Source organism: Cibotium barometz, chromosome 59 (assembly GCF_041138505.1).
Source record: "Cibotium barometz isolate CiBa-2024 chromosome 59, ASM4113850v1, whole genome shotgun sequence".
NCBI lineage: Eukaryota > Viridiplantae > Streptophyta > Polypodiopsida > Cyatheales > Cibotiaceae > Cibotium > Cibotium barometz.
Window position 1 is genome coordinate 1897501 of NC_141104.1, and position 112500 is coordinate 2010000.

A 112500-nucleotide genomic window follows, 5' to 3' on the forward strand; every position below is an offset into this window, starting at 1 on the left:
TGGCATGTCACGAAGGCAAGATTATGTAGTACGTGGGCATTTGCTCCACTGGCTATACTCGTGGAGTGTTACATAAAACCTCAGGTGTGCCACGTGGCAAATGTGGTCCACCTATTACTTAGTTTTTGTGGGGCTTCTACTCCACCTGTCATGTAGTTTGTAATAACAACACGTGGTGGGAGCTCGACTGGATGTGAACTCCGTATGCCGGAGCGCAGATGGGGGTACATCCGAGGTCTAGGGGTGAGGGGCACCCAAGTCGAAGCACTTGGGGGGCCGAGGCCGGGGCCAGGCAAGCTTATGGGCGGGCATGCCCCTATAAGTACCCGGGAGAGCGGTGTTATCCACATTCTCCTCTATGGCTAGGTGGTGACTAGAGCTCCTTGCCCTCTTATGCTATGGTGGTGATTACGGCGATGTAACATTGGTATCACAGCAGCAGCGTTTCGATCCGTCATTCCCTCTCTCGCTTCTTCAGGCGTGTGATTGGGCTCCAGAAAGAGGTAAGCCTTATCTTTATTTTGGGTCTTATATAGTGGAGGAGGCATCCCGTGAGGGGGAACCTCACGATTGAAGCAGGAGAATCTCTCTCTCTCTCTCTCTCTCTCTCTCTCTCTCTCTCTCTCTCTCTCTCTCTCTCTCTCTCTCTCTCTCTCTCTCTCTCTCTCTCTCTCTCTCTCTTGTGGGGCCGCATTCCCTGCCTCTCTCTCTTGTGGCGACTGCAACAGTAAAGAAGAGACGGCAGCTTCAAGGGAGAAGACGCCAACGGATAGTGTAGATAGCCAACGTGGAAGCACAACGGGCACCACAGTCACGCAAGCATGGACAACAAAGGGCTGGGTGACACCATTGCCTTGACGTCCGTCTGTCAAACGTCATTTGCCTTGGTTCTGCGCTAGCTACAGCAACAATAGGGGCGCACAATGAGCGATTAATTAAATTCATTAATTATTTGAATCGAGAAACCTAAGGTTCAAAAAACCTTTCGTTTTAAATAACATTTTTAGATAACATTTTTACCCTTAGTAAGGGTGGCGGTTGTGGGGAGGTTCGGCGGAAGCTTTTGTGATCTCTCGTCAAATGCATGGCCCAGCCTTCGATGAAGATGATTCCCCGGGCAGTGCAGAGGCGAATCACCTTGCAACAAATCAAGCCGCAAATCCTGTAGCCAACGAAGCACACAAAGCAGGAGCAGGCGTTGCTAAAGGCAAAGTAGGCACAGACGCTGATGAAATCGTTGAACCAAAAGGACAAGATGCAGATAGCGCTGCAGCTGGTGATGAAAACGTTCAAGCAGAAGTAGGCGCTGGTGATGAAGGCCACGCTGCAGAATCAGATTACGAAGACGATGGCACTGAATCAAAAGTTGAAGAACAAGATGTTGAAAATGATGATAATTCAGATGCTGATGGTGCTGACTCTGACGGAGATAGCGATGCAAATGATGATGATGATGATGATCACACATCCGGTGATGATAGCGGTTCCGATTCAGATGGTGATTATAACATGGATGATGACTCGGACCCGATGAAGATGTTGATGACTCAGATGGTGATGGAAGTCATGTTGATTCGGATGGAAGTGCTGATGACGACATAGGCACTAATTTCGACAATGACCATGACTCCGAATTGGACGAAGCCATGAAGCTCCCATTTCTCTCCTTGACGGGGAGGGGGTGACGATGCTTTCAACACCCTAATTGCAGTAAATTGAAGCAAAATTAGGGCTTGTCAGTATTGCTCACTGTGGTTTTTGCGTACATTGACGGTTCTGTTCTTTTTTTGCTTGGGGATCTTATTGACCCAGATTGAATTTGCATGTAATACTACGTAGGTTGCGGGATTCTAATATTTAATGTTTGCTCACGATGGGGCTGCTAGAGAGTTTGTGGGTGTGACACCAAGTATGAAAATTCTAACTCCATAGGAATTTTCTTTGGTATATTTAAAAAATATCTGTGGTGACAGTATTTTGATCGGCCTTGTCTCTGTGGAGCTGTGATAAAAAATAAGGATTTAAAGCCTTAATAAATTTTCATTCTTTAGCATAAAATTTCATGGTAAAAAAACGCTTTAAATGTGTGTGGGGTTGTAAGTGAGACACACACACACACAATGACATAAGCCTTAGCATACGTAGTCGTGTGTAGGCAACTTTGTGCCGTCATCGTAGCATAGATTTGCAAGTGTACTCACTTTCGTTGTCATGTATTGTTCGTCACACAAGAAAGCATCATGGAATCTGAGCGCTTTTACTTAATGTGCATGCCTATGATAATCCAAGAGGATATGAGTAAGCGAGGTCTTAATTTGGCACAGTTTGGAAATAGTTTACGGGCGTGGCAACTATTGAAAAACTAATGGCATGGTCCTATGTGTTGACCATGAGTATTTGGCATGATACGAGGGAGCCTAATTTGACATTTTTGGCTCAAAGTGTGCATAGTCACACATGGCATTATCTGTGAGAAGGGTTCTCACATTGCTGAAAAAGAAATTTAATCCATGGCCACAATTGCCATAAAATTGGTGCCATTGTCATATGAAGCTATGACCAAACAAATGTGTACATTTAGGAAATGACTGTGCGAGAACTCACATGTCATTTACTTGCTTGTACAATCCAATTGCCGAGTATATATGGATGCACATGCTTGTAGATATATGTTTGCACATCACTTTGTGGGTAGTCGAAGTACTACTAAACACATGTGCACACGCTCGGATTGGATTTATGGTCGTAGCTACCATAAACCTTGGTGCCTGTAAATGGTCTTGTGGTTGTTAGATATCTTATTTTGAATAGGCGTGAAGATTATGCATAGTCCACATAGATGTAAGCGCTCGTACATGATCCATAGAGATCAACTCTTCTAAGATTTGTAGTGATCTTATAGTGGGGTCCATAGTGATCTTTCAATTCAGAGTTTTTCGAAACCTGGATGTTCTTCTCATGTTAATGGTTTAATTGCTCGACGCGGCTTGTAATAGAGTACGGAGCTACTCTACCCACCTTTGGAGTATGTCATTGCTCTTTTTCATTTGATAAGATGGGAGTGTCCCTAAGAGGTCTTGCTCTAAAAGCTGCCTTGTGGCTAATCTTTAGACCTTCCCTTGTTACTTCATATATACTAGCTTGATCAGTAGTTTATGTAGTGGGCCATTGGGACGTTGTCGGATTGTTCTCATAAATACTCTAGATTGAGTATCTGAGGCTATGGAACTTGATATAGTTCTTAAAATTATAGCCATGTTGAACTTGGGAGTAGACTGTGCATGGTTTGTCTGGTGTAAACACTTATGGGTGCGTAGTCATCCATATGCTTGAGATTTTGTTTCTCAAGGAGAGGAAAAGAGTATGCTTATGTGTCTCAGTGAGCTTCATGCTCATTTGATGGTATGGGACATCAGATGTTCATGAAGGTCATTGTGGTCTTGGTGGTGTAGGATGCTAAGGCTCCTACACAAAGGTTGGCCCTTTGATTGGTTGTATACTTGTTCCGTCATGGTGAACATGTGTTTGGACAAGATTGAGTTTGAGACTCACTTATAGCCTTTTTTTGGGAAGAAATCCAACGACTGAGCTTGGAGAATCTCTATGTAGCATAGCCATTATTAAATACTAGTGCTGACAGAGTGGTTTCTAGTTTGAGAATGCTATAGAACCATGGGTGAGCACAGGAAGACTAGTATAGTTGGATGATTATGATATGTGGGGGACGCCCTAACCCATCATTGGCATTTATTTTTTAGCACATGTTTGGCTGCTACCATACAAATTATGGAAGTATGGAATGACTTTCATAAATTAAAAAAGTAAATTCTTAGTTTACTTGGCTATTTAGTGTTAGAAGTTCATGTCCTTGTAGAACTTACCAGTTACTAGGCACTAGAAAATGAGTGGATCATTACCAATATGTGATAAGGTCACTACCTGGTTAAAGTGAGAAGTACTTCACTCCAAACGAGCATGGTTATTTATTGTCATTGGATCCAACATAGTTTTATAAACCATGACTGTGTTTGTTAGAAAGAATTCTAAGCCGGAGAGCTTAGCGGAGTATTCTAACATGTCTGGCGAGTTTAGGACTACATGGTGGTTTCAGAAGTAAACTCAAGGTTTGAAGCTAATCAAGAGAGATTACAGACAAGCCACACTAGATTTGGCGTTAATTGGAGCTCATCCGGAGTGATTACACATATCTTGATCTTGAGGCTAGTACAGAATGCCTAGCAGTTATCTTGATTGTTTTTTATACTTTGGCATGGTATTGTTGTATGCACACGCACTTTCCAATAATCATCGCCTTCCTCATTAGAAAGGTGTGCTAATCCAGAGTGATTAGCCGAGGTTTCTATGAGAAGAAGAGAGAGCATTGATCCGGAGTGATCAGACGAATCTCTTGGGTTATGTACGAAGACGAAGTGAGCAAACAAATCTCTTGGAATGCCTAGCAGTTATCTTAATCGTTTTTTATACTGTCATGGTATTGTTGTATACGCACACACTTTCCAACAATCATCGTCTTCCTCGTTAGAAAGGTGTGCTAATCCGAAGCGATTAGTCAAGGTTTCTACAAGAAGAAGAGTGATCCAGAGTGATCAAACGAATCTCTTGGGTTATGTACTGAGACATAGCGCTCAGGGGTGGACCCTTCATGTGCCCGCTTGACCTTGTGTCAAATGGGGGTGATAAATTTATTGGAAGAAAGTAATAGATTGATTTAACCGATAAAGGTGTTGATTTCCACAACGAGCTCAAATTTTATGGTAAGTCACAAACCTTAGGTGCTTGTTATTCTAGATAAATCCCTAACCTTATCAATTTGGTGCTAAACCAAATTGTTAAGAGTGTTCAATGTGTAGTTGAGTATGCGTGAAATTGTTTTCACGCTATGCTTAGGCATGGTAGATGGCCATGAGGTGGTACCACAAAGTTTTGAGCAACGTCTTTAGGGACTTTGCTATTTATATTCACACTGGAAGTTGAAGTCTAAGGCTACTATCACGGCCTAATAGGACTCATAGATGCTAACCATAAAGTTTAGAGATTGACATAATTGTTAAGGGAATGTCTTTGAATCAACAACAATTGGGTGCTAGCATGCCCCATACTTTGTGTCGTAGTGCCAAAGGTTTTAAGTCAATCTAGATGAGCACTTCGCAGAAAGTGGCTCACGCGTCTTATTAAAATGGCTCTGTAAATATCCCAGGTTGAGAAGGGTATCTTCATGGGTACATAGTTACTGTTAGAGGAGTATGGAGTTACTCAACTAAATCGAGGGAAAGATTTGGTGTTTTGATAAACAGGGTAAAGTGGATGTTGTTCCTCTTTATTTTGCTAGGAAAAAGAATAATCATGCATGTCTGTGTTTTGTAACATGTTTATGAAGTGCGTACAACGACCCATTAATTTTTGTTGTCATCGATTACAGTTGGGTAGTATATTGCCACCTATATGGGTAGGTAATGCATTGCCACTGTCATGGGGAGGCAACAAAGATTTGTTATACGCGAGACTTCATATTGGTATTGAACACAAATTGGATGTTGTGTTATTCATGTCATAGCAGTCCAAAGTATAAAGATTGATTTTGTTTGTCTATCAGTGTAAGGTGCATTGAAGACAAACCTAATCCACATATCGTGCATATATATATACAAACTGGTTAAGCGATAAAGAGTTTCTCGTTTATTGCTTTGTAGTAAATCATTTCCCATAGTTGAAATACGATATTGTTTCACATTAGTAGAGGTGTCCAATGAGACCACACTTGTAGAGGTATGTCTGGATGGTGTTATTAACTTTTGGATGTGACCATAGATAGCCCATAAACATGTCCATAGAGACATGGTTGGTGTAGAAACATAGATATGTATTGCCAAGCAACCAAAGTGATTGCAAGTGGACATGTGGATAGGCATGTATCTACTCATGGGCTGGGAGTGATACTCTTCACATTACTCTTGATTTTCTAGTAGTGCATAGTCACTATACATCACATAGATGCTATCTATGTGTAAATCATCTTCGTTGCAAGATGTGTAAATGGTTCTTGGAAGAATGCAAGAACTTTTGGAGAGAGGAAAGTGTAGCTTTCCTTAAACTTTGTGGTCAATTGAACTTTACCACATTATAGAACAATTTGCTAAAGACTTGTAACAATTTCACAAATTTGTTGAATTAAAGTCCATGTGGTTTCTAACCACAAGAGGAAAACATCTTTGATGTCATAGAACATGTAAAGGAATTCCTTGAATGTCAGAGCACATTCATTATGAGGTTCTTGAGGATTTGAGAACTTATGGCGTATACTAAAGACATGATGTTATTTGATGCCTGAATAGCAATTTGTGTTTTATTGACGTCTTTCATAGTTGCAAGTGGCAACTATGGTTTGGTGTTCCAGATGAAACACGAGTGTTGCATGTTTCCTTGGTCGTAGTACTTAAGGAAAATATGTGTTGTGTGTCATGCTTTCCTTGTCGTAGTACTTGGGGAAGTTATTGACGTAGATGACCATATGGTCTACACATAGATACTTGTTTACAACTTTCTGAACCGTTTTCGCAGACGAAAACTCTTCTTGAAGGGAAAAATTAAAAGGTCAACGTTTGACCAACTAATAAGATGTGAAAGCATCTGAGTTTGAAAGGCTCTTTATCAAACATCTCTACAAACTATATGGCCTACCCACAGATATAGCATTGGGTAGAGATAGAAAGTTTGATAGTCGTCAAAGGTTAAATATCACTATGAGAGTTAGAGTGAGGTCAACCATCCGTAGATTGATGGTGGTTAAACTGAAAACCCAATAAGGTTCTAGAGCATATGCTTGTGCATAGATGAATAATCTAGTGGAGAGGAGGACCTCTTACCTTTGGAATCTTTTTTGTTTTTGTTTTTCATGATTAGATTTGCTCCATTTACGTTGTTTTATGGACTCTAGTCTAGACAAGTCCCTCTAGGACTCAACTTATTTTGATAGTGATCATTAAGGCCATCAATTAAGTCAATTTGTGGGCACTGGTCTGTTATGTGCAGAAAACCAAAGGAGCTTAATTTGCTTGTAATAGTACTTGGTGGTGTTTTTCGTTAATGCTAATCAATTTGGGGCATTTTTTAAAGTCTAGGCTACCCGTGTTTAGCTCATTTGGTGTCGGGATTGCTTCCTAATCTTGGTTTGGTGCAGAGAATATGATTTAAAATTCTAAGGTGATAGGAGATTGATAGGGCATGTGGTCCTCAAGTTTAATTTTAGCACTAGATCTTCATTAGAGTTTAACATCAATTTGTTAAAGGTATTGAATAAAGTAAATCAAATCTAGAAATTTATAGAGACATGCAAAGTTGTTAAATTAAATATACTAACTTGTAGAGACATGTAAAGTTATTAAATTTCACTAGACTTATAGTGTTTATCAAGGTGCATTTGAAGAAAAAATTTGAGTAAATTTAAGTGAAGGTTAAATTATGCCCCTCCCAAGTTTGAAATCCTCTATTCTTGTAAAAGAATGCCTTCGAATAAGAATGATACCAAGCCTAAATTGTTGAGATATCGAGCTCAACTAGTACTATGACGGACATTGATGACCCACCTAGGTGATAGCTTCCGCACTTATGTCACTGGCATGGTTGGTGAGATTATATGCTACTAGTGGATGACACGTTGTGTGATAGTCACTTTGGAGTACTAGAGTTATGGCATAGTTATAGCACCAACTCATGTAGTTAGGTTCACACTATAGATCGACCATTTTGTATGTTGTTGTTGGAGAGTACTTTCCCTTTATGTATGTACTCTTATCTTTTAGTTATATGGTTGTAGAGAAGAGAAGAATATAGAAGAAAATTCAGCCATCCATCTCTCTTGTGTCTTGCACTCTTTTATGTGTGTTTGTGTGTGTTTTGCTTGCAAGGAACTCAAGCTCTCTCTCTCTCCACCACATTCTCTTTATAAATAGGGTTGGTATTTGCTAGGATTGGTGGTGTTACATCGCCGTAATCGCTGCCATAGCACAAGAGGGCAAGGAGCTCTAGTCACCACCCAACCATAGAGGCGAATGTGGATAACACCACACTCCCAAGAACTTATAGAGGCATGCCTGCCCGGCCGCCCAAGTGCTCCGACTTGGGTGCCCCCATCCCTAGAGCTCGGATGCACGTGCCGTCTGTGCTCCGGCATATGGACTCCGCATCCGATCGAGCTCCCACCCATGTGCTATTACAAGCTACATGACATTACCCCCCCTTCTAAAGAGTTTGTGTCTGTGAAAACAAACTGGGAAAAGTTGTCGGTAAGCATATATAGTCGTTCTCACTTGAGACCTTTTCTGACCTATCCTTCCACTTAACAATGTCTCGTCTCGGTACATAGTACACCTCGTGTTATGGTCTTTGAACCTAAGAATTCTCCTTGGTTTATGTGGAAGTGTGGTAACTCCAAGGACTCAACAACTTTAAGATAAACTACGTTGTCTTGGTGAAACATTGTTTTCACATGCCACTGACATGAAAAACTAGGTGTACTCAAGAGATCTCCGGCAAATCAAGTTTGTAGACTATGCTGCCAACCATTTGTAGACTACGCTACTAAATATTTATAAACTACGCTACCATGCTATGCTACCAACTTGTTAACTGTTCTCCTTGCATAGCTCTACGACCATAGAACCTCTCTTGTCCTGGACACTAGTTATTGATGAACATTGTAATGAGGTGAAAAAACATAATGATTTAAAATTAACTTTCACACTTTCAAAAGTATTATAAATATAAATGACATCAATTTTTTCTTCAATAAATCAAGCTAAGTGTCTTGCATGCCTATAAAGTGGCAAGTACAACTAAGTTAAAATGAGAAAGTTATTACTAATTCAAGTTCATAATGCCTTCTTGATTAAATTCAAGATAGGCTCTGTACATTACATTTGCATAACGCAAAAAAGGAGGCCTCAATTATGTCTACTTTTTTATCAAAGTATTTCAGGTGCCCAGGAAGCAACGTCATGTTTCATCAGAAGAGACCATAGAATGAAATTCAATGAGTTTCCCCCCTCAAAAAGTTTAGGCAGTGGTCTTGTTGATAGGGCATCCTTATTTTGCAACCACCCTTATATCAAAGACTATTTCTATGGGCCTTTACCAAAGTGATAGGGGATTTGTAAAAGGTGAAGGGGCTAATTGAGATACCTTAGGAGAGAATCAAATAATTAAGAGGATTTAGGGTGAATCAAATGATTAAGGGGATTTGTAAAAGGTTATAGGGCTAATTGAGATATCTTAGGAGAGAATCGTGATTGAGGGGATCTAGGGAGATAAAGTATATCTAGAAGATACCCTTGTGAAAGCTATAGTTGTTGTAATTCCTTAGTTAGTTATAAGTGCGTTTTGCAATGAGTTAGAGCTAGTTTATGCTTGTAATTCTTTCTTCTTAATAAAGTTAGTATGCTGTTGTCTCTCTTGATGAATCATGGACTTTAAGTGTAGCTTTGATGATCCTAAGATTAAACACAAGATCCATGAAAGAGAACTCAATGGTGAGGTAAGACTCACAAACTCTAGTAGAACATACATCAATAACTAGAGGGAAACAAGGATATTAGCTCGTAATGAAAGGTTATGCATGTAAAAGTTAGTTATAATTAGTGTACAATGTTAGTGGATAAGTTAAAGGCGCTCAACGTGTGCATATATAACCCTTAGTCTACTTAACTCTAGGTTTCCCATACATTTACATGCATATTATTTTACCGTCTTAAAATTATAAGCTTCATCTATTCATCTATGTGAGATCTATATATAAAATGGGCAGGGGTGGCATTGTGGGAAGCTTTTTGTCACAAGTTTGTTAATGCTATCCCACATAATGGAAATATGTGTTGGTCGGTTACCAAGAAACTTCGTGACACACTTAGACATTATTTTACCGTCTTAAAATTATAAGCTTCATCTATGTGAGATCTATATATAAAATGGGCAGGGGTGGCATTGTGGGAAGCTTTTTGTCACAAGTTTGTTAATGCTATCCCACATAATGGAAATATGTATTGGTCGATTACCAAGAAACTTCGTGACACACTTAGACATAAAAGTAGGTTTAACAATTAATAAAGTTGCTTGCGTTAATAGTTTCAAAATGAAAATTTAAATAATCTTCATGTACTTACAACATATAAAAACCAATGGACTCTTGAAAACTCTAATCCAAGCAATGTCCTTAGAAATTTCAACTTTGACATATAGACAGATAAATGTAGCTACCAATAATTGCAAAGAGCTATATCACGACACTCAACACAACATGAAGGACCATATATTAGACTTATGTTCTTTTGATATAGTGACTTGATTTTGAAATAAGCTTCGCTTGCAAGTTTAATTTCACATCAAGTACACGACAAACAAGCATCAGTGTCCACTCAACACTTTGTATTCACCTTGCAAGAAAAAGAGGCTCGATAAAAAACTTGTGCTTTTTATTATTTTAAAAATCCCACAATTAGTCAATAAATAGAGCACTCAAATATTTATTTAAGAACATAGTGGATGCTCACCTTAGGAGTCACACTGTGACTCCTCGCCTTAGGAGTCACACTGTGACTCCTCGCCTAGGAGTTGTCACCCACTTTGTTTGTACTTGGAAATATTTAATTATACAGTATGGTTAGACTCTCTTGTTGATTCTTTATGTAGATTACTTTGTATGTGCCTTTCCTCTTCATTCTTGAAACTTTGAATAAGTAAATTGGAAAAAAAAACAAGAAACTTCGGCTAAGAATTGAGAAAGGTTTTGTATTTGTATTTTGGGCCATTATATTCGTGATTGTTTTGTCTCAGCATCAAGTTTCTCTCTCTTCTTGAAGTAAAAATCAAAGAATCTTACGTTCAAGTAGATGAGTGCAATACTATGGATTTTTCAAAAAATTCCTTCTACTTTTGGATGACGGTAAAGGTAAGATGCCAATACATGCTAGTGAAAGACTTTGAGAAAAAAGTAGAAGGGGTCTTCAATATCATTAGTGGGGTCTTCAATATCATTAGTAGAAGGGGACTCATAGATAAAATCCAATGAAATGGACCAATTGACAAGTCAAAAGAGTAATCCTATTTGGACGGTTTTTTATATTCAAGTTTATATATGGCTAAGGACACAAACTTTTTGTATAGAAATATCTTTTGCAAAGAGGCCTAAGAACCCATGCTTATATTTAAGTTTATGTATGGCTAAGGACACAACCTTTTTGTATAGAAATATATTTTGTAAAGAGGCCTAAGAACCCATGCTTTGGTGGCTTCTTATATATTGTGTCCTTGAAATCATAATTTAATGAAGCTATTAGTTGTTGTTGAGAAGCTCTCGTTCTAAAATTTACTAGGATTATAAGGATGCTATCCCATTTCATAGATTTTGAGGGGATTATAAATGAATTTCTTTCACTTTGCGAAATAGATTAGCTCCTTACATATGGCTACCATTTCATAAATTATAAGGATGCTATCCCATTTCATAGATTTTGAGGGGATTACAAATGAATTTCTTTCACTTTACTAAATAGATTGGCTCCTTACATATGGTTTGCCATGCTCCATTAGCAATGTTTAGGTATTCTTTTTGTCTTCATGTGTCACATTTACCTCATCATAAAATGTAATGTGTGAACACACATTTGCCTCATCATAAAATCTAATGTGTGAACACATTGCCATTTGTTATCATAGGTAAGTGATGTATTAGCCATTCACACTATCACGAACTCTTAGAAAACATAAATGAACAATGTGCTTGGAAAATACATGGATACAATGCCATAACATCTCCTTTGACCATTGTTAAACATATTAAACCACACTAAACATGTGATACTTAAGTGCTTAACTTTCATGATTTGGATTACCCACATTTTTCCTTGTCATATCACCCTCATAATATGCGACGGGCTTTTGTTTTATGTTTAGAGACCTCACACATTTGTTGTTTCTTATTTGGGCATCTTGTTTGTAGGTTATTGAGCAGTGAAAGCATTTAAGCTGCTATTTTGACTTGGAAAGTGGTGTGCTCCATGGACATAATAACCGACCACCATGTTGGCCACATGAAGATGCCCTCGTTAGAGAGTAGAAAAGGCTTTTTAAAGTTTAATGGAAAACCATTAGTTATGGGTTCCAACACATGGCAAAAACATAAATGCAATGGTTGTGCAAATTTGGATTTATTAAAATGACTTATGTATTTGTGGTGGCTCATGGAGTAAGTGTCCATCAAAATAAAGGTTACATAATCAATAATCATGGTCTGAGTGGTTGGAAAGGTTACATAATCAATAATCATGGTCTGAGTGGTGATAATAGCATGACAAACAAGGAATTTTCCCAACAACTATGTACATAAGTGAGCTTATAAATGTCTCTTAGGGAGATTTCATCATTCATTCACCAAATAGAAAAGGCCATGAAAGCAATTTAGGTTTTGCTAGCACAACAAACAAGGAATTTTCCCAAAAATGTGATTACATAAGTGAGCTTATAAATGTCTCTTAGGGAGAATTCATCATTAATTCACCAAATAGAAAAGGCCATGAAAGCAATTTAGGTTTTGCTAGCATGTGAAAGAAAGAATTTGTGAGTTGACGAAAGTGTAGGTAGCCAATAGGGGACAAACATTTGGAAAAAAATAAAAATTCAATCAATTAATTGAGGTTAGTAGAGGTTAAATAATCTTATAAATTAAGGTATATTGAGCCTTGGAAAAATAACATTCAAACTTATAGGGTTCATAGCCTCACCTTTCATTTCTAGAAAATGTCACTGAACAAGGGGAAGAGGTGGCTTTTCATTTTTTGGCGGCGCTTCACTGAATGAGAAAGATTTCTATGGGGTTCTCATCAGGCCTCCCTCTCTCAAGTAGGCCTCCCTCTCTCAAGTAGGCATATGTGGAAGCAGCTACACAATTACTTACATGCGATCCATCAATTTGCTGAAGGCCAACCCCTCCTCCAGATTTTCATAACAATGACTCTCTCTCTCTCTCTCTCTCTCTCTCTCTCATGTACTTGCATGAACATAAAAATGGTATTGGTAGTTTTGTCCTTACAGCAAATAGCTTAGTAGCATTCATTTGTTTCTCTCTCTCTCTCTCTCTCTCTCATAAATATTATCAATGCAATAGGTTTCAAATTGAGGAGAGGTAGGTAGATTTCGTAGCGTTGTAGTCACTTAGAAGGCTAATCTCCATTGCAGCCACTTAGAAGTAGCGTTGTAGTCACTTAGAAGCCTTTGGTTTCTCTCCCCCTCACCCACACACCAGCACAAGCACATGAAAATACGTGCACGAATAACCTCACACGTTTTCGTTGTGACAGGTAAGAGCCTACCCCTCTTTGAATATTCAGACTGCACACCCAAGCCTCCCAATTCATGCCAAGTAGGAGACCCATGAAACTTGTCCTTTATAACATACTAGGTGGGAACCCGTGCTTCGCATGTTTTTTGAGGTTTTCAAAATCAAATTCTACCCAAACCTCCTCAAACCCTTCCCGAACCTCCAAATTCTTGCCATGTGGGAGCTTTGTGAAACTCTTCCTTAAGATAATATAGAGAAGAGAAGATCTATATATATATATATAGAGAGAGAAATACATTTGGTATTTTTTTAAAAAATTGTACCCCACATACTGAGTTCACATTTGGTATTCCCTCAAAACAGAAGGCACGCTGCATTTGAAACATACGTATCCCATCACGGCACGTTGTCGTATGTCGAGCATTGTCAGTATCTTCAAAGTTATCGTCATCATCTCCACTTCCCATTGTGTGTTCTGCTGAGTTTGCACGGAAACCAGGGTCCGATCGATCGATTTCTGCACCAGAACGCATTCCCGCTGACAGATTTTCACGGAACAGCCCCTCGATGTAAATGCGACTGTAGCTCTCCAGAAAGAAGAAATGTGGGGACGGCTTTCTTGCTCATTTTTTCTTCGCATGAAGCTTAGAAGCTTTAGAATCCAAGAAGAGAAGCTTAGAATCCCTAGAATCAAAGCAGGGAAGCTCAGAAATCACAGCAGATAGGCTCAGAAACCCTAGAACCAAAGCAGGAGAGGTGACACCATTCTATTTCGTTCTGTAAGTGAGCTCTGATGAAGGAAAGGATGGAAGAAACGAGGCGGGTGAGGGGCTCGAAATTGCTTAGAAATCCTCGTGTTCTGTAGATGGGTGTCAGAGCTTTGTGCTCCCCCGCACTCTAACCAGTTTGCAGATGGAACATGGTGACAAGTGGGAACGCTTACTTCGAGGATTGACAGAGAGCCAAGTTCCAACAACCATCCACCTTGCTGTCCTTTTTTCTTTGCCCGACAATGCATCCCGAGGTGCTGCTGCTTTGTTGGTGGAGTAGTATCTCATCTACCGAAGCGATTCATCGTCCGATGCAGGCGAAATTAGGGTTTTGGTAAGCGAAAATCTGTGCTGTTAGGGTTGGTTTCCCTCCCTCTCCCACATTCGATCTCACCATGGCTAAAGATGATGAAGATGAACGGGCATGGCGCGCGACTCTGCAGAGCATGCTCCCTCCTGGTGTGGCCATTCCCGACGGGAAGAGTCTCGACTACTCGTTTGCAGCAGTGTACGAAGGCCCTCGCCCAGCCTATGACGTGCCCAAGGCAGAAAAACTAGACGGTCTCCCATCCGCTGCTACAAGCTCGAGATCAGAAATCCTAGCCGGAAGGTCGCGCTCCAAACACCTAGCCGGGAGCTCGAAGTCAGGAATCCTAGCTGGCAGCTCGTGGCCGGAAACCCTAGCTGCAAGCTCGCAGGCGAAAAACTTAACCAGAAGACCGCAGGTGGAAAACCTGGCTGGGGACTCACAGATAGAAACCCTATCTGGTGGCTTGCACACAGAAACCCTAACCCGTGGCTTGCATACAGAAACCCCAACGTCACAGACAGAAACTGTAGGGACCTTCAAAAATCCTCATGGTAGGGACACGGAAATCTTGCAGTCTGCAGAAAAGCTAAGGTCAGCTGCTGTCCTCCCTCCAGCAGATGTCTCTCAGCACAGTGATGGGGGAGATTCAGCAGAGAAAAGCTCCGCAGACACTTCTGGTACGATGATGAGAGGAGCTCTGAAGGCGGATTCACCAACATCCACTTACTCTTTGGTGTCAGAGAGATTGCCCACCACCAACATCCCACCATCTACCCCGCAAAATCATTCTTCCTCAGAAGCAGAAGCAGAAGCAGAAGCAGAGGAGAGAGATACTCACCCATCACCCCCTCTTTCTGCTTCTCCATCTTTCACGTCCTCGCCCCAAGCTGTTGCCAGGTTTGCTTCTTTCCATGTCGAGAAAGTGGACAGCCTATCTTATGCCCGGCAAGATGATCCACCTTCCACACATTCAGAGTTCAGGTTCTCAGGACCACACACAGCATCTTTTCATGACAACACTCATACTGATGGCTCTAATGGGTTACCCCACGAGAAAACTTCAACAGATCATAGTTTCTCAACCAACCTACAGAGAAGAAAAGGAGAATGCCATGTCTGTTTAAGAGGCAGCAGGTTTCAGGACAAGGAGGCGTGCCTAGTTTGCAATTTAAAGTACTGTCGCATCTGCATCCTCAGAGCGATGGGGTCAATGCCCGAAGGCCGGAAATGTATTGGATGCATAAGCCAGCCCATCAATGAATCAAAACGGCCAACTCTAGGAAAGCCATCTAGACTCTTACAGCATCTCCTAAACCCATTAGAAGTGCAGCAGATAATGAAGGCGGAGAGAGAATGCCCAGCCAATCAGCTCCGTCCAGAACAGCTCTTTGTGAACGAAAAGCAACTGCGAGCTCAAGAGCTAGCAGAGTTGCTTGGATGCAGCAATCCTCCCTCCAAGCTGAAGCCAGGGAGGTATTGGTATGACAAGCAATCTGGACTGTGGGGAAAGGTGGGTGATCATCTCCATTGCCTGGCCTTTTACTCATTTCCGTATGTTTGGATGTTGATATAGAAATGCTGACAAAGGAACTTATTTCATTTTTTAGGAAGGAGAGAAACCCGACAAGATTATCACTGCAGAGCTAAATGTTGGGGGTAGGCTACCAGAAAAGGCCAGCGCTGGCTTCACAGAAGTGTTCATGAATGGGAGAGAGATCACCAAGATAGAGTTGAAAATGCTTAAGGTAGATGTATATGCTGTCTTTACCACATGTTGCGTTTGGGTCTTTGTCTGTACATGCAAATGCAGGGCCAAGTCTCTTAATTTATTTTCTTTCTGCTTAAAAGTTTGCAGGGGTGCAGTGTCCGCCTGGTACACACCTGTGGGTTTATCCTGATGGGGCCTATCAGGAAGAGGGCCAGAACAACTCACCTGGCAATATATGGGGAAAGGTGAAGTTTTGCGTGCCTTAATTCTTTAAAATCTATTGATTTATGTTATCGAAATGTATAGTGCGGTTTATTCCCCTCTTTGGGAGGAAAAATATGGACGAATATTTATGGATCTAAGCAGTAAAGAAGTGTAGTTTATTCCCCTCTTTGGGAGTAAAAATATGGACAAATATTTATGGATCCAAGCAGTAAAGATGACATTTTGAGGACTTGTGCTTCCCGCTGGCATACTCCATGGTCGACCTATTAGAATAGATGGTCAGTTTTTGGAAGCAAACTGCCATAGGGCGACATCCTGAAACCAACCGGGTGCATGTTGTTTATGCGCAAAAATTATGTGTCTTGCTCAAACCTTGCAGATGTATGCATTCTTGAGTAAAATTATTTTAAAAGAAGGGGTGCCCTTAGTATTCAGTCTTGGTCGCCACTATTGGTTTATTGTCCGAGTGTGCAGAAAGCTTACTTGCTAGGAAGGCATTCTAAGAATGACTTGCAAAAATAGACCTCAAGAGTAGAGGATTCAAGATTATGTTCTATTTTTGCTTGGCCCATGAGGTCACATTTTATCTTACGATGACTGCAGTTACAATTGCATGCAATCAATGTGGATCACGTTTTTTTCTGTTGTGAGTCTTGTCTCGTGACATTAGAAGACATGGAACTATGGGTTTGTTTAAGGTGATCTACATATGGCTGCCTTACCATGCTTCCCATTCAGGGTTCCTAAAACTTTGCCTACAAATAGAAAGGGCTATTGCATGTAGCAGGTGCCCTGAGTGTAGAGTCAGGCAAGGATGCACTAGGGTCTCCACCCAACACGAATGGCCTCTTCCTCCTTTTTCAACAAAGTGGTCCTCAAAGGCTCTGATGATGGAGGAGTATATGTGGGTCCAAATCGAGCAGTTGCACGGACCATCTCTTGGAAATATGGTGATCTTGCCACATTCATTGCAATGTCATCATGAAAGAAAAACATGGCCACTATAGTATCCATAGCTTCTCGCTTTCGAGGATCCCATCATCCATGAACCAGGAATAGTTCTTTGGCCACCTCGTGATGGTGGTGCCATGGGAACAACAAAAGGCCCAAGAGGATTACCGGAGTTGTGCTGCATGAGTACCACTAGATGCACTAGAAGCAAAAAAAAGAGGGATTTACAGCCACAGTCCTTGCAGGTGGAGCTCGAAACACCTGTTGAAACCGAGGTGGGTGGTACAATCCAAATTCCTAGGTTTATTAAACTTCACAATAAAGATACTAAGTACAGGTAGCTTTACGAGCTACAACCACACTCACCCACACTTAGTTTAGTGAGTATAAAAGAATTGGAAAAACACGACAACACAATGGGTCCGCAACGGGCCACCCCCCCTCCCCCCCCCCCAAAAAAAAAACCTTTATTATAGGGAGAATTTATAGATACATGTAGATGGTGCTCTTGCACCAGATTTCCAAGTACCAAGAATGAAAACAAAAATAAAACAAGTTCGTCTCCCAAGCCCAAGGTAAGGGATGTTTCCAGCTTTACACCGGGCTAGTGTGGATCTCGCAGGAGAGGCCCAGTCCCACATAGTCAACTATGTGAATCTCACAAACCCTCCTTGTCTCACACTAGGCCAGATGCACCTAGAGAGCCTTGGTCTCCTAGCCTTCAATCCCAAATTGAAACATTTGTGGCAACATCACTTACAATACACATACCTTCCATTTGTTATTTCTTCTCAGGCTTTGACTTGGCGGCGGCGGTTGAAAGGCCGCCAACAACAACCACAACAAGGGCAAAGGGAAGTCTTCGTAGTCAAAGTCTTTTGAGAAGAAGCCCGACTCGGATCATGATGCTTTGAAGGCTGAGCGGACCTGTAGCCATTGTGGTCAGAAGGGTCACTATTGGAGGAAATGTTCTCAGCGGAGCACTGAGAAAGGTGCAAATTCATCAGTTGGTTGCAGCCGCGAAGACTCTAGCTTTTGTGCACTTGGAGATTATGGACACCGGACTTCGAGCAGGGAGGCGGTTGGTCTCATCGTTGGGGATACTCAAAAGTGGATTCTGGACAGTGGTGCTTCGAGGCACATGACTCCTTCTCGAGAGTTGTTACAAGACCTTCAGAGGTAAACATGTCACATCTTTATTGCTGACAAGTCCACTATCTCGATTCACATTGCAGGCAGGTTGGAGATTGTCCTCGATGGCAGAGGCGGGAAGGGTTCCTCTCGAGTTCTTTATGTTCCATCTCTTGGTTTTCATCTTTTGTCAGTGCATGAGGTTTGCAAGATGGGCATGCAGGTGGAGTTTGATGAGCATTCAGTTGCTATCCAGGACAAAGCAATAGGCCAGGTTATTTGGGAAGGCAGAGTGGAGAATGGGATTTACAAACTATCAGCACTCTTCTCTCTTACAGGTACTCAGCTCGGTGATTTGTGGCATTTTCGTTTTGGCCACTTGAATGTGTACGTGCTGCGGCGGGCTTTTCGAGACCAGATGGTGGATGGCTTGCCAGGTGTTGGTAGCAGGTAGGGACATTGTAGTTCTTGCATTCTTGGGAAGCAGCATAGGGAATCTTTTCGGAAGCAGGCTACTAGGCGGGCTTCGAAACCTTTGGAGCTGGTTCACACTTACTTATGTGGGCCCATGCAGACCCCATCTTTCGCTGGAGCCTTGTATTTCATGATGATTGTGGATGATTGTAACAAGTTCACATGGGTGTACTTTCTGTCACATAAGGACCAAGCGTTTGCTCGGTTCAAGGATTAGTATGCTTTGGTGGAAAAGGAGTCTAGATTGGAGGTGAAGACTGTTCGGGTTGACAAAGGAGGGGAGTTCTCTTTCACTGCTTTTTTGCAATTTTGTGCGGAGAATGGCATCAAGTGGGAACTGGCCAATACAGGGTCTCCTTCAAAGAATGGAGTGGTTGAGCGAAAGAACAGGATTGTGGTGGAGATGGCATTTTCGTTTTGGCCACTTGAATGTGTACGCGTTGCGTGGGGCTTTTCGGGACCAGATGGTGGATGGCTTGTCGGATGTTGGTAGCAGGTACGGACATTGTAGTTCTTGCATTCTTGGGAAGCAGCATAGGGAGTCTTTTTCGAAGCAAGCTGCCAGGTGGGCTTTGAAACCTCCGGAGCTGGTTCACACTTACTTATGTGGGCCCATGCAGATCCCATCTTTCGGAGGAGCCTTGTATTTCATGATGATTGTAGTAGGTTCACATGGGTATACTTTCTTTTACATAAGGACCAAGCCTTTGCTCGGTACAAGGATTAGTATGCTTTGGTGGAAAAGGAGTCTGGATTGCAGGTGAAGACTGTTTGGGCTGACAAAGGAGGGGAGTTCTCTTCCACTGCTTTTTTACGGTTTTGTGCGGAGAATGGCATCAAGCAGGAACTGGCCAATACAGGGTCTCCTTCAGAGAATGGAGTGGTTGAGCGAAAGAACAGGTTGTGGTGGAGATGGCGAGGATGATATTGGAGCATCACGACCTTCCTCGTCCACTTTGGGGAGAGGTTATGGCTACGGGTGTTTATATCCTCAATCGATTTCCGATGATTGTAGTGCCTAAGATGACTCCGTTTGAGGCTTATTTTGGCAAGAAACGAGATGTCTCCCATTTTTCGTGTTTTTGGGAGGGATGCCTATGTTCACAATTCCAAAGATGCAGAGGGGGAAGCTTGACTCTAAGTCACAAAGGCTTGTTTTTGTGGGATATAACTCTTTTTCCAAAGGCTACAGGTTACATGACTCGGAGCGGAATGAGGTTGTTGTCAGAGATGTTGTCTTTGATGAGCATGTTCCAGCTTTCACTGTTGAGGAGCCACTGCTTCTTGGAGAGCCAAACGTGTATGAGGATGAGTCTCGGGCTATTGTACCAGCTAGCCAGCCTCAGTCAGTTGGAGAGGTTGAGCCCAAGGTTGGAGTGTGCCACAGTAGCAGAAGCAGCAGGAGGCTTTGCGTTTTGTTCGGGTACCGAAGTGGTTGTTGGATACCATTCGAGAGTCTGGTGTGATGGAGTATCCCTCCAAGTGGACCATGGAGGATGGACCTCGAAGATCGCATAGGGTTCGTGACAAATGTTAGCCAAAGGAGCATTTACAGGTAAATTATGCCTTGATGCCTCGTATCATTCGAGACGAGGAGCCTACTTCAGTGAAATCCTAGGAGACTTGGAGGAAAGCTGTGCAAGTGGAACTAGAGGCCATAGAAAAGGATGGGGCTTGGGAGTTGGTTCCGAGGCTGTCGAAAGTTGAAACGGTCAGTCATTGCTGTCAAGTGGGTTCACAAAACCAAGTATAAGTCTGTCAAATCCCCACGGATCTCCTCGTGATCGTTCTTGGTACGAGACTCGAATCCTGCAAAACAAACGAACAAACAAACAAGGGGGTACAGGCCTAACTCACCTCCCAACCATGACACCGTGGGCAAGCCCACAGTCTTGGCTGTCCCCACCGAGCCACGAGCTGAGCTAACTAGGTTGACGTATCGACCAATCTCCTCCTCGCGACGTCCCATACCACCACGAAGCTGCCCTCGCGGGCCTCGAGATCGCTGCCGGCCTCGGCTGCATAAAGCAGGTGCACGTCTGCACTAGATCCAGGCTCCAAGACCATAGAGCTCTCACAAACTCGCGAGACTCTCTATATCCCAATAACTAACCTTGGCCACCCTTTTATAGGCTCTTGGCCGGTCATCGGGCGTCCACACTTGGGCGCTCGCCCGTCCATACTTGGGTGCCCGCTCGTTAGTATATCCCTAACTCGGCTCGTCAATCAGCCTGCCTAGCTCCAAGCTTCCCCAAGCCTCGAAACTAGTCTTGCGTGCGTGTAGCACACGGTAGATACACACTGTGCACATGACATACTCCCCTTCCTCTAAGAGCTCACTCCTGAGCTCACTAAAAAGCCAGGGTAATCTCTCTGAAGAGTAGTCAATGTTTTCCATGTAGCGTTCCTTCCACTTGATCTTGTATTCCGTGATAAGCGTATTACGCAATCTTCTTTCACGAAATCCAAGAATCTTTTCAGGTTCGTGCGGAACAAATGTCATGTCCTCGACATCTATAATTTCTTGAGGAGTAACTAACTGATCTGTTCTACCCAGTACTTCCTTAAGTCTACTGACATGAAATACAGGATGAACTTTCACATGAGAAGGCAAATCCAATTCATATGCAACTGAACCAATCCGTCGTGTAACACGAAATGGTCCACAGTATCTAGGGGATAATTTCGGAGATCGACCTGTCCGTAAAGTCTCGGAATCTTTCGGAACTCGCAAATACACCATCGTTCCTTCAGAGAACTCTCTGGGTGAACGATGGTTATTAGAATAAAACCTGTCGCGGTCTTGAGCACTTCTAATAGATTCCTTTGCAACTTGTAACATTTCGTGCATATCTTGTAAAAAATTACGTGCTGCATCATGCTGAAGTCCTGAGAATCCTACTGTAACAGGTGATCTTGGTTGAAAACCATACATTAGCATGAAAGGACTAAAACCTGTACTCGTATGCTTAGTACTGTTATATGCAAATTCTAACATAGGAAGATAATCCTCCCATGAACTCTGTCTTTTGGATACATATGCTCGAAGCATATCCTCCAAAATCTGATTCACTCTTTCAGTCTGGCCATCAGATTGAGGATGATCTGAGGAACTCAAATTCAAAGTTGTTTCCAACTTCTCAAAAACAAGTTTCCAAAAATCACTCGTAAACTTAGAGTCCCTATCACTGACTATGTCCTGCGGTAACCCGTACAGTCTAAACAATTGTTCGATAAACTGCCGAGCTAATTGCGTAGCTGTAATAGTCTTCCTGGTCGGTAAAAATCTAGCCATTTTTGTCAAGCGATCTACCACAACCCAAATAGAATCGTGGCCTTGATGTGTTCTTGGCAATCCGGTAATAAAATCCATGGAAATACTTTCCCATTTATTACTTGGGATTTGCAAAGGATGCAACAACCCAGCCTGTCTAAAGCGTTCAGCTTTATTTGCCTGACAAATTTGACACTTGAGAACATAATCTTCTACATACCCTTTCATCTTCGGCCAATAAAAAGTGTGTTTCACTAACGATAGTGTCCTGTGTACTCCAGGGTGTCCAACAAAAGGGGCGTCGTGACACTCCTTAAGAATCTTGGACCTAATGTTCGGGATCTGTGGTACACAAATTTTGTCATTACGGAACAGTAAACCATTTCGAATCATCGACTGGCCTCCTGCAGCTTGAATGGTAGACTGCTCAGTCATTGAGTCTGGGTCAAGCAATGAGCTCCCGTCATGGATCTTCTCCCAAAATGGACCAAAATAACTATCAGTCCTGCAAAGCCCTCTCAAAGACTGAAATAAGTCAGTAGAAATCTCGGTGAACGACAAAGTATTCACCTCTCGAATCCGACTAAGCGCATCTGCAATACTATTCATGGACCCTTTCCGATAACGGATCTCAAAATCAAAATCTTGCATTAACTCTGCCCAACAAGCTTTCCTGCCTCTCAAATCATCCGCATCACACACATACTTGATTGACTGATGATCAGTCAATACCACAAACTTGGAGCCATATAAATAATGTCTCCAAACCTTGAGAGCATGAATCACAGCATAAAGCTCCTTCTCAAGGGTTGGCCAACGAGATTGAGTGTCGTCTAGCTTTCTACTTTCAAAAGCAACCGGTCTACCATCTTGAAATAAAGCAGCCCCGATAGCATAGTCACTGGCATCAGTTTCAAGAACATAAGGCCGACTAGGATCAGGTAATGCTAAGATAGGTACTTCCTTGACTTTATCTTTCAAAAGTCTGAAGGCCATATCCAAATCGTTATTCCAAGTGATAGGCTGATTTGACTTACGTCCACGACCTTTCAATAAGTCGGTCATCGGTAGTGTGAGCTGAGAGTACTCTCGTACAGATTTCCGAAGAAAAACAACAAAACCGAGAAAAGAACGAAGTTGTTTCACTGTTCGCGGTATAGGCTAGTCTAGAACCTTGAGAACTCGATCATAGTCAATGCTCAATCCATCTCTGGTGATCTTGTGTCCCAAGTAAATGATGTCGGTCAAAAAGAACTCACATTTACTTAACTTAGCATATAGTCGATTCTGTCTTAAAATAGATAAGACAATTGTGAGGTGTCTGATATGATCCTCAAGAGTACGGCTATATATCAAAATATCATCCAGGAACACCACCACAAATTTCCCCAAATGTTCACGAAAAAGATCGTTCATCATTTGCTGGAAAGTAGCTGGAGCATTGGTTAACCCAAAAGGTAATACGAGAAACTTGAATGGCCATACCTAGTTCGAAAGGCGGTTCTTTCGACATGCCTTTCATGAATACGTATCTGGTGATAGCCAGTACGTAAATCTATCTTCGTGAAATATTTCGCTCCTGCTAACCGATCAATCAGGTCATCTGATCTAGGGAGAGGATAACGGTTCTTAATGGTCAGCTTGTTCAATCTCTTGTAATCTATACACATTCTCCAAGTATTGTTCTTCTTTCTCCTAAGCAACACAGGTGCACCCCAAGGTGATTTACTTGGACGGATCTGGCCCATCCTTAAATAATCTTCGAGTTGTTTAGCCAACTCATCTTCCTCGGCTTGGCTCATCCTGTAAGGTGGAATACTGATAGGATGAGCACCAGGGATCAAGTCAATACGATGATCTATTGCCCGTTCAGGTGGTAAACCCGATGGCAGTTTCTTAGGAAATACATCTTGAAATGAATCAAGTATCTTCTGTAATTCTTTGCTTTCAAACACACTGAATTCATTTACATCATGGAAGGGATGAGAAAGGAAGAAAGTGGAATCAATACACAATGGAAAGCAAGAAGAATCGAATATATTTCCAAAATCAATTGTATTTACAAGAGGTCCCTGAGAGGGATGAATACAATCACATAAAATACTATACTTGGTGTCCTTATGTTGAAAAGAAAAAATATGACTAGACCAATCTATCTGGACTTCAAGAGTCTGAAACCACTCAATCCCTAATAACAAGTCTACATTTTGCAGATGCTTTACATAGCATTCCAGAGTATCTTTGCAGTCCTGAATCTGGATTGGAAGCATCTCCACCTTGCGATCCCAAACTTGCCTTCCCGTAGGTAGGCGTACCTCATAGGTATGGTCGCTGAGTGTCGTATCAAGACTCAATTTCTGCACAAGTTTGTAGTTAACAAAGTTGTGTGAGCTGCCAGGGTCTAAAAGAATGTGAATCTTATGGCCATTCACTTCTCCATAAACTCGGAGAAGATCATGCAAGCCAAATACTTTAGAATTGAACAGACAATCAGAACAGGTACTAGGGCGAGAAAGTACAATAATTGATGTACCTGTCAAAGACAACTGGTTAGCTGCCTTTGGCTTGGGTCCTGCGTTTGTCTTGGTACCCTTTTGCTTTGGGCACTCGTTACGCATGTGTCCTTTTTCTTCGCAGATAAAACAACGTCCTTCCTTCTTGAACTTTAAAGCCCTAAGGAGTCGTTTCTTCTTCGCTGGTGTCGAACTTAAATTCTTCGAAGGTTGGTCCGAAGACTTTCCTTCTGTCGTGTTAGCCATAAGTGCAGAGAACTTTCGTTTATGCTTGTTCCCCCTGCTCGGTAACGGGTTTCGACTTGGAAGAGACCATTGTATCATCATAGATACGAGCTGAAAGAATGGCCTCATCCAAAGTTATACATTTGTTATTTTTAACCTGTAAACGGTATGAGTCTGGTAACCCAGGTACGAAAAACCCCAAAAGAGTAGTGGGATCCATCTTTGTAGCTTTCATCTGCAAGTCATGAAACTTCTGGAGGTAGACCTCATAAGTGAGGTGCTGCGAGGTCATGGTCAAAGTTGAAAACCGGGCAACAACATCATAATCATCCTCTTTCTTGAGGAATTCTTTCTTGAAGGCGTCTTCGAATTGTGCCCAAGTCGTTGGCTTAGGGTTGAGTTCCTTCCACCAAAGCAAAGCTTTGCCGGATAGGAAACCTGCTGCTAACTGGATCTTCTTTCCATCATCATATGGATGAAACTTGCCACTTATGTAGCCACGTGTCCACGATCTCCTTGGTGCGCTACTTTTGCTCGCCCCCGAACGGTTCCGGAGGAATATTGGGGCCTAAAGCTGAAGCCAAGGTATCCATATCCAAGAAAGTAGAGAGGGTAGTGGTCAATAGAGCAATGGAGTTCTGCAAAGCTTGCATCTGGGCTGCGATTTGTGCCTACGTTCCGTCGAAGAAGCTTCAAGAGCTACTTTGAACTCTTGGAAATCTGATTTGGACACAAAATCGTCAAAAAGATCGGCATCGGTACCTTCCGTAGCTGGCAAGTCTTTGCGTTCCGCGAGGGGCTCCAACTCCGATTCTTGGGTCGATATCGTGAAGAGGGTAAGTGGAGAGAAAATTTGATCTTTGCACAACAAAAGTGCGAGGGAACTTGAGAGCTTGAAAACTTGAGAGATGTGTGGCAAGAAGCCCACTTGAGGGGGTTTATAAAGGTTTCCACAAAAACTAAAAGCTCCCAAAAGCTATCTTTAGCTTTTGCTTTTGTGTTTAAATATATATATATATATATATATATATATTCTAGGTTCTTAAAAAAAATAAAACACCTTTGAAACCTTGGAGGAGGGGTTTTAAACTTTAAAAAAAATTAAAAAAAAAAAAAAACGAAAGCTCTAAAAAAAACGTGGGCTTTCCTTGTTTTTTTTTTCTCCTCCTGGATTAGACCTGCCGGCGTGCTGCTGTCTGTTGACGTCGACCTGCTGCCGTCGCCAACCGTTGCCGGCGCCTGAAGTGCTGTCGGCGCCTATGTGCAGCCTGCCCTTGTGCCAGCGCCTGCGTGGGCCTGGGTATCACGGCAGCGTGGCCCTGGGCGCCTGCCCGCTTGGCCTAGGCGCTGCCTGGGCTGGCTACGCAAGCCTGGCCGCCTGGCATAGGCGCTGCCTGGGCTGGCTTGGCAGGCCTGTCCGCCTGGCTATGCAGGCCCATGCGCCCGCCAGCCAGCCTCCGATAGCCAACCAACATCACCCGCCAGCGCACAACCTGCCAGCGTGAATATGTGATCCAGCACTTCTCTCGCTCTCTCTCTCTCTTACGCGTTCGTGTTCAACCAAAAAAGCATCGTGCTTTTTATGTTTTCTCTCCCTGCAGTTCATGCGACTGCACAAACAAGTCTTTCTCTTCTTTGCAAAGCAAACGACCCTACCATCTACCATCCCCATCAACATGGGTCTCTTTGACGAAGAAAAAACACATACTATTCTGAAAATAGCAGTACGCACAGAAAAAACAGCAAGCTTTTTTAACACATACCTTTCTTCGACCTCATCTTCTCTACCTACCGACTTGCTCGTTCACGAGGTATGCTCTGATACCACTGTCGAATCCCCACGGATCTCCTCGTGATCGTTCTTGGTACGAGACTCGAATCCTGCAAAACAAACGAACAAACAAACAAGGGGGTGCAGGCCTGCTCACCTCCCAACCATGACAGCCGTGGGCAAGCCCACAGTCTTGGCTATCCCCACCGAGCCACGAGCTGAGCTAACTAGGTTGACGTACCGACCAATCTCCTCCTCGCGACGTCCCATACCGCCACGAAGCTGCCCTGGCGGGCCTCGAGATTGCTGCCAGCCTCGGCTGCATAAAGCAGGTGCACGTCTGCACTAGATCCAGGCTCCAAGACCATAGAGCTCTCACAAACTCGCGAGACTCTCTATATCCCAATAACTAACCTTGGCCACCCTTTTATAGGCTCTTGGCCGGTCATCGGGCGTCCACACTTGGGCGCCCGCCCGTCCATACTTGGGTGCCCGCCTGTTAGTATATCCCTAACTTAGCTCGTCAATCAACTTGCCTAGCAAGCCTCGAAACTAGTCTTGTGTGCGTGTAGCACACGGTAGATACACACTGTGCACATGACAAAGTCCAATGGATTTGTGGACAAGCACAAAGCCAGACTTGTGGCTAAGGGCTATGCTTAGCAGCCAGGCATCGACTATGAGGACACTTTTGCATCGATAGCTAGGATGGCCACGATTCGGACAATCCTTGCCCTTGCCTCTCATCAGCAATGGCCAATGTATCAGATGGATGTTAAATCTGCGTTCTTGAATGGTGACTTGCAGGAGGAGGTGTATGTTGAGCAACCTCTTGGCTTTGAGGTTTCGGGCTCCAAAAGTATGGTTTAAAGGTTGTGGAAGGCCTTGTATGGTCTGAAACAGGCTCCCAAGGCTTGGAACTAGAAGATTGATACTTTCTTTCAGAAGTAGGGTTTTCGAAGATCAGTTGCAGATTCGAACTTGTATCTCTTTTGGGAACGCGGTATGGTCACTTTGATTATCCTTTATGTGGATGATCTTGTCCTCACTGGCAGTCATGTGGAGCACACAGCAGTGACGAAGGTTGCCTTGTCAGAGGAGTTTGCGATGATGGATTTAGGCAGGCTTCATTTCTTTTTGGCATTGGAGATTTGGCAAACCTAGAGGGGGTTCTTTGTTTCTCGGCAGCAATATGTTCATGAGTTGTTGGAGGCCTTTGGGATGGAGAACTGCAAGTCTATTTCATCTCCGTTGGACCCGAATACCATACTTATTGTACATGATCCTTGTGAGTAGGTTCCTACCTCTTTGTATCGGAAACTTGTTAGTTCATTGATTTGGTTGTTGAACACCAGATTGGACTTGAGTTTTCCAGTGGGGCTGTTGAGCTCATTTATGTAGACACCTTTGAAACTCATTGGGATGCTGGATTGCGAATCTTGTGGTATTTGCAGGGTACGAAGGATCTTGGACTCTTTTATGACACTGGAGGGGGATCGAAGGACTGAGTCAGATTCCGAAGTTGGAGTGACTCTGATTGGGGAGGAGATCTAGACACAAGGAGATCTAGTTTAGGATATGGCTTTACCCTTGGCTCAGGAGTGATTTCTTGGAGCAGCTAGAAGCAGCCAATTGTTGCCTTGTCTTCCACTGAGGCAGAGTATCGGGCTACTTGTGGTATTGCTTGCGAGGTGGTGTGGCTTAGGAGGTTACTTGGCGAGATTGGGTTTCAACAAAAGGAACCCACGGTCATCCAGTGCGACAACCAAAGCTTTATAGCTATTGCTTGGAACCCGGTCTTCCATCCCGGATCAAGCATCTAGAGATACAATATCACTTCGTTCGTGAGAAGATTTTGGCTGGTTAGTTTTTTGTTTGACGTAGGACAATGCGGTGGACCTCTTCACGAAGCCTCTACCTCAATAGATGCTCCGTCAGCACTCCAGCTCCCTGGGGTTGGTTTCACATCCAGGAGCTGAGAGGGGGTGTTAGCAGTCATCTCCTGTCTGTACCATATTACACTGTAGGGAGTGAGGGCCAGTGATGTGGGTGTGTTTGTGTGTGTGAGGTTTTCTCCATTTTTTCCATTGTCCATTTTCCCAATTTTGTAGGTCGTAAGGGGAGTTGTTTACTTTCTTTGGTCGGCTGTAGAAGTTTGCTTGCCAGGAGTTTGCCTAACTGCATGCTGGCCGACCAGGTCTTGTTGGTCGTGGGGCCTATATAGGGGCTGTTGGCCCAGTTTCTACTGGCCGACTGGCTGCCCCATCACATATATTATATACCACACTCCCCCCCCCACACATTTTGTACCGAATATACTTATATAGTAGAGTTTGACACTCTCTCTCCTCTCTTGCTCTTTTGCAGTTTTTTGCTCTCTGATTTCTATCCGATTTCGGCAGCTCATAGTCACATGGAAACGCGTTTCTGGAGTGAGAAACCCCGAAACGCAAGAAACTTTACAGAAACTCCTAATTTTTTTGGTTTCTACAAAAAAAATGTTTCTCAAAATGTTAAAAGTTCCTATTGTTTGGAACTTTAGCAGTGCAAAATTATATAGAAAAAAACCGAAACCTTGGCGTTTCTTCGCCAAAGGCCGAAACGTTCTGCCCCGAAACCCCCAAAACCCCGAAACGTCGTGAAACGTTTCTGGTGACTATGTTTCTGCTGCTCATTCTGACCTGGCAAGCTTAGGAGTAGTGCCTTCCTTGCCAGGTCTTTTATGAAGTCTGGCTTTATCAAATTTTAAAAATATCCAATCTCCTTCTTTGAGATCCATGTGTACTCTATGCTTCTTTGCAGCCTTTTTATGCTTTTCCTGGGACTTTTGAATGGCTGTCCGTACTTTTGCAAAAGAATCCTGCAAATCATGTACATATTTATCTGTTGCAAAGATTTCATCTTTTGTACGCAAAATGGGGGGCAAGACTACTCTGCCATAAATAACCTCAAATGGTGCTTTGCCCGTAGAAGAATGTACGGTATTGTTTTTGGCAAATTCTACCAAGGGTAAAAACTTCTCCCACATGCTCTTCTACTCGGCAACATAGCATTCAAGCAAATCAAGTATGGCTGAATTTGCACCTTCACTCTGTCCATCCGTCTCGGGGTGGAAAGGTGACGAGAAGTTTTGTGCCCATATTGTCAAAGAGAGCCCTCCAAAATAGGCTAGTAGTTCTGGGATCTCTATCACCCACAATGGACTTAGGCATTCCATGATGCTTAAAGATTTGTGAGAGAAAAATTTTAACCATGTGGTCTGGTTTAATGGTCTTCTTCACTGGTACGAAGTGGGCTTGTTTGCTAAATCTGTCCACAATAGTCCATATGGCATCAGTGCCATACTGTGTACGAGGAAAATCCATGATGAAATCTATGGCTATGCTTTTCCAAGGTTCATTTCGCACGGGTAAGGGCCAAAGTAACCCTGGGGTCTTTTGCCTGTTGAACTCGACTTTTTGGCAAGTAATACATTGATGTGCACACTGCATATGCCTCAATATCCTTACGCATGGTAGGCCAAAAGAAATACCTCTCAATAAGCTGAGTGGTAGGCGAAATTCCTCTATGGCCTGTAGAAGGTGAGACTCATGCAAAACTTTTTGCCTGAAGTCTTTGGTAACACATAATCTGTTAGCATACATTGGATATCTATCTTTACATACATATGGCATATGTACTGTCCCGGACTGCTAAATCAGCCCATAAAGATGTAAAATCATCATGCATTACGCATCATAGTCAAGTCTTCATGTGATGCGACTGAAATAGTAGCTACATATGGCTTTTGACAGAGCGTGTCGGCCACTACATTCTTTTTTTTGAGGGGTATGAATGATCTGGAAGTGAAACATGGAAAGAAAGTTAGCCATCCGCATATGCTTCTCAGAAAGCTTTGTTTGAGTAAGAAAGAATCTCAAACTTTGATGATCTGTGTTACATGCACTGAGGTTGATCGTGATAACGCACAACATGGCCTTCTTTATACCTTTATGTGGTGAGAATCTTTAGCATCAACTTTACAGAGTAGAGAGAGAAGAGAATGAGAATGTAGAAGACGACACAATATTGGGTCCCAATACCCACTAAAGGGCCCCCCTTGCAAGTAGGAGTATTTGCTTATATTATTCTTTGGAGAAATGCTGTACAATGCTGAGTACAAATGATATGAATGCCCAACGCAAGGAAGACCGTACGTCGGCTGAGTATCCAGCTATTTCGAGGCTTTGCTGAAGACTCTCCTTGGTCACTGATGGAAGTCCAGAAAGCTGTAGGACTGCACATATGCTGGCTGAATGTAAAGAGTATCTTCCTTCTTAGCCCAGAGTGCTTGGATGCTGCAAACTGAATAGGATTTGCTGAGAATACCTGAATGGATTTTCGTAGCCTGATGACAAGCTTTTACACCTCCTCAGGACAGCAGTCGGCTGCCCCTAGGAGGCTGTCGGCTGAAGCAAAAAGCCAATGACTGAATAAATTAACAGTCGGCTGCTGGAAAAAGTCCCTCACGACTGATGAAAGCCAGTTGGCAGCATTAAATGCTGGTCGGGTGCTGTATTCCAAGTTGGTTGCCCATTAAATGCTGGTTGGGCTGTAGCAACCCCTGTCGGCTGCTGGCCGACTGTATGGCAAAGGCCTTGGATGCCTTTGCAAGGCTAGCCCAAGTTGGGGCTGGCCTTAGGGCTGGCCGCCCTTCTCTGTGAATGAACCTAGAGTGCTTTACATGCATCTAATGCTAAGGTTAACAATTGCATGCTGCTGAATGATGCTTTCTCTAAGTGGGTTAAGAGGACTGACAATTTACTAACCTCTAAAGCTCAGAGATTGACCTACATAGCTCGTGCCTGACTGTCCCTGGACTGAGGGCTCACAATGGGGTCACGGCGTACGACAAATAATCCTTAAAGAAAGGTTCAACTTCTGCACAAATGGTGTCATTGTGTACCCCAGTGCAGGGTGCACGTGACATTCCCTCTTGCTTAACTTGGCGGTAGGTTTAGGGCTTCCAAGTAGTCCGCCAACAACTGGGGGTACTCCTGAAAGAACTATTCAACCAACCAAACTGCTTCATGGCTTCCGCGGTCTTTAAACTTCATATAGAACTGTCGTATTCTTTGACCGGGTCTATGCTTCCTTCTGTGGAGGAGAATTTGGTCTGGCTCTATGACTTCAGCTTCGTCTATTATATTTGGTTGTTGCTTTTCGGATATATCCTGCATTGCTCGACTTACATATGGCTTCAACCAAGAAACATGAAAGACATTGTGCATAGTCCAATTTTCCGGCAACTTTAACTTTAAAGAGACATCACTTAACTTTTGAATGACTCGAAATGGGCTGAAACTTTGGAATGATAGTTTGGGACAACGCTTGCCCACTTGCTGTAGCCGTTGTTTCATGATGCAGAGATATACCCAATTCCCTTCCTTAAAGTTGACATCTCGCTTGGATTTTTTGGCTTGCCGGGTATATGCTTCTTGAGCCTTGGCAAGGCGCTTCTTAATTGACTCCAGGATTTTCGAGAATGTCTCGATTGTTTTTTTGGCCTTAAGAGATGGTGACACCTGTCTAGACAAAGCCAAGAGGGTGCTAAGCAAACGGGTGAAGGATTCAGGTCAAGGGCAGGGTATTCCCAGCCAAGAAAAGGTCCAAGATTGCTGTATTTTCTTTTAGATTTCTCATCATTCTAATAAAGCAAATACACCATCTGTGGTGGGGGCCCTACAGAGGGTAATTGGGACCCAATACTGTGTCCTCTCCATCTCTCTCTCTCTCTCTCTCTCTCTCTCTCTCTCTCTCTCTCTCTCTCTATTTTCTGCACATCTCCTTTCAGTTTGTGCGTTAATTTCCGTCGCGAAAAGAGTGCTGAATTCTGAGTTTTGATGTTACCGATTCTTCTCCGAAGCTTCCGCATATTACAGAGGACGTCAAAGGCCAATTGATTGTAAATTTCTGTTTGGCCATGTGTTTGAGGATAGAATGCGTTTGACAATTGCAACTTAGTCCCAAAAATATCAAACAATGCTCTCTAAAAATAGGACGTAAATTTTGGATCTCTATCTGATGTGATAGTTCGTGGCAAACCACCAATGGGGTACCAAAACCGAATGAATAAGCGAGCTATGTCTTCGGTTGTGGCTGTCTACATGCATGGAATGAGCATGCAAAACTATTGTCATACATTGTGTGTTTCTAGATCCTGCTAAGGGGGGAAGAGGGCCTACGAAGTCCATACTGATGTCATGAAAGGGTCTCTCGGGAATAGACAAGGGCTGAAGCAACCTTGCCTGTTTGGTATGAGGAACTTTCACTTTTTGACATATCTGGCATGATTCGACATGTTGGTAGACATCCCTTCACATCTTAGGCCAATAGAATGACCTCTCTACCTTGTCCTAGGTACTGCTGATACTCCTATGACCCCCAACAAGAGAATCATGGGCATCGTGGAGAAGGACTTGGTGCTTTTCTTTGAGTACACAAAGACAGTTCTTGAAAAACAACCAACTATCCCGTATACTATAGTGGCCTGGTTTTGAACTGAGGGCCAAATGATATTGAGTCACGAACTCTTCCGAATATGGATACTGTGCCTTCATACTGTCTAAGTCTTTGCCTTGAATATCAAGCATAGTGGACTCCTGCGATGTCTGAATAGTGCCCTCTTGACTAAGAGCATCGGCAATAGGGTTATTTTTGCTCGGGATGTATTCAATCATTCCCCCAAATTGTTGGAACAATTGACTCTCCCTGGATTGCCTGTCACTCCATTGGGCACTAGGCATGGTTTACAACCATTTAAGTGCCTGGTGATTTGTCTTAACTGTGAAGCCCCTCACGTAAAGGAAGTGCTTCCAATGCTTAAGAGCGGTCATCACCCCCAAGAGCTTTGTCATACACCTAATAATTCTTCTCGGCGTTATTTAATTTGGGGCTATAATAAGCCACTGGCCTACCACCTTGCTGTAAAACAGCTCCAATGCCAAGGTTACCGGCATCGGTAATGATCACGAAAGGATCATCCCATGAGCCAACTTCAAAACTGGGGACCTAGAAGCAACTTTCTTCATTGCTTGGAATGCCTCTAGAGCCTTGCCCGTAAACGGACACTTTTTGACGACGGTAAAAGGTGCCGCAAGGTCAGAAGACTTGTCCATGTGGGTACTGTAGGCCTGACAGACCCACAAATGAGCGGATATCCTGGGCTGTAGTGGGAACATCCCAACTGAGAATGGCATGTACCTTTTCAGGGTCGAGGCTAAAACTTGATGAGCTGATGATGTATCCCAGGTAATGAATTTCCTGTACTCCAAACTCGCTCTTCTTGGCATTGATAAACAACTCATTGTCTTGCAAGAGTTGCAAAACCTGTGCCACATCTCGCTCATGTTGCTCTGCAATACCTCAGAAGATAAGAATGTCATCTATGAAGATGAAGATGCATTTGCCAATGAGATCCCGAAAAACCTGAGACATCATTTTGTTGAACGTCGTTGGTGCGTTGGTGAGGTCAAAGGGCATCATGACAAATTCGTAGTGGCCATGCTCGGTCCTAAAGACCGTTTTTGGAATGTTGGCCTTGAAGATCCGAACCTGATGGTAGCCACTTTTAAGATCTATCTTAGAACAAATTTTTGCACCATTGAGTCGTTTGAGGATGTACTCTATTGTGGGCATGGGGAATCTATTCTTCACTGGAAGCTTATTGAATGTCTTGTAATCCACACATAAGTGTGCATACTTATTCTTCTTTTGGACAAACAGAATGGGAGCGGCAAAAGGTGAGGAAGATGGTCGGAAAAATCCGGACCAAAGTAGCTGGGCTAATTGTTGCTCCAGCTCCCTCTCCAATGCCTTAGAAAGGTGGTAGGGGAACTTGCTTGGAGGTTCTCAACCACGAACCAACTCTATGCGATGGTCCTCAGGTCTACTGGGTGGGGGGTCATCTCGCAGCATAATGTTGCTGTATTGAGACAAAAGACCAGCCATCCGTTGCTCCCTTGTGGGTGCTACTTGAACTGCGTTAGACTGAGAGCGGGTATATAGTAACACACACTCTGCTCCTTTATGGATGGCTCGTTGGGCCTGAATGTGGGAAATGAGTGGAATGCGAGCAATGCTCTGATCCTCGCAAATCATGAGAGGCTTAGAAAAACCTTCAACGATGGTGAAAGTGTCTTGCCTCTAATCAGGAATGGGTGCATACGGTCTAAACCACTGGATCCCGAGGATCATGTCACACTCTAAAAGAGTGGAGACAATGAAATCCTATTGGAATGTAGCCCGTTGAACGTGAAACTCAAATTGCCGAGCTTTATGAGTGATGTGTACGTAGACTAGGGGTAAACCCGTCCACATCTAGATGATAAGGAACCAAGGTACAGCTCATCTTGGTAGCCAACTGCGGAGAGACGGCATCCTCAGAACTGCCCATGTCAAAGAGGACAATGAACTCTGCCCCTTTGCAATGCCATAGGCACGGATGAGAGCCTTTGTCTTTCCCTTAGCCTCATACCCTCTTGCTTATCACATCAAATACCATTGGTGGCACTGAATTCAAAGAGAGTAAAAGCTGAACGACATTCGAGGTTGATGGTGGAGGTGTGGACGAGGATGCTACGGTTGCTATTGTGGAAGTGGATGCCTTACCAGGCTTTTCAGCCTCGAACTTAGTGCAATCTTTCTTCCCATGTCCCACAGTGTGATAGAAGAAACAATGGTTCTTTGTCCTGTACTGTGTCTGTTCATGTGGCTCGAGATAACCTCCAGTGATTCCCTCCTTATCTTTTTCCTCAAGAGTCTTCTTGGGCGTAGAATCTTTTTTATCACCGAATTTTTCTTTTGGTCCTTTTGGTCTTTGCTGTTTTGAGCCCCCTTACCCTGGGTAGTTGACTGTTGTTGGGGCTTTGGGAAAGAATGTACCTGCTTGGGCTTACCTTCGTTCAGCATCAGCTCTTGATTCTGAGCGAGGGTCAGTGCCCATGCATAAGTCTGAGGCTCAAAATTCATGACTGGGTACCTAATGGTAGTGTCTAAACCTCGAATAAACAGCTTGAGCTTATCTTCTTTGGATATGCCCAATTGCTGGGCCATGTTGGAATAGGTCAAAACAGGGGAACCACCCTAGGTGAGTTTGTAAAACTCATCCTCAAGACTGGTCATGTATTGTGGTGGAAGAAAACAGGCTTCAAGGTCAGCCACGAAGGTGTTCGATGAAAATGGAATTGGCCTTTGATAGGGTATGTGTGAACTTGTGACCAATGTTGCCACCAAGTAATAGCTTCCCTAGTGAGTTGGGGTGCTGCTACATGGACTTTGTCTTGGTGGAAGAAAATGGGCTTCAAGGTCAGCCATGAAGGTGTTTCGATGAAAACGGAATTGGCCTGTGATAGGGTATGTGTGAACTTGTGACCAATGTTGCCACCAAGTAACAGCTTCCCCAGTGAGTTGGGGTGCTGCGACATGGACTTTGTCTTGTGGATCTGTAATTTTAGCTAAAGGAAAATGTGCTTCAAATTGATGAATAAATTGAGTAACTGCAGCACGATCACACTTACCATCAAACTCACTAAAATTTGGAGAGGCTCATATGAGAGTGGTGGTAAGGGTGGTGGAGGGCGAGCAATTCGGAGCTTGCTGTGGGAGAGCTACCAGAATCTGTGCCATCGTTTTTGGATGCTGCATTTGCACAGCCTCCCAATCGAGTCTTTGCTGAAACTCTCGGTCGGCTTTCTCTGTGCGGCACTGGTCTTCCTCATATTTGCGTGTGGCTTCCTTATCCCTTTGTTCCTCCGGAGGTGTCAGTTCTTTCTCTGCTTCAACTTTTCTTTTTGCTTCTTCATCTTTTCTTCTTTGTTCTTCACGTTGATCGTCGTCTTTTCTTCTTTGTTCCTCCATACGGAGGAGGACCTATGCCAGATCTGAGATGCCTTCTTTGGGCTTCTCTTTTTCGGCGGTGGGCTGCATCTCCAGGGATTTTATTTGCTCCATCATTATTCTCAAGAGGTCTTCTGTGCTTGACGGAAGTGTTTTTTTGTTTGGAAGCTTTGTTCCTCCATCTCTTCTTGTTGGCTTTCTTCTTGATGTGATGTCTCTCCCGACATGGTGGAGGCCTGCGTGTCTTTCCCGGACCATAGTTTTACCATCCACTTGATGCTCTCACTTCTCTAGGTAGCCGAGTTGGGTTACCATCCTGATGCTTTGATACCAATGCTACATGCACTGAGCTTGTCCGTGGTAACGCACAACATGGCCTTCTTTATACATTTAGGTGGTGAGAATCTTTAGCATCCAATTTAGAGAGAGAGAGAGAGAGAGAGAGAGAGAGAGAGAGAGAAGAGAGAGAAGACGACACAGTATTGGGTCCCAATACTCACTGAAAAGCCCCCCCCCCCCCCCCCCCCCTCCCCCCTCTCTGCAATACACATACCTTCCATTTGTTATTCCTTCAAGCTACACGTAGGTGTTGTATCAAGAGAGGAGTATGATGTAGACTATGGGCGCGGCTGTACCACCCTGTATGCAGCCCTGTGCAGAGAAAGAAGGAATTAAAGATGGCCAACAGTGCATTCAGTACGCAGCCCTGTGCAGCACCTGCCCGATAGGGGGGAGAGGAGATTTTGACAAGCTGTTTCGCCCTCCTCTATGTGCGCAGCCCTGGAAGGCAGAGAGAGGGAGCAATGGGGTCTGCCCGCTGGTTCTCTCTCTCTGCTCGCAGCAGTGAAGAAAAGAAAGGAGAATGTTCGGCTGGCTCCTATTGGGTGGGAAAGAGAGAGAGAGAACTTAGAACGTTTTTAAGCCACCTGGGAGAGAGAGAAAGCCTTGAATGCTTCAGTCCGTTGGTGAGGGAAAGCGAATCCAGCACTTCAGCCTGTCGGTGCGAGGAAGAAAGAAAGCCTCGTTTTCGCTTGCTCTGCCGGGAGAGAGAACACACGAGTCCAACGTTAGCCGGGTGACACTTTCTCCCTACGTTGGCACCTTGCTGGAAGCATGTGAAGGCTCCAGAAGTCACACACGTGGCCAACCAGGCTTCTCCTTTATTTTATTTTATTTTAAAATACCTCAAGCCTCTGTAAATGATATTGTGTCCATCAGGTCCTTCTCTTACATATGACTTATGTGTTTGTGTGCTCATTGGGGTGTTCACACCCATTTTTAATAACACTCCACCTTATAAAATTAACTAAGTCAAACGTGGGTTTTGGTACTTTCGATGGCGAGTTTCGGCACCTGTAGAAAGCCAATCACTAGTCAACAAGCAAAGGCATCCACACAACCTCGTAGCCAGTAGTTATGGGCGTCCCTAGCGCGCTGAGACTGGACACAAGCAAGCATGCAGGACATGAAAACAGGTCATGCATCTAATAAATCTTTTCTCTGCACATACACAAAATGAAGTGCATATGCAAATATACATTGGAAATCTCCCGTGCTCAAGTCATGTATCCCACCCAAGGATCTAGTCATATTAGATGACCCTGAGTACCAATGCTCCCAGTCATACTGGTCACACCTCCAGGCCTACTCGTTTCATAGGAAAGACACATGACTCATCTTGCAATGAATGTCAGCATCATTTCTACTAAGCTAATCCATTTCCCAGCTCTGCCTACATGAGCAATGTAACCTGCATTCTCAACCATGTAAAATAGGTGATAATGCATGCACTCCTATTCCGCTCTTCTAGTGCTTGAAGCCTTGTTGGTGGACATCCAAGATAGCGCAGGGACTTGTTCTTATATAGAGCCATTACACCTTAAGTCTTCTGCAAAAACTGAAGCTCGTGAAGGGGATGGAACAGTATGCAGCATGGTACTGTGTCAGTCCACGATCATAAGTTAGGAGAAAGGCATTGCTTTTCCTAATGTTTTTAAAAATGGTGGTGTTTGGCAAGAGAGATCTGTTGCTGGTCTTTATGTGGTTTCTGAAGTTTCATGTGTTAAAGTGTGGGTGATAATCTAATTGGTGCTGTGTAATGTTTGCTAGGCAGGCCACAACCAGGTTTCTGTACACGCTATTCTCTTTGCCCACGCCAAACAGCAGTAGCCTTAAATCTAGACCATCTATTAGCAGCTCGAGATCTGTGCCTGCATACTTGGAGCAGAAGAAAATTTACAAGCTATTGCTGCTAGGACATGAAGGCTCTGGCACAAGTACAATATTCAAGCAGGTAATCACTGCTACAGACTGTACCTCTATGATTGCATAGACAAACAGGCATCTCTGTTTGCCCCTCGAACTTCATCCTGGGCTTGTTTCTTGCTATCTTCTGTAGTTTTCTTTGTTTTAAAGTCCGTTTCGTGTGAATAATTCTTTTTCTAGTCTTTATTCTAAACCGACATTGGGAATGTTAATAAGATTAGGGGCGATGGACCAAATTCTGAGATTAAGTGCGGCAGCAAAACTTTGTAATAGGACGCCAGTGCTGTATTTTATTGCTATCCCTTCCTTTCTTGGGAATTCAATGGACCAGGTAATTTGACAGCTTCTTTGCTATTTCTCTGAGTTCCCGATCTCCTTGAAGACTATGCATGGGCTCCTCTCAAATGAGTGTCAAAACTCCTCAGAGAAGGTAACCAAAAGTCTTTTAACAGGCACACTATAGCTCCCCAAGACGGATCTAGACCCTTAAGGTGTACTTCAATGAGTGATGATCTGTCTTCACTGCAGAATCTGCAGCTGGAAGCTAATGTTTTCTTGCTCTTAGCATGAATGATAGCACTAAATTCTTTATTATTGCCAGGCTAAGGAGCTTGTATAGAAGAATGCATATGGCTATTGAATGCAATGACACATCCTTGTTGAAAGAGAGTTATGTTGAGAACAATGCAAAAATTTTCTTTTTCCAGTCAGCATCATGGTCTACAACTTGAGAAGAGCTTTGAGATAATGTGACTTATGATGTCATTAGAGTCTAGATTTATTGTGACCTATGATGTCCTTAGGGCCTAGAGACAAAAAGGTGGTGGGCTCTTCACGTGTTAGAGATGTCGCCACCTTTACCAACTTGGTCTTCTTATTATTGGCATCATAGCAACTAGAGCTTCATAACTTCTTTTGTCATTTCCACCAACATCCACATATGCCGTAATTGATACAAGTTCCTCCAATCAGCCTGCAGTTCTCCTTTCTCTGTAGTGGGCGGTGGCAAGCAAGCAGTAACCAGCAGCAATTCTGAAGGTAGCCTTTGTTCCCGGTATTGGTGTAACTAACAATATTGGCGACTTTCACTAGTTTGCAGTTAGCTTATGAGTGTTGTTGCTGCTCTTCATCATCAACCGTAATTTAGTCAGACAGTAGCATTTCAGCAGCGTAGATATTCCATCTTAGTAATCTGAAGTGGAGATACTCCAGCAGACTATCCTTGGTAAGCAAAATGAAGCGCAAAGACCTTGAAGACCTTACCTCTTGCATCTCTAGCCATGAAGCAAGGACAACCGCAGGTTTATCTTCTGAAGATGAGCATGATGGCTTTTTCATACTCATCTCAAAACAAGCTTCTTAGAAGAGGGAGGTAAATCCTTGTAATGATATCCTAATCAAGACACCCTTTTGAAGGCTCCAAGGGATTTATTCTTTCATTGTTTTTCTCATTTTGACAACGAAAACCTAGTAGAAAGCAAGCTCAATTACAGAAGTCTGGGAAATACAAGTGTTAACATTCTACTAGGTTTTCAAGGAAAACCTGGTAGAAAGCAAGCTCAATTACAGAAGTCTGGGAAATACAAGTGTTAACATTCTATAGGGTTTTCAAGACCATTGACGACGACATTGAGAACTCTTTAACACGTGAAGATCTCACCACTGTTATGTTTCTAAACCTTAATGACATAATATGTCACATGTGTAAGATGACTGGACACCCTTGATGATGTATATTATCTCGAAGCTCTTCTCAAGCTCTAGGCCATGGCAATAACTAGTCTAAGGATGATCTGGGATTATTCCCAACAGCGTCCCCTAATGCCAAAGTAAGAGGAGACATAACAAAACCACAAGGTCATTGGCTGCACAAATTGTGGTAATATAATTGTAGCAACCTAAGTGTTGCATGCGCGGAAGCCTTATTGTACTGATCCACAGCCCTAAGCTTGATTAAGAACAAGATACCGATTAAACATGATTAAGACAGAGGATAGAAGAGAGAGAAAGAAAGAAAGATATATTAAGCGTCTACTAAAGACCCAATGGGCCTATGAGACCAAAGTGATACAATAATGTCCATGTCATATCTCATCATGGAATGGAAAATAAAACAGAAAGAAAACGTAAACATAGCTATCTCACTGGGGTGATACAAAACTGTCCATGGAAACTCATCATGGAATACTAAGAACATAGAAACATGAGAGCAACATCAGCTCCGAGTAGATGGTATACCACTCTCCAAAATATCAAGCATGGGGCTGATGAGTATGGCCGAGAGGTCTCCCTCAGCTATGTCACGTGGAAAGGTAGCTCGATGGCGGTGGAGCATGTCTTGGATCTGGAGCTGATGAGGTGATCGTGGCTGACAAGGGGGTCGAGGGTGTCGGGCATGGTGGAGTGTAGAGGCTCGGTCCGAGGTAACTCCTCTCGGGCGAGGTAGGTCTAGAGCAGCTCGTGGAGGGTCCACAAGATCCACTATGTCGATGTCCTCCATCTCCTGGGTCCGGAAGAAACTGGTGATGGTTGGCTGATGAGGGAGGGGGCGGGGTGGCTGGGGCCGAGGCTCTCTCAAGAAGGTGTCCCTGTGTCTGCGGAGCTCAAGCAAAAAAATGCCCAGGCAACGCTGGTCGTGGAAGTCGATGATCTTGGAGAGTGGACCGAATCCCTCACGAAATAGACAGTGAAACCTCCCGCGGATCTCATAGTATACTGGGCAACGGCATATGTAATGCTCCTCCATCTCAACCTCTGTGTGGCATAGTCGGCAGATCCTCTCCTCTCTGGGTCTCCGTATGAGCTTCCCGGCTCTGAAGATGCGCTCAGCTCTACCTGTCTCTACTCTGAGGCGGTGAGATGAAACCCGTATCTGGCCAATTGCAATCCGCATGGCATGGGACATGTGAACACTCAAGTAGCCCGGTTGCTGGATGAATCCATCCTCAGTGAGTGTGAGGAAGTGATCTCTGTAGAAGTGCATCTTTGTGGGGAGCTCCGGAGGTGTGATCCGTGTGCAATGTGTGTAGAGGCTAAGAAGATCTAATCGGATAACCCGGTTGGTATCCTCTTGAGACAGCCAGAGAAAAGGGGAGTCCAAACTGTACTGAAGGGGGATAGGCGGTCCATGTAGAGCCCATATACTAAGAAGAACCAAGTGGAAACTAGTGCATACCATACTCCAGAGTGCCCCTCAAGTGCTAGCTGTCTGGAGGACTCCAGGGCAAGCCTCGGGTACCTGTGAGGATCCATTTGTCTGACGCGATGGAGGTATGTGACTGTCTGGAAGAGTGCATCCACTACCATCGGGGCTGCAACAAACTCTGCCTGGATAATCTGGTGTGGGACTAATGGTTTGTTGCATATCATACGGGAGAACATCATGACCTGGGGCCTCTCAACTCGCTGCCAATCCTCATCGGATAAATCTAGCCCCAGAAGGCTGCTCCATACATCAAGGCTGGTGTGATGAGGGTGTCAAAAAGCCAGCCCTTCATCCTGTCTCCTGGAAATGTGCCTGGAAGCACTGCCGCTCAAGTAAGCTCAAGGCTGCATATCCCCGCGTCACTCTGGCATGTGTTGTGGGAACTATGGTAAAGCGTGGGCCACTGAAAGTGACACCAAGGTAGATGTAGGATGAGAGAATTTCCACAGGATCCCCTCTATATGTGAAGCTCAATCTGGATGTGAAGGGACGAGAGGTATTGAAGACCATTACCTTGGTTTTACCAAGGTTAACAGAGGTCTCGTTAAGTGCACAAGTCATGTAAGGCATCCAACGGTCTCTGAAGCCCTTCGGCTGAGTCTGAGAGGAGGTCGATGTCATCTGCATAAAGTAGTATGGGGATCAATATGCCTTCCAATGTGGGACCAGCCTCGCCTAATCCATCAATGAAGGTCGAGATCTCATCAATGTAGAGGCCGAAAAGAGTGGGTGATAGAGGGCAGCCCTGTTTCACCCCAATAGTGCTGGAAATCTCTTGTGATGTACCTCCTGGGGCTCTCACTCGTCTGGTGACGGACTCATAGAGGGCGATAATGCTCCAAACCATGTCAGATGGGACTCCGATCTCTTGTAGACGGTGTAGGAGGCGGGCTCGGGGTACAATATCAAAAGCTTTGCGGAAATCCACAAAGCAGCAGTAAATCCTTTGATGTCGTGCTCTACCCTCCTCGATGATGGCATGAAGGGTGAAGATGTGGTCAAGGGTAGAGTAGCTCCACCGAAAGCCAGCCTGTCCTGAGGCTCTGCATCCCTGGCTCTCTGCAAATGAACTGAGCTCCGCCTCTAGCACTGATCCATAGAGTTTGGCCACCATGATCATCCTGTAGTTATTAGGATCAAGTGGATCTCCAGCTTTGAGGATGGGGGTGATGGTGTTGGTGGACCAAGAGGGTGGAAATCCTTCACAAAGGGCTCTATTGAACATGTAGGCTAGTAGGGGTGCCAGGGTATCATCGGCATGCGAGATGTACTCGGCAGGTGGAGGAGCCATTGTACCTATTGTACCGGCTGAATGGAGAGCTGTACTTGCTGTACCAGCTCTATTGCATGAAGACCCGTGGTTTTTGGGGAAGAATCAGTACCCACACGAAGGTATATGGATTATGTTGTTGGCTTGGCATTTCTACAGCCTATGTTCCTGCTCAGTTGCCTTGTGTTGGGCTCTATTGCATGAAGACCCGTGGTTTTTGGGGAAGAATCAGTACCCACACGAAGGTATATGGATTATGTTGTTGGCTTGGCATTTCTACAGCCTATGTTCCTGCTCAGTTGCCTTGTGTTGGGCTGTGTTATGGCATTTGTATATGGATAATCCGGCATCTCCCGTAGGGAGAGTAAGGCCCTCAAAGCTTGTACATGATATTATTCTCCTTGGGTAATAAAATACTCCAAGGGGGGGGGGGGGGGGGGGGGGGGGGGGGGGGGGGGGGGGCATTCCGGCCTCTATGTGGTGTCACATGTGCAAGATCCATTTTCAGCATTTGTGGATGTTTTGTCTAGCTTTTATGTCTTATGCAAAGTGATGATGGATATGTGTTAAGGTTGTGGCCATGTTTAAATGTTTTAATATGCATTGATGGTATCAACAAGTGTGTCAAAGGCCCTAGTCCCCCGGGCACCCGCCGTGAGTTACAGACAAGCTTGTTGCAACAAAGGACAAGTCAACGGATACTTATTGAAAAAGTGGACAAGTGGCATGACACTTGTAGACTCGATGGACACGTGTTGAGACACTCGTCTTTCTTCTAGATCTTTCTTTCTAGAGGTGTGTATTGCATAAATAGAAACATCCGAATTTAGAAAATTTTGTTAGTCCTCGAAAAGTTCCTACGTGAACGACTCTTAAAATTTAGGAAATCCTAATTTTAGGATTATCATTTTAAGACTAATTAAGGCTCCTAATTTTTAGAGATCTCCTAATATTTAGGGATCCTCAATTTTGAGCACGTTACCAAAACAAGATCAAAAAGTCCTTTTAATTATGAGATGCATGCGAATCAAGCAATGAGACCTAATATATTGTACAAGCTTCCTAACTATGCTATCTTATTGATTATAACTGTCTTTTTCTTTGGATCTAGCCCACATTCCAAGGCATCAATCCTTTTTATGAGCCCTAGTATGTTTGAGTTAATGACCTGAAGCGCGCGTTCGGGACATATAGGTGGAAGTGTGAACTATCTTTGTTATAATCCAGTGCGTGGGACCACCATGACCTTTGGCCACTCACCAATAGCTTCGCTCAAGTGTGAGAGAGTAGCAAGCGGAAAAAGAGGAGAGACTTGGAGCAACCAACAATGGTCCAATACTTGAGCAAAAGTGATGAACGAATTATATGGCATAGAGGCCTGTCCTTATATACATCATCAAGGGGCGGGTCGGCCAGCATAAAAACCCACGTCTAAGTATAAAGTCCATGACTAGGAAAAACGCCTAATACATGGTGGGAAAAATACCCCAAAATACTAGATAAATATGCTGAATAAAAGGGATCAAATGGGGCTGGAAATGATCATTCCAACACCTCCTCTCAGCTCTAGCATTGTGGTCAGACTCCCATATGGGTAAGGAGCTGATTAATAGGATCTCGAGGAAGAGGTTTGGTGAAGAGATTATCTAGGTTGTCTTGAGAGGGATAATACTCTAGAGAACTGATGCCGTTAGTGACTAGCTCACGAACAAAGTGAAAATGAATCTCAATGTGCTTGGCCCTACCATGAAAAGATGAAGTACGTGTCAATGCCAAGGCACTTTGGCTGTTTGTAAGAATGCGAATGAGAGAGCCCGAAAGAACATCAAGATTACTTAGCATCTGCAGCAACCATAATAGTCGCATAGCAAGTATCCAAATAAGCATGTACTTAGCCTCAGTGGAAGGAAGAGAAACTGTATTCTGCTTCTTGGATCTGCAAGAAATGAGGCTAGAACCTAGAGTAAAGTAGCAACTAGAAGTGAAACGCCTGGTCTCGTGATCACTTACCCAATCAGCGTCAGAGTATCCAACAAGGTCGTGCCTTCTTTGAAAGAAAGACCATAGTCCAAGGTACCAGATAAGTATCGAAGAACCTTGCGAGCGGCGTGCCGTGTGCCAATAAGAATGTCGAGGAGTGAAAGAGAATTGATTGAGAATATTGACATTGTAAGAAATGTCGAGCCTGTGAGGTTGAGCAGAGACAGCAAGAACTATCGAGATATTGGTGTATCTGGCTACAGGAGCAAAAGTTTCCTCATAGTCAATACCCTCAATCTGAGAATACCCCTTTGCAACCAATTTGGCTTTGTGTTTGTGTAAGCTCAGCGGGGCGTGCAATGACAGACTCAACCATGTGTCCAAGAGATAAAGATATAAAGAGAGAGAGGGGAGAGAGAAAAGGGAATGGGGATCTTGCACAGTCCACCACACTGAGCGGGGAACATGCCCTGTCCCCGTTCAGGAATTTATTCAGGGACAATCCACAGGCACACTCGCCAAGATCAGTACAATCAATGAATACAAAACAAACAGATATGTTGATGTAGGATATCCAAGTCGATGTCGATGTCTAGGCACGAGATCTTTGATGTGGAGCACACCATGGGGATGACCCACAAGTATCTCTCACCGGGCTAGTACCAGATCCAATATCCAAATCCAAATCCAAATCCAAATCCAGATCCAAGTCCGGATCCAAATCAAATCCAAGTCCAGAGCCATGTCCAAGCTATATGTCCAAGTTCCATGTTCATGTCCAAGTTCCATGCCCAAAGCTTCAATTCCAAGTTCAAGCTTTCATGTCCAAGCTATGTGCACAAGTTCCATGTTCATGTCCAAGTTCCATGCTCATGTCCAAGTTCCATGCCCAAGCTTCAAGTCCAAGCTCCATATCCAAGTTCCATGCTTAAGCTCCATATCCCAGTTCCATGCCTACACTCCATATCCAAGGTCCATGCCTAAGCTCCAAGTCCAAGCGCCTTTCATCAAAAGAGAGGAGGTGGTGTTTCTTCAAAGGGTGGCACCCTCCAAACAGGGCAGCTAAAAAGGCGTTGTTGGAGGTGGCAAGCGGGGCAGCCAACAAGTGGTAGTGGAGGAGTAAAGAGGGTGGAAAACACCGGCGAACACGTGGTTCTAGGCGGTGTGGAAGACGGCTATGGGCGGTGGAGGCGGCAGGCGGCTCTGGGGCAGTGGTTCAATCGGTGGAGGTGTAGTTCAGTTGGAGGAGGTGGTGGTTCAGCCGCCAGAGGCGGCAGGCAGCTCAGCCGACAGCGGTGGCTCTTAAGCGCAGCAGGGTGACGCAAAGAGGTGGAGAGGAAGATGATGATAGTGGCAACGAAGCTCCTCATTCTCCACAAGGAAAATCCTCGAAGATGGCTCTCTACAAGTGATCAGAAGTGGTGGTTCAGTTGGCAGAGGTGGCGATGCAGTCCGCGGAGGTGGCGACATCCGGCTCAGCTGACGGCGGTGGCTTTGAAGCGGAGCAAGGTGGCACAAAGAGGTGGAGAGGAAGATGATGATAATGGCAACGAAGCTCCTCGTTCTCCACAAGGAAAATCCTCCAAGATGGCTGTCCACAAGTGATGGTGTAGAGGGGAGGAGAAGATGATGACAAGGTTTTTGCTCTCCCCAAGGTGGTTCTCCACGAGTTGTTCTTCTATATCTCTCCAAGAGCGTACAAGCTTCTTATATACTTGATAGAAGTGCGTGCTTTGCTTTTGTTTTATCTTCTTGCTTTTGCTTTTTATTAAATATTATTAATAATAGCCAAAGTTCTTGATTTGTGCTTTTACAACTTCAAGTCCTTGCTTTTTGGCCATGGAGTTGCTTTTTGAAAAACCGGCTTTTAGCTTTTTGTTGTAGTTCGATGTCCTCTCTCCATTAGCTTTTGGTCAATATAGTTTGACTTTTTGATTTTTCTTGCTTTTTGACCAAGATTGGTGCTTTTTCCAATGCTGACTTTAGAAGCCCTGTTCCCATGTGTCCATCAACTTGTCCATGCGTCTGGGCATGAGTTCTATCAAGTGAAATGAGCTAGGAGGGCCAAATAGTTACATTCCCTCCCTCTTATATTGCAGTTGTCCTCAACTGCAGACTGCAAGTGTTCCAAGCACATCCATATGTTCCATGTATATCCATGTGTTCCAAGTACATGAAGTACTTCCATATGTTTGAAGGTACTAGCCCCATCTAGTGAGCTTGTGCATCTGGTCTTTCCCCATATTTGTGGTGTCATCTGCTCATCTGGCAACATCTCAATGTCTTTTCTTTGATCGATGTCCTTGTTCTTGATGGTATATCTTCATAGCTTGTCACATGTGTTCGATAAAATAAATGCATACTTAACTCATGCAAAAACTAGACACAAGCTAGTCAACAAACAAGTATGCACACTAAGGACTTCTTCTCTGGATCCCATAATCTGTAAGCTTTGGATTGAGAGCTATAACCAAGGAATTTGCACTTCTTGGATTTGGGATCAAATTTGGACATTGCAGAATAAGGGATATGAGCATAGGCATCAGAGCCGAAAACCCTGAGATGCGAAACTGAAGGTTTCTGTCATGTAAAAGCCTCCTTTGGTGTCATATGAGCAACTGCCCTTTGGTGGAGAATGGTTGATGATGTAGACATCAATGGGCATAGCTTCTCCTTAGAAAGAGGGAGAAAGATCGGAAGAAGAAAGCATGGTATGGGCCATCTCCTGAATAGTCTTGTTTTGCGTTCAACCACACCATTCTTCTGTGGAGTGCTAGGTGTGGAGAAGTGACGGCCAATACCTTTCTGTGAACAAAAGTTGTGGAAGGTTTTGGAGAGGAATTTTCCTCCATTGTTCAAATAGACTTATTGAACCTTTTGTGTGGTCGCCTTCTCGACCAAAGCCACTTTTTAAAGCGGGAGAAAGCATGGGATTTTTCCGCCAAGAGATATAACCAAACTTTACGTGAGAGATCATCAATAATAAGTATGAAGTACCTGGCACCACCTTGGGTGGTAGTCCGCATGGGACCGCACAAGTCCATATGGATAAGTCTAGGATGTGAGAAGTCCGATGAGTAGCCTCGTGAGGGAATGGGTTTCTGTGTTGCGTTGTTGGGGTAAAGGCATTATGCCCACCCTTATAGTGTGTACAAGCCCATAAGTTTTATAGTACATAGTACACTTAGTACTTTTAATGTACTAAGTGCACTATGTGTACTAGAGCAAATATACATGTGTGATAGGGGAGTCTCACACTCATACTTTTGTGAGTTGACTTATCCCCACATGTGTCTCTCTCTCTCTCTCTCTCTCTCTCTCTCTCTCTCTCTCTCTCTCCCTTCTTCTCTGTGTGTGTCTCCCACATGAAACCCTAACTGTTTCAGCTGAGCTTCTTGAGCTCCCTTCAATTGGTATCAGAGCTTTGGTTTTAGGGTTTTTTATCTCAGCAGTATCCGTCGCTATTCCTCATAATTCCCTCCATGACTCAGCGCAGCAACCAAGCTAGCTTGTCGACTCTTGAGCAAAGCTTAGCTGGACTTGCTGAGCAGATAGCGTAGGGCAACACGCAGTCGGATGTGCAGCACGCAAAAGCAGCTTGGAGTGCGAGGCACTGCTCCTTCCTGGCCAGCTTCAGCAAGTTTGGCCCAGACCGCATAATGGCCGCGCCACCCGTGGGCAGCTCAAATATCTGCTCCTTGGGTGACTCCCACGTTATCACATAGAACTCCTCCACCTGCGTCTTGCGCAGAAGCCCGCCTGTACTGCCACCGAGGATCGGTGATGACGGAGTGTCTGGCTTAAGCTGCGGTGGCGTGAAGCCCACGGGCGCCTCCTCTGTTTCCACGGTCATGGTGAGACGAGAAGAGGAGGCGAAGGTAGCCTGCTGAGGCAGCTTTACCTGGCCGCCTACGGCGGTTGACTGATGCCAGGATAAGGCGGCGGGGGCTGCTGTGGCGGACGAGAGAGCTGGGGCAGAGGTCATGGACTCCATAGCTTGAGCTCAGAGATAGGCCTGCAATCTCAGAGCAGTTTTCAGAGCTCCACAGCTGACAACACCAGCCCAAGAGTTGCTCACACAGCAGCATCCGTACCTGCATAGCAGCAGCAACATCAGCACACGAGTCAGCAAATACGACGCCCCCCCCTTCCTGCAACAGAAATCAGAAATTTTAGAGGTATTTGCTTCAATTTTGGGATTTGCATGTCCATTATCATCAATTGAGCAGGTACAGGTTCTAATGGCTCAGATTTGAGCACAATTGGCAACATTGGGTGACATTGGTCACATTTCGGGTCAATTGGCAGGAAATTGGGTGTCAACATTTGGGGCTTTTGATGTAATTGTGCCATTGGGCATTCATACATGCTGTATGTGTGAGCAATCTCACATTCGGGGCTAAATTGCAGGAAATTGGAGTTCAAATCAAAGGGCTTTTGTGGCAATTGGGTTGATTTGCATGCAGGCACTATGCAAGTGACAGTGAGGATGAAGTCCTATTCATGTCTTCACTTGATGTCCATTCACTCCATGCAGGAGATGGTCATGGTATGCACTCATGGATCATTGATTCAGGTGCCTCCTTTCATGTCACAGGTTGCAGAGACTTGTTTGTCAGGTATACTGCTGGCAATGAAGGAGTAGTTTATTTGGGTGACAACCATGCATGCCAGATTCTTGGCAGAGGTGATGTGAGGCTTGTGTTTTCAGATGGCTCATAGCTTATGCTCCATGATGTCAGGCATGTGCCTGAGATTAAAAAGAACCTGTTTTCTACTGGACATCTTGATGATGCTGGTTATGTTACCACATTTGGTAGAGGAAAGTGGAAGATTAGTAAGGGCTCATTGGTTGTTGCCAGAGGCTCTAAGGTGGACACTCTTTACTTCATGCATGCTGGTGTTTGTCACCATGCTAATGTAAATGCAACCGAGCTGTCGGAAATCCATGGCATAGCCGGTTGGGACACATGAGTGTCAAAGGAATGGAGCAATTGTCTCGTTTTGGTTACTTGCCTTCTCTAAAGTTCTCAAGTTTTCAGTTTTGTGAGCATTGTATATATGGAGACAACTCCAGTGCCCCCACAAGAAAGCTCTTGGACAGAAAGATGCCCGGTTAGAGCTTGTGCATACAGATGTATGTGAGATGCCTCAGCTTTCTTTGGGAGGGGCAAAATATTTTGTGTCTTTTATGAGGATGCCACACGCAAGGTGCGGGTTTATCCTCTTCGTTTGAAGAGTGATACATTCTTAGTGTTTGAGAAGTTTGTTGCTCATGTTGAGAATCAAACTGACAAAGAACTGAAGGCTTTGCGTTCCGACAACGGTGGAGAGTATATGTCCAAACTGTAAACCGGCCTTCAGAAACCAAAGGGCGGTGGAACAAACACTCGCACATAAAACACTTCAACGCCATTGAAGACCTAGAAAAGGAAAACAAACAGGGGGAGCTAGAGTGCTCCCGCAAATAGTACACGGACACCGATTGGCCCCAAATCGCAGTGGTGCTCCTTGCGGTATTTCTTTAATTGATTATAAGAGCTTTGATTACAATATAAGGCTGGGAACTCAGTCGTCGTAGTAGAACCCTTGAAGCCTGCAAAGAACCTGCATCTGGCTTCTTGTCCACTCGGCATCCACAAACAAGTCCAGCCATTGTTCACATCGAAAGACTCTCTCACATTGAGTCTGCATACAGAAGCTTTCTCCCATGATCAAGCACAACCATCCATAGCCTCTCACACTATGAACAGCATCACACCCTGACACATCCAGTGCTTTTGCATCACAACATAGACTCCCGAACTGTCTCTCAAAAGAGTATCACAGCACAGCATACCATACAGTCGACACACCTGTACAAACCCTCTCTACCTTCCAAGGGTACTATCCATCTCTGTCATGGATTCCCTGTCCCCTGTCCAATCAGTAGCAAGGCTGTACCAAACATGTGTCCATTCCTGTACCTTCTGCCTGCATGTGACCTATCTCCTGGAGAAACCCAAAAACATGTTTCTTTGAGAAAACCTACGACCTGTTTCCACATGAAACCCTTAGGCCTGTTTCCCTTTTGAAACTTCTGTCCTGTTTCCATACATCTAGTTACCTGTTCCCTCATGAAACATCTGGCAACATAGAGATGCCCATAACTGTAGGTCCCACTGTTCCTTTCTAGCAGGAAGAAAACAATCTGCTCCATGAGCACGCAGCCATGCGAGCTTGCATCACTCCCATGCCAAGAAACATAACCAAATGACCTTGTATTTGCAGCCAAACAAAAACAGTCCATAAACTGTCCCAAAACAGTCCTGAACCCAAAGCAAAGAGAAGCTGAAAGTTCCATCAGTTGAACGCCATCGACATGATGTCTATGTTCATGGAAAACCAGTCTCTGTCCACCTTTGTGTCAAGAGAAACCAGCCCTTGTCTACTCTTTAGCAGAGGGAGAGAGAGAGAGAGAGAGAGAGAGAAAGAGAGAGAAAACAATACTGGCTGTCCCCACATGTACACCCCTGTTTCTCCTGCAGTCCCCTCTTTCCAAGAGAGCCTCTCATGCCTTGTACAGTCCAGCACCTCTGCAGTCCATCCACGTGGAGTCCATGCAGACAGTCTCTTTGCGCCAGCTTTTCACCAGGAAGGGGAAGAGATCTACGCTCTGTTCAGCCCCTGCCCGACTGTCTTCTCCTCCACGCAGCCGACCTGTACCTGCAGTCCAGCCCACGAGCAGTCTACTGTACCAGCAGTCGTACAATATTGTACCTGCTATCGTACTTGCCTGCGCTGCCTGTACCAGCAACCTGTACACGCCTGTACCTACACAACCAGATCTGTCCAGCGCCGACTGCAGCAGAACTGTCCAACAGCGCCTGTTTCTGTACAGCTGTCCGTACAGTCGTACAGGCCTGCATGAGTTCTCCTGTGCGCAGCCAACATGCAGTCCACTTCTCCCAAAAAGCACACGCTTCCTCAAGAGATAGGCGCCTCTTTTGCCTGCCAGCCCCTCTTCTTCCCAAAAAGCACACGTGGCCCCAGAATAGCATATGGGCCACGTTTTCTTTCATAAAAGGCATTAAAAAATGACTTTTAAGGTTTTTAAAACCTTTTAAGTTAAAATCTCTTTGCCCCCTTTCACACATGGGGTTGTCCACACATGGGCTCCCTTTTTGACTCCAACCTGATGCCATTCACACTGTCCACCATGTCCCCGTGCACACCTGCATATTGTCCAGAGAAAAACACAGGGTCGTGACACAAACAATTTCAGGACTTTTGTGATGCTAAAGGCATCAAGAGGGAGCTCTCTTCTCCTTATGATCCTCCACAAAACGGGACAGCAGAGAGGATGAACAGGACCATTCAGGAGAAGGTCCGTTCTATGTTGTCACATGCTGCGTTACCTCATGGTTTTTGGGCTGAAGCTGTTAGGACAGCCGTTCATCTTATAAACAGGTCACCTAACACGAGGCTTGGTGGGAAAGTGCCAGAGGAAGTATGGATAGGGAAGCCTCCGTCCTACAAGCACTTGAGAGTGTTTGGTTGTGTTGCGTACGTGCACATACGCAGGGAAATACGCACCAAACTTGATCCTAAGTCTCACAAATGCATATTCCTAGGATATGGTGACAGAGGTGAAATGGGGTATAGACTTTGGGATCCAGTGAATAGAAAGATTATATGCAGCAATGATGTCATTTTTGATGAAACATGCATGTATAAGGAGCCTGCAAGGCAAAAGGAGCCTGGCAGAGTCATCTTTGATGATGATGGACATCATGGACAACAACAAAGGGCTGTAAATCAGCCATTACAGCAACAAAACCAGCCCTTAAATGGTGCTGAAAATGGTCCAAATGGACAGCCAGAGATGGCAGAAGATATCCCTATGGATATCCCACAGTTACAGGAGATACCGGGCATGATCTTTCAACCTTATGGCATGGAACAGGAGCCACCAATAGGTGATATGCAGGCTGGACAGCAACCTGCAAATGATGGTCATTGGGTACGGAGGTCCACAAAACCCTCTAGACCCCCTAACAGGTTTGTTCCAGGGGTTGACTACTTGATGCTCACTGACTGTGGGGAGCCCTCTTGTTATAAGGAGGCTTTACAGAGGGCAGACAAGGCTCTTTGGGAGCGTGCTATGAAGTCAGAGATGGATTCTCTGCACAAAAATGGAACATGGAAGTTGGTGCATTTGCCTACAGGGAAGAAGGTTTTGCCATGCAAGTGGGTTTACAGGCTCAAAGTTGCACCTGATGCAAAGCCAGGTTAGTGGCTAAGGGCTTCAAGCAGGAATATGGTGTGGACTTTGATGAGATCTTCTCTCGAGTGGTCAAAATGACCACACTTAGAGCTGTATTAGCTTTGGTTGCTCATGATGATCTGGATTTGATTCAGATGGATGTGAAGACTGCTTTTCTTCACAGTGATCTCCATGAGGAGATATATATGCAACAGCCAGAGGGTTATGCAGTGAATGGAAAGGAGAAGCTTGTATGCAAGCTGAAAAAGAGTCTTTATGGGCTCAAACAGGCACCAAGGGAATGGCATCATAATATTGATACATTCATGAAATCCCAGGATTTCAGGAGAAGTGACATAGATCACTGCTTATACACCAAGAAAGCTTTGGATGGCAGTCTATTGATCCTCATCTTGTATGTTGATGATATGTTGATTGCCGGGAAATCTCGTAAAGAGATGGATGCCTTGAAGAAGAGGCTGCATCAGACCTTTGATATGAAGGATTTGGGTGATGCAAATCACATTTTGGGTATGCGGATACTTCGGGACAGAAATCAGCATGTGTTGTATTTGTCTCAGAAGGAATACATTGGCAAAGTTTTGCAGAGGTTCAATATGGAGGGGGGGAAGAAGACTAGTACTCCTTTGCCTCCATATGTGAAACTCAGTGCTATGGACAGCCCACAGTCGGATAGTGACAGGGCTGATATGGCCAAGATTCCGTATGCTTCAGCTTGTGGCAGTCTCATGTATGCCATGGTTGCTACCAGGCCGGACATTGCATTTGCAGTGAGAGTGGTTACTAGATACATGGCCAACCCTGGCAAGAAGCATTGGGAAGCAGTGAAAGGTGTCATGAGATACCTGAAGGGCACACAGGATATGTGCATCTGCTTTGGCAAACAGGATGCATTAGTGCATGGTTACACGGATTCGGATTATGCCGGTCATCCAGATAACCGGAAGTCTACTATCGGTTATGTGTTTACATTCACAGGAGGTGTTGTGTCATGGATATCCAGGATGCAGAAGTGCACTGCCTTATCTACTACAGAGGCCGAGTATATTGCAGCCACAGAGGCTTGCAAGGAGGCATTATGGCTATCTCGGTTAGTGGTTGATTTGGGTTATACAGGGGATATTCCATTGTTGCATTGTGACAGTCAGAGTGCCATCAAGTTGGCAAAGAACCCTGTCTGTCATGCAAAGACGAAGCATGTGGATGTGAAGTATCACTTCATCAGAGAGGTGATAGAGAACAAGCTGATTCAGCTTGCCAAGATTCATACGGATGACAACCCGACTGATCTGTTGACAAAGAGTTTGCCTCCAGAGCGGTTTGCTCATTGCAGACACTTGATGGGCATTGGATGAGGCCAGTTTCAGCCTTGATATGGCCTTGTATATTATCATGTACATGTTGATTTTTTCTTTTCCTTCACTTAAGGGCACATCGCCTTTAAGTGGGAGGTTGTTGGGGTAAAGGCATTATGCCCACCCTTATAGTGTGTACAAGCCCATAAGTTTTATAGTACATAGTACACTTAGTACTTTTAATGTACTAAGTGCACTATGTGTACTAGAGCAAATATACATGTGTGATAGGGGAGTCACACACTCATACTTTTGTGAGTTGACTTATCCCCACATGTCTCTCTCTCTCTCTCTCTCTCTCTCTCCCTTCTTCTTTGTGTGTGTCTCCCACATGAAACCCTAACTGTTTCAGCTGAGCTTCTTTAGCTCCCTTCACTTGCCATGCAAATAAGCCACACAAGTGGAGTGGGAGGGTTTCAGTTGCGGAAGACCCTCGACTATCTGCTGAGAAGACAACTGTTGAAGAGAAGCATAGTTCAAGTACTCGTAGCGAGCATGCCACAACGTTTTATGCTCTTGAGCTACCGAGGGTTTGAAGAAGTTGTAGTAAATGAGACTGTGACTCATTCAAAGAGCCACCAAAGTCCTTCAACTTGTAAAGAAAACTTGTGTGGGTGGAATATGTGTGGCAAATACCCACAAGTGACCTAACATCATACGTTGTTTCCGGAATCTCCTAGTTCAAGATCTCTGTCACTTTTACTGAGTCTTATCGGATGCCTTCGGCACTGATTATATATCCGAGGCAGTGAACCTCGTATAAATAAAATTCAGATTTCTTCTCATTGATATAAAGCTCATTGTTTTCCAGCCACTCCATCACTTTTTCGACGTCAATGTCGTGCTGCTCCTCAGTAGTTGAGAAAATGATGGAGACTTTTATGTTGTCCAAAAAGATGGAGACTTTTCTATCAAGTCCTTGAAAACATGATTGTGCGTTAAATGTAGCTAGGGCGTAGGTTAATTCAATAGGCATGACCACGAACTCGTAGTGGGCCCGCTCAGATTGGAATGCAGTTTTGGGGATGTCCCTGTCCACAATTCTTACCTGATGGTAGCCACTTTTGAGGCCAATTTTTGAAAATACCCGTGCGTCATTCAACCTCTCTAAGATATAATCAATCTGAGGCATAGGGAACTTGCTCTTTATTGTCAGCTTATGAGTGCACGATAATCTACACAGAATTTGGAATATCTATCCCTCTTCACAGAGACTTACGAAGCTAATCAACACACATGCAAAGTTGTGGACAATGAGGGGCAGAGGCACAAAGTCTAGCTCAATGTGGAGCTTGTGCGAGATGCTCTTGCACTTCCCTATATGGAGCAGCCATATGTGCGCCTAAACAACGCCACCAAGCTCACCCGCGGTCTGTATAGGGGCAACCCCAACAAGGATGGAGTCGAGTGGGGAAATATAGCCCAAGAAGATCTAGTCATGCCCGCCTGCACATTACAATTTTTACTCACTACTGTGGGAGCTAGAGGATCATCGACAACCGGGGGGGTTGGTGTGGGAGTCTGGCTCACCACGGCAGTTGTCGAGGCCGGGGTGATGGTTTGAGCAGGGGTCTTCTTAGGGCAAGCCCTAGAAGTCTGTCCTTTTGTATGACAAAAGAAACACCTCCCGTCCTCCTTGTATTGTTCTTGCTCTTCAAGACTAATCTTACCACCTGTCTTGCCTGCCAGTGTCTGGAGTAAGGCGAGGTCCGTTGTTCGAGTTCTTGGAGCCAGAGGCTCTTGGGGGGGACTCTGAATGGGTTTGGTTTTGGCCCGTGCCACAGGCAGTGGCTGCCTTGGCTACTCCGGGTTGGGTTTCCGTTGCTGTACTTCATCCCAGCGCTTAGCGCAAGAGAAAGTGCTCGATCCAAAGTTTCTGGTTCGAACATGCGCACATACCATTGGACTTGTAGAAACCGCTTCTTGAGGTGACTGACAAATTGGTGCCACTTGTAGTCAGCAACTCTATATTTGGAATTGACTTGGGCCCAATGAGTCCACCATGAAATGGCTTCCCCTTCGATGTAGCCACTAGCTAACACCACTTTCTCTATGTCTGACTTCTACCAACAACAAAGTAGGCTTTAAACTGACGAATCCAAGAATGAAGAGTTGTGGGATCAAGTTTACCATTATATTTACTGAAATTCCCCGAAACTTGTTCTCGAGTCGCTCAAGATAATGAGGCGGTAGAAGCAGCTTCTTGAGGTGAGTAACAAAATGCTTCCACCTAACTCCATTGTTGGAATTGACTTGGGCCCAGTGAATCCACCATGAGATGGCTTACCCTTCGTTGTAGCAACTAGCTAACACCACCTTCTCTATGTCTGACTTTCTACCAACAACAAAGTAGGCTTCAAACTGAAGAATCCAAGAATGAAGAGTAGTGGGATCGAATTTACCATACTTACTGAAATTCCTCGAAACTTGTTCTCGAGTCGCTCAAGATAATGAGGCGGTAGAAACCGCTTATTGAGGTGAGTGACAAATTGGTCCCACATGTAGTCAGCAACTCCATAGTTGGAATTGACTTGGGCCCAGTGAGTCCACCATGAGATGGCTTCCCCTTCGTTGTAGCAACTAGCTAACACCACCTTCTCTATGTTTGACTTGCTACCAGCAGTAAAGTAGGCTTCAAACTGATGAATCCAAGAATGTAGAGTTGTGGAATTGAGTTTACCGTTAATACTTACTGAAATTCACCTTCTCGTGAAGATAAGTTGAGGAAGTCGTGGGTACTGACCTTGCGTCGAGAAGTGCAAGGTATCGCTCGTGCTCCGCGTGTTGTCGTTTGTCATCGAGAGCAGTAGCGCGGGCTACTGCATGTGTTCGAAGATCTACATCCCGTACCGGCGTTTCATATAACACATGGGAATGCTGTGTTAACTCCTCAAGGGAGATAGCTGAAGCATGGATGTGGGAAGGATTCTCAGCATCGGAATTTGCCATAGTGGGAGTGGTCAGGATTTTCCCTGACCACAATAATACTATCCACTGTGTGTGGGAGACGTTCCCGGCCGCTTCTGGAGGCTATAAACAACCATCCTTCGAGGGACAGGAGTCACACCGGAATGGGAGTGCAACCGGTGTCTGAAAAAAAACCACACAAGTGATTTTTTTTCCTTCTTTTTCTTGGCTGAATCTCTCTACCAAGGAAGCTCTACGTCTTCTTTCAGCCCTAAACACCTTTCATAGGAATATCCTGATGCAAAACGCAAAGAGATGGAGAGAAGAGAGAGAGAGAGCTGTATTTTCAGTATAGTCATATAGTACAAAAAGGTACATAATCTTGGCAGCCTTAGGCATGCCCTTGAAAAGGTAACAAATTACCTATTCTATGACCTCAAGGGTCCTATGTCTAGACCTACCCTCAAGTGAGGGTAGATAATCAATGGAGGTCTTTGGAATTGCCTTATATAGGCCTCAAAAGGAGTCCACAACTGGCTGACCTGCTGTTGGCCAGCAGCAAATACATAAAATACACATATGCTACCGACCAGCCTTGTAGCTCTTTGATTAACTTGCTGACTATTTCCTGTATCCTTAGGATACCTTTTGGGATCCTCTTGTGCCCTGCTGATGCCCTAAATCTTCTCTTTCTGCTGCCCTTCAAGGATTAGCCCTGCAATGAGCATGTCCATGTGCATGCACATGACATCCCCTTCTCCATGCACCCCCTTCTTCCAAACGATGACGGGATTCCAACTTTTGACCGTGGATGACTGTTATCATCCCTTTGTCTCCACATGTACTCCCCCACTTGTCATCCTTCCCATCCTGGCAACCTTTTCACTGAAAATCTTGTCCTTCTCCGATTCCACTCCAAATCTGATGAAGATCTGTGCATCTGTTCCTCTTTGTCCCCTTTTCCTTCTTGCCTTGTCCTTGAACACTTTCTTTGGTCTTCTTTTCTTGAGTATTGAGTCTGGCATCCTTACTCCACCCCTTGGATGATTATCATCCCTTGGAACAGTTTTCTTGAGAGCGTGTCTTGGTATGCCCCAAGTGGCATCCGACATACAGGGCTGGGCCGCCTTTGATCTTCTGTCCAGGCTGCTGTCTGTGCGCTGGCCTGCCTTGCTGTCCAGCATGCCTGGGTACTGGCCGATAGGCTGGTCAAGGCTATAGGGCTGGCTAGGCCTGGCTGCCCTGCTGCCCAGGCCCTGCAGGCCTGGAGACAGCATGTCCAGCCATCATGTGGCTGTTGGGCTTGGCCATGGGCCTCCTTTGCCCCTAGGGTGGCCTACAAGGCCTACCCCCTTCTTAGGCAAGGGTCTTAACCCTTCTTTGGGGTGGCCCACAGGGCTGCCCTTTCCATCTACATGCAACTACATGTTATTATACTCAGATGCTCGGTATCTAGCTACAAGCTGAACACCCGGAACACTTGTCATCATTCCAGAGGGGGACTCATAGTATGGACTGGCACCGCTTCATGTGCGAGACTTGCACATTTGTAGGGTACTTGTACACTGGACATTGGACGCTTAGAGTGGAACCTTGGCTGACTCGTCTCGGATTAGGGGTCACAAGGGACCGATTTCCACTCTAGGTCCTGCACTTGCTTGTACAGATATGTCTACGTGGCATCCAAGTGCGGGATGCACGTGACAACGAGATCTTGATGTTGCCTTTACATAGGTGCAGACAACCATTGCTTGCTCTCAAGTTAAGCATAAGAGGGCTACGGCTAAGCATAGAAGAGAGGTGGACATCAAGGAAAATGATTGGCTATTGGTGGAAATTTCAGAAAGCAAGGCCCCATAAGAGGCCAGGGAAAGAGGGAGCATTCCCTAAGGTCTGTACTAGGTACTATGGACCTTTGATCAAGTAGATCAATGAAGTTGCATTTTGCCTTGCATTGCCTGATCATTGGAAAATTCACAAAGCCTTTCATGTGAGTCTTTTGGCAAAAGTATGTGGGCCCAAATCCGACAGAGCCTATCCGCCAAAGGTCGATGAGCTAGATTGTTTTCCACAAGGAGAGAGCTACCATGTGGTATGCTTTCTAGGATATACCTCATGAAGTTCGAAAATTTCATGCCTATTGATACGAAGTGGGTTGATGAGGACAACTTCAAAGATTGCCCACAGCTCTTGCGAGCATATATGGAGGCTTTTCAGTTGAGGTCAACTTTTTAGAAGCCAGGGGAAATGTCGCCATTTGGATGCCGAAGTGGTCATTCGTTGTTTCGTGCCACTGTATAGGAGGCCAGGCAGTTTTCTTGCTGCCCGTATTGAAGCTAGGATGTGGACCTGAGTGTCAAGGCTCCCACTTTTGCGTTCCGAGATTTCTAGTGGCCAGTGCCGTGCTTGGGAAGACTTGTGATTACAGGTTCCATGAAAGAGAGATTTATTCATTGCACAGGGCATGTGCATGCATAGCTACATGCTTGAAACTGTTTTCACGTGACATGTTTTCGTGTGAATGAGTGCTATGGCTTGTCCTATTCACGGACAGGGGACACCCGCCCATGGATTGTGCATGTGCCTGAATCAAAGCGAGAGGTTGAAGACAAATAAGAATCCCCCACCATTACACAACATAGGAAAGAAAAGAGAGCAAGGTTTGACAAAGATATTAAAGAAGATAGAATCATGGAAGCTGGTGAAAATAACAGGCTACTTTTGAAAATATGGTTTGTGAAGGGTACGTCTTCTAGGGCTAGGTGGCAAAAGAACACCCATTTTTAACCAAAGAAGTTACTAAAAATATCAAACACATCATATAGAAAATTGTAAAGAAGAATAGGTAGATTTGTTTAATCGCAATAATGAAGACAAAAAGGCTTGCCATACTTTATTTCACGAGGGCATCAAAAGATTAGTGTGTAAGGAGAAAAGTACCAATTTTATGCACGTATTAAAAACAACATACTAATCAAAGAAAGTAAGGTTTGTGAAGGGTATGTCTCAGGACTCGCAAGGCTAGATGGCAAAGAGCACCCATGTTTCAGCGAAAGAATAGCTAAAGATGGTAGATGAATTATATAGAAAATCTTTAAGAATTTTATTGCATGAAGAGAGGCTTGTCATACTTCACTACACTAGAAGGGTGAGGGCACTCTAAGATTAGTACACAATGAGCAAAATGACAGTTTTTTGCACGCTATAAAAATGTCTTTTAATTTAAATGGTTTCCAAGATTTCGTACTTGGAGAAAACATCACCCTCTTGTTTACAGGACTTTATTTTTTCAAATGCTCATGTTATGGCGATGTATAACATTTGTGATAGGAGGTAAATTTCTATTTTCTATTTTCTATTTTCTATTGACAGTATCTTTCTGTGATTTGAATGAAACTTTTTCCAAGTTGCTTGCCAGTTGGTTTATGCTGATTCTTTCAATCTACAGTTGCGCATTTGTCTCACCAGCTACCCATTTGCATGTGCGTGTGTTTGTGTGTGCATGGATGCTTTTGCGCGCACGTGTATGTATAGCAAGGTGAATAGAAGGTTTCATAAATTCTATACAAGTCCTATATGCCTGGCACGTGAAAGGGAGCCTGGTATTTGACTTCCGCCTTGGGCTTCATGGAGGTAAAGTGGGCATATGAGTGAAAGAGCTTTGCCTGTAAGTTTGATGACAAAAGAGTTAACCCCATATAAGAGTGAAAGGGTTTTGCCTATAAGTTTGATGACAAGCCAATGGGCTTGTAGCCCAGCAGTGAGGGCTTGTGACTCGGGGAGGGGAGGTCCTGACTCCTGAGTATAAATCAATAACAGGCCAATGTTAGTATTGTGGCTTATTCCCAAACAGCACAAATCGGACCATATCCTGCCCCTAATCTTACCTCTAAGGTGGTTGCAACTAAGGTCCATGTCCACGCGCTAGACTGTCAACACATGCATGTGATAGTCTACCCAAGATCGGGTACTTGAGGTGAAGTAGTTAACACCAGTGGTCAACGGCAGAGAAGCTTATACGCCGAGCATTGGGATGCCATGTGAAGTTCCTCAAGTTGAAATGCAGGTAATGGCTTACGATCAAGTTTCGGCAAATGCCCTCTCATAGGCCTTGAACATTGAGTGTGAACCAAAAAAAACAAGAAAGATAGGAAAGGGATCAAGAGGAGGCAAGGGGAAGAGAGGAAAGTGAGCAGAAGGAACAGGAAGAAGAGGATAAAGAACTCATGGAAGAGGTACGTATGGAAGTAATAGCATTGTGAGAACCAATGAGACTGAAGCAAGGGGTGGAAGAGGGATATAGGGAAGGTGTAGAAGTGGCATGAAGGTTGCAATTCTTGATTTTAGAGAGAAGCTGTTTTAAAACATTGAAAGACATGGAAAACGGGTGTGGCTTAGGTTTTCATGGTGCACTTGCACAAATTTAAAACATTAAACAGAAGCTTTAAACAAATAGTGAGCTGATGTGGCACATATTTTTTCTGATGTGGCATGCTTGTACAGTCTGTTCCATGTGATAACTTGGCAGTTCTTGGTTTCATCTCCAAGACACCCCCCATCACTTTTTTGATTCAGGTGAAACCACTAGACACTCTCCAACAAGGCATTGATGTCCAGAAAGGCCCATCTCGCCACCTTCATAGTTGCATTAGCTGGCATAACTTGAGGCTGTGAGGGGAAGGTTTCTGGGGCACACACAAGCACACTAGCTTACATGAGGTAAAGTAAGAGAAGCATAGTCTTCTAATATTCTCTAGGCTTGAGTGAGACTTTCAACACTATTACAGGTATACATCAATTTTACAGATCATTTGCCCCAGCATGGTAGGTGGATGGATTTTCAATTACCAGACCATACAAAATCCATATCAGCAAATGTTGTGTCAAGGAGCTACCATCCAACTTATGCTAAGAGTCTGACATAGCCTAGTTGCACTTAGTAATACTGTCCAAGGCTTTATACATGTAATTTTGGTTCTACTTGATCTGCGTACTATAACATCAGTCTAACTGCCCATGTACGTAACTTTCCTTCTTTTGCCTGCTCATCAACAGGCAAAGTTTTTGTACAAAGATGTGGGCTTTTCGCAAGAAGAGCTGCAGAGTGTGAAGTTGATGATACAGAGCAATATCTACAAATATATCAGCATACTATTGGAAGGACGTGAGCGCTTTGAGGATGAGGAAGATGCCTCCAGAGAAAATCTAGATGAATCTGAAAGCTTACAGATCTCATCTCATTTTACTGACACTTCTGATGCCGAGCCTTCTATGCCGACATCTCCTGGATCAGGTAATCGATTTAGTTTCCCTCTTCTGAATGAAATCTAGTTGCTGGTAGTTAAGGTGAGGACAGTGTAATATTCTGTTTAGGCCTGGTTTCAGGGGAGCCTGGTGAGAAGATTGGAGGGGGAAGGAAGAACCCATATACTATCAATGCTAGACTGAAGCATCGAGCAGACTGGATTCTGGAAATCATGGCAAATGGGCACCTCGATGCGTATTTTCCTGCAGCCACCCGGGAGTATGCCCCTGTAGTTGGAGAAATGTGGAAGGACCCCGCAATTCAAGCTACATACAAAAGGAAAGCTGAGCTGCATATGCTACCTGATGTCGCAGAATACTTTCTTGAGAGGGTATGTTAATTCGCTACTCTTTGCTGCTGGCCTGCATTAGTATCAGCTGACTTGTCTTCAACACGGTTTTATGATTCCTTTCATTTATGTGATTATGTGATAGAAGTTCGGATTTAATGGTGGTTTAGAGCTGTAACAAATACATGGGTAGATGCAGCTGCTAGAGAACCTGGTATAGTTCCTACATTTTATCCTCACATTCTCTCTTTATGTGCACATCATGATGGGTGTATCCAGAATGATGATGGGCATAGTGGAGTAGTGTGTTGTCTTCGTCGCAAGCATCTCTGGCCCTGAAATCATTTGTAGTAAAATAATGGACCAAACCCCTCACAGAAAGGCATTAGTAACAGCGTTCTGGATCTCCTAGTAGACTAGACATTTGAAGAGGTAGGTAGAGGTCCCCAAGGCTAAGTCCTCTGATCTCACAGAGTGACGTGTACTCATGTCTTCGGGTCACCTCAGGTCCTGATCTTCCCTCTCATACGGTGTGATTGGACTCTGATCTGGAAAACAATTATCCTCATAGAATGGGATAGGTGTACCTGGAAATATAAACCTGTCAAAGGTGATTAGTACAGGCTTTATAGATTGTCAGTGCTGCATAACCATCTCTGATTTGGTTGAGTTCATGCAGAGACTTGAGGTATTCAATATGTAGTCAAAAGAGGGTGATTGCGTCTATGTTAATGGTAAGCCACGAGTTGCTTCGTTGTTCCGTAATACTATCCCTCATTGGAACAAGTTGCATATCTGATGCAAGCACTATACAGGGCAATCTATCAAGGGAAAGGATCCAAATTTGATGCAGATAGCCTGATAGGTAGCTGTTTGAAATACAGTATTGACCTGTTACCTCAAGGGGAGCAGCCGATCTCACGTGGCATAGATGATTTGTTTCACATCTTTGATTTTTAGCTCTATCCTTTCTAGCACAGTTATGCCCTCAAAAGGGTGCCCCAAACATTGCTGCAGGTCATGCTGAAGAGCTGAAGAGTAAAGTACAGGTCTTGTTAGCGAGCCTGGAACCTTTGGGACAAAAAAGCCTGGAAATACTATCTTTCTAATCTGGTACGTGAACCATATCTGTTGCTTTCTCTACGATACTGAGATGAGGTGTCTCATGGTAAAATTGGGTCCAGAAAGCCTTGAGGAACTAAGAGCACTAGAACAAGGTTGGTTGTGCATAGAGATGGGATTGTTTCTCGAGGGCGTTGAGTGAATACTATTTTTTGCGGGCACGAGGGGTCTTCCTTGACATTTTTTGGCATTATACACCCCAACATCTTTTTCTGTTTAGGAGGGCTCCTGTCTCTTTTACGGTATTCAAGGCTCTTTTTGCTTGTTTTTATGGTTTTTCAGCTCAATACTAGAATGTGTGTCCTGGTAATGTCTGCAGAAAAAATTAACCTCTTAACTTTTAGCTCATTGTTTAGGTTGTTGACATATCATCAAATGATTACGAGCCTTCAGATCGTGACATTTTGTATGCGGAAGGAGTTACTCAGGGCTCGGGTCTTGCAGAGTTGGAGTTTTCCCTAGATGAAAGAAGCCCAGTTTCAGAGACATACAACGAAAACTACGATCAGGGTTCATCACTCATCAGGTGAACACTTGCCTTTAGTGTTTGCTCAAATTTTTGGCTGTTATTTACCTCTACGCTAGAGCTGTACGGTGTATACGAGCTTCTTTACTGTCTTTTGACCTAGAGTTCTTCTTTGAGAGTACTCTAGATCTGCAGTCTTTTTGGCATGTCTTACCACACTTGTAAACATGTCTTTTTCAAAGCCCGTGTGTACTGTGGACTACGTTCAAAAGAAACATTTTTAGGTTTTTTTCGTTTCGTCTAGGAACACTTCTTCAAAGTTCAAACTTCAACAAAGTCCAAGGTTGGATCGTTGCATTGTGGAAATTAGGGAAAAATTAAAATAGGGAGACCCAGAGATGTTGAAGATTTTTGAGAGCCGGGACTCGGGAGGTAGGAGATGGAGCTTTAAAGAAGAAAAGGAAGGAGAAGGGAAGGAGAAGAGAAGAGCAGGAAAGGAGAAGAGAAGATAAGGAGGAGAAGGCTGGCCAAGGCCCAAGGGGGAGCAAGGGGTGCTTACGGGCTGCAAACGGGCACACACAGGAGGTTGAAACCAGCTTGCAAACAAGCGAAAAACAGGTGCAAGCAAAATGCGATCAAAAGGGCAAGGGGAAAAATTGTCAAAAATTTGGGCAAACCACATTTTTTAGAAGGTTTCATAGGTTTTTTGAAAAGTTTCACACGTCTAGTGTTTCGTCCATTTTGGTGAGGATGAAATATGTTTTTTTGGTTTCCATGGTGTGGACTACGTGATCGAAATAGTACAAGATGCCTTGAGAAGCTGTAGCAACAAGGAAATGTATAATGGGGATGCAACCTCACTCTCAGTTAGTGGCTAAGGTTTAAGAGTGCAGTGTATGGGCAGCGTGTACTGCTTTGAAGTGCCAAACTGAGATTACACAAAGATGAGGAAAGAGAGTGTGTGTGCTGGAATACTAGATGATCTTTTCAACCTAATAATTAAGCTTAAGTGAACAAAGCAAACAATTCTTAAGACCAAAAACTCATAGTGACTGTACCGATTGCGAGAACCCGTCCTTGATACATCCTTAGATCAGTCCTAATCTGATGATACTCTGACCTCAAATTGATTTTCGTGAAGTACTTCGCTCCCCAAAGTGGATCCATGAGATCATCCATGCGTGGCAATGCATACCCATTTTTAATTGTGAGTTTGTTAAGCCCCTTGTAACCTACAGAAAAGGGCATCGTGCTATTCTTTTTCTTGGACAAAAGCACTGGTGTCTCCCATGGAGGCTTACTTGGCCCACAAACCCCCGCTCGAGATAATCTTGTAGTTGCCTTTGAATCTCATCCTCCCTCGGTTTGACTAATCGGATAGGGTTGTTTCATAAGGCCGACTTGAAGGCACTTATACTTATGGTAGTGTTGGCGTGCGAACAGGAGCTAAGCTAGGGGCACTTTTTCCCTTTTGGTTTTTCCCCCATGGACATCTGGTGTGAAAGGACACCTTATCTAGGTTTTATTATACTTGCATGTTATTATTGATGTGACCTACCTGCAAGCAAGTGTTTCACTCTCAATCCTCACTACCATCTGTGTGCTCCATTCTCAGAGAGACATCATTACAGGCTCAGACAGCTCCAGAGGGGGGACGACAGACACAGATTACCACATTTTTTCAGAGATCCATCCCACTCCCAGCCCCTACACGGCAGGGAATTACTCTCCAGAGAGCAGAGACACTCAGAGCCCGCATGAGACAGAGGACACCTGGCTTTCGGACACCACGCCTATACCAGAGAGAGATGACAGAGATCAGAGCTCAGTTTCACAGAGAGGGTGCGGAGTGACTGGCTCGCTTCAGAGCACACCCAGGCATGTTCTTCAGGGAGCTGTGGACACCCCCTTCATTGATGTATACCATTTTATACCCCCAATATGGTACAGGATGGAGCTAGCTAGGTTGCATATCATGATTGGATACTCCATGCATATAGCTTTGCATTCTCCTAGTAGTAGAGCTCCATCCCCTTCACCACTCATTGTACTTATTGCACACCTAGATTCAGCCTTTTAGTTCAGTACTTTTTCATTTTGTTGGGATGACAGAGGATACCCCATACAGGTACACCGATTTGTCTTATAGGCCGAGTTCGGTCTTTTGGAAGACGTTAATAAAATCTTTCTTTCTTTCTTTCTTTCTGTGTGTAACCCTAGACCTGCACTTCCGTTTTATCAGAGCTCTCAACTCTTGCCTCCTTTGCTTGGTGCTGCACGCACAGGCCCTGTCGCCCTTGCGTGCGACAAACTGCTTGGCCCTTCTATGCGCTGCTCGTCCCCCTCTCGGTGCCCGCTTCTCCGTCTCCTCTTTGTGCCGCCATCCATGGGCAGCACCTGGGAGCTCCACCACTGCCTGGCCCGGCCAGCGGCTCTTCCCCTGTTGTGCGGAGCTTGTGATAGAGCCGCTGAGCCTGGCCGGCTGAGCTTGGGGGAAGCAGTCTCCTCCAGGGGCTAACCCGGCAACCCCTGTTTTCAGCCTGCTCAGGAGTTTTTTTTCTGCTGGCCTTTTTTCGCAGGCTGTACTTCTGTGCTCCTCAACTCGCCATCATCCACCAGAGCCTGCCACCGACTGTACGTGTGTTCTTAGCCTGTGCGCCTGTTATTTCCTGCGAAGTCAACTTCAGGGTCTTCTTGTGTACTTGCCATTTTGAGAAAGGTCAACTTGGGGGTTTTCCCAAAAATCTACAGGTGTCCATCATTTTGAACCTATTTGAATCACTGAAATTTTTGGGGCTTTTAGCTTGCAGGTACAACATAACATTGCAGAGCACACAAATTTGGGGCTTTTCTGCAATTCATGCAATTCAGTACAAGTTGGAGCCAAAATTGTATACAAATTTTGGGGCTTTTCTGAAATTGAAGCAATTCAGTACAAATTGCGGCCAAAATTGTATGCAAAATTTGGGGCTTTTCTGAAATTGAAGCAATTCAGTACAAATTGCGGCCAAAATTGTATGCAAAATTTGGGGCTTTTCTGTTTGGAGGATGTGTTGGGGTTAACAGTGCAGAGATTTAACACATTGTGTAGAGATTTGACACAGTAGCACACACATTGTGTGTTTCGGGACTATTTAGTGGGTATGGTGCAAGCAACCTCGTGCTTGTGGTTGCATCTTTGCACGCAAAAGATTTGCACAGGAACATTGCTGCCTGGCAGTGCACATTAGTGTTTTTTGGGTTGCCTGCAAGAATTGAAGTTTGGATTTTGGCATGGCGCAAAATGCTACAGATGTATTTGGAGTGCTATCTCAAGAGGATAAGCTGGATGGGACAACTACTCCCTGTGGAGTTTCATCATTTGGAATCTAGTGGTAGCCAAAGGGCTTTTGGGGCGTTGTGTGTGATGATGACACACGCCCACTTACCTTGCAAGCAGCAACACCTCAGAGGGAAGCTGCTCAAAGAGCTCTAGGAGCTGAGGTAGAGGATACGGGAGCAAAAAAGATGGGATTCCAAGGATGCACATGCCATGTTTTTGATAGCCCTTTCTGTCAAAAGGTCTCAATCATTCTGCACATTCGGTCTTGCAAGACAAGAAAGCTTGCATTGGACACTTCGGAAGCAATGTATCAGGTACTCAACGAGGCAAGGGTTACCTACTTGAAGAGGCAATTCGATACTCTTTCCATGGATGAGGATGACTCTATGACAGATCACCTCACTAAAGTGAAAGACTTGTAGGAACAATTGCTTAACATTGATGAGGTTATCCCTGACAGGCAACTAGTCACCAACACATTGAATTCTTTGCCCCCTTCTTGGGCTTTCACACCTCTCTCAATGTTTCCATGAGAGGAGGTGTTGATTGAGTCACCTTTGAAGAGTTGGTGACCCAGTGGATCAAGTTAAGGGATGTCAAATAAAAAATCTCTATAATTGAAATTCCCATGGACTGTTCAGATGGAAATTTTGGTTTAATGGACCATTATCATGTTAAAGATATGAATGTTATGATCTGAAAGAATTGTTATCTGATGATGAGTTCTATATAAGGGATCTTTTTCCCAAGATTCTGTTGGGTTCACCAGACTATAAGGAAGCCCAGAATCAGTTGGATCTTAAGGGAAAGAGTCGTCCTCTAATTTGCGAGATGATGACATCTCGTGTTTTTTAAGTGAGGTAGGATGTAAGATTCCTCCCTCCAACTTTTAAAGTGTGCAAGTATAAGAACCTCCCCTTCTGATCTTATAATTATTCTCCTCTCTGAAATAAAACAAAGATCACTCTTGTAGGAAGAACAAACAAGAGCAAATCTATTAAGCAACTGTGGTGGTGACAAGGCATTTTCAGTCAAGGACAAAGGGAAAGCAAAGAGCTTTAAGCATGGAGGACACCAGTCCAATAAGGCTGGCTGGTCATTCACAACCCTCTTCTGGGGGGTGATTTGTCTGAAGAAGGGGATACGAGTGGGCCGAAAAAGAAGGGCAAATGTCACTACTATCATAAGCTTGGCCACTACATAAATGAATGTAGAAAGTGGATGGCAAAAAAGAAGAAGAAAGATACATGTAATGTAGTAGTTGACACTTCTAATGACAAAGCAGATCAGTCTGCTAATGTAGTCCATGAGGAGTGGATATTTTTGGTCACATGCATTGGTGACACACCAAGTGCTATAGAACAGGACATGCTTTTGATTGGTGTTGGTGCAGGGCAAGGAGGCTAGAACAATGGAAAGCTTGAACACACACAAAGAACACCCACAAGCGACAGCATACACAGAGAAAAGTTGGCTGTCACGTGCATCCCGCACTTGGATGCCATATGGGCATATCTATACAGCAAGTGCAGGACATGGAGTGGAAACTGGTCCCATGTGAGCCCCAGTTCGAGGACGAGTTAGCCAAGGGTTCCACTCCAAGCGTCCAAGGTCAGGTGTACAAGTCTCGTACATGGTCTTGGTCAGGTGTGCATTGTCCTGCATATGAAGTAGTGCCGGTCCGTATTGTGAGTTTCCCTCTGGAATGATGTCAAGTGTCCTGAGTGTCTGGTTTGCAACTAGATGCTAGGCATGTGTGTAGAAGCATGTAGTTGCATGTAGAAGGGGGGCAGCCCTTTGGGCTACTCCTGAAGGGGGTCAAGAGGCCCAAGAAAAGGCTAGCATGCTGTCGGCCAACCCTAGGGTGGCGTGGACAGCAAGTTTGCCAGGCTCTGGGGCATGGGCAGCGTGTTGGCCAGCCTAGCCAGGCGGCCAGGTCATAGTGGCTGCGTACAGCCAATTTGGACAGCCAGCAGCGGCCAAAGGACAGGTGTGAACATGCGCCCCTTAAAAAGGGCCAAAATAAGTCGTCGAGAAAAAAAAACAGACTCGTTGCTATTACAGCCAGCCAACCAGCATCAATAGAGGCTATAAATAGCCAAGCATAGAAAGGTCAAGAACCAGATTTTGTTTATAGATTTGCATCATTCTATTAAAGCAAATACACCTTCGTGGTGGGGGCCCTACAGAGGGTATTCGGGACCCAATACTGTGTCTGACTTCCTCTCTCTCTCTCTCTTTATTTTTGCACATCTCTCTCTATGTTGTGCGTTATCTTCGTCATGAAAGATTGTTGAATTCTGACCATTGAAGTTACCGATTCTATCCACCAAGCTTCCGCATGCTAAGAGCCTTCTATAAGTGTGAAGATTTAGTCAGAAAACCAAAAAAAAAAAAGAAATAAGTATTTTTTTTCACTTTTGTGGTTGGTTTCTAGACTCCGGAGGACCACCCCTTTTGGTGTGACTCCTATCCCTAGAAGGACGGTTGGTTTTTAGCCTACAGAAGCCTTCGGAAAGTCTCCCACACGCATAGTGGATGGTTTTATTGCATTCCGGAAAGGAAGTGCATATTCCTACTATGGCGAGCTTCAACGAAGAGAGAGAACAAAGAACTTTGGAACAAGGCGCACTAGGAAGTCCTTTGAGGAGACATGAGCGTGCACTACATGTTCCAGACGATGATGTGAGTAATCGTAGACCAAAGCACCAAGTCGGAAGACCAGAAGGCGTAGATCTTGGCCGTGGAAGAAAGAACTTGTTTTCCAGCCCCTTTTTCTTTGCCTCGTCTCTCTCCTTCTCTTTCCCAAATTTGGATAGTAGATCCTCTTCCGGATAACCCTTCTGGAGGGTTACTACCAGAGCCGAGTTCGATGCTCGAGTTGCATATGAGAGCATTGGAGACTTGATTGATGGAAGAGCGTGCGGTAGTATCCCATGCTACTTCACAAGAAGACGCCTCTTGCGGCTTTAGACGCTAGAGCGACACCAGCTTCTTCCTCGAGTCCTCCTCTCGAGAGGATGAACTTTAGTAAGTATAATGGTAAACTCGATCCCACGACCCTTTATTCTTGGGTGCATCAATTTGAAGCTTATTTTGGTATTGTAAGAAAAAATGATATTGACAGAGTGATCTTGGCTAGTTGGTATTTAGAAGGCAAGGCCATTCCATGGTGGACTCAGTGGGCTCATGCCCACACCCGATTGGGTATGGCACCTTATGTCTGGGATGCGTTTGTCTTAGATATTAAGCAGCGGTTCTACCGACCCATTACCTTGAGCGATTCGAAGACAAGTTCAAGGAGGCGCGTCAAAATGTGCAAGAAGTCCTACAGTTTGTCAACAGAATTTCGAACTTATGTTTGCAATTAGGCATTTTTGAAGAGACAAGAAAGGACAGTTCCTTTATGGCCTTGACACGTAAATCCAGTGGGAGGTGCGTATGTTTCGGCCAACCACCTTCGAAGATGCACTCTTGCTTGTGCAAGAGTAATGAGATGAAGTACAATGGTGGGAAGTCCAAGAATTCCCAGCCTTCCACTGCCAAGGCACCCACCATGGGGGAAAAGGCCAAGACGGGGTGTTACCCAGGACAGAGCATGAGAGCCTTTGGCTCCAAGAACTCGACTAATGCGCCCAAGCTTACTCCAGACCAGAAAGCTCGTGCAAGCTAGATCGGTGGGAAATTTAGTCAAAAAGAGACAGTTCGGTACAAGGAGGAGGGTAGGTGTTTCTTTTATCGCACAAAAGCACACACTTCTAAGGATTGTCCAAATAAGACTACCACTCTATAGACTACCACCCTAGCCTCCACGGCTTCCGTGGTGAGTCCGCCTCTCATACAGACCCCAGCGGTTGTCCCTAGTTCTTCGGACCCAAGTTCTTCTGTTGGTGCAATCGTGAGCCGGGAGCTCTACATAGGTGGCCAAAGAGTCGTGGTCTTGTTTGACAATGATAGCAGGAAGGATGCGGTCATGGAGCGGGCCGCTTGGTGAGCCCTGTTCCAGTTGACTTCGGTAGACAAGAAGGTTGAGGGATTTAGGACAGGCATGACGACGACGAGCACCAAGTTTGAAGCTCAAGGTGTTAAGCTAGTGATTTAGGACACAGAGAGTTTGTGCGAGACTTTATGGTTGCCCCTCTTGTAGGAGTAGACATAATTTTGGGAATTCAATGGTTTCACAAGTTCCAGCTAGACATTGAGTAGGACATGCACACTTTCTGAATTACCCAGAATGTGTCCAAAGCCCTAGTAACCATTAAGTGTGAGCCAAGGATCCCGAACTTTCCTCTCATAAGTCACTTGGAGGCCAAGTGAGAAATACGGAAAGGTGCACAATGTGCAATGATATATCCAGCCTGCCCAGACGGTGGCCAGTGCTTCTGAGAAGTACCATTCTCTTCATGACAAGTTCTTGAAGATTTTTCTTTGGGACAATCTCACTCGCCAGTCCCCCGTCCCGTGTCTAGATTGGAGGACCACAAGATAGACCTCCTCCCTCGAGCAAGTTTTCATACCACATGTTCAAGGCAATGGAATCGGAGTTGGACCGCCAACTCCAAGAGCAATTGCAATCTGGCTTCATACGTGCGAGTGTGTCGCCATTTGCAGTCCTGATCCTATTCGTGAAGGTCTAGTTTAGTGTTCTGAATTAGAGTCATGGTTCCCTTCCTGCTCAAAGCATCAGCCATCGGATTTGGCTTTCCTGGAAGGTACTCGGTCATACCACCAAATTGATGGATAACTTGGCTCCAGCGGCACTAACAGTCACTCCACTGTGCACTTGGCATTGTCTAAATCCATTGTAATGCATGATGGTGAGTGCGAACCTCAAAGTCTCGCCCATAAAGAAAATGCTTCCAATGTTTAACGAGTTAAATTACTGCTAGGAGTTCTCGATCATAAACCGAGTAATTCATTTCTGTAGGTAGTAACTTACGGGACATGTAAGCTACTGATTGCCATTCTATTGTAAAACAGCTCCGATCGCGATGTTACTCGCATCAGTGATTACTTGGAACAACTCGTCCAACGAGGCAAGTGCTAGACAAGGAGCTTTTGACAAAGCCACCGTGAGGTTCTTGAATGCCTCCAAAGCTCGTGGAGTCATTCGGATCCGCTACCTTCTTGTATTGACACCCTTAGGTAGATTTGTAAGATCCTCCGAGATGTCAGAGAATCTGTCGATGTGAGTGGAGTATGCGTGGCATATGTCTACAAAGGATCGGATATCATAAGGTGTCTGTGGTATCTCCCAATTGACTATCTTGATCACTTTGGCTGGATTAAGTCGAATGTCCTCGGCACCGATTATGTATCCAAGGTAGTGAACCTCGAACAAATAAAACTCTGACTTCTTCTCATTGATCGTTGCTTTCTAGCAAATTCAAAACTTTCTCCACATCAGTGTCATGTTTCTCAACCGTAGCTACAAAATACCAGTATGTCATTCAAAAATATGAACACACACTTTCCAATCAAGTCCCTAATATCCACATCATCATGCGGTTGAATGTGGCTGGAGCGTTAATCAGGCCAAACACCATGACCAAAAATTCATAGTGGGCCGTTCTGTACGGAAGGCTATCTTGGGGATATCCCCCTCAACAATCCTAACTTGGTGGTACCCACTTTTCAAATCTAATTTCAAGAATACCTTGGCTCCATTCAGCCTCAGAATGTAATCTATTCGAGGCATCAGGAAATTGCTCTTGATAGTTAGCTTATTGAGTGCACGATAATCGACACACAATCGGGAAGAACCATCCTTTTTCCTTGAAAGGAAGCGGGGCATGTTCCCCGCTCAATGTGGTGTATTGTGCAAGATCCCTATTCCCTTCTATCTCTCCCCTCTATCTCTATATCTTTATCTCTTGGATATATGGTTGAGTCTGTCATTGCACGCCCCGCTGGGCTTACAGTGGACCAGTGGTATCAGAGCAGGATTTTTCTTGAAGAAACTTTCTTGGGGTGATAGAGCCATGTCGAGAGCATTGGGAGACCAAGGGCCTCATGAAGGGAATAACTAAGAGGGCGATCCAGGACTTCAGGATGGGAACCATGGTCATCATAAGAGAGTACCATGACTTTCAGCAGTTTCAGACGATTTATCAAAGATGAAGAAGTCCTAGCTTGGAGAGAAAAGGACCAAAGAAGGACTCAAATGTTTGGAGATTTCATCAAGGATCGAGCCACCGAAGCCGAAGGAGTTGAACCTGCTAAAGCCTGTCTTCGGGCCAAAGGAGTCACCGTTGCGGGAGGATCTAGAGCTACCCGCTCTATTTACCATGGAGGAGACAAGGAAGCTACTCCTAGGCCTACTCTTTCAGATGCAGTTTCCTTAGGACAGGTAAGGGAAAGGAAGGCAAAGGTGCTAGAGAGATCGGAAGATTGCATGTTTTGACAAATAAAGCCATGGGGTCTTGTGCACCAAAGCTAAAATAGAATCCTTTTGAAGCATTGAGACTTTATGCTAGCAAAGGATGAGTGTTGGATATTCTAGATCTTTTTTTTGGCTGAACATGATGAGCTTGCATTGGAGTAATCTTGAACCAAAAAGGCCATGCTGTGGCCTATGAACGTTAAAGACAACAAGGTAGCAGATGCATTATCTCGGAGAGCCCAGAGCCATGAGGTTTCTATGGGTTACTCTATGGATTTCATTTTGATGAAGGATTTTTATGCTATAACAGAAGACTTCAAAGATGTTTTGGAACAGATTATAGAATAAAGGTTTGGTGACTTTCTATGTCATCAAAAAAAAAGCGATGCTCTACATTACGTAGGGCAAAGAAGCATATTGACTACAACTCAAGCTTTGGAAAGCTTCTTTTATTGGCCTTGTATGAGAAAGAACATTCAGTTATATACTTGAGAATGTTTGGTTTATCAGAAGGACAAGTTTGACCAACAAAAGCTAGCAGGATTATTGCACCCATTGAATGTTCTATGGTAGAGTATTGCTATGGATTTTATCTTTGGATTGCCAAAGTCAGGGAATGATGATATATGGACCTTTCAGATTACCAAGAAGATCATCAATTGGACCTTTCAGATCATTGCAGGACACATAATGCCTTCCATGACAGTTTATTGAAACCATTTACAAGTTACCCTAGAGGAGCCCGTTTTGGAGGATCCACAGGGGTGGAAGAGCTAGAAAAGACTGTGTTTCATTCTATGAGAAAAAGAGGAAAGACAATGGTTAGAAAGTTTCTTTTGGAATTCGAGAATTATTTGCTATTTGATGTGAAATGGATGCCAGAGAAGTACTTCTAAGACTATCTAGATATACTTCGAGCTTATGAGAAATGGTTGGTCCAGATGTATTCGAAGTATAGATATGTATGTCTTGCGATCAAGAGATTCAAGAGGGAGGGATTGTACCTCTAGCCCTCTTCATTGTATTGGACTAGAATTGATCATTATTCTGCTTATAATTGTTACTTGGACATGCTCTAGTTGGGTGGCAATGATGCCAGATAGCCCAAGGAGCAAGATTTGTATATGGGAGGCAACGATGCCAGAATGAGATTTGTATATGGGAGGCAACGATGTCTGATGACCCATTGGACGGCAACGATGCCAGATATCTTGGTTTTTGGCAGTCGGGTGGTCATTGCGACTAGATGGCCCAAATGATTGTATTGGATTTCGCAGTCGGGCGGTCATTGCGACTAGATGGCCCAGATGACTATATTGGATTTCGCAGTCGGGCGGTCATTGCGACCAGATGGCCCAGATGACTATATTGGATATCATAGTTGGGCGGTCAATGCGACGAGATGGCCCATATGACTATGGAAGAACTCTCAGGTTGTCCTAGTGACCAGATGGCCTTGAGGATCGTGTGAGCGGTCCTAGTGGCCAGATGGCTTAGCACGGTTTCGATGAAACTAGATAGGACAATCCATGAATACGAGGATCATTACATACTGATGTATGTTTGAATTTCTTTGACTTTGTGTGCTCTTTTTGATGCGTGGACAATGCTTGGATTTATGGCATGTGATAGTCTACTGGGCTCCAGACTACCTGGCTTACCTGGAATACCTAGTAGACACGAATGATGCATACTTGTTTGTTGACTAGCTTGTGTCTAGTTTTTGCGGGAGGTAAGTATGCATTTATTTTATCTAACACATGTGAAAGGCCATAAAGATGTACCAACAAGAACATGGACATCGTTCAAAGAGAAGGCATTGAGATGTTGCTTGATGAGCAGATGACACCACAGATATGGGAAAAGACCAGATGCACAAGCTTAGGAGATGAGGCTAGTACCTTGAAACATATGAATGTACTTGATGTACCTTGAAACATATGGATGTACTTGATGTACCAATAACATATGGATGTACTAGGGACATATGGATGTACTTGGAAGATAGGGACATGCTTGGGACACTTGCGGTCCGTAGTTGAGGAGAACTGCGATGTAAGAGGGAGGGAATGTAACTATTTGGTCCTCCTAGCTCTATTTCACATCATGAATGTTGGAAACATGGATCCTCCCACTTCTTGGGAGGTCACCCATCCCAGTTGTGTTCCTGCGCAAGCGCGCTTAACGGAGGTGTTCCACAAATTGGTCTAGCCATCCAGACCCTAAAACCTTAAGGTGTTAGGTGACCTCCGATAATCCAATTTGTAGAAACCTCAACTTACCAAGATTCAAACCCAGTCTCACCACGTGAGTTGGTTCTCTCTAGAAGTGTGGATTGCATCTCCAACACCCCTCCTCAAGCCACACTTTTGGTTGAGGTCTTAGCTTCCAACATCACAACCTGGGCTTTGATACCAATTGTTGGTGTTGGACTCACACACTCACACACACACACAAACCTGCACATTAGGGTTAGGTGCAGGATGGAGAAGCTCACACAGAAAATGAGAGAGAGAGAGTGAGAGAGCCAAGAGTGTGGTAGCCACAAAATGCAAGTCAACCCTTGCATGTGTGTCACATCCATATAATATAGAAGTACAAAATATTATATGTAGAGTGTCCTTTCACACTTGATATCCAAGGGAAAAAACCACATGGAAAAAATTGCCCTTGGTTAAGCCCTGTTCACACATAGCACTACCATAAGTGAGCATATGCCTACATAGCATATGCACATGTACCTTAGCAGTTGAGAGGTAAGCTTAATGACAAAGCAGCTAAGTGCATATTTGTGGGTTATAGCAGTGGTAGTAAAGGCTACTATCTCTTTAATCCTTCCACACACAGGATTTTGGACAGCAGAGATGTTGTATTTGCTGAAAATTCAGACCAGCCATTGGCTGAATTCTTTGGACAGCCACCTTCGGGCCCACATAACATGTTGGAAGGACTTCTCCCATTGGGAATTGATGGCTCAACAGATCAGCCATAAACTTTGCCCAATGGACAGTATTTGGGTGCTGAAAATCAGGCCATGAATGCTCATTACACCTCAAAATGTGGAGGAAGCAGTGGAGCAAGAGCGGATAGCAACCGAGGAGGCTAGAGTTGTGCCTTGTTGATTGCTCCATACTTTAGAGGAGAGCAAACTTTTAGCTCCACTTGGTAGCAGGACACGGGCTGGTTCACGTAATGCAAGAGAACACTCGGATGTTTCTTGCTTGAGTACACTGTGTGATGAAGATGAGCCAGATTCATTTGAAGAGGCTCATGAGGATGAGCATTGGATGCAAGCTATGCAAAATGAGATGGATTCTATCCATAAAAACATCACTTGGGATTTGGTAGACTTGCCTGTTGGCAAGAAGCCCACTGGCACAAAGTGGGTTTACAAGTTAAAAAGAAAGTCTGATGGTACCATTGACATGTACAATTCAGGCTAGTGGCCAAAGTGTATACCCAACAAAAAGACATTGATTATGATGAGACTTTCACACCTACTTCTCGTATGGCCACAGGTAGATGTGTTGTTGCATTGGTTGCCCATCATGGATGGAAACTGCATCAGTTGGACATAAAATCAGCTTTTCTCAATAGGGATTTGCAGAAAGAAGTGTACGTGAATCAGTCCATTGGATTTGTGATGCATAGTCATGAAAACAAAGTATGCAAGTTTTGAAAAGCACTTTATGGTCTCAAACAAGCTCCTCGAGCTTGGTATAAGAAGATACATACTTATTTGATCATGTAGGGATTTTGCAATAGTCCAATGGAGAGCACCCTCTATGTGAAGGAGGATCATGGCACTTTGATTATGCTCATTCTTTATATGGATGACATGTTGCTACTTGTGAATGATATGGATAAAGTTTCAACATTCAAGGCTGAATTGCAATTGTCATTTGACATGACAGATTTGGGATTGTTGCATTATTATTTGGGCATGTGCAAACAGATGTTGGGATTTATGTACACCAATCAAAGTACATTCAAAAGCTGTTGCACAAATTCGGGTTTCAAGATTGTAAGCCCATCTCTACTCTGATGGAGCCAGGGTTGAAATTGAGCATGTATGATGTTGGAGAACCTTTTGATATGAGTATTTACAGCCAAGCAGTGGGCTGTCTCATATATTTATGCAACACACACCCAGATATTCAGTTAGGGGTTTCCCAGTGTAGCAAATTTATGCACAACCCAGGCACAACGCATTGGCAAGCAGTGAAGCGGATCTTCTGCTATCTTCAGGGCTCCCTGGATCTTGCGTTGGTATATCCCAGGGGGGGCAGCTTGCAGTTACATGCTTACAGTGATTCCGATTGGGCTGGTGACCATGATACACAGCAATCCACCAGTGGGAATCGTTTCTTTTTGGGGCATTCATGCATATCATGGCTGAGCAAAAAGCAGCCCACTGTTGCCACATCTACTTGTGAGGCTGAGTATAGGGCAGCCTTTGTAGCCACAATAGATTGTGTATGGATGAGGAGATTGATGACTGACCTTTGTGAGTGCCAACCACCACCATACTCACTGATAGTCAGAGTGCTATAGCTGTGGCACGAAACCTAGTGTTTCATGCACGTACTAAGCACATAGAGATTCATTAGCACTATGTCAAGGAGAGGATTCATGCAGGCGAGATCTTATTATTTTATTGCTCTACACAGGACAATGTTGCGGATCTGTTCACGAAGGCGCTGTCTCGAGAGAAGTTTGAAGCTTTTCGCAAAGCTTTAGGCTTACTCTCCTACAGAGAGTGATCTGCTCAGACCTTGTACAGGTTCACATTGCCACTACAAGGGGGATTTATTGGCATATATGCTATCACTTATGCCACTTATGATATAAGTAGTGCCACGTGTGAACATGGGCTAGCCAAGGGCACTTTTCTCCCTTTGGGTTTTTCCCCTTGGATATTAGGTGTGAAAGGACACCACACTCATTATGTGTATTTTGATATTGTGGAGTCAACTCACTTGCTTCACATCTTTGTATCCTATCTTCTTTGAGCAGCACTAGGAGGTCTAGAGAGGATGTGCTCACAGGTACAGTTTCAGGAGCCACGCACTAAGCTATGGCTTTTTGACACGCTGGTCACATCGGCTATGCTATATGGAGTACAGTCTGGGGGCCTAGCATAGATCGTCACAATCGATCGGGACGCACATACGATGGATGGAGATCGATGGAGAGACCACTTGTGTCCATGATCTCCAGGATGATTCGGGCTAAGGCCTCGGTATCCCATGAGATTATCCGAGCCGAGATGGGAGCACCACCGTTCGTAGTCGAGGCTCTTGCCAGATCAGTGTCCTTCATTCATAGCACCTGGGAGCTTCCCCGACACCGGTATGCACGACTTGCTTTAGAGTTCTCTCATCGGCTAGCCATGGAGGGAGACACTTCATGTTGGTATGCGCAGATAGCATCATGGTTTGACCTCCACGGGTTCAGCTTAGACAGACTTCCACCCTTCCAGTACTCTCTAGAGGCACCTCTCTCACCTTGACACATTCTGAGATTAGTAGTCATCAGACAGGACCTCATTCAGTTGGACACTAGGAGGACATGGCTAGAGCCCTCACAGGAGTTAGGGACAAAGATGGCTTTCTATAGAGCCCATCTTCTCCGCACCACTGAGGATGGCTTTATACTTAGACCGAGCTACATGGATATCCATTTGTCTCATGGATTGAGGTGCGCCATTGGGCAGATCCGCACCTCTTCACATCAGTTAGAGATAGAGACAGGCAGATTTAGAGGCATACCTCCAGGGGACAGGATATGTCAGATTTGTTGGATAGAGCCAGAGACGGAGGAGCACTACATTTGTCACTGCACAACATATTATGAGATTCGAGGGCTCTACCATTGCCTTTTCAAAGAGGGATTTGGATTATTGGCTAGAGTCATGAACTATTGTGATCAGCGATGCTTGGGTTTTTATCTCCTGGAGATCCGCAGGCTCAGAGAGTCCATTATGAGGAGCAGACGCCCGACTGGCAGGGAGTCCACACAGAGACAGATTACTGACTTCTTTAGAGGGACTACCCGGGAGGACACACAGCCGACAGCCCAACAGTGGGCACCCCGTGGGACTCTAGTTGAGAGAGCTATCCAGTTGGGTAGATCCAGACGCCCGAGGGTTCGCGGATCCTTACATCAGAGACGGTGCCTACACCGGAGGATTCAGAGCATCATTGCGAGGCATCGGGCTCGTCCGACCATGATTACCACTCCAGCCATATACTGTTGTACTCACTGTCACTTTTGTACTCCCCCATATTCATGTATTCATGTATCCATGTACTCATGCACCCCATTTTGACTAGTAGCATTAGCTTCCCACTCTCCCTAGTTGCTGCTTCCGGATGCTCCCTACTGATGTATTGTAGGGCTAGATACTTACCTTCAGTCCTTTCTTTTCTTTTCCAGATAGTGTATGAGATGTCACATGGTTGTAACTTTGGTCTCATAGGTCACTTTGGTCTTTTGAAGACGTTAATATAACATTTCATTTCATTTCATTTCATTCTCTCTCTCTCTCTCTCTCTCTCTCTCTTTCCACTCAGTTTTTTTTTCTGCCCGCACTGCCCTCTCCCATCGCACTGCTGTCTCGCATCATCGTGCTGTTGTTGCCTGCGTTGTTGCCTAAGCTGCCCACTGCCTGTTGTTGCTACGCGCGCTGCTCTCTCTCTTTGAACCTGTCGCCTCCCCCTCTCTCTCTTCGAATCTGTCGCCTCCCGCCTGCTGCCCTCTCTCCCGCTTGCAGCCTCCCAGTCACCCAACTTTCTCTCTCTTCGAACCTGTCGCCTCCCGCCTGCTGGCCTCTCTCCCAAAAACCTGTCGCCTCCCCCTCTCTCTCTTTGAACCTGTCGCCTCCCGCCTGCTGCCCTCTCTCCCGCCTGCAGCCGCACAGTCACCCAACTTTCTCTCTTCAAACCTGTCGCCTCCCACTCTCTCTCTTCGAACCTATCGCCTCCCGCCTGCTACCCTCTCTCCTGCTTGTTGCCCTCTATCTCTCTTCGAACCTCTGTTGCCTCCCTCTCTCTCTTCGAACCTGTGTCGCCTCCCTCCCGCGTGCTGCCCCGTCTGCTAACCCTCTCTCTCTTCGAACCTCTGTCGCCTCCCTCTCTCTCTTCGAACCTGTGTGGCCTCCCTCTCCTGCCTGCTACCCCGCCTGCTGACTCTCTCTCTCTCTCTCTCTCTCTCTCTCTCTCTCTCTCTCTCTCACTTCGCTTCCTTCGCCTTGCCTCCTTCGCTCTCTTGTGTAGCCGCCTTTGGCCTCTCTCTCTGTGGGAAGCGCTGCAAACACGCACAGAGCTCTTCCTATGGCCAAGGGTTAATTAGTTTTTAACCTGAAACCAGCCTTTTTCAGCCCAAGACAAGATGGAGAGGATTGACATTAAGGACCTGATCAAGGTAGCCATCCAACAACACAAGAAAGAGACGGACAATGCAATTAATATGGTCAACCGGAGCCTTCTTGACAAAGTCAAGAAACTTGAAGCGCGGATAGTTGCCCAAGATGCAGAGATCGCAAATCTCAAGATAGAGATAGAAGAAGCACGTGCTCAACATAAGCTCGAGGAAGGTGAAATTCAGCCCGTCATGATGGAGGAGCTGAACACCATCAAGGCCCAAGTGAGAACACTTCAAGAGGGAGAAGAAAAGAAGGCCTGAGAGACCTCCTAGTGGGTGGAGGTGCTCACGAAGACGCAAAAACAAGGAGATGAAACGGAGAAATGGATAGAAGTGGTCAAGAAAGGTAAGAACAAGGAGGCCGAAAGCACATCTACCTCGAAGATTATCAACCTAACCATTGAGGAGGAACAAAGAAGAAAGACAAGGGAACTTCATGTGCGGATCACGGGGCTCAAGGACGGTGACAATGTAGAGGAGGAAGCCAAAGATTTATACACATGCATGGGCATTTCGGGGCTTACACACACGGGGGCTTGGAGAGTGGGCAAGAAAGACAAGAATGGAGGAGAGAGCTCGAAGGAGAGAGCTCTCATTTTACGCTTTCCCACCTTGGAGGCCAAGAAGGATTTCTTGGCCAAGCGCTCCGCCCTTAAGAAAACGGGCATCTTTTTAGGAGATGACCTCACCTTGGCACAGCTAGCACATATGAGGGAGTGCATGCCGGAGATGAGGGCAGCCAGAGAAAAAGGGAAGCTAGCATTTTACAGAGGAGGCAGAGTGGTGATACTAGAGAGACGCACCACCTGACGGTGCGAGACCTATGGGACCAGTCTGAGACTTGCAGTATGGAACTGCAACGGAGCATTGAGACTGGATGTGGGGGCCTTTGAGGACAGCTTCAGAGATAGGGACATTATCTTCTACTCGGAGACACATCAGGCCCCAGGCAGCACATTACTGAGAGTCGCGGGATACAGATGGGAGACGACTTGTAGACAGGAGGCTCGTTCGAAGCATGGTGGTCGCGGATCTGGAGGAGTTGCAGTTCTTTTTAGAGAGGAGCTTCAGCCACTCATCCATGTTATGCGCCGTGATGAGAGCGCGAGGTACATGTGGGTCAGAGAGTGAGGGCAGATGAGGACATATGGGAGTTATGTTACTTTCCACCCAACACATCTCATTATGCAGCACCCAAGGGGCAATCTCCATATATGATTCTAGATGAGGACATATGGGAGTTCTCCAGGGAGGGAGATGTTATCATACTTGGGGACTTTAATGCTCGAACGGCTCAGTACCAGACGTCCTCCTTTGACACTTCGGAGAAGATGTTGAGAGAGAGAGATGTGGAGGAGATGTGTTTGACCCGGAGATCACAGGATGAGGTGGAGTGTACTGAGTATGGGAGATACCTCTTGGAGATGGGGACTGCACATGGGCTGGCCATTTTAAATGGCCTAGAGAGGTATCCACTTGCTAGTGGCTTTACTTGCTTTCCACAGAGACATGGGGCCAGCACAGTGGATTATGTTCTAGCCTCGCCAACCTTCATCCCGAGTATCTTGGATTTTGCGATTGGCCCCAGGCCCATCGGAGTTACGGTGGATCATGCACTTCTCTCCTTTACGGTGGATTTCCACTACAGTACCCGCCAGGTTGGGCAGTCCTCCTATCACTCGAGATATACCCTCTGTAGAGAGACTGATGGAGTATACACCGCAGAGATCTACAACTTGTTGAGTGCAGAGGATCCACAGAGGCCATTAGCAGAGCTCACACAGATCCTGACAGAGGCTTTACATATAGCTGCAGCGACGGCCTTCCCACACACGCAGCCCACAGTACGACCACGTCCTAGGAGCATGCCCCAGAATAGTTGGTATGATGATGATTGTAGGGAGCTCAGAGCCCGGCTACAGAGAGAGGTGGCCACAGGTGTTACTACATATATACAGTCACGCATCATCTTCCGATCCCTCATTCGGCGGAAGAAGAGAGCATTCTTAGCTCGGCTGGAGAGAGACATCTATCAGCTGTTTTTGAGTCAGGATTCTGGGGAGGCCTGGAGATTGCTTAGAGACAACCCCCCGCCTCCGGCCATTACCTCTCCAAATACATGGGGCGAGTATGCAGCATCCCTCTACACAGTACCATGGCAGCCACCACTACCGAACCCTCCAGAGCCTTGTCCACCCACTTCTACCTTCTTCATAGCAGAGATGGTGAGGAGGGCCATCAACAGATTGCATATAGGGAGGGCACAGGATCATGAGGGCATTGTAGCCGAGCATTTCATACATGCTAGAGATATGCTTTTAGACTTGCTAGCTCTCATGTTTAATAGAGCCATGTGTGAGGGGTTTGCCGGGACTTGGAGTACTTCCACGATTGTGCCGGTACTCACGTCTGGAGATCCGAGCATGCCGACTAACTACCGCACATTTATGATTGGTCACTCGCTGGCCAAGCTATATGCCCCTTTTCTTGAGCAGGAGTTGAGCAGATGGGCAGAGAGACAAGGGGTCCGAGCTCAGGGACAAGCCGGTTTCAGGAGGAGATTATCTACTTTGGATCATATCTTTACCCACAGGGCTATCATTGAGGAGGGCAGAGCACATGGGAGGAGGATCTATTGTGGCTTTGTGGATTTCGGCAAGGCCTTTGACACAGTGCCCAGAGCTAGATTGATGCGCAAGCTGCAAGACTTGAAGGTTCCATGTGAGCTCATTTGGGGTATTATGCCACTTTATGAGACAGTAGTTGGGCAGGTGTGGACTTCAGAGGGTCTCTCCCAGCCAGTACACTCCACTATAGGGGTGAAACAAGGCTGTGTGCTCTCTCCGACTCTATTTGGACTATACATTGATGAGATCTCTGATTATATTGGGACACGAGGGGAGTCGGGACATAGGAGCCCAGTTGGCTGGCACTTGGATACCTCTGCTCTTATATGGTGATGATATTGTGCTTATAGCAGACTCACCAGAGGGTATGCAGAGGCACTTGGATACTTTACATGCTTATGCACAGGACAATGGGCTCTCAGTTAACCTTGGTAAGACCAAGGTTATGGTGTTTAACACTACAGCTCAGTGGGTTTGGAGATCAGCGCCTATTTTCACATATGGGCAGGAGACAGTGGAGTATGTTGACTCATACACATATCTTGGAGTGGTGTTCACTGGGCCCACATTTTCCATGAGGGGGGCAGCAGAGGCCAGATTGCCTAGAGGATATGCAGCACTAGGAGGTCTAGAGAGGATGTGCTCACAGGTACAGTTTCAGGAGCCACGAACTAAGCTGTGGCTTTTTGACACGCTGGTCACATCGGCTATGCTATATGGAGTACAGATCTGGGGGCCTAGCCTAGATCGTCATAGTCGATCAGGACGCACATACGATGGATGGAGAGACCTTTTGTGTCCATGATCTCCAGGATGATTCGGCTAAGGCCTCGGTACCCCATGAGATTATTAGAGCCGAGATGGGAGCACCACCGATCGTAGTTGAGGCTCTTGCCAGATCAGTGTCCTTCATTCATAGCACCTGGGAGCTTCCCCAACACCGGTATGCACGACTTGCTTTAGAGTCCTCTCATCAACTAGCCATGGAAGGAGACACTTCATGTTGGTATGCGCAGATAGCATCTTGGTTTGACCTCCACGGGTTCAATTTAGACAGACTTTCACCCTTCCAGTAGTCTTTGGAGGCACCGTCTCTCACCTTGACACATTCTGAGATTAGTAGAGTCATCAGACAGGACCTCGTTCAGTTGGACACTAGGAGGACATGGCTAGAGCCCTCACAGGAGTTGGGGACGAAGATAGCTTTCTATTGAGCCCATCTTCTCCGCACCACTGAGGATGGCTTTTTTACTTAGACCGAGCTACATGGATACCCATGTGTCTCATGGATTGAGGTGCGCCATTGGGCAGATCTGCACCTCTTCACATCAGTTAGAGATAGAGACAGGCAGATTTAGAGGCATACCTCCAGGGGACAGGATTTGTCAGATTTGTTGGATAGAGCCAGAGACGGAGGAGCACTACATCTGTCGCTGCACAGCATATTGTGAGATTCGAAGGCGCTACCATTGCCTTTTCAGAGAGGGATTTGGACCACTGGCTAGAGTCATGGACTATTGTGATCAGCGATGCTTGGGTTTTTATCTCCTGGAGATCCGCAGGCTCAGAGAGTCCATTATGAGGAGCAGACGCCCGATTGGCAGGGATTCCACACAGAGACAGATTACTGACTTCTCTAGAGGGACTACCCGGGAGGGGACACAGCCGACAGCCCAGCAGTGGGCACCCTGTGGGACTCTAGTTGAGAGAGCTATCCAGTTGGGCAGATCTAGACGCCCGAGGGTTCGTGGATCCTCACATCGGAGACGGTGCCTACACCGGAGGATTCAGAGCATCATTGCAAGGCATCGGGCTCGTTCGACCAGGCATTTCACTATGGCAGATATCCAGGCCATCTGGCAGAGACCCATGCTAGAGCTCCTAGGATGATTACCACTCCATCCATATACTGTTGTACTCACTGTCACTTTTGTACTCCCCCATATTCATGTATTCATGTATCCATGTACTCATGTACCCCATTTTGACTAGTAGCATTAGCTTCCCCCCTACTGATGTATTGTGGGGCTATCTCTTTTCTTTTCCAGACAGTGTATCAGATGTCACATGGTTGTAACTTTGGTCTCATAGGTCACTTTGGCCTTTTGAAGACGTTAATATAACATTTCATTTCTCCCTGTTCGCTCCTGCTGCCCTCTCTGTTTCGCTTCCGCCTCCCCCTCTCTCTCTCTCTCTCTCTCTCTCTCTCTCTCTCTCTCTCTCTCTCTCCGCTGTTCGCCCGCCTCTCTCCCGGATGGGGTGGCCCGTCCCTCTGCCTCCCTCTTCCCACCCACCCTTCCTCAGGCCCCCAAGGCAGCAACATAGCTCTCTCTCTATACTGAATCTCTTCTCTTTTCTCTACATGGCTTGACCCCCCCCCCCCCCCCCCCCCCCCCCCCCGCGCAGCTGCTGTTTCGTACTGCGCGCAGGTGTCATGGATTAATTTCCAGTCCATTGATTGTGGGAAGTATTGCAAAAAGTCATGGCCAAGACCGGAGTTAAAGAGGAGCTCGTGAAGGTGGAGGACACGCTCAGCACAATTATCAAAGAAAACAAGAAGATGGTCGACTCTTCCGTACCGCAATCATAAACCGCCTCTTCAAACTCGAGAAGGGATTTGACAAAATCCAAGAGCTCGAAGAGAGAACATCCAAGCAAGAGGCTGAGATTTCAGCCTTAAAGGAGGAACTAGTGGAGGCCAAATTGCATGCTAAAAGTCAAGCGGCTGAAATCTCAGCCCTAAAAAAGGAGTTGGAAGCCACTTCACAAGGCAAGCTTGAGGATGGAAAATTTCAGCCCTCCTTTATTGAAGAGCTGAATACCATCAAGGAACAAATGAGGATCATTCGAGAGGAGGAGGAGCAACATAAAGAGAAGACATCTTCATGGGTGGAGGTGATCACAGAGACACAAAAGAAGATGGACGAGGCGGAGAAATGAATCGAGGTCGCCAAGAAAGGGAAAGGTAAAGAATCGCCACCCATCCCCACTCCCACGATCATCAACATGACCCTTTAAGAGGAGCAAAGGAGGAAGACCCGGGCCTTACATGTACGAGTGTCCGGTCTAAAAGACCGTGATGATGTGGAAGGGGAAACCAAGGAGCTCTTCTCTATGATGGGCATTGAAGCCACGCACACAAAGGCATGGAGAGTGAAAAAGAAGAGAGAAGGTAGTGGCGAATCTTCTAAGGAGAGAGCACTTATCATTTGTTTCCCCTCCATGGAAGCGAAGGACTTCTTGAAGAGACGTCCTACACTCAAGAAGACGGGAATATTTCTTGGAGATGACCTCACACTCTTTCAACTTGCCCACATGAAAGAAGTTATTCCCGAGATAAGGGCAGCCCGAGAGAAAGGGAAAGTGGCCTTCTATAGAGATGGTAGAGTGGTGATTATGGAGAGGCGCTCTTCATGACGGCGCGAGACCTATGGGGCTACACTCAAAGTTGCTACTTGGAATTGTAATGGTTCTCTACGCCTTGATGTAGGGGCTTTTGAGGATAGTTTCACTGGGAGGGACATCATCTTCTACTGTGAGACGCATCACGCTCGTGGATAGTCTATGCCACATGTTAGTGGATATCGATGGGAGACAGCTTGTAGACACATGTTAGTGGATACCGATGGGAGACAGCTTGTAGACAGGAGACTCGTTCAGAGCATAGAGGACGGGGCTCAGGAGGAGTGGCAGTATTGTTTAGAGAGGAGTTGCAGCCACTGATACATATAGTCCGCAGAGATGAGCAGGCTAGGTACATGTGGGTTAGACTGAGGGCAGAGACAGGCAGATATCTCTACATTGCTATATGCTATTTTGCTCCTAGTACATCAGTGTATGCATCACCTAGCGGGCAGTCTCCCTTTTCTATTTTGGATGATGACATTTGGGAGTTCTCCAGGGATGGTGATATCATTCTCCTGGGAGACTTCAATGCCAGGATCACCCATAACCAGACAGTATTTTATGATACCTCAGAGGAGATGTTGAGGGAGCTTGATGTTAGGGATATGGGCCTATCTAGACTCTCACAGGATGAGGAACATATAGTGTATGGGCGGTATTTGATAGACATGGGGACTGCACATGGATTGGCCTACAGAGATTCCCGATAGCGGGCGGTTTCACTAGCTTTCCACATCGGCATGGTGCTAGTACAATGGACTATGTTATGGCTCAGCCCAGTCTCATTCCCTCTTTTCAGGATTTTATGGTAGGCACTAGGCCGGTTGGAGTAGCAGTGGATCGTGCTATCTTGTCCTTCACTCTCACATTTCAGTACAGGTCTCCACACACACTCGTTATACCTTTACAAGGGAGACTGACACCGTGTACACGGATGAGATATACAGACGCTTATGTGCCGAGGAGCCGGGACGGCCATTAGATGAGCTCACTCAGATATTGATGGAGACGCTTCATGCTGCAGCATCAGAGGCATATCCCCATAGTCAACCTACACGGAGACGATCTGGGAACATGCCCCAGAACAGCTGGTATGATGAGGAGTGCAGAGAGATGAGGATCAGATTATAGAGAGAGGTGCTCATGGGTGTTACTCCTCACAGATAGTCACGGATTACCTTCCGGCGCCTAGTGCGACGGAAGCAAAGGGCTTATCTTGCTCAGTTAGAGAGGGATTTGTATCAGTTATTTATGAGTCAGGACTGGGCAGTTATTACACTTCCGCTGGCTCAGGGCGGTTTGGGCATTATAGATCCAGTCGATCAGAGTAGAGCCTTATTGGGGAAGCTTATTGTTCGGGGGTTGCTTCCAGGCGCTGAGCCTTGGAAAGAGCTCCTCTTGCAGCGACTGCAGGCTCGGGCGCCCCCTGCAGGGGGTACTTGGGCACCAGAGATTCGCTGGATCTTCATAGAGATGAGGAGGACAGGCCTCAGTAGAGGATGGGAGGACAGATTTGCTTTGAGTATCCTGAGAGCTTGGGAGCTGCTGAGACCGGGGCTTTCTCAGCGGCCTCCTTCTTGTGTTGAGGAGCGGGCCAGGCAGCCGCTCATCTGGAGCCCAGCGGTTCGTACGGAGCAGGGGCATATGCTTGGTTCTCGGCCTCGTCTAGCCTGGGGACCTTTAGCGGCAGGCCCAGCTCGTAGTTTTGGAGACTGGCAGGCTTTCTGCAGTCTACCAGAGGAGACCCAGGTGGAGAGGCTGAGTCACTTCAGAGGGGGGTTGATTATGAGGGATGATATTCAGGAGGCACTTACAGAGGAGTGGTTCACACCCCTCGAGCCAGTGGCCCCACGGTGGATGGGAGCCTTTACACAGTTGGAGATCCTGATTGCTGTCAGAGCCAGCACTGAGGATGGCAGATGCCTTTATTATGAGATTCAGGATGAGGGCAGACTCCAGAGAGTGGAGGTGGAGTCGCCTTTGGTTGCAGAGTGCACCTTTCAGAGGATTCGGGTAGTGGCTGCCACTTCTCGGAAGTGGCATATTGACCCCGACCCTGCTGATGTGCTCCCGGATTGGCGCATATGGGCATATGCAGCGCGCCCCTTGGCCCGGCTACAGTGGGACCCCGGGGAGTACGAGTGGCATGATCCTTATGCATCCCTTGAGGCCACAGAGATCACTTTTTTCCAGTATACTGTTCGGCTGGGACGGCATATTTTGACGGCGAGGAGGACGGTTTCTCCAGCGGCAGCGGGGCATTGGCGATTGCAGGGACTTTCACAGGAGTTCCTGGAGGATTTCTGGGCTCGGCTCTGGGCTAGTCGACAGACCCGCAGGATCTCGGCTTTTCAGTGGCTGGTCGCCCACAGGGGCTCAGCAGTTGGCACTTGGCTTGTTTACAGCGGTCTTCCGGCGGCCTGCGTCCGATGCGGCCACCCTATGGAGACACAGAGACATTGCCTTTGGGACTGCCCTCAGGCACAGCAGATTTGGCTGCGGATGCTGCGTATTCTGGCCCCCCTCTCTCCAGAGGGTATGTTTACGTGGGGTGCCGCTGCTTGGTCGACTTCGTCAGGGCCTGCTATGGGCTATGAGATGGAGCAGGGCAGTCAGGCCATCAGATTTATTAGGGGCCAGCCTCGCCTGGTTCCGGCACCGGATTTCTCGTCCGCCAGCTGGACACAGGAGAGGGATTTACGATGGGAGCTCCTCAACAGCCTCACCATCTGGTTCACCTGGAGGGCCCGGTGCTTTACGGCCTTTGAGGGGAGATTAGAGCCACCAGCAGAGACTGTTCGGGGGATTTGGCAGGAGTTGATCCACACCCTGCGAGGACAGTACGACCGCATCCGGGGAGACTCGGATGAGGCGATCTTACGGCGCCAGGCCTTTCACGCCACTTGGCGCTGCGGCCCGTTCTACACCCTACACACGGGATCCCCCCGTTGGCACTACAGGCCACCTGTTTGGCTCTTCCCCCCCCCTATTGTATGATTTAGCCGCTCAGTTCTTTATACTGATGCTTGTACTTTACAGCACCTAGGGAGAGTCTCCCGGGCTGCCATGATGTATCACTGCTCTTCTCTCTCTTAGGAGCAGGAGAGATCTTTTGTAGCCCTACGGGCGTTTTTACATAACTAATTAAAGGATCTTTTCTCGGAAAAAAAAAAGAGAGGATGTGTTCGCAGGTTCAGTTTCAGGAACCTTGAACAAAGCTCTGGCTGTTTGACACTTTGGTCACTTCAACCATGCTGTATGGAGTGGAGATATGGGGACCCTCAGTGGATCACCACAGCCGAGCTGGTAGCACTGATGGATGGAGATGTATGGAGAGGCCCTTGGTTTCTATGATTTCTCGGATGATTAGGGCCAAGGCCTCCGTACCACATGATATTATCCGTGCAGAGATGGCTGCCCCCCCATTGGTAGTAGAGGCACTCACTCGATCAGTCTCCTTTATACATAGCACTTGGGCTCTCCCTAGAGCTATAGAGTTGGGGCAGTCCAGGCGCCCCAAGATGAGAGGCCCATCCCGACACCGGCGGAGACTACAACAGAGGATCAGGACCATACTTGCACAGCATGGGAGACGTCCAGTCAGAGTACTCACCATGGAGGACATTGAGGATATCCGCCATCGAGACTGATGAGAGACATCTTTGGATAGTGATGTATATGATGCTTACCTTTGTTGCTGGAGTTTTTCTTCCCAGATGTTATCCATTAGGAGCTCCTAGTACCTTACTTTTCCTAATAGTTGTTGTTTCAGTTTTAGTTAGTTGTTTAGTTGTTTTAGCTTTTCTTACACAGACATTGTATCAGATCCACCAATTGTTGTAACCTTTTTGGTCTCATAGGTCATTTTGGTCTTTTGAGGACGTTAATATATTATATATCATTTCTCCCTCTTGAGAGAGCTTGGTGTTGTGTAAATCTCTGTGTGTTCTCTGTTTCTATGAAACCCTAACCCAACAAGACCTACACTCGACATGCCAATAAAGATCGAAGGGATGTGAAGTTTTGGGAAGGAGATTGGGTTTATCTCGGATTATGAAGCAATGCATGAAACAGGTGGGCAAGCGATGCCCAAAGTTATCTTTTAGAAGCTTCGAATCATTGAGTTGCACAATACTCTATCCTTTGAGCTTTGTTAAATCTCTCTCTCTCTCTCTCTCTCTCTCTCTCTCTCTCTCTCTCCCCACCTAGTGAGATAGTTTTGTTTTGTTCTATTTTCCGTTCCATGATGAGATATGCCATGGACATTATTGTATCACTTTGGTCTCATAGACCCATTGGGTCTTTAGTAGACGTTTAATATATCTCTCTCTCTCTCTCTCTCTCTCTCTCTCTCTCTCTCTCTCTCTACACACACACACACACTTTTTTTTTTTTTTTTGTAAAACCAGTTAAAATTGCATTATATCATAAATGTACAAAAGGGTTTGACATCAAGAGGATGTCTAAACCCTAGAACTTTAAAAACAGTAGTAAAAAAGTTCTATCGAATATCAGGGCAGTGCTCAAGAAAAGAGCCTATGCCCTATCCATCAGAAACAGTAAAAGAAAAGCTGAACACAAGAAACATCCAAATCTTCCTCATGTACGGCATCATATAAGGATTGTCGCAATGAGGCTCGGAAGAACTCATAAGGGTGCTGAAGGGGTGAATTCAGACATGCATGATTTCGCTGTAGCCAGAGGGTCCATAAGGCCCAGTATTTGATCCAATGGAAGAAAAGAGAATACTGTGACAAAGAAGCTGGTAATGTGCCAAACATCCAGAAAAACCTGTAGAACCTGTGTGCAGGAAATCTGAGAGACAAAAAATAGGAGATCTTGTCCAGAAGGTCTTTGGAATATGAACAAGACCACAATAAATGCGGAATACTCTCAGTAGTATGATGACATCTTGGACAAAGAGGAGAGGCAATCCTTCTTTGAGCCAATTTCACTCCGACTGGAAAAATACCGACAATGCATCCAAAGAAAGAGTCTCTGCTTCAATGGCATTTTCAACTTCCATATCAATGTCAGTTTTCCTTTCCACCAAGCTAAAGACTTATCCAGATGCCAAAGAGAATTAGCATGATGAGCAATCCATGGAGGAGGTAATATCAATCGATAAGCCTGCATAGAAGTCAATAGATGCAAAGGCTGAGAGGATAATCTTGAATTTGAAGACTGAAGATGCCAATCTTGAAGCCTGTCTCTTACATCCAATGTTGGAATCGGAATGAAAGGGTGTAAGAGATCTACAATAGCTTTCCATATAGATCTATGATGCATCCCAAGATTGTATTGTTGACATGCTGCCGGAAAAGAAAGAATATGCCCTCAAGTATCTACCACGTCGTCAATGAACCGGATGCCCAACTTCATAAGATTGTAAGCTCTGATTGGTTGCTGTACAGCAAGGGGAGAGTAAAAAACAGCACTCCAATGTATGCTTTCCATTCGAAGCGAGGAAGCTATAGGAGCAGGATGGGGAGACCATTTGATGTGAGAGAGCACTTTCTTCCAATCCTGAATCAAGGAAGTAGAAAATGGACAACCAGGGATTTTACCTTGAAATTTGCCAAGCACTACTTCCGATGGATCAACTAACCAACGACCATAAGCATTTGTGCGCATCTGACCACACAAAATTGCCAACATGATAGACCAAGGCTGCTCTTGTTGAAAAAAGGTTTTGAGCATAGTGATCTTTCTTGCCAGCACATGAAATTTGATGTTTATAATATTCAAACCACCATGCATTCTTGGTGAGCAAAGCAGGTCCATTTTGAGCAACCTTAAAGCTTTTTTATGAAGCTTAGTTTTCCAAAAAATCTCCATGGCTTGAGACATAAAAGAAGACAGATCTCGAGATGACCAATGTAAGAGAGGAAGGTAGAACTGGACATAGGCCAGAATAATGGATTGAACAATTCGGAGCCGTACGTGCAATGGCCAAGTGGAGATCTTCCAATATTCTAATTTGTCCTGAATTTTGTTTAGCACCCAAGATATTTGTTGCTTATTTTTGATTTTCCAGCCAATGGGATAACCCAAATGTCTTACTATGCTTTCCGGATAAATAATCTGGCCGGGCCACAGGATAGCATGCCAGTCACAATGCTTGAGAGGTAATAGTATTGATTTCTGAAAATTATTTTTTAGACCAGCAGCCAACCCGAAATCTGAAAGAGTATCCATCAATAGGCGAAGCTCCAGAGGACTGTTCTTTGGCATGAAGAAAGAATCATCTGCATAAGCCTGTGCAATGAAAGGCCGTGAACCAGAAATCTGAAGCCCCTCTAACTGTCTAGTATCAACCAGATGATCCATATAAAGAAGCAAAGGATGTGAAGCAATAGCATAGAACAAAGCACTGAGAGGGCATCCCTGTCGAACTGATCGTTCTAGAGTCCAAGACTCAGACAAATGTTTCCCTATAAAGCATTGAGCAGTGGAATCTGAGTAAAGCCAATATATGACATTAACTAGCTTTGGCCCAAAACCAAGTTTAGACATGATTTGAGAAACATAATCCCACTGTACCGTATCAAATGCCTTTGCCACATCCACCTGCATGACCAAGACATCTTGAGCAGAATATTTTGCATATTCCATTGCAATGAGAGTATTGGAGATATTATCATGTATATGCTTTCTTGGAACAAAACCATATTGCCTGGGATGAAGTCCATCATGAAGGATATCCTTTATCCGATGTACCAACATTTTAGCAATAAGTTTATATATAACAGGCATCAAAGTGATAGGCCTCCAGTCATCCATTGTCTCACACAGAGGTTTTTTGGGGAGAAGCTTAACCAGACCATGCTTCCAGGCTGAGGGAAGATGTTGATGCTGCCAGGCTACATTAATGAGCTTCAAGATTGGACCCTTCAATTCAGCCCAGAAGGCTACAAAAAATTCAACCGTCAAACCATCCCAGCCTGGGGATTTATGTTTACCCAAATGCTTAAGGGCTTCATCCAATTCAGTATCTGAAAAGGACATTTCCAGCATTGAAGCTTTTTGCAAAGAAACAATAGGAGAAACAAGCTCAATAAATCTGCTCTGAGCCAATGCAGCCTGAGGTGTAGAACAAGATGGTAGAGAAAAAAGAAGCTGAAAATGATCCAGACATTGTTTTTCTAGCTGCGATAAAGTCTGGGTCCAAAGACCATCGGGTTTCCTGACTCTCATGATGGATTGACTTTGTTTGTAAGTGTGTAAATTTCGAAAGAGAGATTTCGAGAAGCAACCCTTATCTAGCATAGGTTTAACTCTAGCCCTTGTCTGCCATTTGGAAAGCTTGCGTTTATCATTAGCATCAATTATGGAAGAAGCACAAGACAATGAATTCTGTTCAAAATGCAAAAACGATTTTTATTTCCTGTGGGACGAGGGGGACAGATCACTTGTCCCAATGTCATCGCTAAGCCTGGAAGCTCTGTTCTCATGTAATCTGGAAAATCAACGACTTCAACCCATACAGGGCAGTGATGTTTGATGAGATTCTGATAATCCTTATTAGGAGACCAAGGCATGATGTGCACCATTTGACGACCAAAAAATAAAGGGGACATTTCCAACATCTTTTGTTTTGTCAATGCATCCAAGAGATGAACTTCATAAAATCCTCTGGAGGCAAAATAGACTCCTTCTACATAGCATCCACCTAGGAGAGAATTCACCCATTGTCCCAAATCATTAGCCGAGGGTATTTTACCTGGAAAAAAGATGATGACTGCAGTTTGAGAGAGCTTCTTCAGAGGATGCACAAGAGAATTCATCTTGTAGGTGAGTTCCGGAGCAGGTAGTATCCATTCTCTTCTGCTTTGTTGAAAATCCTCATTCAACATATCAAACACATAGGAAGCATCTTCAGATGAAGGAGCTATGGGGGGCAGAGTTTCCCTTGATTGTCTTTTAGGTTCAGGAGAAAGTGCTCTCTTGACATAATATTTGCTTGTTTCTGCCATCGAGACTATTCGATTCAGCAGAAAGACACATATCAAAAAAAAGGAGACAGCTCTATTGGAATACTATCTTACATAGAAGGGAAAACAGTGACCTGTAGCGAGGGGCGCACACACACACATACACACACGCACACACACACACTCCTATACACGCACACAGGTCGTGGAAGAGAGGAAGAAGAGCAGATTGACGATGAGAAAACAGTGCATCTGGGAACAAGAGAAGGTCGCGAAGAGGGCTTCTGGGCCGACATAGTCTAGGAACACGCGCCTCACCACACGTGCTCACCCACAAGGGGCGAGCAGATCGTCGAGGGAGCAGGCGAGCAGGTCGAGGGAGCAGGCGAGCAGGTCATCGGCGGCCTTCTCATTACATACACACCACACACACACACACACACACACACACACACACACACACACACCATGGATATCTTTTATCCACCTTAGCTTAAGTGCACTTGTGTTAACCCAAAGCCTACATTTGGTATCAGAGCCTTTTATGGTTTTTTCTATTTTTAAGGGTTTTCGCCTGTCTCAACTGTGTTCGCTTCCGTCCTAGTTGGATACCTTTGCGCATTTCTATAGGAGTTTCTCCTTCTGCCAACGTTGCCCTTTGTGTACGGTGAGCCTAGCTCTACAGTAGTGTGCCATATTAGCCTGCTTCCTCCTAATCCTAGGGCTCCTCTAACCTTTTTGGATTAGGCCACTAACCTCAAGGATTAGTACTAGGTATGTAACATAAATTCTATGGGGCAATTTTTTTTCCTACATGGCCGACTTCTTGCTGTGTGAGATGGAGTTTGGAATGTGGTTAAGGGCACTAAAGAATGCCGAAAGGAGAAGAGGGATCGCTGGCAATGCCCCCGATAGTGTGAGCTTGGCAGGAGATGAACTACAAAGCGCTCATGCACATTGGCTTGGGACTAGTTGACAACCTCGTACATCGTGTTCAACTAGACAAGCCAGCCAAGGAGATCTGGGAAAAATTTGAGAATCTGTTCGGAAACAAGATGAATAATTCCAAAGTTTTTCTCAAGCATAAATTTTTTAATATGAAATGAAAGAAAATCAAACTCTACAAGAATGCCTAAGCAATACAGCCTTAGTTCCTCAAAATTGAGGGCCACACAGGGTTGAGTACAGCGGAATTGACATACTGATCTTCTATGCTATTTAAGTCTTTTCCAGAGATGTTGAGAATGGTAGACTCCTGAATGGTCTGGATGCTGGTCTTTCTACTAAAAACATCTGCCACACTGGGTTATGCTGACGAGGGATATACTTGATCATTCCTCCAAATTGGTGGAAGAGCTGACCCTGTCTAGTGTGTTGATCACTTCACTGGGCACTTGGTATCGTCGGGAGCCACTTAAGTGCCTGGTGGTCTGTGGTGACTGTGAAAATGCGTCCATAAGGAACAGGTTTCAAATGTTTGAGAACTGACTGCTGTTCTAGCTTTCCCTTGAAAGTCTTGGAAAGACAAGAGGGAAACTTGCTAAGAGGTTCTGCCCGAGGGAACAAATCGGTATGATGATCCACAGGACAAGAGGGTGGGATACTGGGTGGGAGATCATCCTTAAAAATGTCTGAATGAGAAAGGAGATCTATCAACCGAGGGTCTGAAGAAGATGAGACAGTGGTTATCGATGAGATAGAAGCTGTCTGAGCATAAAGCAATGCTTCTTCCGCTCCCTTGCGGATAGCTCATCAGGCATGGAGATGAGAAATCATAGGAATGCCAAGAATGCTCCTATCCCTGCGAATCATGACAAGCTCAGGCAAACCTTTAGAGATAATAAAGGTGTCCTGTCCCCAATTGGGAATAGGTTTATACTGACGAAACCACTGGATTCCTAAGATCATGTCACACCCCAAAAGAAGAGAGACAATGAAATCTCATTGGAATGAGGCCTTTTGAACTTGAAAAGAAAACTGCTGTGCCCGTTGAGATATGTGGATGCGGAGACTAGGTGTAAACCCGTCTACCTCCAAATGATAGGGCACTAAGATACAACTCATGTTGGTAGCCAATTGGGGAGAGATGGCATCCTTAGAACTGCCCATGTCAAAAAGGATTATGAACTGGTGGCCCTTGGCAGAGCCATAAGGTAAAAGGTTGTAGCCTCACCCTCCTGCTTAGCATCAAGTACCACGGATGGCATGGGATGCATAGAAGGTAAGATCTGAACCGCATTGGTGGTAAAAGGCGGGTCTGGAGGAGTGGGGGATACTGCGGGCAACTGTGGTAGAAGGCTCTTTGGAGGCTTGCTCCGCTTGCCTTTTTGGACAATCCTTCTTACCATGCCCAATGGTATGACATAAAAAACATCGGTTTTCTGATTGATACTGTCTTTGCTTCTCCGGAGGAAGATAGCCTCCAATGATGCTTGCTTTAGCCTTTTCCTCAGGGTCTTCTTAGGCTTGGGTTCCTTACCCCTTGAACTAGAGCTAGGATTGTTGTGTGTCTTAGTGTCTTTAGAAGACGAATTACCCTTCCCCGGTTGGGGTTTGGTACTGGACTATGATGATTGCTTGGGCTTGCCTCCGTTCATCTTCATTTCTTCATTCCGAGCGAGAGTCAAAGTCCGGTCATATGTACTGGGTTCAAAGTTGCAAACTGTGAACCGAATGTTAGGATCCAATCCACGAATGAATTGCTCCATCTTGGCCTGCGCAAATAGCCCTAACTGCTGTGCTAAAGTAATAACTTTGCCGGAAAACTGAAGCACTAGGGATCCGTTCTGTCTGAGTCCATAGAACTCATCTGCCAGACCGGTCATATACTAGGGCAGGAGAAATCTGGTCTTCAGGTCATGGACAAAGGTATCCCAGCTAAAAGCTGTGATACCTGTGGTCTGGTCTGTATAAAGATTAGACCAATGCTCTCACCAAGTGATTGCCTCACCTGTGAGGTGGGGAGCTGCTACGTGGACTCTATCTTGAGGATATGTGATTCTAGCTAATGGAAAATGAGCAGTAAATTGATGAATGAACTGAGTAACTGCCAAATCATCACACTTACCATCATACTTACTGAAATTTGGTTGACTGCGAATGACGGTAGTTGATGCTGAAGAGAGGTGTTGGTATCTAAGATGAATGGCCTCCTTTTTCCTTTGGTGCTCAAGTAACACACCTTCTCGATCGAGCTCTTGTTGGTGCTCTCGAGCACGGCGAGTTTAGCCTGTTGCGGTCTTTGTTGATCCTGCATTGGGCTTCCTCATAGTCCCGTCTTTCTGCTTTTTCTTGTTGTTTTCTTGCTTCTGCTTCTGCTTTTTCCTCTCTCCTTCGGGCCTCCTCTGCTCTTCGTTGTTGTTCCATTTGAAAGAAGAGGGAGATGTAGTCGGGGACTGCTGCAGGCGGATGTGCTGCTCTTGCCTCCAAGAGTTGGAGACGCTCCATGAGCGGCTGGTTGTGAGCTCTAAGAGGAGCTTTGGTGTTTGCGGTAGTCGGAAGAGCAAGATCTCCTTCGGGGGAGACGTCTTCCGGCTGATGGGTACTCTCCTCTGTAGACATGATGCTGAAGTCGGTGGTCGTGCCGGAACGCAATCTGACCATCCAAGGATGCCCTCACGCTAGGATACGGTGTGTGTGGACAAGCTGAATCTGATACCAATGTAACATGCAGCGGAAGTATTCGTATTGGAGGATCCTGTCACACAAATGCTCACACCGTCTTTTGTATCCCGAGCTTCGCGAGTTTAGCAATCCACTTTAATGACTTCAAACTTTAGAGAGAGAGAGAGAGAGAGAGAGAGAGAGAGAGAGAGAGAGTACACCGTATGGGGTCCCGAATTACGCACTGAAGGGACCCCTTTACCTTCACCAAGTGGCTGGAGCAAAACGATGAGATGATGAATGGTGAAAACTGTATGGATGCAGAAAGCGCAAGGTGAACTGCCGGCTGAATGCTGAATTGATGTGTTTTGCTGATGTAGAAGTGCTGAATGCTCATGCGTTTGAGGCGCCTAGGGCTGTAGGAGACGAACGCTGAGGGATGGTGGCTGAAACTGCAATCGTTTATGATCCTTGTGCTGAAGATGCCAAGCGCTTGAATGCTTATGCTGAAATATTATTGAATGAATGGCTGAATATGCTAGGGCTCTATTTATATGGACCACAAAATGATGGGAAAAGTACCAAAAAATTCCTAATAAATATCTTGATAAATACTAGATGATATCTGGGGTGTTTGCCATGGTCTAGATGCAATGTATGAATGATGTGCAATATGGAAAATGCTTTCTAATGCAAACCCTAAGGTTTCTATTGACTGTATATGCATGAATGCGTCTCTTTAAGTGGGTTAAGGGACTTAGATTGACTGACTGACTTGCTATGGCTGAGAATGACCTACGTAGCTCGTGCTTGACTTATCCTAGATGGAGGATTACAATGGGGTCAGGGCGTACGACAAATATCATCCTGAATGGAACTAATACTGGACAATGCTGCACTGATGATGATGATGATGAGCCAGTTTGTCACCATGCACTACAGTGCAGAGTGCATGTGACACTCGTTGCTCTCAAGGCCCAAGTTGACGAGGACAACATGAAAGAGATTCCCAAGTATGTAGAGACTCTCACTGTCCTTAGGGTGGTTGGTGAGATGCCAAACCGGGATATGGTTGCCATCCTCATTGATGAGGACTTGTCTCTCAGGGCTTGCAGATGCTAGATTTGAAGTAGATAAGATCTTCATGTGAAAGATGAAGGCAAGGGCAAACCAACCCTAATCAGAAAGTGCACTTACTGCAAAAAGTTTGGACATTCTAAAGACAAGTGCTTCATTGGATGGCCAAGGAGCAGGCTGAAGATCATGGAAATCTGGTAGGAGAAGAAGATGAAGATGAAGATGCACTAAAGACATCTACAGTACTCGAGAAAGTCCTTAGAGCTACGACTGATCTTTCCCTTGAAGATGAAGATTATGATTGGGCTTTCTGAATTTCCCACTTTGTATGGGTCACGGGTTCTCTACCTGGGATGTCTCCCAGAATCTGGTAAATAATCTTGTGTTTTTCTTGTAAGCCTTGTTTTTATAAAAGGCTCTGTGTTTTGTGCTTAGAGCTAGGGGGTTTTGTTCTTGGTAGACTGATGTAGGCACATTCATGTGTGGTCAAGCTCTTATATGAGGCGTGACAGGAGGGTTTCAAGTGTTGGTACAATGTTTGCATGTGGGGGCCTTGCTGTGCTTGGTCTGGCGGTGAGCCTACTGATTAGGAACATTAATGCAAACACAATGAATAGACAATGAAGAGGAGAGAGAGAGAGAGAGAGAGAGAGAGAGACGAACTGTATTTTCAGTATATGACAATGGTACAAAAAGATGTAAATGACTGTACAACTTCTGTGTGGCCATGGGCCTTCCCAAAATGGTAAACAGAGGCCCTACCTAGATTTACTATGACCTGCCCCTTAGGTGGGGATCAGATGAACGTTACTTTGTGTGGGCCTAGCCTTTTGTGTGTGCCGAGTATGTGACGTGTGTCCAGATATGTGTCAAAAGATAAGGCTACTTCCTAGCCTACAAAAGCATTGTACTTGGTGAGTAAACAACACATCCATCTAATCATCATTGAGTCGTGCAATACTCGTCTCTTGAGCTTTATCACATCTCCCTCTCGCTCCACACACACACACACACACGCACGCACACATGCAGACGACGTATATCTTCTATCCACCTTAGCTTAGGTGCACCTGCATAAACCCTAACCCTACATCCAGTTCATCTTCTATTTCTTTGTTTTCGTAGTTCCATGAATCTCCTATTAGAGACTGTATATGCATTGTACTCATTGGTTGTTTTATCAACAAAATTTTCTTTTGCTACTTCACACTGTTTTCTTTTAATAAAAAGATCTCACCTTTTCAAGACATTATCTTTCTGTTGAAAAGCAGAGTTCCAAGTTTGAAATTTCCTCCCCCTTCTTCTTAGGTTACCGTTTCTGTAGTCATGAAATCCATCGCTGTTTGAGAACTTTGTTCTCTTGCTTACATAGTCAGCTTTTCCTCATTTCTTCTATATTATATTTTGTTGTGCATTGTGCATTTCTAATCAGGTTTAAGGTTCCACGCACAGGTACCACCTCATAAGAATAAATGCTAAGGGAATAACAGAAGGGTGTAAATGGCTGGAGATGTTTGAAGATGTACGAGCAGTAATCTTCTGTGTGGCTTTGGATGAGTACGACCAGATGTGGACAGATGGAAACACGGCGCTCCAGAATAAGATGCTTTTAAGTCGAGATCTCTTCCAGAATGTCCTAAAGCATCCATGTTTTCGGGATACTCCGTTTGTCCTGCTATTGAACAAGTACGACTCATTTGAAGAAAAAATCCACACAGTTCCTCTCCGAACTTGTGAGTGGTTTTCGGACTTTGATCCTGTAAGAGCATCCACTTTCACACCACAAACCTTGGCACAGCAGGCGTATACATATGTGGCCCATAAGTTCAAGAAACTTTTTGAGAGTATCAATACCAAAGGCAGGAAACTTTACACATTCCAACTCAAGGCCCGAGACCGGTCTACTGTCAGTGCCGGCTTTCAGTACGTGAAAGAGATTCTGAAGTGGGAAGAAAACAAGGCGTCTACGCTGTGGAACGTCCATGAAGACTCTATCTACAGTTCGGACTTGAGCTCCTTCTCCCCGCTTCTGCGATCCAATGGCCATTAGGTGAGATATCCGTGATTTACTCCATGTGGACTGCACACCTCTAAAATATTTACACACGTATAACAATGTGTTCTTTGTCTTTGGTTTTTCTTCCAGGGGTACTTCGGAGAAGAAAAAAGGGGGGTTGTAAATACGGCCCTTATTTTAAATTACAAAGAAACCAGGATAATTCATCTGACGGAAAAAGAAGATATGGCTTTGTTGGGCTGGATAGAGCTTTTTCAATAACTTGTAGTAATACAAACAGAAATTCAGAGTTTCTTTACGCTAAAAATTTCAGGTCAGAAGGGTGCCCATCATGCTTTGGTCCAATCCGGGAGTGTACGCACCATCATACGTCCTTGGGTCTAATTCTGCAGGGTGCCCATCATGCTTCCTTGTCCTTGCTACTGAACTGCTGAAATGATCTGTCTGGTTTCCTCGATGGCCTGGAAGCATACTTGAGATTTCTTAGAGCTTTTCCCGTGGGTACGCATCCTTGGTCTAACTGGCCTTGCTACTGAACTGCTGAAATGATCTGGCCTTCTAGATGGCCTGGAATCATAGTTGAGATTTCTTGGAGCTTCTTCCTGTCATGCCCCCCCCACACATGCGTCAGCACTGCCATCTTCCTTCAAAGGACTGGAGGGAAATTTTATGGGCTTCAATGGGACACTGGGTCCTGGTTAACATTTAAAGCATCAGATCTTATCGATGTCATGTATGGAGATACATCAGCGTGTAGAATGTTATTTACAAGAAGCTTTTGACATGAACACTCTCTACCTTACATTGTAGTGTTATTTCTGAGTCACGTGAGAAATTTATTGAAGCAGATGAAAGTTCTTTTTAATATACTGATGTTTGACTACCAGTTCTACATGTCACGTGCTCAAGACTTTGATTCACATAGGAACGGTCTATTTTGAGTGCTTTAGGGAATGGCTCGAATCCATATGTAAGCTGTTTTATGATCTTTGCATGTCTGATGGAACTGGTTAAACCTCCCTCTTCTTACCTTAAGACATTGGCGTTCCTACATGGACATGAATCGAGGAGTTTCACTGCTGCTCATCACGCATGCGCAACTGGATATTTAATCAAGCATATGCAACATGTGTATTGCTAGCAATATGAACCAGAACAATGCGTCCGCCTCCTTCCCCAACGATCATTTATGATGACTCTCATATCATGCTGCTGTTGGATGCTCTATAAGCTAGATTAGTTGCTATCACATAGACTCTACATGAAAGCCTGGAGAAGTCAGACCTAGCTTTGTAAAATGTGATTTCTAGTAGGTGGGCTTCTATTTATGAAGGGCACTTGCTCCATCGATACAGGTGGCGAGCACCATGAGGGCATGGTGGGCATGGTTGTGTGAAAGGACTAGTAGATCAGTCCTCCCTACTACCATTCTAGTACATCCATGTGCCCCCTTGTCTTGCTAGCAAACATTGGACGTTGATTATTTGGGTGGTGCCTGTTGATTTTTTATCTTTTGAACTGAGATTAAGCCATCACATTTACTACTCAAAAATTGCAAGGATGTGCTATTAAAAATTACCGCTGATAATTCATTTAAAGGACACTATATTCGGAAAAATATGTCAAGCTAGGAGAATCATCATTGATTGTATTAGGATCCATTGTCATAATGGCATTTACGCTAGTGCCTTGATTAAGATTGTTGATAACTTGTAAAAGAAGTACTATTGACGTGTAAGGTAAGATTGCATTAGAATCAATGTCTGTTTGGTTTGCAGTAGAGTTGTCTCTACTTTCCAAAGCAAGGCATCCTACCAACTTGTTTTTCAACTTATTGCTATTCATTCAATGGGGAAATTACAAGAGATAAGAGTGCTTAGGGTGGCTTTGTTCTTGTGCTCAACTCCCTCCCAAGATATATTGGTAAAGTGCTTTGTTGGGTCTTGAAGAAGTTTCTTTTGGATGCAATATTGGGTACACAAATTAGATGCCCTTAGGTAGATTTGAACATAGTTATCTCCATTTTGGCTTTAGGGGACATAAGTGCTATTGTGCGAAATAGAGAACATTGGGAGGTAGGTCTTGTAGGGAGCTACTAGGATTGGTTGTGTTGGCTATCCCCTTCTTGAAGTCTATTGAGGCTCTTGCCTAGACTCTATTTTCTTGGGCATTTTATTCTCATCCTTCATGTGCCTATTGTTTTGTGGATTGATTTGGCTAGGTATTTAACACTCAAAATGTTACATCCAAACAAGCCTAGGGGTAGGGCTAGGGATGTAGACTAACCTAGGTTAGGGTTAGTCAGTTGTTGTGGCGTGTGGACCTAGAGGGTTCACACATGGGCTAAGGGAACCAAGAGGATGAGATGTAGATTGGCTAAGAGTTTATAGTCAATAGCCTAGGGCTAATAATGGTTGAAAGCTTATAAATAAAGCAAGGGCCAAGTATCCACACGTGGTAGGTTGGAGGGCTACCAGGGGGCGTGCAAGACCTCATGGCCATGGAGCTTCAAGGTGGGTGGTTTGGCCTAGTGGTGTGGGATGCTGGGTGCAGGCAATTGGTACCAAGTAGGTTCGTGACAATTAGATCTTAGGCTTGGGGGTGGTTCAAGGCATTGAACATACGGTTAGGTGGTGAGTCGCTAGCCACAATCTATTACGGTCATGTGATGCGTATGTTTTTGGGTCTATGAAACCTCGATAGAGTTTTGGTTCTAGGTCAGTTGATCTAGGTGAGTTGATCCTTGGGCTTGATGTGTGGAAACCTTACATTGGTATTTGAGCATGGATTTGACTAGTGCCAGAACCTAAGGCATGGAGGATGAACAAGGCATTACGGTCATGTGGGTTGTTGTTGGCAAGAAAGCCATGGTTTCTTTACATGGATGAAAAGAGCAAGTAAACTTTTTTAAAAGGGGCGCCATCTTTTTGCTATAAAAAGAGCAAGCAAGCTTTTTTTAAAGATAAAGTGGGGCAAGTTGGCTTAAAAAAAAAAGAGAAGGCTACTTTGGGAGTTTTACAATAAAACTTTGCTTTCATTAAAACACTAAAAGTGGGACATCTTTTCCTTGCTTTTTAATTTCGTAATTCCCTTATAAAGTAGCTTGGCCTCATATTTATGGGTCACATAGTTACTTGTCTCTCACATGAGGTGGATTTATAGGGGACTTTTTTTTCTCATTGCACCTTTTTCATCTACCCTAAAATCCCGTAATTCCCTTATAAAGTAGCTTGGCCTCATATTTATGGGTCACATAGTTACTTCTCTCTCACATGAGGTGGATTTATACCTTCCCCTTTAGGGGACTTTTTTTCTCATTGCACCTTTTTCGTCTACCCTAAAATCCTTTCTTTATTTCCCCAATTCTTACCAGCCCATAATCCGTCACCTTTTTATCACCGCTTTTCTCCAAGTTACACATGCTTAGTGTGCATCAAAGATATATGGAGAAAATGGCCAGTAATTCCATGAAGCCATCTCACAATAACGATTTGGAGTTGATGATAATGACTTTGAGCAAGTGAAGCCATTGTGAAGGCTAGGGTTTTACTTGCCACTAGTAGCATGTAATCCAAGATGGCATGAGGAAGGATAGTGTTGGGCCCAAGGTTGAGGTGTGCTCTATGCCTTTACAAATTGATAACCATGGGTTGTCAAGTGGTGTCAAGAATGCTTTAGCTAAGTGGAATTCAAGTTTGAATTCTCACACACATTGGTGGGTCTAGGAATGGCTCAATAATCTTGTCTTCACAAACCCTAAGTCGTGACACTTATTTTCAAGTACTTTTTTTTTATAAAACCCCTAATTGTTAATATTTCAATGTCTTTGCCGAAGTGTGATGGAATCTAATTTGTTGCATGCACTTACTTTTCCACGAGTGGATAGTTCTTTTTAAAATGTTGAAGAGATCATACAAAGTTTTGTCATGAACCCTTCATGTATATCCATATAGCCACTAGGTCAGGTAGTTCCACATGAGTAGATAGTTCTTTTTAAAATGATGAAGAGATCATACCTAGTTTTACCATGAATCTTTCATGTTATTCAGATAGCCACTAGGTGGTAGGTGTGGCAGGCGGTCTTATCGAAAATTGGCATAAGCAAGGACATGGTGTTGAGTTAGGGAGTCTTGTGGTGATGGTCATAATCCAAGATGCCTAGGTTGTTGTTTCTAGATGGCTTATAACGGTATCTTTCATGCTTGACTTTGCATGGATTAGATTGACCCTCAAGTTAATTGAAGGTTTGACCTTGGTGCCCAAAGAGGTATTTGGTTGCTTCAAGGCTAGGTTATAGGGGTGAAAGTTGGCCATTCCACCTATGATCATGCTTAACATAGGTTTTATGTGAGGTGTGCTCTAATGGTTTGGGATGCCATAGTGTATTCCCATGTAGGATCTCATAAGGCTTTGCAGTTTTCTTGTTTGGGACACTTTATGCTTTGGCATAGTTAACCTTTGATAAAACTATGAGGAGTAGTGCTAGTCTGGGAGTGACAAAACAGGGTAAGAGACCTTCTTGGTCTAAGCATTGGCATGCCACTCGTACAGTGACAACTTTTATGATTCATCAGACACTCTCTTGTGATGTCCAAATGATACTGAAGCATATTGGTGCATGAGGGAACCTTAGGATTGTACATGAGAGGATGAGATTAGACTGAATGTCTAGACTAGTTGATGGTTTGATCATTTAATAGTCGAGGATGGACGGAATACCACGGGGTTATTTTGATTCGAGGACTTTAGTCATATGGACTCTCCACCTATTTGAATGGCGTGCCGAGTTGGTTGGGTGGCAAGGGATTAATCCCTCACAAAGAGCTTAATGAGTTCAAGTGGAACATCCATATGCGGGGGGGGGGGGGGGGTGGAATGTGTTATAACCATTGTGTTCCCTCTAGGAGACTTATGCTTGCTCTAAAGTAGACATGAGTATCTACTGGTTATGTGTGAAAACACAATCTCCATTGGCTGACTTGTATTGTACATACAATATGATGATTATGGAGGCATCGGATCATGGTTTGTTTAAAATCCATAAAGAAAGTAAAGTTTTGATATGGTGTTACATTGCATGAGAAAGTTTATAGCATACATTAGCTAGTTTGGGCGTATTTGGGACCCATTGGTTGGGGATGGTGCCCATGGTTCATGGTCCTAGAGGGGCCTATTGTGGTATATAGCTAGCTAGTTTGGGCCTATTTGGTACGCATTGGTTGGGGATGGTTCCCATGCTTCATGGTCCTAGAGGGGCCTATTGTAAGACTTTTAAAGGCTACATCTGAGGGGGTTCTTTGGCTAACAGATACTTGGCCAAATTTTAAATCCTTTTTAAAGATACCTAGACCCCCTCATTTCATAGATCATCCTACAACTCCATTGTGTTTGTGGCACAAAAACTAAAACCTTCTTTATTTTTTAGCATCACATCTTATCTGAGAGACATTTAGAAGCCATTAGGAAACTTGTAATATGAGCCAACAAGGATATACATGTGTTTCCAATTGGGTTGATCCCATTTTCTTGGTTTCTTCATTTGAGGCATATAAACATCATAGCCAGATTTGGATTTGATATGGCTTTCTGAATTTTAATATATTTCTTAATTATTGAGCTGTAATAAGGCCTTTTAACATAGCAACTTCATGGCATATCCTAGACCATCCTCCATAGCTTTCCATCCTAACAATAGCTTCACCACCAACTTGGATGATGCAAGGATGCAATCATCATTAGGAAGAGGGGTACATTAAAAACTTTGTAAGGTTAACATGGTTTCACCGCTCGTCAACCACCCGCGCTGCTTGACCTACCCATAAGGCACTTTTCCATCTTACCCACTCAAATGGGCACTTATCTTTTGCAAGACATTAATAGAACATATAAAGCAGCCTTACCGTAGGCTTAATGCTAAATAGAAAAAGTCAAAGGACTTCGTGTACATATTTTCTTAAGGGTAGTAATAGTAGCCACTTTATTTTTAATTTTGGTCAGCCTAGTGTGAAAGCTAGTCACTTGTATATAAATCAATTTTAACACTAAATAATAATAGCCATACTATTTTTGATTTTGTTCGGCCTAGTGTGAAAATAAACTAGTCACTTGTATATAAGTCAATTTTAACACTAAGAATTTTCAATCATACCCTTGCAATAGAATACTTGTGAGCTCTTCTCTTCTCTATCCTTCCTTGCATGTTAGATTGCTTAAATAGGATTTCTTGTAGGTTGCTACCTCTCATTAGCTTCCTCTTACCCCTCCTTTTATGAAAGAAAACCATCGTGAATGACATTCTCCTTTTACCTCCATCTAGGCATAGAGATCTCTACCACATCATTTCGCTGTCCACAACATTTCGAGAGCCAACATCTATATCAAAGATGGCAGTAATGCAAACATCTTGGAAGATCTCCGTGGCTTATCGAAGCACCAAATGGACAACCTTGATAAGTCTCTCATGCCTGCAAGTGGCTACATAAACAACTACATATAGCACATCACATTCATGTAACAAGTTCAAGGTTGGGCTTGCCAAGAAATTAAAAGAGAAATAAAAAAAGTGAGAGAAGAAAGACAACAAAATGAAGAAAGCAAAAAGTGATGGAGTGAATGAATTAAGCACACAAAATGAAGATAGTAGAAGTGTTGGAAAAAAGTAGTCAAGATTTGAAGAAAGCAGAAAGTGCTAGAATGAATGATGAAAGGTAGCCAAATGATGAAAGCTGAAAGTGTTGGAGTGAATGAAGAACACACCAAAATGAAGATGATAGAAGTGTTGGATAAAAAACATTGATTTGGAAAATTAGTCTGGACTACTTGCAAAGAGGGGAGAATGAACACAAATTTACTGTTAAATAAGTATATCCTTCTCCTTTATTGCCTCACTGTGGACATCATCAAGAAACCATAGTGTTACCCATGACCCTTTGTGTAGACTCAATGCAATGCCACCAACATTTGCTAACTACTCTTAAATTCATACCCAACTAGTGTTAGCTATTAACTAATGTGCATAAAAAGCTTTATCAAGGGTGTTACAAGCTCCATTACCCCCTTCGTCACCTATCGTGGTGCCATTTATCTTATGTGAGGTGAAACCAAGGGTTATTGAACTATGTCAATAATCAAGGGTCAAAGCTCACATTTTGAGTAACCTCTCCAACCAATCAATGTATCACATCTTTGCCAGTCAATAATCAATCTTAAATGTATTGCATCCTTGCCAGTCAATAACCAATCCTAAAACAAGGATCCCTAGCTTGTGTTACCTCTTTAACAAAAGCATCACAAGAGTTCCTATGCTGAAAGTCATCATGTATGTGAAACAAAGCACTAGAAATTTGATAGACCCCAAGGGAGCTAAAGGTACTAATGTCATCAATGAATTACATAGAATTGATCAATATCATCATATTTAGCTCCAAGGGAGAGAAAGGCACACATATTATCAATGACTTATGTAGAATTGATTAATGTGATCATCTTCAATAACCAATGCATCACCGACATCCAAAAAGAGGAGTTTGCACTTTAATTGAATTGTTGAGTACTTTCTCCCCCCTAGATCCCCCTTGCCCATAGTTTATTAATTTCCATTTAACTAACTTCTCATTCTCACCAACAATTGGATATTGGTGATTGAGATGTTTCATTCTAGTCTACAATGCAATACTCATAAATCCTCAAAAAGAGGATAAAAAAGCCATAAAATGTAATAAGTGACAAGAAAAAGTGAAAAAATGTTGATGACTATAAAAAAGGCCTAAACATCGAGAATCCTTAATCTTAAGGCCTATCCATTGTATAGATTGAGTGGACATTTGATCACCAATACTCTACTAACTTCTTTTCATCATAATAACACCTCCATCCCCTCTCTTTTGGAGGAACATGGAATTAATAAAGTTACATATCTAATTATCAAAATCAATTCACAGTGCTCTACTTCTTTGTATCAACACTTTCAATTTGACGCACACATCAAGGGGGATAAGTTAACCAAATATTGGTTAAACATAGTGCATGCTGCTGCATGTAGTCCCTTGCTTCTCAAGAGTTTCAAGGCCAATCATTTATTAGGCTATTAGTCCACTAGAGGCTTCACTTTTTATGTTTTGAGCGTGGTGACAATGTAGACACATGGCCAAAGTATATAAGTGAACTTTCACTAGTGTATTAGGAACTCTTATGCATAATTGAAAATACTCTTGGCTCAAAGTCATGGGTGAGATATGGAGAGAGTTACATGAGAGATTGTGATCATGTTATGCATTATGCCTCTTATTGAGAGATTGTGATCATGTTATGCATTATGCCTCTTATTGAGAGTGGATCAAAATGCAACTCTTCTTGTGGAGTACAAGTAGTTTTTGTCTGGATCAAAATGTAACTCCTCTAGTAGAGTACAAGTGGTTTGTATGGATATCAGCCATTTGATCACGAAATAATTGGACACAAATGCAAATGGGCACAATCTCTGCTTAAAGCATTGATTTTGTAATCAAGCTAGCAAATCAAGTCCATGGGGTTGATGAGGGATGTACTAACAATGCAAATAACAGACACATGTTTACCATCCCTATTGTGGCATTACCACAACAAAGTCACGGCTTAGGTTAGCAAGGGGTTTTATGATTGGGAAAAAGTTGATTCATAACTGAAACATTGCAAGGGATCCATCACGAGTAATACATGGGTTACAAAGCCAATGGCGGCAGGGTTGAAGAATTCAGATACTTATGTGAGAACATAAAGTAGCTCAAATAGGAATGAAGAGGATCTAAAGAGTGATGAGAACATTAGTTAGATGCATAACGTAGTAGTTATTGACAATTTGGGTATTTATTATCATGGGATAGAAGCGGTAAAACTCCTATTAGTGAATTATGTGAATATGCCACTCTAGATGAGGTGATTCTTTGTTTGATTCTTGTTATTTTGATTGAGATCTGAGCTAACATGGGAGCGTGTACAAATATCCACTTAAGTTTCTAGTGGAATAGTTTGAAGAGTGGATACAAATTAGGTAGTTATTTGACACATGTGTGATGTGTAGGCACACCATCATAATGCACTTTTCAAAATGATAAACATGAATATTATAATAGACTTTCCTTCAGGATGTGTCACCAAAACCACCCAAATAAGATGTACTATCCCTAAAACATAGAGGCAAGAAAAGGACTCATAAGCCACAAAAGGACTCATAAGCCACAAAAGGACTCCTAGGCCACAAAAGAAAGAGGTGCCCTAAAACTTAGAGGCGAATGGGAAAAAACTCCTAGGATAGAAAAGAAAGAGATGAAATTTATTATAAGTGTCAGTTTGAATGGTCATGTGCAGTGTCATACAAAGCTCATAAGCCACTTAAGGAAGACTAAAGTTTCAGATGTGGATAAGGATGCCTTATTTCCCTACACAAAAAATCCATGAGTGATGAGGAGATTGTATTAAAGGCGGTAGCCATTTAAGGAAAGAATGAGGAGGTCCCAAAGAGCTACCTTATATTGATGACAAGGGTACATTAGCTTTAGAAGAACTAGATGATCACCTAGTGCCAAGAACATGGAAGCCTAGAAGAGGGTATTAAAGATTGGTCAAGGAATTTATTCACTATAAGTTGGAGTTGTTAGCATAATATTTGACGAGGTCTTTCACTTCTAATTTAAGCAAGAAGGGAAAGAAGAATGTTACTTCCAA

The 112500-nt window shown here is 44.5% G+C and overlaps 3 protein-coding genes and 1 pseudogene across 6 annotated transcripts; 3 read left to right on the forward strand and 1 right to left on the reverse strand.

The window, feature by feature from the left end:
• Positions 1 to 13645: 13645 nt before the first annotated feature.
• LOC147605368 (extra-large guanine nucleotide-binding protein 3-like) lies at positions 13646 to 103681 on the forward strand. Of its 4 annotated transcripts, none has more exons than XR_015265187.1 (10): positions 13646 to 15938; positions 16036 to 16173; positions 16277 to 16381; positions 38690 to 38869; positions 62880 to 63117; positions 63198 to 63460; positions 64436 to 64531; positions 64897 to 65066; positions 102234 to 102831; positions 102928 to 103681. XR_015265187.1 is itself a non-coding variant. In XM_086793650.1 (9 exons), the coding sequence occupies exons 1-8, from the start codon at positions 14514 to 14516 to the stop codon at positions 102829 to 102831; spliced, it is 3117 nt and encodes a 1038-aa protein (XP_086649776.1). In that variant the 5' UTR covers positions 13646 to 14513; the 3' UTR covers positions 102928 to 103681. The 4 variants fall into 4 exon arrangements, 2 of the variants coding, with proteins under 2 accessions (XP_086649776.1, XP_086649777.1); XR_015265188.1 differs by having other exon boundaries at positions 63210 to 63460; XM_086793650.1 differs by lacking the exon at positions 64436 to 64531.
• Positions 48739 to 49358, reverse strand: LOC147605369 (photosystem I reaction center subunit II, chloroplastic-like). The gene has a single exon (XM_086793653.1). It carries the CDS (start codon positions 49288 to 49290, stop codon positions 48784 to 48786), a length of 507 nt encoding a protein of 168 aa, XP_086649779.1. The 5' UTR covers positions 49291 to 49358; the 3' UTR covers positions 48739 to 48783.
• Positions 82087 to 83084, forward strand: LOC147605370 (uncharacterized). The gene is given in 1 exon segment (XM_086793652.1): positions 82087 to 83084. A coding segment is annotated over 1 exon segment (843 nt). The 5' UTR covers positions 82087 to 82102; the 3' UTR covers positions 82946 to 83084.
• On the forward strand, positions 85746 to 88270 carry LOC147605371 (uncharacterized; annotated as a pseudogene).
• Positions 103682 to 112500: the final 8819 nt, after the last annotated feature.

Excerpts from the sequence above, each read along its gene's own strand:
- LOC147605368 (XM_086793650.1), top strand. The coding sequence starts at position 14,514 with ATGGCTAAAGATGATGAAGATGAACGGGCATGGCGCGCGACTCTGCAG. Across the intron at positions 38,870-62,879 it reads CAAGTACAATATTCAAGCAG|GCAAAGTTTTTGTACAAAGA; the intron begins GTAATCACTGCT and ends GCTCATCAACAG. Across the intron at positions 63,461-64,896 it reads CAGAATACTTTCTTGAGAGG|GTTGTTGACATATCATCAAA; the intron begins GTATGTTAATTC and ends CTCATTGTTTAG.
- LOC147605369 (XM_086793653.1), bottom strand. The coding sequence starts at position 49,290 with ATGGAGTCCATGACCTCTGCCCCAGCTCTCTCGTCCGCCACAGCAGCC.